The following is a 123793-nucleotide window of genomic DNA, read 5'->3' as shown; positions in this document are numbered from 1 at the left end:
TTCAATATTATTTATTAAGTAGAAATTAAGTAGGGTATATTTAAAAGTAAATAATTTTTAATAGTTTTAAAATATAATCCAGCCCGAGCTAAATTGTATTTTTTTTATTTTGTTTGGCTTGGTTTTAAACCTAAAATAGTTTGACTTAGTTTGAAAATTTTCACATTATTTTTCTTCAATTTGGTATGAAAAAAATCATTAAACCACACTAAACTAGACCATGTATACCCATATTGGGAAGCTAATACATTTGGAAATCTAAATTTTTTGAGCTATGTATTAATATGGTGGGCTAACTGATTTCTAGATGTTAGAAGACTTTAGAAGAACAATGTTATGTATATTTAGTTTTAAGTATTTAATTGAATATTTATCTGATGTATTATTATATAATTATATATTATTTTATTTTTAATTTAAAATTAATTATTAATCGTATAATAACATATTATTTGAATACCTAATTAAATTCTTAAAAAAAAAAAAAAAAAACAAGGTGTACATAGTTAACCGGGCGTACGTAGTTTTATTCACTTTGGAAATGTGTAGGCGGTGCTGAACAGTTGGTTCAAGACCAAGCAGCATTTAGACTGGGTAATCGCAGTTTGATTGTTGTGTACCTCAAAAAATTTGAGGCCTAAAACTTTGGTAAATTCTTGTGCTCCTTGAAGGGGTCCAAAGCTGTGACCCAATCGGATGTTGTGACAAGAATTCCTACAGGAACATTTTGCTGGAGTTCACTGTCACAGACAGTGAATTACTATTTACTTCAACAAATGATCCAACAAGATTTGATGACTTGATTGACGATGAAATTTATGTCTCACATTCACAGCCAACTTCCAATTTTCGCATGGCCAAGAGACTTGTTCCCACCCTAGGCTTGCTTTCTTTTAAGGCAACTCCTACTCAAAGTTTGCGGTTTTTCTGGATTGAGAAAAGACAAAATAATAGAAATAAAATTGCCCAAATAAGAATCCTAGTTTATTAGGAATAAGCTTTCATAAAAACCAAATTCCACCCAAAGTTTTGGAATTTCCTTATGCCACTTGGATTGAGAAGGAAAGAAAATCATAAAATAACAAAATTAAAGAAAATAATAGGAAGAGAGAAAAATAAATAAATAAAGAGAGAGCACTAAAGCCGCCGCATTTAGTGTTTTCGACGTCGGGAAACGTAGAGGAAAACCAGGGGAGACAAGCCACCACCGACAGCCAAGAATAGGACCGCCGACAACAACCTAAAAGGGGAAAAAAAAAAAAAGAAAAAGAAAAAAAAGAAAGAGGCAGCAGCGGCAACCTTTGTTTGGAAATTTCCAAATAGAGATGTCTCTTCCTCCATTTTGTATAAATCTTGGGTTTGACTTGTTCATATTCAGAGTTAATTTTTCTGGTTTATTGCACTGGTTTTTTGGTGAAACAACCCTTGAAAAACATAGTATGTATGTGCGAAACCTACGTGTGCATTTATGTGTTGTGCATGATAATTTGTTGCTTGCTTTCCTAGAGATTTTGGTCGGCTGTGTTGGTTGTTTTGTTAGATGTGGTGCTGGATTTTGGTCCAGATTTATGGAAGAGATTGAGGCCAAAATCTTGGTATTTAGATGCCGCAAATGCATGCAAAGTGTAGGGTGATGTTCACGGTTGCATGTGTGTTATTTTTTTTAATGACTTTTCTATGGCTAATGTGCAAGGGTGAAGGTGATTCTACCGTGCAAAAATTATGCGTAGAATGGGTTTTATTAGCCATGAATGCATGAAGTTATAGAAAGAGTTAATGGCTTTGTATGTGCTCCTTTTCTTGTCCTAATGTTTACAGTCAGCTAATGGTGGAATTGGTGAACTTTATGATTATTGTTTATTGATTCATGCATGTATAGGTGTCAAGAGTCGGAATCTTGGCTGTGTTAATTGGAAATCATGGTCTGCATGTGTTAAGAATTGGATTCTTGAATTGCTTAATTAAATAACATGGCATGAAATAAGTTTTTTGAATGCAGCTTGCGGGAGAATTTGGTATATTGCATGTCGTGAAGTCCTTCTTGGTAGATTATAAAGTGTAACCCATGAGTTACAAAAAAAGCATGTGACAGTTCTTGGCTGGAAAAATTTCAGGGAGCGTGGGCTAAGTTTAGGCCGTAAAATTTCGCATCCCGGTGTTGCCGTTAATTATTCGGAAAGTACTTGTGAAACATTTTAGGAGCTTCAAATATGAAACATTAGTTTTAAAATTTAGGGTGAGCGAATGTTCGGTATAGGATGAGCGTCCATTCATGGTAACAATTAACAATCGAGGGAAAAGACACCTAGCGTTGTTCAGAGTAGATAAAATTATCCTTTTACCCTTGCGCTTAGAGAATGATGGGGATTTAAATCAGAATAGCCTAGAAAAGTATAAAAAGAAAGAAAAAGGTTAACTAGCCAATTAAAGGTATTCGACTGTATGAAGGACGACATAATTCCCTGACTGAGTTGGATTCAGATCGAAAATAAAAAAAGTTAAGGAAAGCGGTGCACATTAAGATAGCCACCAGTTGTGTGCATAAGTGACAACGTACATGAAAACGATAAGGCTAGATACCCATGAGATGCATCATGCACTCTACGCCAAGGCGCATTGGCGACTCAGTTCAATTTAGTTCAGTTGTGTATGACAAAAGATTGTGGCTTTTAAGATAGTTCCTCACATGGTTAGCAGGATGCATCACATACATACCTGTGGTAAGGGTCATCCCAAGATGGATTTAGATAGTAGTTTTATAGCTAATGTATATGGTGAGAGACGGATACTGACCAGATTTTTTTGTGTGACCACAGTATCCCAGTTAGTTAGCTTATTAGGTTGTATAACATGTGCGTAAAACACGATAGATAATAGACACGCAATATGTTATATGCTTTCACCAGAGCATCAAATATGTTAAGTTCAACTTAGGCCTTAGTAACCTATATGAATGACTTATGTTTGGGCAAGAGGGTGCTGAGTTGTGACCACACCAAGAATTCCAAATGAAATGTCAGGTTTATTAGTTTTTTGTATTATCTAAGGTGTCAAGAGGTCACTAATTTACTAAGTGTTTCACTCACACATTCCTTTCATGTTGTTTTGCAAGTACAGGTGAGTAGCGAGGCATGCGAGAGAGCCAATGATCCAGCCAAACAACTACATGAGGCGAAGGGAAAGGTGTCATTTCCATATTTGTCTATATTTTATGTATTTAAGTATCACAGATACAATTTTATGAATATTTATGCATTATGATTACTTGGATTTAGTTTGTAGTGAAATTTTCATACACTTTTACTTTATGAAATTTAAAAAAAAGGTATTTTAGTTAATATTACAAGTTACACCCTTTTTGTATGCTTTTAAAGTTAGATATTTATTGTTATGCTAATTTCTGATTTTTTTTTTTTTTTTCATTTGAGTAGTCCAATTATATACATTTCTTTGGGTCATATTTCGTGGAGAGATATGTATTTAGAGAAAGGTATTACAGGATTGTTATAATTGGTTTCAAAGCCTAGATTTTGGGAACCCAAACATTTAGAATAATATTGTGTACTAAAGATGAGTCTCGCACATCATATTGATCGTTCGCACCAGCCAGTTATTGTAAGTAAGATTTTAAATTCCTACAATTAAATTGATCTTATCATTTATGAGTTATAGGGTTCGATAGAATGAGAATGAGAAGGACACGAGTAATAGTTAGAAATCCTTCAAAGGATAACCTATCAAAGGCATAGAATTCAAAGACTATCATCCTTGCATTGAGTGCTGAGGACATTTGAAATATCGGCCGAGAGATGCTAAGGGAACAACTAGATGTTCCTAGAAATGAGATATTCCTATAGACGAGATGATCCTATGAGATTTGATAACTTGATTGATAATGAAAGTTATGTCATCACATTCACAACAAACTTCCAATTTTTGCATGGCATCTTCAATTTAAAAGCTTGTGCCTAACAAAATGAATTTACCATTTCTTATTTATCTTAGATTAGTTTTAGAATTAAATACTAAAATAATTAATAGTAATACTGTTTAACCTTATCTCATGTAATTAAATAATTAAAATTAGTCTTAGATTTACCTAAACTTTTAATTTGTCTCTGAACTGACATGCCCTACCACCCAATCCTCAACATCCCTCATCCTAAACACCAAAAAAAAAAAAAAAAAAACTTAATTAACTCTTCTCTCTGAACATTCTAACAGCATACAAATAAAGAGAGAAAATTTCTTAGTAGAAAAATTTAAGAAAAGACAAAAGGGGCTTTGAGACATTGTTATTAAGATTTAGGTCTTTACAATTGATGAACGACGGATGCATTTTATTTGTGAGACTTGGTATATCACATACATTACAGAAGCGAATAAAAAGACGTTGGGGCCACTTAAATTCTCCACGTATTTTCCCATGCATTGAAATTTGGCTCATTTACCAACCACCATGCATTACATACACTGAAATTCATTTGGGTTTTAATAGTATATGCTTTTAATTTAATGTTTTCATAATTACATCTTTCATCGTTCTAGAGGAAAGACGTCCAAGCTTAACCTTTCATGTGAGAAGCCCCACGAGCTCAGTTTTGTAGTTTAATTTCTTTAAAACATTGCTCTTATTCTGGATGAATAGATACAGTGTTTGACTTTAAGACTTCCTTTTTTCTCTCCTTCAAGTGAAATTAACCTGGAGAAACAGTCAAGGGGTACGTGTTTTACTGTTTTGTCGTTCAAATGGTACTACTTTATAGTTGAAATAGTTTTTATCATTATTTCCCTCAGTACATGAGATGAGAAGACTGCTGTACGTTATACGTAAATTAATTAAATATTTAAATTGCTCGACCGGTATCAGGCTTCAATATGCCTTTTCTTGCTTTAATATATATATATATATATATATATATATATATATATATATATATCATGTGTTTTGCAATAAAATTATGGATTAACAAGTAAAATGTGAGAAGAGAAATGATCGTTGGTGAGAAAAGAGATAGGAAAAAAAAGAAGAAAATTTGGCCGCTTGGTCCCATATTAATTTTCCCATGGCCGAATATTCCTAGAAAGTTAGCAATTAAATTCATTTTTCAAAGCTGAAACTCATGATGAATAGAGAACATATCATTTTACAAATATTTACGTTTCTCCTTGAAATTATGAAATTACACATCATTATATTAATTACTTTTTCCATATCTACCTGAAATAAATCAAAGGATCCCACTTGTTAAAGGTCAAGTTCATACACGATCTTCAATGATTTTTAGGGTTAGAATTTATTGTAATTAAAGTCATATTTTACCGCGGTAAGTTATGGTGAATAAGGTAAAAAAAAATTCTATATAAAGAGGGGGAGAGATTTCGTTTGAGAGCACGAGCACAAGCAAAACCTACTTGATATTTTGTAGTGAAAATGGGGTATTCAATTGCCTCTCTTTTGATCACTGCTCTTCTAGTTTTAACAATCTCTTTTAGCTTCCCTTTTGAGTCCTCAGCTGACAACTTCTATTCTTCTCCTCATCCACATAAAAAATCTTCATCACTTCCTTCGCTAGTTAAGCAATCGCCACCACTTCCTCCGCTAGTTCACAATTCGCCACCACTTCCTCCGCCAGTTCACAATTCGCCACCACTTCCTCCGCCAGTTCACAATTCGCCACCGCATCCTCCGCCAGTTCACAAACCGCCACCACCTTCTCTGCCAGTTCACAAACCGCCACCACCTTCTCTGCCAGTTCACAAACGGCCACCACCTGCACCACCGGTGCCCAAGTGTCCACCATTCCCACAACCACTACCCCTATTCAAGCCTTTTCCTCCACCAATACACAAATCACCACTACCACCACTACCCAAGCCCCCACCAGCTCTCCATTCCGTCCGTTTATCTCCCTCTCTTCCCAACCCCTCTAAACAGCGTTTCCATTAAAATGTTTTTCAGGTAAATTCTGCATTACTTATTTTTGTGATAAAACACCAACTTAATGCATTCCATCACAGTTGGTAATATCAATATGTTCAAAAGCGTTTGTTTTTTCAATATAATCTAAATATGTTTTTTGCAGGAGGCAATAGGGAACAGTATCTATATAGATGAATAAGTCTCTTGAAGAGCACAACAGTGGGAAAGAGAAAGCGGGTTTCCGCATTTGGTTTATCTTATAATTTCGTCGTTAGCAGAATATATAATAATGGACGTGTAGAAAAGAAAGAAAACGTACACTTCTTATTTTCATGTAATCGTGGGTTCAGTATTTCATATTTGCTACTTGTTTCATAGATTGATCATATTATAATAATATAAAAACATTTCTCGTTGAATTCGTGATTTGGTTTTTTCTTTATTATTACTTTTTTAATGTTTTTATTAAACTTCACATTCTACTCTCGTGGAATAATGCCAATGAACAGATCATGAGCGCGCAAATTCCAATATATACTCATGTAACAATATTAAGATTATAGGTAGCATTAGCAATATTACAGCAACAGTATTACATTAAATAGGTTTCTTAGTTAGGAATGTTTTGTAAATTAATTTGCAATTTTGCATAAACTAAATAAAATAAATCACTTTTGAATTATATACTACAAATAATTAGAACATAGGATATCTATACACAACTATTCATTACATTAATTTTGATTGACGGTTGTGCAAAAATACCATTGTATTTAGGGTATTAGAATATATTTATACTAATATTACAATTTATCAAGTATTAATTAATATTTTTTATAAATATAAAATTAATAACTCTATTTTTTCAATTACCTTAGATAATACAAAAAATAATGATAAAATAGTTGAATTAATGTTGAATCATTTAGCGAAAAATTATTTCATTTTAGGTATATATGTCATATTTGAATTTAATAACTCAAGATAATTTAAACTTAACAAAAGATTGTCATGACTCAAATGAACATGTTAGAGTCCTCAAGATAGCCACAAATCAATGCTTAATTGTGTACTATCTAACTATATGTTTAATTTTATATAATATGCTAAAAATAAATTATATTTTTAAAGAGTATAGGTATTATAGTATTATTAAAATATGTCTAGACAAATGAAGGAGAAATTTAAAAAATATTAGAAACGAATACCTTTACTTTTTGTTGCAACCATCATTTTAGATCCTAGGGCCAAATTATTAGGAGTCACTACAAAAAAATGGTCTTTATCAAGAAAAAATTAATGAGGGGATAAATATCTCACCGTTATAAATATTTTTTTCATTATTTTAATGACTAATTATTTATACTCTTATTAAAACTAAATAGATGCATACTTTTAACGATGAACTTTTAAATTTTTTACTAATAAACTTAAAAGTTTTTCGTTATTAGTAGGACTAGAAGTGTGTATAATTCCATTTAAATTATAAAATCGGGTTGAATTGTTAAAAAATTATAGTTTGATTTTGCTTGAGATATAATACAATTTAGTCTGAGTTGAAAAATTTTGAAAAAAACTTTATAAAATAATGAAATTAAATTTGTGAGAGAAACATAAAAATCTTAAAATTGTCTATAAATATCTAGTTTTGACCAAGGTGCCTAACTCACTCTTTTTCAGGCTAGAGATCCTTTTAGCATTGTCTTACGCTTAACTGGTACTCAACCTAACCTTTATGGTTAACTAGCACAACCTTGAATAGTTTATGTTGTATAGGATCCAATTGGAGGCAAGTACAGAGCATACTTCGACTACAAAGTTAAGAAAGATAACCAGTATAAGGGATGGTTTATTCTGCCAAAACCTAAGAGAGTTTACTCAGAGGAGAAAACATTTTTCTAGTAAGGATTTTTATTAGAACTTCAATGGCTTCTTTGAGAAGGGAAAGGCATTATATATAGACGTACAAAGTAGGATGCATACGTTATTGCTTACGACACTTACAAACATAGAGGACATACAAAGCACATGGCTCGTACAAAGCATGCTTAAGAAGAAAGAAAAAGGAAAGGAGCTTAATAGCTTATACAAAGTGTGCTTAATTATACAAAAGTAAAAGCATATTAAAGGTTTTTAACAGTGTCTTGGTGCAAAAGATTCTCTGCACTATGTCATAATTGTCCTTAAAGTGAAAGGGGAGATGATACATTAGATCCGCCATCATGTGAACCATGTTCCCCATAATAGGAATCTAGTTCGACTTGGTTAATAAGTTCATTGATCTTATCCATATCTAGAGTTCAATAGAGTATTGATCTTGAGAATCTTGGAAAAAGTCATACATTTTTGGCATTTCTTGAGTGCAAAATGTAGGAGAAGGAATGTCTTGTAAGGTGTTTTGCTGAGTAGTCTATTCTTTTAGAGATGAGGCCTTCCTAGAGATAACCATGTGACTAGCGATGAGCTTTGGTTGACGTCACAATCTTTATTTGTGTGGAAAACTTTTGGCCATAAGTGTCGTTGTTGAGCATTAATCTTGTTATAGAATTTGCCTTTGGCTTGGTTAAGCTAGTGAATATATAACACTAGATATTATTCCCAAGGAGTGTCATCTTCTGGGGTTAGCTAAATCTTTATACTCTTGAGATTTTTCTTTCAAAATCTTTATACTCTCGGGAGTATACTAACATGAGCTTTTAAAGCCTATGAGATAAATGAGCATACCTTTGCACATTTGTTTAAAAAAAAAAACCTTTTTGTGATGTTTGAGTACTTGTGCTTTTCTGGTGAAAAACAGAATCGAGAATTTAGAATCTGAATTCTTTTTGAAAGATTTATGCTCTAGTTGACATTAGAAAAATGTGCATGTCCACCATAGTAATGGATAAAACCATTGTAGGAACACTTGGAAAGGGACAAGTTCTAGAGAGTAAGGTCCTTCTTCTACCTACTTGAGCCATTGTAGCATTGGTGAGACTAGGAATTCTATGGCTATGGTGTATTTGGAAAGAAGATACCAAAAGAACCAAAGTGCATTCCGTGTGAATTCCTTAAAAACGTTGTTACTAAGAACAAATTTATAAAAGGAAAACTTAGATGAATGCCTAGTTCTCTTAAGTTATAAGGTTCGGCTTCTTCAAAAACTTTCAACTGGCATTACATCATGAGTTGGTGAAATTTTTATGTCTTATTATAGGGTAGTTGATTAAAAAGTGTTGGAAACTCAGGAGGTAAATCAGAGGTTGCCGGAGGTAAAGGCTGGTAAAGAGGAGGAATGTCTTGTATAAAGTTCATGGTGAATATAGGTGGTGAGGAAATTATTGTGACATTGTTTTCCCCCTTTATATGCTGAACTTCAAAAGAGTGTTGTGAGAACCATTGACTTCATCTAATCGACTGAGGATTTGGAAGTCTTTTTGCCTTAGGGTCTAACATTTTTAGGAATACTGCCATGTCCATTTCAATAATGAAATGATGACCACTCAAAAAACTTTTTTATGCCTCTTTTGACTGCAAGAATCTTTTTAAATGTAGAATGATAATTTTGTTCTAACAATTTAAACTAATCATTCTTACATCCACATATTTTCCTGACACCTATAATTTTTTCGATAAGAATAGCTAACTAGAATCTTGGTTGGCATCAGTTTGTAAGATTCAGGTACCAAAGAAGGTAGTTGCAATAGGGGCAAGTTTAGGATAATTGACTTGAGCTTTTGAATGGCTCGGGTTTGGGCTTTGGACCAAACTAAACGGTCTTTTTTCAGCATTTGGTATAATGGCTTGGTACTCTTACTAAGTTTTAGAACAAATTCAGACACATAATTCACAATACCTAAAAATTGCTGAATTTGCTTATGTGTCAAATGGGAGTCTAGAAATTTTGACAAGTGTATCGCAATGTGAGATTAAGGAATATAAGTTCCTTACGAGATCTTCATGCCAAGGAAGTCAATAGAATCAACACCGATTATCATATTCTTTTCAGAGAGCATGATACCATGATCTTTGACTATTTGATGAAATTATTGGAGAAGGTTGATATGAGCAGCTTCCATTTCAAAAAATAGCAATAAGTCATCAACGTAAACAAGAGCACTATTCAAAAGTGGCTGGAAAATCTCGGCCATGGCTTTTTGGAATAAAAATGGTGTTGTCTTGAGGCTAAAAGGCATGATGGTCCATTAGTTATAGTGTCCTAAAAGACTAAAAGCAATTTTGTATCTATCATCTAGACGTACCTTAAGTTGCCAAAATCCTACCTTTAAGTCAAATTTTGACAAATTTTTTGTTGAAGCAAGATTAGCAAAAAAAAATTGTTTATTGGGTAACGGGGACTCATCTTCTTGGAGGAAAAAATTTAGTGGCTTGTAGTTGATGACTAAGAGCATTTTTCCTCTTACTTGCTCTGCTCTTTTATTGACATAAAAAGTTACACAAGCCTATGGTGATTGAGCGGGCTTAATGAGTCTTTCTCATTGAAGTTGTTGAAGTTGCATTTTTGCTTGTTTGAGAAGGTCAGGATTAAGGCCTTTATGACTTGCCTTAGTAGGGTTGACTTCTTCACTTTTCTTGAAAGACAATGTAACAAAGAACTCGGGCCTAGTCCATAATGGTTTGGAACACTTCTGGAAGAAATTTGAATGGGATAAAGCACATGATTCATCAATTATTTGTCGTTGTATTACTTGCATTGGAGATAACATAAAGTTAATTTGGAATTTTACTCCATGGTAGGAAGTGTTAAGAAAATTGTAATCCATCAACTTTTAAAAAAACTCGTTTTTCTTAGAACTTTTGAATCAGAACAAAGCCAACAATTGCATCTTTCTCTGGGAGTTCTGAGACTAGAAATTTGTAAGATGTGAAGACATTAGGGAATACTTGAATAGTGATTGTTTTGTTGATGGCTTTTATTAAAAAAACTCCATTGTTAATGGCTTTGAAAAATTTCTTGTATGGCTTCCAATTTGATAGAAGCAAAAAATCTGGTTTGATTATTGATGAGATTGCTCCAGTATCAACAAGAGCAATGACCTTGATGGGTTTATCATACTTCTAAGGGAATAATTGCAGTTCTACAAGGATTTGAGTGACTTGAGAAGTTTGGACTGGTAAGATTGATAGTCTATAGAAGTCATATATCTTTTGATCAGAATCAGATTCAAAATCTTGAAAAACTAAATCCAAATCAAAGTGTTTGAATTATGTTTCTAAAAGAGGGATTCAACATCATGGGACTTCAGGTTCACAATGTGAGAGGTCTAGTTCATGACTTTCTCGCTTTTTCTTAGTAGGCAATTTTTTGAAAAATGCCTTTTTTTGTTGCAAATGAAGCATTTGTCATCTTCTTTTATGATCGTTTTCTCTTGAAAAATCTTCTTCGTGAAAAAGGTCATAGATACTTTGACTTCCTTTTCTGACCAGGATTGTATCTCTTGTGGTGCTTCTTTTTGCAAGTTCACTATTCACACTGAGAATTTCTATACAAGCATTTTATCCTTAGGTTTGGTCTATCACCAGTCTTTCCAAGTATTTTTCCTAATCTATCTGCACTAGATAGGAACTTAGGCTTCTTACAGAGAAATTACAATTGATCAAGGATAGTTTGGTATAGATCAACCGGAGTGGTTTATGCCAAGGTTCTTCTTTAATGCTTTAGGTATATCAATGTCTCATTACCAAGAGGTACAGGGAGCTGGTTTAAGTAAGCTTGCTGCACATTTAGATCATATACTCCTTCAAGGAGATAGAATCAAGCACGAGCCTTTTTGAAATGTTTTTCCAAATCTTTAGGATGGAAAGAACAATACTTTAGCCTAAAAAACTCTTCATAAGCTTGATCAACAATGTGTGTAAGAATACCCAGAAATTTTGTATAGATATGGTATATGAACTGGTATATATTTGGGAGTTACAATAATTGGAGTTTTTGATATTGATCTAATGTAATCCACCATTATTGTAGATCACTAGTGAATTATACCACGAAATTGTAGAACACTTGATGGATTATCGTATTTGGCTTAAGGAGTTCTGCATTTAACCATCCTGTCATCTCATGATTTTATTTCTATGCTGAGAAATAGGAACATCATCAAAGGTAAAATACTAGAACTTAGAATTTTCAATAGCAAGTTGCTGTCTTGGAGATTAGTTTCAAAAAGGATGATCTTAGTCCATTGTGGACTCAACATCTTCTTATAAAGGGATGAGATTTTGTCAAGATGTTTACTTCAAGAGTGTAATTCCTGAAAAAAAAACTGGGGTAATAATGGATCAAAATCCTTTGAGGCATAGTACAAAGATGTGTAAGAGCTATTACTTGAATTAAAGAACTGCTTTTGAAACTTGTCATCATTATTATCATTGAAAAAATTCTGATTTGTTTGGGAAACAAGATAATCAATGATAGGATTATCAAAAATGACATTTTGAAATGGGTAGAGATCTGAAGGTTCTGTGACTTGACTAATCACAAGGGTAGTAGAAACAATCATTGTTTTGCCTTTGTCTTTGAGAGGTTGAGTTGTTGGGTAGTTGCTCTGTTTATAAGAAATGAGGAATTTCCTACAAGTCATTGATAGTTTTCAAAGTGACTTGTGGAAAATTGTTGGGGTTATTTGGGTAGTAAAAAGGGAGGTGTAGAGTAACATAGGCCAAAAGGGAATGTTGATGGAGTTGCCATCATTGAAGCTCATTGAATCATATTTTCCATATGGGCTAATTGGGCTTTCAAGGACTTCATTTCATGTTGCTGAGCTTGGAATGGGACTTGTGATGTAATACAAGAAATAATATCATTGTGAACTTGTTAGATTCGTAGCCTGAGAGCATCTATGGGTTGCATAATGACTTGAGTTTGAGACTCTAGTTTCTGCTTAATTCTTTTGGCAATCTAACTCATATCTAACAACACTTGGTTTTATGCCATAACATTTTGTGATTGCTAGTTTAGGATTGATTCAACAGGACTGATGGTTTCTTATGATTCATCAAGTTTAATCGTTTGGGGATTTTTTATTTTCCATGCCTGCATAGTCTTTGTAACTGGATCAATTGTTTGTTCAAGTGGAGGGAAATCTAATGGCTAAAACATTTCAATACTAGGAACCAGAGATGGGGTAGAAACCCACTTAGGCTTCCATTGCATTAAGCATATTTTGATTGGTTTGTACTATTTTCTTGATTGTATTTTGATTACTAGTATGGTCTTTTTAGGGATGAAGATGAAGGAAAACCATTTGATCAAAATTAGTATTGTCGTCTAGCCATCCGTAAGAAAAGGTTCATAGCTCTGTTACTATCATTCTAGTTTGAGTCATCATCTCAGGTAGTAAATAGCTTTGTCACCTACATCTCAAGTGTTTATTTTTGCTAGTAAGTAGTTCTTCCCGATTTATTTTTACGGCAATTTTTTGTTGTTTACTTGAAATAGATCAAACAAGTAACAAAGCTCTCTATTTATTTTCGTTATAATTTTTATTTACAACGTTAGCTGAGATTGTTTACCATTCCTTTGATTAATGAGAAACTAGATAATGTCTTCATTTGTCTTTGTATGCTATTAAAAGAAGTGCATGTGTATTTGATAATAAAACTTTAGTGCATTATAATGCTCATAATGTGTTTGACAAAATTCCTACTAAGTAATACTAAAAAAATTCATATGTTAATCAAATTTTTGTGCATTATGAGTGGACAGAGACATGGGAATTTTATAAATTGCTTTGTAAATGACTATTTAAAGTGTAATCTACATTAGTGTCATGAACATCACAAATTTAATGGTTTGAAGAAATCATATGAAATCTTAGATGATCTTCTCATTTAGAAATATATAAGCGATGTTTCATAAATGAACTATAAGTTAAATTAAATAAATTGTCAAAAAAATCAGAAAAAATAAAAACATTATGTATATATTTTTCTAAAGCCCAGTTTTTTGTAGTTTTTATGTTGTCAATGCTAGTAAATAGTAAACATCTTTATCATAGTTGTGCGTTGTCAGTGGAAATCAATGGTGTCTTGCTTCAAAATGTATGCTTTGTTATTTCTTTTGCATACAAAGTGGACTTAAAAGATCAATTTAATTTTCAGTGTTGTGAATTCCGCATTTTTGTTCAACTAAAGTAGTAAGCATCTTTTGTTGGAATGAATGGCATACACTGATTAAACCTTTTTGTTGTTTAATTAACTTGGGTAAATGTGTAGTCCAGAAAGATTTTATTCTATGGGTTCGATGTGATTATCTAGAAACAAGTTGATACAGTTTATGTTGTAATTATTTACTTTGGGTTGTAATTATGGGTTGATATAAAGTTATTGGACTTTTGATAGGAGAACCCAATTGATTCTTTTACCCTTTTAGTAATAAATGGAAACAGACAAGGTCCCTTCCCTGTATAATATTAAAGCATAGCTTTAATTGGCACCAATTCTGCAACATGTTTTGCAAAGCCTAGGAAGGAAGATTTTACTTTGAGATTGACAATCAATCTTCACTAGATCAACAAGATGATATAAATAAGTTTTTTCTATGTTCTTAATCTTCCAATTACAATGTTTCATAGCTTGATGTATTAAAATTATTAATTTGGATAGAAGTTCAATGTGAAGAACATTGAATTGAGTTGTAAAACTGAATGAATTTATTGATAAAATGAAGTACAATTTATAATATTATGAGACAGTTTGAATATAACTATGAATCTGAGTCCTAGTATGAACATGAATATGAATTGTAAGAGGATTCCTAATCCTAATAAATAAGTAACACTACAATAATAAAAATAAACAATAAATAAACATGTTATTTAACACTCTCCTGCAATTGCAATGGTAGCTCACAGAGTTGCAATTGATGATACAAAGAGATAAAACATTCACAAGATAGTCCTTTGGTAAATATATTGACAAGTTAAGATATGGTAAGAACATGTTGAAGTCAAATATCCCAATGAGCAACCAACTCATGAATAAAATGTAGATCAATATCAATATGTCAAGTATGAGCATGAAACAAGGATTAATAGCCATGTGCAAAGCGGATTGATTATCATACAATAGAAGTAGAGATAAATGCAATGGAATACCAAGCTCTCGTAAAAGGTAGCAAAACCATCAAACGTTAGCAATCGCTTGTATAAGGGCACGGTACTCAGACTTAACACTAAAACAGGACATAATAGCCTATTTCTTAGTAGTTTAGTAAACGAGGGTATGTCTTAGGAAAATGTAACCACTAGTGACAGAACAACGTGTATAAATATCAACAACCCAATTAACACCAGCGACGATGAAAGGTGAGGTCATGAAACAAAGAACCATTAATTTACCAAAAAATACGCTTAACTGTATGCATATATTCATGAGTAGGTGTAGACAGTTGTTAAGCTACTTGATTGATAACAAAGGCAATATCAAGCCAAGTAAGAGTAAGATACTATAGGCCAGCAATTATGCTATGATAAAGTGTAACGTCTAAGTATAAGTTATCATCAGTAGGCGGTGATGCCTTGGAATTAAGAAAAAGGGTGGCACAAAGAACTCATGAGTCAAGTTGGAATCGTCGAAACAAGTCCACCATGTAACATTGTTGAAATAGGTGCAAAATGGTAGACTGGTGGACAACCTCTATACAAAGAAAGAAATTGTGGGTACCCAAATCCCAGCATGCAAAGGCAGAACATAAGGTAGAAACACAATTTGTAATAATCGATGCATCAGAGCCAGTAACAACCAAGTCATCTATATAAACAAGTAAAATCACAACTAATGTAAAGGTACGATGAATAAATAGTAAAGGATCAGACCAATTGTTGACAAAACCAAAGTTGAGTAAAAAGGAATATAATCGATGATACCACACTCGAGGTGCCTATTTAATGTTATAAATAGCATTAATAAGATGACAAACATGAGATGCTTGACTGGGGTTTGTGAACCTATGAGACTACTCTATAAACATTTCTTCGATTAGATACCCTTGAAGAAATGCATTATTGACATTAAGTTGGTGTAATGGCCAGTCATTCATGGTGGCAAGAGCAAGAATTGTGTAGATAGTAGTCGGTTTAACAACAAAATTGAATGTATTAGTAAAATCCACACTTGTTTGCTAGTGAAAACCCTTGGCAATTAGATGAGTCTTATACCTCTCAACAAACCCATCTGTGTAACAATTAACCTTGTACACCTAACGATAACTAACCAAATTCTACTAAAAAGACGATTAAATAAGAACCCGAGTGTTGTTTTGTATAAGAACATCATATTCTTCACTTATTGCTTGACACCAATAAGGAAATGATTAAGCTTGCTTAAAGGTGGTTGACTCATAGAATACCGGATTAATAGTGTTAGCAATAAGAGTTTGAGGAAACACATAAGGAGAAGAAGCCATGATCTCATTGATGCTTTGAAAATTAGGCCATATTAGTAGTGTCTCAAATCAATTAGATAAGGAGGTCTCCATAAAGGCTAAAGCAATTAAAAGTGAAACATGAAAGCTAGCAGAGTTGGAGAGTGGTAGAGAGTTACTATTAGGCTACATAAGACTAGACAACATTACATAAGTAGCAGAGAGAAGTGAGCCCATTACATCTAAGAGTTGTACAATCATAGATAGAATTAACAAAAAATGAAACCTTTAAGGAGGCTTTGAGGAGGGAGGAGTAACACCATAGCCAAGAAGATGGTCTTGTGAAATAAGACATGATAGGAGATGTAGACATGACCAATGAGCAAATGGAGACAATGATACCCACGATGTGAAACATTATACCCTAAGAATAAATATAGAGTGGTCCGAGGTACTAATTTATATGGAACAATCAGGAGAATATAGGATAATAAGCATAACCAAAGGTACTTAAAGATCCATAGTTTGAAGGACGCTGAAGAAAACTTCAAAAAGACTTATATTCTTGAGCAATGGTATAGGTAACCTGTTAATTAAAAACATAAAAGTAGAAAAAGCCCCCACCCAAAGGGAAGAAGGTAGGTTAGCTTGTAATAAAAGACAATGTCCTTTTCCACTATATTACGATGTTTCCTTTTAATAACACCATTTTGAACAGAAGCATAGGGACAAGATAGTTGATGTGCAATACCATGTGACTCAAGGAAAGAACGAAATAATTTGTTATCAAATTCACCACCACTATTCAAACGAATAATTTTAATAGAACAAAAAAAAAAGGTTTCTCTATCATTAGTTTAAATTTAGAAAAAAAATAACAATAACATCAGACTTTTTAACTGTAGGATATAACAATGTATATCGACTAAAATCATCAATAATAAATAAATAATAATGAAATGATGACAACGACGGGATAAGAGTAAGACCTCATACATCAAAGTGAAGATGCTTGAGAAGACTATGAGCAGTATAAGTACGTTTGGTAAAAGGGAGGTGATGACTTTTACCAAAAGGACAAACCTTTCAAATAGATGAGGGATCCTGTAAAGGATGAACATGATCAAATACAGAGGCAAAAATAGTCTTAAGTATCGTGGAAAATGGATGACCAAGACGACGATGCCAAACATCATATGAGACATGAGCAGATGAATAAACGATAATGATAAAATGAGTCAATTGATATAAACCACTACTATTGTGACCAAAAAGAAGAATTTGACTAGTTTGTTTATCTTTAATTTCAAAACCAAATGAATTAAGAAGATAAACATAATCAGTGTCAAAGGTAAACCAATGAATGGACAACAAATTTTTACATAATGATAGAACATACAAAACATCATATAGAATAATTGGAAAGTGAGAAGATTTAGATAGGCAAACAAATCCCTGATGTGACATTGATAATGAATGACCATTACCAACAATCACAGAAGACATACCAATGGGTGGGTTGGATTGCTAGCGAGGAGTATATTGTTCAGGATTACCATGGCTACAACCATGACCTCGTTTATTATGACCTCGGAAGATACGTTTGTTAGAAGAATTAGATATATTCGATGATTAAGAGGAGGATCAAGTAGTAACCATAACAACAATTGGAGGAGACCTATCAAAGAGTTTTTTTTGAAGATATTCTTCATGAAGAAGAAGATCATAGAGTTCATCAAATGTAGTGGATGCCAAAAATGTAAAGAAGTAGTGAAAGATTGGTACTCAAGACTTAAACCATCGACAATGTACTCTACCAAATCAGAGTCTAAAATAGGAAAACCAACTATACCAAGAGTATCAAAGATAGATCGAAGGTGGATCTTAGAAATTGGAAAGCCATTGACTAATTTGAAGCTTTTCGAAGAGTGCACAACTTATCACAAATAAACCAAAGGTGGATCCCAGAAATTGAATTCAGAGGATGATCAAGTAAAGACCATGCTTCAAAAGTAGTGAAACAAGTCAGCAACAAAGACTAAACAAGTGTAGGTAAAACTGTGGATTTAATCTAAGTCAAAATCAATTAGTCAACACATAAATAGTAAAAATGAAATGAATTAGGAATGCCATTGAGGAGTGGTGATAGAGGTTATGCATCGACGGCTATAAAATGCTTCAAATTGTGAATGGTAAGCATACCAAGAAATTGCGACTTCCACGTGCGATAAGTATTGTGAACCATAAAGAAAGAGAAATAACTCCTAATGTTGACCGTTGTAGGTAGCAAGTACATCAAAAAAGTAGATGTCGAATTAGTAGAAGTAGTAGCAATTGATATGAAGGATGACAGGAACAAAGATGAAGAAACAATGACGATTAGAGAACCATGATGCATGGTAGGAAAAAGGGTTACCAGTAAAGAAAAACTAAGGGGTGGAGTACTGGGAGGGATGGTGACCGGAGTCATCCTAGAGTCAACCATGGAGAGGATACCGGGCAATCAGAGGTGCGTCTGTCCTGATGGAAAAAGCTTGGTGGTAGAGAAGAAAAATGCACAACAAAGGTGGATTATGTATGAAGAAAGCTGTCAGAGTAGCAACCGGTGATAACAGATAAGGTTATTGCATTGCCAGTGAGGGAAAACATACATGACTGCTCAATCTCGATGAAAGCATGATAGAATCAAGAGAGAGACAACTCAACAACATTGCAAAAACAAGGGAGAAACAGACACGACATTCATGTCAGATGAGAGAAAACTACGTCGGAGAGGGATGCTAGGCTAACGGCAGTGTGGTTTGTGGCAGATGGGTGATTAGAGGCAAAGGGGATGATGTCGAAAAAAGCAACAGTAGCGTGGAAGAAAGTCGAGGGTTGCACTAGGAAGAAAGCAAACCCTAGGGGTGGCGAAACAACACAAAAAAATATATGAGGGGTGGATAAAATTTGCCAAGAGAGACTCTATAGTTTACTTGTATGAGGGGTGGTTTTTCAAGTTCACATTTAGATTCCTTCTCCAATTTTGGACCCGATAGTTGTAGTTTGCTTGTATAATTTTATGGTTACACAAATGTAAGTATTTTAGCCATGGATGATTCGATAGAATTTCCAACATTCTTGTAAGGGGAGGGATATAAATTATAGTTGCCTTCCATAAAATATTCTCTAAAATTATATATATATATATAATTTTCGCTTTATTTATATTTCACAAAGGATTAGACTACTAAAACACGTACTCATAATTGTGTGCTTAGGTGATTATGATATTGTATTGAAGCTTAGTTGATAAGATATCTTGATATTGAGAACACATGAATTGATTGATGAGATGTCTCAACTTCTAATAGAAAAGTGGAATTAAATTGAGTGGTAACGACGATACAAGTGGTGTATAAGACGAGTGTCCCTTCGGACCATTCCACAAAAAAGGTAAGAGGCATCTAAGATGGGTGTCCGATTTGATGAGTATGGGTGTTAGGGGATATCTGAGATGGATGCCCAACTCGATACGAGGGCATATGAGACATCTAAGATAGGTGTCTGTGTGAATGCGTCTCGGACGCATACTACAGTAAGACTTTGTCAAGAATATTCATAGTATGGCATCAAATGCCACCTGCTGCCTTTTTTGTATTCTTTTTGTTGACTGCAGTTTTCTCGGTTTCCAGGCCCAAGGTTTAGTTCTGGAACTCGTGGCAGGAGGTGAATAGTCTGTTGTGGAGATTCCTTGGTTCAACATTAGGGGTACAAGTTTGCATCTATATTCCTTCTGGGATTATGCTGATTGTGGTTAAACTTATCTGAAACTTGTAATTTAATTAGCTCGATCCTTTTGTCCACACCAAAATTATGAGCATTTGAGGTGCACAAAATATTTAGAGATGAGGCTGAGAAGAATTTATAGTTTGATCAAGTTATCAAAGCAGCGGAAATCCTCAGATGTATTGCTGAAAATGAACATGATTGTTGTAAATTAGTTTTTGGTTGACGAAACTTTAACCTTTTGACTATGCTTTGAGTTTGACATCATTATAGTATATTTATCCTCATGTTTGTGGTCATTAAAAGATTTTAGTTTTGCTCCATTACTATTTTATGATATGTTGTTGTGAGATATGTTCTTGTGGCCTATGCATACAGGGCAAACCATGAGGCTTTAAATAAGATTATGGTTAGATTTAAGTCGAGGCAAGCTTGAGCTTACCGAAGCTTGAGTTCGACTTGCTTCAGTAGAGTCAAACTCATTTCAAAGGTGTTTGCGTTTAACTCTTTTTAAACAAGTCAAACTTGAATCAAGCTTTGAGCTCGATTCAATACTAAAGCGATGCCGTTTTGAGATGTATTGATCAAAATGACATCATTTTAAAATGTATTAGTCAAGATGATATTGTTTTAGATTATTCGTATCATATTTTTTAGACTCGAAAGCTTTGCAAGTCAAACATTCATAAAACTCGAGCTTGAACTAAAAAGTATTGAACTCTCAAACTCAAGCTCGAACTCACTTGAACCAAACTCATTTCAGACTCATTTAAATTGAGCTCAAGCTCAAACAAGTTCATCTCAAATTCAACCTTAAATAAGATTGTAAGAATATAACCATTTGACTAAATGTTTTAGGCTTTGAATTTCGTTTTATGTATCTGAGAATTTGTGATCCTTTCATGGATTGGAAAGCTAATACATTTAGAGAACTAAACTGTTTGAATTGTGTATTGATGTGGATTACTTTAAAAAGTGAGGTGCTTGAAAACTTTGAAAGAGCAATGATGCATGCATCCAGTATTGAATATTTAACCGGATATTGTTGAAAAAACCCAGTCAAATTTTGTAAAGTGAAATACTGTAAATCAACATATCCGAACTTTTGTTCTATTCGATGCATGTTGAAAGCGATTTGCAGTGTATTAATTAGTTTTAACAACACAATTTGCTATACTTTGTCTCTGGACTTTGTATAATTTCTTTATATTTGGGAGAGCAATATATTGCGTTGTTTTTAGAAGAGAAGAAGAATTTTGCTTTCCCCAATTTTGAGAATATATATACATCATCTAGGTATGAAATTAAATATTTAAAACTAGAAATAAATGGTTTTGTACATTTTGGAAATATATACGCGGCGCGCAACAGTTGGTTCAAGACTAAGCAGCATTTAGACTGGGTAATTGCTCTTTGATTCTTGAAGGGGTCCAAAGCTGTGGCCCAATCGGATGGGGTGACAAGAATTCCTACAGGAAAATTTTGGAGGAGTTCACTGTCACAGACGGGGAATTACTATTTACCTTAACAAATGATCCAACGAGATTTGATAACTTGATTGACAATGAAAATTATGTCTCACATTCACAGCCAACTTTTCAATTTTCGCATGGCCAAGAGACTTGTTCCCATCCAAGGCTTGATGTAATTCTAAAGTATCATCTGTTAACTTTCAAAAATCTAAACACTCATTTATAAACCAATTTTTGTTAAAAATCGTAATTAAAGTTAAGGATAAAATACAATTACTAAAAATATTTAAAAAATTAAAATATTATCACATTTTCTTTTCTTAGGTTTAAAAATCTATTAATTTTTCCCCTACCTAAAGTTTGAAAAATGACAATTTTCTCCCTAGGGTTTTGAAATTGTCACCAAAGTGGCGAACTTTGCTATCTCCAACCGCGTTCTCTCTCCCCCTGGGCTTGTCTCTTCTTACTGATCAAACCCTTCCCTTTGACAAAGATGAAGCGTCTACGTCTCAAATGAAAATGACAAATCATCTTTGTTTAAGATGAAGATGCTTCGACGAAAACAATTTTGTCTTCGTTAGAGGAAATCGTCTTTGCTAAAGGGAGGGGTTTGATCAACAAGAAGAGATAGGTTAGGAGAGAGAGAGAACGTGGTCAGAGTCAACAAAGTTTGCCATCTTGGATGACGATTTTGAAACCCTAGAGGGAAAATGGTCACTTTTCAAACTTTGAGTGGAAAAAAATTGTTCAATGTTTAAACTTAGTGGAGAAAAATGTGATAAAATTTTAATTTTTTAAATTTTTTTAATAAATAATAGTTTTATCTTTAACCATAATTGAGATTTTTAACAAAAATTAGTTTATACGTAAATGTTTGGGTTTTTGAAAGTTGATGGGTGTGAATATGAAATGACATCAAACCTTGGGTGGGAACAAGTCTTTTGTCCTTTTTGCATGGCATCTCCAATTCAAAAGCATGTGCCTAACAAAATGAATTAATTATTTCTTATTCATCTTTGATTAGCTCTAGAATTAAACACTAAAATAATTGATAGAAATACTGTTTAACCTTATCTTATATAATTAAATAATTTAAAATAGTCTTATATCTGCCTAAGTTTTTAATTTGTCTCTATCATATGGAGGAAAATATGAGCCGACATGCCCTACCACCCAATCCTCAACATCCATTATATTCAACACCAAGAAAAAAAAAATTTAATCATCTCTTCTCTCTGTACATTTCAACAGCACACTAATAAAGAGGAGAGAAAATTAATAGTAGAAAAATTGGAGAAGACAAGAGCAAAAGGATTGATAATCCAAGCTATATCATCGTCCTAATTATGACAGGACATGTCCAATTAACTTAGCTTTACAATAAACTAATTTGAAGCAAATAAAAAGAAATTGGGTTTCTGTCCCCACTTAAATTCTCCACGTATTTTCCCATGCATTGAAATTTGGCTCATATACCAACAACCATACATTGAAATTCATTTGCGTTTCAATAGTCTATGCTTTTAATGTAAAGTTTTTATAATGACATCTTTCATCGTTCAAGGAAAGACGCCCGAGCTTCTAGTTATAAAGCCAAACCTTTCATCATATGAAAATTTTCAAACCTTCAGGTAAAGTGAAATTTTCAAACAGTCAAAGGAGACGTGTTCTAATTCAATCAATTTGTGTTAAAAGAGACAGAGCTTGCGTTTGGCCTTTTATCTCTAATTTTCTGCATGGGTTCAACCTTCAAGATTATAGTGCATGCTGATCATTCGATGATTTAAATATACATATGACAGTGCTAATTCATAATCATAAGATCATAAATATATATCATGTGTTTTGCAATAAAATTATGGAGTAATCGATACAACTTATAAAAAAACTACTACTTTTTGCAAAGAAATTTACAGGCGGCAGTAAAATGTGAGAGAAGAGAAATTATCGTCGGTGTGAAGAGAGATAAGAAATAAAAAGAAGAAAATTCAACCGCTTGGTCCCATAAATTTCCAAGGCCGAAAACTCCTTGAAAGTTAGGCAATATTCATGTTTCAAAGGTGAACCTCGTGAATAGAAAACATAGCATTTTACAAAGACTTCTGTTTCTCTTTGAAATTATGAAATAACCTACACATCATGATATTAAGAACAATATTAATTGTATATATTTTTGAATATATAATTAGATAGAAAGATAATATATCGTAATTAAATACTGTTATTCTTATCTACCTAAAAAATCTTCACCACCTCCTCTGCCACCGATTTACAACTCATCACCATCTCCGTTGTACAAGTCTCCAGCACGTCCTCCCAAGAAACCCTAGAAATACAGGTTCCCTTCACCCCCACCACCAGTTTATAAGTCTCCACCACCCATATACAAGTCTCCTCCTCCACCAGTCTACAAATCACCACCTCCACCACTAACATCCAAGAAGCAATACAAGTCCCCACCACCTCCTCCACCAGCCCACAAGTCTCCTTCACCAGTTTTCAGGTCCCCACCACGTCCCAATTACGTCTATTCATTTCCCCCTCCTCCCCACCACTAATAAATAATGTCTCCATTAAAATGCTTTTCAGGTAAATTCAGCAATACTTGTATTTGTAATAAAACACCAAATTAATCAAGTTTATACAATAATCATCAATAAATGTTATGTATTCCCTCACATTGGTAATATTAATATGTTCAAAAGCATTTGTTTTTTAAATAAAATATAAAAATGTTTTCGCAGGAGGCAATGGAGAACAGTAACTACATAGTTGAAGTCTCTTGAAGAGCACAACTGTGGGAAAGAGAGAGCAAGTTTCATCATTCGGTTAATCTTATAACAATAAAACTATGCGTATTTATATTGAATATATAAATAGATACATACTTGATATGTGTCATTAAGTGATTAAGAGATTTTGAATTAATGATAAAATAACATACAATCACACAATAATATATCATGTGTGTACTCATTTATGTACTTAAAAGTAGGTAGCATTACTCATCTTATAATTACGTTGTTAGAATAATATATAATAACGAACATGTAGAAAAAAAGAAAACGTATACTAATTATAGAGATCTATTTTCTGTTAAACCAGAAAATTAGATGTAATGAATGGCTTCTCAATTCTTAAAGGTCGTTTTAGAAGATAAAAAGATCATAAAGGTGCATGCACCCGACTTGGAAATTTCGTATTCCTCAATTTTGTCCTATACCTAACAACTTGAGACAATAACCCGTTTAAATGCAATGGCTGCTTCATTTTGGACTTTAAAATTTATACTAGACTACATCATCATCTCATGAATGTTAGACTATATAAAGAAAAATAATATATAATATAATGAGTATCCAAATTATATCAAGAAATATTTAAACTCAAATAACTTTATCTTATAAATAATAATGTTAAAAGAATTAGAATTGAGATTTTTAAAACTTTTTAAAATAAATAATGGAAACGCATAAAAACCATTTTCTCTCTCAACACTTTGAAAAAATTAAAAAAAAAAACAATCCAAATCGCCAGATCCCATCTGAAAAGAAACGATTTTTTTAATGAGATTACATAATTTTTTATGGGATACTGTCTAAATTGTTCTATATAAGTGTGATTCTAAAGTTAGAACTGTATTAAGAGATGTATAATTTTGTCAAATCTTATATTTCTGATACAATTACAATTATGGTGGTCGAATTGCACATTGGCTGATGTGATACAACTAAATAATCGACATTCCAATGAGATGCACTGTATATGGAATTAAGGCTAAAACTAAGGTAAATAATAGTATTAAATATTGTCGCAGTTTCATCAATTGTGCAAATTTAAATTGAATTGAATTGATTGAAAGCGAAAGTTATCTTTCTTATTATATGTGTCAGATCAAGCTCTCAATCATCACATGGCATCTTCAAACGAATATGTCTATGTTCAAAGGTGCATGCCCCATGTTCAATCAGGCGAGAATAACACTAAATTATTCTATCCTGAGCAGGATGCTTAAATGATTAACCTTATTTTATACATAAAATCATTATTTGACATCTACCGAAATTTTAGAGAATCCACTTCCAGTTTAATTAATTTGAAAATATTAACCGACATGCCCTGCCAATGAATCCTTACGAAGGACTTACTACTACAATAGTTTTAGTCTATTGGTCAAACTTTGATCTATTAAATTTTGAAAATTTAAATATCCATATGTTAATTGTTTTTGTTAGAAAAATTCATTAGTTATAAGGATATAATTCTAATTTAACTTGTAATATTAAAAAAATAAAATTTTATCTTATTTTTTTAACGTAGTTTTAAAAATTGACAATTTTCACCTACTTAGTTTTATAAACTTTCCTTTTCCCCTATAGGGTTTTATTTTTTTCCTACATATGTCAGCAACCTTCTCCATCTCCGGTCACCTTCATCAGTCCAATTCGTTTTATCTGGCTCTCTATCCCTCCTAGACTCTCAGCCAAAAATGAGCAATGCTCTCTCTCCCTCCCATCTCTTTGTCGAAACCTTCTTTAGAGATAGATCTTAGAAGATTGGTTGAAAATAGAGGCGATCTCTCTTTGTCATGCCTCTATTGCATTTATTTCACTGGCAAAAACACAACAAAGGCACAATGAAGAGAGATCGTCTATCTTTGGTCGATCTTCCGAGATTCATCTCTAAAGAAAGTTTCAATAGAAAGAATCAAGAGGGAGAGAGAGCATTGCTCATTTTTGACAAAGAACGTTTGAGAAAAAGAAACTGGGCTGAAGAAGGTGACTAGAGATGAAAAAGGTCATCAGAAAATGTAGAAAAAAAATAAAAACTTAAGGGGGAAAAGATAATTTTTAACATTAATTAGGGAAAATGCAGTGCTTAAAATTAAGACATAAAAATGAGATAAAATTTAATTTTGTTTAATATTATAGGTTAAATAAAAATTATGCCTTTAAAACTAAATAATTTTTTTATTAATAACTATTGATAAGTAAGTATTTAAAATTTTAAAACTTAATAAAGGAAAGTAAAATGATGAACTAAACTTGGGTGGGCGAAAGACTTCTGGCCCAAAAAAAAGGAAAGTAGGTCCCTATACATTGAAAAGTCTGACAGATGGTTGCCTTCCAAATGTCTTTCTCCCCAATAAATAATTATATCCTATGTTCCATATTGACCTTTTTACCCCTTACGATTTACATTTAATTACAACATAAAAGCTATTGTGAATAACTTTTATAGACTAAAAAAGAAAAGAAACTTGTCCAAACCATATCCTATTAGTATTATCCTTTCAATCAAACTATGGTGTCACAATCTTTCAATTTGTTTTTTGTCAACCTAAAATTATAAATTATAACATAATATCAATAATAACAAGGGCGGATTTTACTATTTTTGAAACTACAATAATCATTAGTAATTCTATGAAACCTGAAGGGGTTCAAGAATTATCTTGAATTCCCATACCAAATTAATTATAATCACAATCTAACCAAACTTTTTAGTGATAAATCACACTACATAACCTAAAGTTTATTTAAAGTCAAGGTAAACTATTAATAAATTAATTTATTGATTTTGATGGATTTATGATTGGTTAACATCAAGCTAGCTATAGCAATGTTTTTATAGAAGTGTACAAGAACAAAAAGATGAAATTGATGTCCTTGAACGTTCTTTTTATAATTAACGTGCTGTTAAAACGACAGTATAAAAGACAATTTGGCAATTATTATGACATGTCCATTATTATTGTGTAATATCTAATTTTTCTGTCATGTTTATTTCTATAAGATAATGAGACCAAATATCTGGCTAAGATCTATCTAGGCTCCACCAGTATGCCTTACCTAAAGGCTTAGTTCTTGTTTTAGCTATCTTGAAAGATACAAGAAGAAATTTTAGCATTCATATTTTGAAATAGGACAAATGATTATTTTTCAATAAAGATTTGATGGACTGATAGATTTTTGTAAGTTTAGTTTAGGAAAAGTCAATTTCTCACCAAACTATTAAATTTTTGAACAAATTTTGTATAAAATTATTTAAAAAACCAAAATAAAACCTCAAACTAAATAATAATCTATTTTTAAAATTTTATTAAATAATTTTTACTCATTTATATAAGTTTTAATGAAAAATAATTAAAAAAAATTATTAACATATTTAGATAAGAGTGTCAATGATTTTTAATAATATGTTTGAGATAAATTATAATTTTTAAAAATATTAAAAGTGTTAATAAAAATTTAAGAGGTTTTTTTAATATAAAAAAAAGTTTAGGACACTATTAAAATTTTGAAAATTTTAATATACCTCTCAGTAATTTTTAAATTGACAATTATACCCTCAAAATATGCAATAAATAAGAAATATATATGTTATATCATAAATTATTGAAATTATATAATAATTTTTTAAATAAGATAAAAATATATATATTTTTTCTTAGTAAATTTTTAAAATATAACATCGACGCCTCATAATATATTTTTATTATAATATTTTAAAAAATTAATATAAATATCATTTGATTATTAAAATTAATGGATGATTTTGACAAATAGATAAGTAATTAACTTGGGGGAATCTTTCATTTCATTTGGCCTTATAAATATTATTTTTATAATCCTAACAGGATAGACATCTCTGACCAATGCTGAAAATCACAACTGTCAAGCAAATTAAACGTAATATATTTTGAGTCTTGGCATAACAAGAATTATCCACGTATTTTTTCCATTTGAAATTTTGTTTCATAATTTGGCATCCACTATAATTTTCAGGAAATCAGAACCCGGTTACCACCTTTTTCAATATAAGCCAAAACTTGAATTAATTAGGAGGAGCCCAGCCAGCTGCAATTGCCAGACCTTCATGCCAGAAACACCACGATAAACCCTAGCAGAAAAATAGTCAAACCTGTGCTTTTCATCTTTGTCATCACCTACCCTACGTAAATTAGAATGGTAGTACTCATCAGCACGTGGGAGGCATCTTGTTAAGGGACGAAGAAATGGCTTATAATGAAGGGAAATAATTATTTATCATGAAGGGTTTCTGGCTTTAACGTGATTCATGTTTTATATATCTATCTTCATCGACCGATCTCGAATTTTCTATATATATGGAGATCATATATATTAAAAAAATGTGATCATAATTCAAGTGTTAAATTTGATAATATAATTAAGATGGGGGATTAGCTATTAATCATTAAATCATTATGGATTAGTTGAGGATAAAGCATTGAACAGTTTCTAAAGTACGAACTTAAGAGAAAATTAAGAGAAAAGAATACATGTTTAATATTATAATCAAATACTAAGAATGCGTAGCGCCTATTGAAATAATAACTTAGAGCTGTAATGCATTTTGTTGAATATGACAGATTTTAGATAAGAAAGTAGAGAGGGTAACTGAAGACTATAAGAAAAAAGAGAGAGAGATGAAGGTTCAGCCGCCAGCTGGTCCCATTTTATCCCAACGAGAAAAAAAATCCAACAAAAGTTTGGCAACTTCATCTGCTTGTCATGTTAGTACGTACGTATTTGTGAGGTTCATTTTTACTTTGTTTAATATGATAATGCCCTTTTTTTATTTTTGAAAATCATAGAAAAACATTATGATTAAAAGATCATTTAATCTTAATTTTGGAAGACTTTTGTGTTTCTTTTAGTTCTAGATATGATCTAATTAACTCAATTTAGTTTAACTCAGTTCGAATTTATTTGATTTAAATTTAAGTTGAATCCCAATTGAAAGATTCAGTTCGTTTTTTAAATCAAACCAAACTTTAGTTAAGAGGTATTTAACTTCATTCAGCTTAAGTTTGATTCAAATTTATAATTCAAATAGATAGTTTAAATTTGTGGTTTGAATCAATTTAAATTAATAGTTTGAATTGGTAGTTCAAATTTATTGTTTGATTCAGCTCAAATTTACGGCTTAAATAGGTGATTTTATATATTATTTAGGTAAAACAATATCATCTTGTCAATGAGTCATGAATTTGAATTATAAATTTGAACTATGAATTAAGCCGAACCATATTACGAATTCAAACCACTCATTCTAGCTAAACTTGAACCGAACTGAACTGAACTGAACCATATCATTTTTTACTTGAGTCGAACTCAAAACACCTCTAATTTTGGCTTAACATACTAGAATCGAATTTCAATCAAACTATTTTTTATTCGAATCGAATTCAAACCCAGAGTGCTCTAACTTGATCCGGTTTGTAACCACTCTTAGTTTTCTTCATCATAATTAAACGGCTAGAAAAAAAAAAATTCACAGAATTATAATGTTAGTTTATTCCATGCTTAGCTTGCATCCTCTTTGAAGCCAAAATTAAAAAGATGCCTTTAAGTAAACTATTCGAAGTCAGCGGTTTGTCCAAATCTTACACATCGTTTTCACAAATAACCTAGCTTGAATTTAATCATTTCGGTTTATAATTATTTTGTGTTGAAAATCAATTTTACCTTGGGTATTTTTCAGTGTTCAAAGTAAAAACCAAATTCTATATAAACAGAGGAGAAGCAACGCTTGAGAGCATAAGCAAAACCCCATTTAGCTAATTTTGTAGTCAAATTATGGGGTCTTCAATGGCCTCTCTTTTGGCCACTCTTTTAGTGGCAATAATCTCTCTTACCCTCCCTTTTGAAACCATTGCTGATGATCACTATCTTTACTCTTCTCCTCCACCACCTAAGAAGCCTTACCACTACAAATCTCCACCTCCTCCACCCGAGAAGCCTTATCACTACAAATCTCCACCTCCTCCACCCTACCACTATAAATCTCCACCTCCCCCACCCAAGAAGCCTTACCACTACAAATCTCCACCTCCTCCACCCTACCACTACAAATCTCCACCTCCCCCACCCAAGAAGCCTTACCACTACAAATCTCCACCTCCGCCACCGAAGAAGCCTTACCACTACAAATCTCCACCTCCGCCACCCAAGAAGCCTTACCACTACAAATCTCCACCTCCTCCACCCAAGAAGCCTTACCACTACAAATCTCCACCTCCCCCACCCAAGAAGCCTTACCACTACAAATCTCCACCTCCTCCACCCAAGAAGCCTTACCACTACAAATCTCCACCTCCCCCACCCAAGAAGCCTTACCACTACAAATCTCCACCTCCCCCACCCAAGAAGCCTTACCACTACAAATCTCCACCTCCCCCACCCTACCACTACAAATCTCCACCTCCTCCACCCAAGAAGCCTTACCACTACAAATCTCCACCTCCACCACCCTACCACTACAAATCTCCACCTCCCCCACCAAAGAAGCCTTACCACTACAAATCTCCACCTCCACCACCCTATCACTACAAATCTCCACCTCCCCCACCCAAGAAGCCTTACCACTACAAATCTCCACCTCCCCCACCCAAGAAGCCTTACCACTACAAATCTCCACCTCCACCACCCTATCACTACAAATCTCCACCTCCCCCACCCAAGAAGCCTTACCACTACAAATCTCCACCTCCACCACCCTACCACTACAAATCTCCACCTCCCCCACCCAAGAAGCCTTACCACTACAAGTCCCCTCCACCCCCACCGCCAGTTCACAAGTGTCCTCCTCCACCGGTATACAAGTCACCACCACCACCCGAAAAGCCATACAAGTACAAGTCTCCTCCACCACCTCCTCCTCATTACATCTACGCTTCACCCCCTCCTCCACACCACTACTAGAAGGCGCGCCTTTGATATCTATCTTCCTTTTCAGGTACATTAATATTCCACATTACGATTAAACACAACTTCTTAATTAACAATACTAACGTTAAGTGATCAATTAACACAAACTTATTTTTGCAGGAGAAAATATCAAAATAAGGAAGGCATAGCTGAAGAGCTAGCTCGATCTATAGTGTGCAAGAAATTAAGCGAGTTTCCGCGTTTGTTTTTATCGTATTTAATTGGAAGGATAATAAGAGGCATGTGAAAAAAAGAAATCAATTATGAAAAGACTGCTCAATTATCCTTTTCAGCACTGATAGTTTCTGTAATTGCACTTCTCTTTCTTTCGAACAGCGCGTCTTAATGTATTTTTCAATCTTTTTGGCAAGACCATGCAGAGATTGATCATAAAATAAAATAAAAAGGAATGAATTTTCCTATGAAATGGTCCTTTAGAGAGCAACGTGACATCTTTTAAAAACTGAAACTGGTATGATGTTTAGTGAAATTTCTAACATGTGGTCCTGCATGGATTTTCATGCAGCTGATGTAGAACAAAAAGCGTGTTAAATGAATTGATCGATTCAACACTCTTTTTATTTGAATTCTTAGGGTAAATATTATATTAATTTTGTGGCCAATGGTAATGAATGTTCTTTAATCCCCCACCATGAAACCCACTATGCAGAGCAAATCATTGTTTCAGTGAGGAAATTTAAAAGCTGAAGTTCTTTATGATAGTTTAGAAAACTATTTGACCCTTGTTACAGTTTTAATTAATAACAACAAAATTAAGTATACCTACTTAGAGTAAATAAATAGATATATATTTGATACGTATCATCAAATAATTAAATGATTTTAAATTAAAAATAAAGTAATACTAATTCATATGATAGCGCATGTTTATTCATTTACATACTCAAAATTGTGTATACCTAACATTGTTCAATTAATAAATACTTAATTACACTAATGATGTTTAAGTGTTAAGCTTAGTTTCTAACAATTTGCATAATATAAGGCGGAAAAACATCTCAACTTGAAAGGTATTAGGTAGAAATAGAATAAGCATGCTACAGGAGGACTTTTCCCTCTTTTATCAACTTTAAGATGCACATATAGTAGATGTTAATAATTAATGGAATTATTTTCTTTGGCTTAACTAAATTAATAAATAGTTGTAATTGCAATTTATTATAGTTTAAAATGTTTGTTTGATTATGCATGAAGATAATGTTTCGTTCAAGGATGTAAGTTTTGACGGTGGAATTTTGCATTATTTCAAAAGTAATGCGGATTTTGTCTTCCTTCTTTTGGACATATTATAATAGAAGGTGCCAAATTTCAATTAATAAACAGGGGCCTGTACAAGCTGTAAGAAACATGCGCCTCCTTGGATACCCTTTATATTGTATTCCCAGTTACTGCTGTGCTGGCTATTATTCAAAATGGTTACCAATGTGTGGATCTTCTACTGTTTTTCGTCATTTTAATTTCTTGTATTTGTCTTCAAGCGAGGCGTGAAACGGTTACCAAATTCCACACGCAAGTGCCAGAAGATTACAGAAAATAGGAATAACATATATAATCTTCTAATATCATATGGGTAGGGTTAGATTCGAATCAAACTAATCTTGAACTTATATCAAAGTTATTCAAACTCGGTTTACCCGAGAGGAGTTGAGTAAGAAAAAACTAAAACAACATTGTTTTTATGCGTATGAGTCAAAATAATATTTTTTAATTGATTCATATTAAAATTTTTCAAGTTCGCTCTAGAGAGTTAAGCAAAAAAAGATTAAAATGACATCATTTTTATACATTAATTTATTCATATTAAAATTTTTCAGACTCACAAATTTGATAAATCGATCACCTTTAAAGCTCGAGCTCAAGCTCGAACTCGCAAATATTTAACTTTCAAACTTGAGCATAAATTAGAAGTCGTTTGAACAAAAGTTATTTCAGACTCGTTCGAATTAAACTCATTCACGAGTTCTAACAAGTTTGGCTCGAATCTATCCCGGACCTAATTGAATTGGAATATTAGTTCTCCTTAGCACCGACTTCGCAATAGAAACATTTATATCAAAATAAACACTTTACATTATGGGAACATGCATGGAGTAATAATTTTCACAGTGCATGGAGACGTAAAGCGATATTCATGACTAAAATGCTTTTTAATTATGCTAACAATAAAATGTCGGTTAATTAAATTATCCAAAGAATATTCGGATACAAATATGATTGTCAATTGATAATTCGATCACAAATTCTGCTACCCCAAATACACTAAGTGTTTTGTCTTTCATCCATGCATTTTCTTAGCACTCTATAATATTTTACTTTAATTCTTTAGGACCGTTAAAAATGTTTTTCACGTCCATTTATACCCAAAATGACCAGATCCATTTCCATTACGTGTAGAATTCTACTTCTACATTAAATTTCATTAAAAAATTAAGGTTCATTTTTATGCATGGAGACATATCTAAGTTAAGGTATTCAAACTTATAAGATTTAGACAACATAATATAAGGAATTTATGTGAAATATATTGGAATGTTTAAATTTTAATTTAGAAGAAACTCAGTTGTTATTAATTTATACCGAATTTGAAATAACTTTATTATATATATACAACATAATATAAAGGAATTTACATTAAATAATCTGGAAAATAGAATTGAATTCAAGTCAAGTTTGAACGAGTCCAAAACTAGTTCTAGTCAAGTGAGCTCAAGCTCAAGTATAAAAGTTCAATATTTTCAAGCTTGAACTTGAGTTATAGAGGTATTCGGTTTGTAAAACTTGTGAACTTGAAAAATTCTATATAAATAGACTAAAACAATATTGTTTTGATATGTATTAATCAAAACAATGTCATTTTAATATCGAACTAAACTGAAAACTCAATTCGAGCTTGAATTTGAGTCAAATTGGGTTTGATTCTAGTCGAGCTAAGCTCGAGCTAAGGTTTGTCAAGCTTGCTTCAAAGGAGCTCGTGTTCGACTCGTTGAGTTTGCTTTAAAGGAGTTTGAGCTCGGCTCATTTCAAAAGAGTCGAGTTTGAAATGAGCTTTTAGCTTAGTTCATTAGTAAAATAATATCATTTTAATACATATTGGTTAAACGACATCGTTTTATATCAAATTTTTTAAGTTCACCACATTGACAAGTTGAACACTATAAAGCTTGAACTTGAAAATATTGAACTTTCAAATTTGAGCTCTAGCTTGTTTGAGTTAAACTTATTTCAGACTCATTCAAATTAAACTCAAATAAATTTGATTCAAATCTAGCCTTAAAGTTGAACTCGAGTTTGACTATTTTCAAACAAGTTGAGCTTGAATACCTTTGAGATGAGTTTGATAAACTCAAGGTCGAGCTCAAGATTAGCTCCACTCAAATCAAACTAAGATCAAGCTTAAACAAACTCAAACTGGGCCCACCTCAAATCTAGGTTTATTGGAAAGCCTCAAAATCCAGCTTATTGGTAGAGGGAAGAAGAGGAGACACAAATATAGTTGTTATGTTGTTAAACTATATAAAAAAGTTACTTGATTAATTATTTCAAATAATAATAATGGATGCCGATTCAAGTTATTAAAACAATATTCATTTTCCCTTTAAAGTGTCTCTTAATATATTTACCTGAAATATTGATTAAAATAGTCTATTTTTTTCTCTTGTATACATAGATAACCTCTTTTTTTCATATTTTATATGTGTAGCCTAAAAATAAAATATCTAAAATATTCTTAGGATTTGTACTCATCCAACCAAGTATGAACTCACTTAAGCAAGACATAAAACTTACTCACTCATCAAACCAAGACTGAAATATAAGGTGAAATGAGATGAAAATGTGAAATTTTATGATGATTTTGATGGTGGAAAGGTTGGCAGGGTGATTGGGTAGTTGGCCAATCAATTTATTTTTTAAAATTGGTTGAACGGGTGTTTGATTGGCCATGGCTATCCGGCTGATCCATACGACCAACCCATTCAATCAACCTCAAATCTCATAATCTTATTCTTTTAAAAGCAAAATTAACTTAAAAAGTGATCATATTTATATAATAAAAAAATAGTTATATATGTATAAAAGACAAAAAAATAATAATTATTTTAATCAATATTCCTATTTATCTCATGGGATTGGAAAATAGTGGGGGTCAATGTCAACAGATGAAATTGCATAATACGTCGAAACAAAATTTAAAAAATATACATGAAATCATGTATAAAAAAAATGCAATAAAAAAGATAGAGATGGGGATTTTTAATGCTGAAAACGAAATGAGATGGGATGAGAGGACAATAGACAGGCAGACAAATACTGAAGGCATTGCATGCAAGCCATTTTTAATTGATTTCATAAAAAAAGGAAGAATCCACTCATGTTTTAACTTTCTATTTTCTTATAAAAATTAAGATTCCAGACAACTTGCAGTGGGTTAGGTATAGCTGAAGAACATGAAGGATCTGCTCATTGGTTTAATTCATTTTCTTTCTCCTGAATCTGGTTTCATGAAATTGATTTGGTATTTGTTTGTGTTTCCCGATTGATAGTGAATTGTTTGTCTATGAAGTTGATAGATAATGAAGATTATAATAAATTTAGAGTAATATCTTACATAATTATTTTGAATACATAAATATTTATATATATTATTATATAATAGATTGTTATTTTATTTATAATTTAAAATAAATAAATCATATAATAATATATATATATAATATATATCTATTTATTTATTTAAAATGAAAAAATATAATTTTATTAATAAAATTAATAATGATTGATAAGATGTTCGGTTTATATAATCAAGTTGAATGAAGACGGATTATAGGGAAAAATACATCTCGTCTTCTTATTTTAGGCTAAAGGATTGTTACCACCCAAGATATAATGAAAAGCTAAAGTGCTACCTTATAACTTTCAAAAACTTAAATATCTATCCATAAGTCAATTTCTATTAAAAATCTCAGTCAAGGTTAAGGGTAAAATTATTATTTTAATAATAATATTTAAAATATATATAATTTTATCTGGACGATGACACCTTTCGATAAAGCTCTTCGTTTTTCATGCCTCTTTTGACATTGATCAGACATCCAAATAGGTGGAGAGAGACCGTCGGAGAGAGAGAAACCCTTGGGAGGGAGAGGCTACTAGCGACAACACCGGAGATGGCACCGGATATTTGGAAACTAATCCCTAGAGGGAAACTGTGATTTTTTAAAACTTAGGTTAGAGGAAATTTTTAGTTTTTAAAATTTAGGGAGGCAAACAGAGGTTATATTTTAGTTTATTTTTAATATTATAGATAAAATAATGATTTCGTCCCTACTGTTATTAATTTTAACCAGTCATAGATAGATATTTGAGATTTTCAAAGTAAAAAAGGGAAACTTAAACAAGTAGCATACTTTGGGTGGGAAATAGGCTTTTTGCCAAAAAAGAAATCAATTATGAAAAGACTGCTCAATTACCCTTTTCAGCCTGATAGTTTCTGTAATTGCACTTCTCTTTTTTTCGAACAGCGCGTCTTAATGAATTTTTCAATCCTTTTGGCAAGGCCATGGGGAGATTGATCATAAAATAAAATAAAAAGGAATGAATTTTCCTATGAAATGGCCCTTTAGAGAGCAACGTGACATCTTTTAAAAACTGAAACTAGTATGATGTTTAGTGAAATTTTTAACTTGTGCTCCTGCGTGGATTTTCATGCAGCTGATGGAGAACAAAAAGCGCGCTAAAAATGAATTAATCGGATTCAACACTATTTTCATTTGAATTATTAGGATAAATATTATATTGATTTTGTGGTCAGTGGTAATGTATGTTCTTTAATCCTCCCACCATGAAGCCTACCATGCAGAGCAAATCATTGTTTCACCAAGGAAATTTAAACGCTGGACTTCTTCATGATAGTTTAGAAAACTACTTGACCATTGTTACAATTTTAATTAATAACAACAAAATTACGCGTATTAATTTCGAGAAAATAAATAGGTATATATTTGATATATGTCATCAAGTGATTAGATGATTTTGAATTAAGGATAAAATAATATTCAATCATATGATAACACATCATTTGTTTATTCATTTGTATACTTAAAATTGTGTATACCTAAAATTATTGAATTAATAAATACTTAATTACACTGATATTCAAGTGTTAAGCTTAGTTTCTAACAATTTGCATGATATAAAGTAGAAAAACATCTCAACTCGAAAGGTGTTTGGTAGAAATAGAATGAACACGCTACAGGAAGACTTTTCCCTCTTTTATCAACTTTAAGATGCACAAACAGTAGATGTTAATAATTAATGGAATTATTTTCCTTTTGCTTAACTAAATTAATAAATATATGTAATTGCATGAAGATAATGTTTCGTTCAGGGATGTAAGGTTTTGATGGTGGAATTTTGCATTGTTTCAAAAGTAATGCGGATTTTGTCTTCCTTCTTTTGGACATATTATAATAGAAGGTGGCAAATTTCAATTAATAAATTGGGGCCTGTACAAACAGTAAGAGACATGCACCTCCTTGGATACCCTTTATATTGTACTCCCAGTTACTGCTGTGCTAGCTATCATTCAAAATGGCTATCTTTTACTGTTGTCATCCTTTTAATTTCTTTTATTTGTCTTCAAGCGAGGTGTGAACTGGGGGGCAACAGACAGCATATTTGAGATTAAAAAGGGTTAATGCATATGGTACCGACCGACTTACAATTTAAATTGGGTATTGGTATTTACTGCTCCGAATTCCAAATGCAATTGCCAGAAGATTACAGAAAAATAGGAATAACATACATGATCTTTTGATATTATGGTTAGGATTAGATCTAAACTAAGTCAAACTAGAACTTATATCAAAGTTGTTTAAACTCGGTTTATCCGAGAGGAGTTGAGCAAAAAAAGACTAAAAAGACGTTGTTTTTATACGTATTAATCAAAATAACGTTGTTTTAATTTATTTATATCAGAATTTTTTAGACTCATGAGTTTAATGAATCAATCACCCTTAAAGTTTAAGTTCGAACTCACAAATATTTAACTTTCATAATTGAGCTCAAACTAAAAATCTTTTGAACCAAGGTTATTTTGGATTCGTTCGAACTAAACTCATTTACGAGCTCTAACAAGTTTGGGTCGAATCTATCCCAAATTGTGGACCTAATTGAATTGGAATATTAGGTCTTTTATAAATAAATAAATATATTTATTTATTTATTTATTTATTTATTTATAAAAGACCTAGTTTGCTTTAATTCTTTAGGACCGTTAAAAATGTTTTTCACGTCCACTTGTATCCAAAATCACCAGATCCATTTCCATTACGGGTAGAATTCTACTTCCACATTAAATTTCATTAAAAAATTAAAGTTCATTTTGTATGCATGGAGACATATCTAAGTTAAGGTATTCAAACTTATAAGATTTAGACAACATAATATAAGGAATTTATGTGAAATATATTGGAAAGTTCAAATTTTAATTTAGAAGAAACTTAGTTGTTATTAATTTATACCGAATTTGAAATAACTTTATTATATATATACAACATAATATAAAAGAATTTACATTAAATAGCCTAGAAAATAGGACTAGTATCAAGTCAAGTTTAAACTAGTCCAAAACTAGTTCAGGTCAAGGGAGTTCGAGCTCAGGTTTGAAAGTTCAATATTTTCAAGCTTAAACTTGAGTTATAAGGGTGATTGGTTTGTCAAGCTTATGAGTTTAAAAAAATCTATATAAATAGACTAAAACAACATTATTTTGATACGTATTAGTCAAAATAATGTCATTTTAATATCGAACTAAACTGAAAACTCAATTTGAGCTTGAATTTGAGTCAAATAAGGCTAGATTCAAGTCAAGCTGAGCTCCAGCTCAAGCTTGTCGAGCTTGCTTCAAAGGAGCTCGTGTTCGATTCACTGAGCTTGCTTTAAAGGAGTTTTAGCTCAACTCGTTTCAAAGGAGCCGAGCTTGAAACAAGCTTTTAGCTGAGTTTGTTAGTAAAACAATAGTGTTTTAATGCATACTAGTTAAATGGCATCGTTATGTATCAAATTTTTTAAATTTGAGTTTGACAAGCTGACCACCTTAAAGCTCAAACTTGAAAATATTGAATTTTCAAGCTCAAGCTCAAACTCGAGCTCGAGCTTGTTTGAGCTAAACTCATTTTAAACTTGTTTGAATTGAGCTCAAATAAACTCGATTCAAATCTAATCTTAAAGCTGAACTAGAGTTCAACTCCTCTCAAACAAGTCAAGTTTGAATACCTTTGAGATGAGTTTGATAAACTCAAGGTCAACCTCAAGATTAGCTCTACTCAAATCGAACCGAGATCAAACTTAAACGAACTCAAACTCGGCTTGCCTCAAATCTAGGTTTATTGGAAAGCCTCAAAATCCAACTTATTGGTAGAGAGAAGAAGAGGAGACACAAATATAGTTGTTATGTTGTTAAACCATATAAAAAAGTTAATTGATTAATTAATTCAAATAATAATAATGGATGTGGATTCAAGTTATTATAACAATATTCACTTTCACTTTAAAGTGTCCCTCAATATATTTATTGGAGATATTGATTAAAATAGTCTATTTTTTTCTCTTGTATACATATATAATCACTTTTTTTCTTATTTTATATATATAGTTTAAAACATAAAATATCCTTAGGCTCTGTACTCATCCAACAAAGCATAAACTTATCCAATTAAGATATAAAACTCATCAACTCACATAACTAAGACTGAAATATGAGGTGAAATGAGATGAAAATATGAAATTTTATGATAACTTTGATGGTGGGAAGGTCGGCGGGGTGTTTAACAGATTGGCCAACCAATTTATTTTTTAAAATTAGTTGAACGGGTGTTTAGCTGATTAGCCAACCTATCCAATCAATCTTAAATCTCGTTATTTTATTCTTTTAAAAGCAAAATCAACTTTAAAAAGTTATTATACTTGTATAATAAAAAAAAGTGATTTTATATATATATATATATAAAGTAAAAAAAATAGTATTTTAATCAACCCCTGTCTATCTCATGGGGCTAGAAAATAATGGGGGTCAATGTCAACAGTTGAAATTGCGTAATACGTCGAAACAAAATTTTAAAAATATACATGAAAACATGTATAAAAAAATGCAATAAAAAAGATAGAGATGGGAATGTTTAATGCTAAAAATGAAATGAGATGAGATGAGAAGAGAGGACAATAGACAGGCAGACAAATCCTGAAGGCATTACATGCAAGCCATTTTTAATTAATTTCATAAAAAAGGAAGAATCCACTCATGTTTTAATTTTCTATTTTTCTTTTAAAAATTAAGATTCCAGACAATTCGCAGTGGGTTAGGCAGAGCTAAAGAACATGAAGGATCTGCCATTGATTTATTTTCTTACTCCTGAATTTGGTTTCATGAAATTGATTTGGTATTTGTTTGTGCTTCATGATTGGTAGTGATTTGTTTGTCCATGAAGTTGACAGATGATAGAGATTATAATAAATTTAGAGTAATATTACACGTAATTATTTTATATACACAAATATTTACATATTTTATATATATTATTATATAATTGAGTATTATTTTATTTTTAATTTAAAATAAATCAATTATATAATAATATATATGAATTATATATTATTTATTTACTTCAAATAGATATGTATTGTTTTATTAATAAATTTAATTATGAATGATGAGATGTTTGAGTTTATATTATCAAGTTGAATGAAGGCAGATTACAAGGAAAAATACATCTTGTCCTTTTATTTTAGGCCAAAAGACTTGTTTCCACCCAATATATAGTGAAAACCTCAAAAACTTAAACACTCACTCATAAGTTAATTTTTGTTAAAAATCTTAATTAAGGTTAGTGAAAAATTGTTATTTTAATAATAATATTTAAAATATATATAATTTATTATTTCCTCATTAGGTTTTAAAAACTAATAACTTCAATCATGTTAAAAGTTTTATAGTTTTAAAAAAGTGATATTTCCCTTCTAAAACCTAGGGTTTTTTCTTACTGCCACCACCATCTACATGACGTCGTCTCTCTCTCATCTGGACGAAGAATCTCATCTAGACAACAAAGGCGTTGTTTGGGCACATCGTTGTCTAGATGATGCGACAATGTTGGAGCTGAGATGACAATGGGTTCGGAGTAGGCATCGTCTGGAATTGAGAATATTTTGTGGACAACGTTTCATCGCTTCATTTGCATGACGAAGGCGTTGTCACAACGCCTTTGTCATCCAGACGAAGAATCTTATCTGGACGACGACACATCCAAACAAATCATCTGGGTTCGTTGTCCATACGAGAGAGAGACGATAACAACAATAAGAAAAAAAATACTAGTTTTTTTTTGGGGTGGAGGGGGGGGGGTGGGGAGGAATGTCACTTTTTTTAAATCGAAAAAGTTTTAATATAAGTAAAATTATTAGTTTTTAAAACTTATGAGAAAAATTCAATGAATTATATATATTTTAAATATTATTATTAAAATAATAATTTTATTCCAAACTTTCACTGAAATTTTTAATAAAAATTGATTTATTGATAGATATTTGGGTGGGAACAAGTCTTTTGACCCTTATTTTATTTCTATGAGTGAACTAGAATTTTCTCCACATTTATATTTTTACAGGGATTTGATAAGTTGATATTATCCGAAGCATACATTTTGTGCAAATCTGTTTCTCTTTTATTCATCTCATGTGAAATCAACAGATTGAATTTAGACTGATTACTGGTAGCCATACATTCTCTTTTATTTATGTCACGTGAAATCAACAAACTGAATTTAGACTGATTACTGGTAGCCATACATCTAGACGATACAGATATATTACTAACGAACTACGCAAAACGGTGAGTTTTTGCAATGTCATAATTCTGCATTCATGCATAGAAAGAGACTGAACAGGTGAAAGAAGATATTTTTCTCTAAGGAATTGAAAATTTTACCATTTTTACGATCTATTTATACAAATTTATCACATATTTTATTTATTAAATATTTTTACCACAAAGTTTTGTGTAATATTTAAATTACTCTTGTCTTCAACTTTATAAATATAAGACTCAACCGACTTAATTTCGACAAAAAATAACAATTGTTTTGCAAAGATTTTAAATGAAATTCATCATAATTTAGGTCAACGTTGACCCAAACCTCTTGTTTTATGTGTTTTTTTGTTTCATAATTGAAAATCAAATAACATAAAGTAGACAAACTTTTTGATTTATGGGAAATGAGATTTATTTATAAATGTTATTCTTTGTTAGTTAAAATTACTTAGAGCACTGATAGTTCAATCAGAAAAATAAAAACAAATTAGGTAAAATAATTGTTTATGATATGTTTGAGGTGAAAATCAGATAGAAAACACTGTTAAAGAATAGGTAAGTGAGGTCACCTAGCCTAGGTGAGTTCTCGTACCTATTTTTCCATATCCCCAATTAATTAATATTTAATTTAATTTTCCAATTGATTTTTCAAGTTTATTTGCTTATGTTGCAAGTTTATTTTTAGTAAAAAATGAAAAAAATCGCATTTATAATTCACTTTGGAGAACAATGAATTACAAGAGATAACAACGTAATAAAATATGTTGAAGGAGATGAAAGAGTGATCTGCATTAACACAACTACTGATTTTGAAGGATTTGTAATGAAAATATATTATCATCTCAGAATCGATTGAAGTCAATCAAATATGCACATATTTATCGCTAGTGAAGCATTGGTGGGGGAGAAGGTCATATGAGATTCAAGATGATGATAATCATCTTGAGTATGTGATGATGGTAGCAAGAAGCAGACGAAGATCGACACAACTTTATGTTACCGAAAGTTGTATCGAAGAAAGAGACAATCTGCCAAAAGAACAAGTTGATGAGGAAGAAATTGAGTATTATCTACCATAAGACTAAGCACAGCCACATAGTTTCCAACAGTATAATATGAATCACAATGATGATGATGATAATAAAGAGTACAATGATAACGGTGACAATAATGATGATGATGATAATGATTATCAGTTTGAGAGGTTTGTGGATGATAACAACATCTACGATATATTGATCTAATACCATGAGATGTACAATGTATGAGAAGATGTTCAAAGTTGTCAAACCAATGATTGTAATGACAAGGTCAAGTTTAATGCGAGACGTCATGGTTCCATAGATCACGAAACATATATAAATCACATTCATGATCCTAATTCATTTTACTAAATTCCTAAGCTTGTCGTGGATGCTGAAAATGGTGACTCTGATAGGAAACGGTGGGATATTAAGTGTAGAGCAATGTAAATGGTGAGCATGAGCAACAAGGGACAAGGATGGAGACTTTTGGGTGTTACAATTTATGGGGGACACACACACTTATCTACCAGATCAAATATTGTCACATCATAGACAAGTCGATGCTCGAGTATTAGGGATCATCCTTAAATCAATATTTGTGATTCCCCGCATATATCAACCAAAGGAAATTATTTATGACATGACGGATAAGTACAAGATTGACGTATCAAACACACAAGCATGGTGTGCAAAGACATATGTAATAAATGCATTACAAGGATATGTCGATAAGTCTTTCTTGCTCTTATTTGACTATTGCCACAATCCAAAGTTACAAAACCCAAGAACTGTAACACATATTGACACCAATACAGAAAATAAGTCTTAGTTTTTTTCATGGTATTGGATTGTTCAATAAAGGGGTTCTAATAGTTTTGTCATTCGTAATTTGCATTGACAATTCAAATTTAAAGGAGAAGTACCTTAAAACGTTTTTCATTGTTGTTGCGAAAAACGATAGTAATAAGATTTATCTACTAGCCTTTGGTATTGGGGGAAAAGAGAAAACAGAGATATGGACATCATTCTTAAGGTACCTATATATGTACATTGGTGACATTTCAAACTTGGCCATAATTTCATATCAGCATCATTCAATCATTACGTCGATGGCAAATGTAATGTCTAATACCATTTACGGTTTTTGTAACTATCATATAAAAGGTAACATACATACATAGTATAAAAAAACCAAGCATATTGAAAAATTATTTTGGAAGCGTATTAGGGCATATCACCTCCTTGATTTTAATGTTACCATGAGAAGAATATCCTAGGTAATCCTCATATGGTAGCCTATTTGGCTAATATTGGGTATGAAAGATAAGAGTAAGGGATTGAACACCTGTGTGGGAGACAACCAAAGAGCGGATGACATGGAGAGTTGTAGGCTCAAAACCCTTACAGGAGAAGACCAACACGACCCCTAAGAATATTGATTGGAAAGGAGCAGGGCGTGATTAATGAGCATCCTTGTCATCGTCAAATGTAATTGCCTCCTCATCACTATCTAAGGCAGTTGGTGCCTCTTCTCCCGTGAACTCTAATACATGTATGTACCACTCGATCTCCCACTTGATTTGTGTTAGGCGCAATACAGGTGTAATAACCTCAGGGAATAGAATGAAAATTTGTTAAAAGTAAACAAATGTAATATCAAATGATCAACTAAAAAAGTATGAATAATCCACTTACCAAGGAAGAATCCAAAATTGTTGGTACATCATCCCACATTAGCTGGACAACAATCCTCCACTTAAGCATACGGGGGACCTTATCGTCTACTTGGAAATGGATAGAAAGTGCTAGGTTTCCCACTATCTCATAAATCTAATATTATATAATGTACAACAATTATGGTTAGTATTTACAATCGTATATACTAATTGAACTAGATGGATTATGCGATGCTTATCTAAAGTGTAGTTGGGAATTGCATCAAGTGTAATTAAGCAAAGGGAGTGACCTCTTGTAAGGCAGGTATTTCTATAAACATTCCTCATATTTTGAATGTATGCCCTATTGCATAGAGTCTACAGTATTACTCCACACTATCGAATCTCAAAGATAGTGGTTGAATGCATTCAGATCGTCGACTAAATGTAATATGCGATCTCAAATAACATTTCTATTATTTGCCCCTAACAATAAATACAATAACACAAAATTGACAACATCGTTGTCACTGTCTCCCCATATCTATGACTCAAATGCTTTCTTGATGTCCAAATAAGTTATTAACCAAACAACCAGAAAGTATTCCTCCTTCAATTAAGGCATTTCTAAATAATCAACGTAGATTGACATGTCTATGCCATGCCCAAATATGAGACCAGTCACCATAGCAAACTCTATAGGGCCGAAAGGGATATCAACGCTATTTATTCTAACCCAAAGTTCTCTCATTGGATCTACACGATTAATTAAACAAAGTAGCACCGCATGTATAAGTACAATACTAAACTAGATGTCCTCCAATCCCAGGAAGCTCCCAAACATGTTGTTTGAAACATCTCTACGCCCTTCTTCCTACAGAGCATCATTTGCACTCAAAATGCATGGGTCTCATGAAACCTATGGGAATCTTTCTAATAGTTGATCCCAAACCCTGACAAAAAAAAAAAAAACATCAATTACTCAAATCCCAAATCCCACCAAAAAAATTTATTTTCTTGTGAATAGTGCAATCAAGTGAGATTGTCTTGTCTAAGCGACCCGCAATTTTTCTCACCTACCTATTCTTCCATACAAAACCCTTAAGGCCAATTCAAATTATGCAAAGTCTACCACATCACAACCAACATATCAAGCATAAACATGTGTATGTATGTGTGTGTATGTATATGTGTATATGTTGTATGTGTGTGTCTCCAACAGAAATCTTTATATGTAACAAAAAATATTTAAAATTTTGTTATACACAAACCCTAAATCTAACCAAAAAAAAAGGCTATCATTATCAACAATCCATTACTGTCAGTTCAATACACAAAGAAGAACTCACATGGCTTGCCATTGCAATGTTGTCAGCATCGGTTTTATCTACGGCAACGTCAATGTCGACGTTAGCGTTAGCCATGCCTGCGATCTGAGTGCGTCAGTGTCGGTTGTATTAGATTGGAGATGAATGCATTGTCGGCTGTGTTTGGGTGGAGATGAATGCCGCATTGAGTGTTTGGGTGAAATCAAATGATGAAAGAGCAGAGATTGTCTACCCAATTCATGAATGGAAATGTCATGCGTGAATACTTCACCTTGTACGCTTTCAGAAGATTGGTCAAATGCAGAGATGTTTATCAAAATTTGTTGATTTTGTAGTATAAATGTTTAATTAGTACACTATGTGATAAATTTGTATAGGCGAACTCTGAAAGTGCTAAAATTTTCAATTTCCCTTTTTCCTCTCACTCTCGACTTCAATGGCTCTCCTCTCTCTTTCTCTATGGTTCCTTAAAACAACTGAGGGTTATAATATATTATGAGAGACCGTAGAGAACTGACATAAAGTATATAAACATAAATTTTCGATAATTTTTGTATCTTGTAACCGTGAATCATTTATTCATTTAACTCATTTCGTGATTAATGGGAATAAAACCATAATATTTTAGACAGAACAATTTTCTTATTTCTTGAAGAGTGGAAAAATAGCTAATTGTTTTCATTTTGACGTAAATGTTTACCTGAAAACTGAGGCAACTCAAACCAAGCCAACTTGACCCAAATTGATGTTCAACTCAATTCAAACTAAAATTTTAGTTTGACAGTTAAGCTCAAATTTAGATCAAATCTTTCTCTGTCGATATTATTCATCCATTGGTGACAATCTTCATCACGTTGATAGTGTATTCAACCACCAATAGTATTATTCATCTCATAAATGTCATTTCGACAATACTTTTTACTAGCTTGAATTTGTTCTAATAGATTCGAATTAAATTTAAACCAACCCATATTTAAATTTAACTTAATTTGAAATTAATCCTACTTGAAACCATATGCCAACTTGATGCATTTCTAAATCAAGTCCAAAAGCGGACAGCAGAAAAAGTGTGGCAAAAAGAAATAAAGATCCAAGAGGGAGCAGCAATGTACAACAGAAAGCATTTTCAGGCCCGGTTACACATTCTAGATCGAATCTCAGTCATGCACTGATTTTATAGAAACAATAAAAGAATACGCACAAATAACAATAAATCCTCATATTACTTTATTTTTAATTTTTAGTCATCCAATTACATGATTAAATATTTTCATGCATTAATGTTATAAGAGCAATAAATACCAAATTAATTATTATAATTATGCATCATTATATAATTTTGAATTAAAAATAAAATAACATTTTTTCAATCTAAAAGCAAAGATCCTTCTATCAATGATCTCCAAATCCTAGGTCCTTTTTCCTTGGATGGTTTGCTCACCTTGCGGCAACTTATTTTACATAACAACTCTGACTATAAGTAAATAAGTGATTTTGAATTGCAGAACAATTTTCATAAGAAAATTGTCGTCCGAGGGGCAAGCATAGATGATCCCAGTACGAACAATACAAATTTACTTCAAATGTTAAAGGAAAATATCATAAGGATCATAAAATATTCAATATCAATGTAATTTAACCCCGTCTAATAAAAAAGAGTGTTCGTGATTACTGTGATTACTCACAGCAGAGCAGATTTTACACGTGGACAAAACTTGCTAGCTATGGTACGAGAGAGTTATACTTTTTTTTAAGTCTATTTTATGTGGTCCGGGAATGCCTTAATTTCTCTCTCTCTTGGTAAAATATGTAACCTCTATAACTCTTTTCAACTTACAACACAACACAACACAAATTCCTGAAAAAGTTCCGACATTGCGTGTTTAGATTGTTCATTTGCTATTTACAGCGACCGAAGTTTCGTAAGATTCAAAGTTCTAAATTTAGTTTTCAGAAGCTTCAAAATTCATAAAAGAAAGTATAGACATTTATACCTGAACTTCATTAACAAGAGCTTCAAGTTCAAGTGTTATCTCAGAGAAGGAAGGTCGCTTGTTAGGAATCTCCTCCCAGCATCTCTGCATCAAGTCTACAAGTTTTGGGTGTGAATTCTCGGGAGGATCAGGTCGTAGTCCCTGGAAAAAGAGTATTCTAACTATTAGGCTCAATAACAATCACATTATTCTTCAGCAAAACAGCAAGTTCTACCTCCAATGTTCTATCAACTAAATGCCAGGTCAAAATCTAGAATTTATATCATTTTTAACTATCATTGAAGACAGATGGTGTCAATTTCAGACAGGTTCAAGAAAAAGTTAAATGAGACCTGAATCAATCAGACTGCCAATCAGAGATTCTCAAATATGGTATTTTAAAACATTCATAACATTTAAATTACATTTTTCCTTCTTCACATTAAAAATTTTAAACCAAACCACTTTATAACCTGATGTGAGCTCCTAAGACTTTTGCAAATTTTAAAAATGTTAAAATCAGTAAACTGTTCCAATGGCAACATTGATATGCAAAAGAAAAATCAGATATTTCTTTCAGGAAGCTGTCAAGTACCCCACTCCCTCGTTGTTGCGACAGGTACTTCCAATATTTGTCAACAAATTGTGTGCACGCTTCCAAAATAAAAGAAATATATTGTGCTGTCATGCACTTTTTGAAGGAAACTACACAATGTCAAAGTTTAATATTTGACCCTCCATATTCTAAAGATGCCAAAGCTCTAAAATAATTGGTATGTAGGTTGTTAAAGAGATGTACAAACCTGTCTCACTCCCAGTGCAGCCTGAAGCGGAGACATGTTAGCATATGGAACCTGATACCAAAACAATGACTTAGTGATGCTTATCTTGACTACAAAACTTCTACATATCTGGTAAACTGTAGAAGGAAAAATAGACTGTGTGTGAATAAAAAAACAGGGAATTGTGGAAATTTAGGAAACACCTTGGCTGTCACTAGCTCCCACAGTACTATAGCAAAACTGAATATGTCTGCTTTCTGATCATACTGCTGATGGTTTATAACCTTGTGAACAAAAAAAATGTATATATCACTAGGTTTAACATTTGAAGTAGATATAAGTCTTCAAAATATACACAAGAAAAAACTTTTCAGTACAAAATCAGACTGAAATATTTACAACAGGAGGCCTGAGTTCACTGAAAGAAGCTAATGCTGTTGGGTGTGCCACATTGCTAAGGAGAAACACTTATAATAAAATTTAGCATCCACAGAATAATAAGTGTGTTATTTATCTAAACTTCCAAAATATGATTTTTTTTTTTTAATTCAAGAAATGCACATTTAACCAGAGATTCACTATTCATTGTTCAGAAGCATAAAACCTTGTATAAGTTGGTCCTATCCCAAAGGGCAGTACACTCCTTGGTGGATGATAAAGAATACAAAGAGTAGCATCGGAGGCATTTTGCCAATAATTTGCTAATTGATTTTTGTTTCACGAAGATCTTAAACTTTCAAATATAAACGTAAAATTAGAAACTCTGGAGTTCAACGCACAAACTTTGAAATATAAACTTCAAGTCTAGCCAAAAAAGCAAAAAGAATAGCAAGCATCAAACAAACAGACCTCTGGAGCCATCCATCTATATGTTCCAGTCTCTGCTGTCATTACTCCCCCTTGACTTTGAAACCGAGCAACACCAAAATCTGCTACCTTAACGACCTTGAGAAAACACAAAAAAGCCCTTTAATCACAGAAATAGATTATGAAGATATAATTGCATTCTATTGACTAATGTAAATCAAATTTACAATAATAAATGGTACCACAATAGTAAAATAATCAGAAAAAAAAAAGTAACATGCACAGGGTAGTAACTCAAAAGTGCCCACATTCAAAAAGACTATAACATATTTTACCAACCAATATATTAGACACCCCTGTGAGAATATATTTAACTTGAGGTGCCATAGAATGCAGATTTAGAAGTTTCTCTCAGAAGCAATAACCAACCTAGAAAAAAATGCAACCTTTTTAATGGGAAGAACCCAACTTTTCCCAGACACCATGGCCTGGTTTACAAGTTAATCTCTTTCAGTTCCTAGACACCCAGATCAATCAAAATAGTTCCAAGAAATGCCCCAGTTTATATGCTTTTGACATAATAAAGCAATTTAATCAAATCAGCTATATTGAAGAAAATTCTTACTTTCTGGCTATCCATAAGCAAGTTTGCTGTTTTGAGGTCCCTATGAATTATGTTTTTCTGATGCAAATAGTCCATTCCTTTGCAAACATCAATTGCAAACCTCAGTAATTGAGAGAGCTTCAATACATTATAGTTTTTATGCAAGTAATCATACAGACTTCCTCCAGGCATATATTCTACAGGAGAAAACAATGTCAATGAGTGCATTTTCCTGAACCCAGAAAATAATGAACAAAGACAGGCAAGATACCATACTAACAAAATATCTTTAGTATTATAAAAATTCCAAAAGCTAAAGCCATGAAACAGGTACATTTGATGATGTTAAACATGAAACGAAAGGAAATAAGGATTGTCTCAAAAAATTTTAAAAGCAAATGCACAATAGAAGCTTAAATTCTAAAATTTCTAAAACCCTCCAGACTAAGAACAGGATAAATAAATGTAACAAGCATAAAAAATCACCCAATTTTCCCAATGTCATAAAAAAGGCACAAGCACAAACCAAGGTGTGTGTGTATGTGTGTATCATAGACTACCTAGTCATGAAAGGAAAAATTAACATTTAATTGAGATGAAAATTTTGAATGAAGACCAACACTAACTTAGGTACAAAGATCTAGCCTACTAATAAGAACAACATTATGCCGGGCCATACAAGCCCTAGCTGAAAGAAACCATTATCCTACTCATATTAGAAAGCTAACTAGAAACTAAGCCAAACAATTGATCAAAACATTCCTCAAATTATTAATGAAATTAGCACTTGATTTGGCATCACCTGTCCAAAGCCTTGATTGTTCTTTCAGAACTTTTTCCCCTCTCATCTTATTTCGTTAACATATGTTGCGCAAATGAAACTCATTCCTTAAAATACAATTTATCTGTATGCTCATGTAACATTACCACTGTAACAACACTGAAGCCTAATTTTATAGAATTAAAAGGAAGCAAAAATTTGAGAATATAACCGTGTATTCAAAGGAAATTGGTAAATTCCAGGAAAAAATTCCATACCAGTTACTACGCATAAATGAGGGGACTTCGTGCATGCACCAATAAAACGAACAATATTTCTGTGTTGGACCTGCCTGCATTTAAAACACGAAAATAGTGGGTGATCCATGGAATTTCAACTCATTCTAGCATTGACAAAGACAGTGATGGAACTAAAATTCTAAACTTTCAAACACCAATCATGGTATAAATTTTAAGTTTAAAGCAAAACAATTAATGACAATCTTCAAATTAAGCAAATAAAATGTGTAGAAAAAAATTTTCTTTAAAAGTTTTGTAATCCTTGACGGTATGGAGGAAAACTTATTACAATTTATTGGTGCAAAAAATTCTCAGACAGCAATACCATGTGTGAGACAATGATAGTGAAAAAAACGAAAAAACCAAAGTAGAACTAAAGGATTATATTTATAAAGCCTTTTGGCTTTTGACTGCTTGATGGAAAAATAATAGATGAGTTTATATTTTTTGTCTCCATAATTTTGCTTTAAATTCTAAAATTACTGATAAATTTTAAATTTGTCAAACAAGTGCCCATGTCTGAAATCTTGGTTTAGCTATATTGATCTCATTAAATGAGCAACTGGTAGATGGGCCTCCACAAGGCAAATAGCATCGGTAAGATTCTAAATGGAAGACAGGCCATAATGAAATTATGCATAAATAAACAACAATAACAAATTTCAAGGGACGTAGTGAACCTTAACTTCAAACTAATTACCGTAGAATAGCCACTTCTTGAGCAAATTCATCTTTCAAAGCATCATGTAAATGCTCGGATAGAAGAATTTTAACAGCAACATCTTGACCAAGGTAAACTCCACGGTATCTTTGACAAGCACCAGAGAAAAAGTGAGCAACAAATAAAATGAGAAATGCAGTTGAAGCAGAAGGCCATATAGACACAACTCACAAGTCTCCACAAGATCCAAATGCAATTCTTTCTCCTATCTTTAATATTCTTCGATCTATTTCCCAATCTCCAGATATTGTTTGTCCTGCCAATGCCTTCTCCATAGGTGGACAGGAATTTGAAGAACCAGACCATGAACCCTACATTCCAATGCAAAACCATAATAACAGTTCTATTAATATTCATATTGACTTCAACCATTTAGTGATTATAAGAATGCTTCAAATTTTTTAATCACACTTATATGTGTACCGAACACAATAAATGCATCTACTGTTATTTGAAGAAGCGGTAGGTACAAGAAAACAATTGCATAGAGTAGAAACAGCAAAAAAAGCATATAATGATTAATTGAGCTGATCATTTAACTGAAGTAAAGGTTTAGTTATATTGAGTTTTTAAAGAAACATGATATATATGCCATGCAACTTAAAGGAACACTCTCCTATTCCCTGAGATGGAGCATATGAACTGCTCTATGGAAGCATGAACAACCAAACCACAGACATAAGAGAGGATCAAAATGCGAAAAGTATACCTCACTCCTAGCAATTGCTTTTTCCATAGCCAAATACAAACTATCTGTATCCTGGGCACAACATTGCAAAGTCAGCAACATTTGGACTCAGCACAGATCCCTGTCATAAAGAAATATAATCACAATGCTCCTTAATATATTATAAGGTCACTGTCCTAGGATAAAGTGTAATTCCTTTTAAAAGATCGGTTTGAAAAATTTTACAACAGAAAACAAAAGCAATACGTCAAAACTTGTAGCCACCATTTTTTAATTAATATGTTATATAAGTTCAGTCACAGAGCACTCACTAAAAGTGAAGTAAATGGGGATCCTCATTAATTCCTTAATTTCTAACAACAATATAATTGCTTCTTGAACAAGTAATAACAGCACAGATTGGGGGAGAGGAAGATTATGGGTATTTAAGGAGAAGATAAATGATAAATAGGATTGCATTACATCTCAAGAGTTATAACATGTAATAAAACTATTGATCAGTGCTCAGCAGACAAATAAGAAGACACTAAAACATTTCAGTACAGAGTACAGGGAGACAATAAATACCATAGGTAAGAACATACCTCAACAGGCCATCCATCCACGACAAATACATCCAAGGAGTAGCCATCAGTTGTAGAGAACACATGTGCTTCTCGAATATTTAATCCAATGTCAGAAAGCAACGCAGAAAGCTAGAAGAAAATGGCTCTTCATTAGAAGTTATTCAGAATCTTGATGTCAATATTTAAAGCTTGATTAGGTCTATCAGAGAAAAGATGGAGTTAAAATGCCATAAGTTTCTTGTATAAATTAATTATGCAATTATATTGAAGCCTCCCAAGACTATTTAAATTTATTGAAATTACAGTACCTCTTACAGGTTTCCAAATAGTTAGCAGTAGATGGATTATCAAGTACAACTTTTGTTATTTTCTTGATTTTAAATTTGATAGAATCAGGGATCTAATGCATTTTCACATACAAACAGAGACACCCAAAGTCAATGAACTTTATATATTAATGGCAAAAAAAGATTATAACCATTCAAGAAGCTAATTGACTTATCATTATATTCAGTCAAGACAGCAGGCATTCAGAAGCGTTACTAGTTCATAGAAGTTTAAGGCATTCACAATGATAAAATATCAACTCCCAGTAAATCTCATACAAGGAACATAAAACTTAGTAAAGAAGAAGGAAACTCGATTTCCTCATACATACCTGACTAAGAAGTTTTGGTTTGTCTACTGTAGAAAATATTACTTCATGAACGTTCAAAGTTTCTTGCCTGCATTACAATTCCCAACAAACAATTTATTTCCACATATGCTTATGTCCAATCTATGATTAATATAACAAATATGGCTTCCATAAAACATCTTGCAAATTTTTTTCAAACCTCCAGTGAAAAAGAAATTAAGAGATTCAAATTTAGATTTCTATATTTTTTCAGCATTGATAAATGCTTCCACCAAAATATTATGCTGGACCACAACTTATATTATTCATCATTAATAAAATAATAAAAAGTATCTGTAGGAGCTTCCCATTTCTCAATTTATATAACAGTAAGATAAATTATGTGACATAATACTGATGTCATGTTTTGGTAATATTCGCAATGAGGTTCTAATGGACCTAGCTAAGTGCAAGGATGGTGTACAAGCAAATAACTTCACCATATTTTGCATATAACCTATTAGATCTAGTTGTTGTAACAAGATCATTTATTTTCTCATATAATTCACAAGTAGTTCAGTAATATGCTGAATTTCAAGGTTGCTAAAGGCGCTCCAGGCAAAGAACTTTATGGAAAGCCTAATCGTCATCTAGACTTTTGGGATCTACCTACCGATCCCAAATATAGGAGAGAATCAAATGTTGATCAAGCAAGCTCCTCAACTACTTGAAGATCCAGGACTAGGAACTGACACAGATTTATGGACATTCAATTTCCAGCCAAAGGAGCCTGAAGATGCAACAAGTATGATTCAACTCTAAGTTTACTCTTACTTAGAAGATGACTGTGACTAAATGCATTATTATTTTTCAGGAAACAAAGTCTAAAAGTTTAAGCTAAGAGACTGATATCACTCTTCCTGTCTCTCTCTCCCTGAATTTACACCCTCTAAGGTTGATGGTGGAGCTCTAGGAGGAGAAGCAATTTTAAGACACTCCTTTGTTACATCTAATATTTTTTTTTAATCTCAATTATAATCTCTATATAAGTTAGGACCATTGATAGGACTTCTAATTCCATGAACAGCAAAAACAATAAAACAGAAAAGTACTGGTTAAATTTAAAGCATAAGTGTCGCACCTACAAAAAAGTAAACAGCATTACAGACCTAATATTGGAAAATCTCCTTCCCTATCACTAGGTTAATGAGAAACAGCAAAAATCAATGGAGATTTGAAGTACCTGCTTGAGAAATCATCTGTAAGAAATCTTTCCTCCATTGCATAGGTATTCTCTCTCACATCCAAATCAAGGTTCTCAAGCTTAGAGCAAGGCTCAAAATCAATTGCAGAATCCTTGATTCTATTTATAGAAATGACACAAGTCAGCAATAGACATAAAAGAATATCAATTTCAATAACCTCTTTAACTACACCAAAACCTCATCCAAAAAAGCACAAATCAAAAACTACAACCTTCATGCAATTTTTAAATTCATTCATAGATAATATCATAATAAGCTAAGAGATAGGTCAACATGGGCATATAAGACCTTCACAAATAAATACCTCTTATGAGATGGCACAACTCTTTCAATATCTGCATCAAGAGATGGCCTTGAACTAGAAATAATGTTTATATACTGTTGATCCTCAGCACCAACTGGGCTAGCGCAAATGTTCTAGCAGCAGTACCGAGAAGTCAACATTGCAGATATGATAAAGTGGGAATACTAGTAAAATAGCAGATAATAAGAGATACATAACCCAAAGACAAAAGCAGAAAGAAAAACAAAACTTATGTATTCATGGTTACAAATAAAATTCAAAATGTAAAATTCTCCAGTATTATGTCTGCTCGGTAGATACATACAGATCACAAAAGGTGAAGAAAGATTAACATTTGATATATGCAACAAAATAAAGCACAACATAAGTTTTTACATTGAATTACATATTTCATTTGCAACTCTTCTCGATGATAATCTCACTGTAAAATGAAAGCCATAAGTCACCTATGTAACAAATGGTTTTTACTTTTCCTTAAAGCCATAAGCCATAAGTATCCTCTTAAGTGCAAAATGGAAATTACAAAATCATAATTCCACAAGTAAAAGGCAATATATCAAGGTTCAAAACTAAATGCAAACTGTAAAATTCTTCAGCATTATGTCTGCTTGGTAGATACATACAGATCACAAAAGGTGAAGAAAGATTAACATTTGATATATGCAGCAAAATAAAGCACAACATAAGTTATTAAATTGAATTACATATTTCATTTGCAACTCTTCTCGATGATAATCTCACTGTAAAATGAAAGCCATAAGTCACCTATGTAAAAAATGGTTTTTACTTTTCCTTAAAGCTATAAGCCATAAGTCACCTCCTAAGTGCAAAATGGAAATTACAAAATCATAATTCCATAAAGAAAAGGTAATATATCAAGGTTCAAAACTAACTGCAAAATGTAAATTTCTTCAGCATTATGTCTGCTTGGTAGATACATACAGATCACAAAAGGTGAAGAAAGATTAACATTTGATATATGCAGCGAAATAAAGTACAACATAAATTAATACATATTTCATTTGCAACCCTTCTCAATGATAATCTCACTGTAAAATGAAAGCCATAAGTCGCCTATCTAAAAAATGGGTTTTACTTTTCCTTAGAGCCATAAGCCATAAATCGCCTCTTAAGTGCAAAATGGAAATTACAAAATCATAATTCCATAAATAAAAGGCAATATATATCAAGGTTCAAGACTAAATTAAATAAAATGAATGCAGTTCTCTATAATTCATCTTGAACATACCATGTACTTATGGACTATACAAGAAATTTTCTATGATGACACATTTTATTTATTGCTCTCTTCATGATCATTTTATGTAAAGAAAGTGACATAGAAAATCCAATGCTTTCAAAAGTAAAACTTGGTTTTTGCATTTCAGTGACAAACAATTCAAAAAAAAAAAAAAAAGATAAGTTGTTTTTCACAAGCACTATAGCAAGATTTTATCAACAACAAAAATCCAAGCATTTACCATCCTACAGAACAAAATACACTACCTCCATGAATCGGATATGATAAACAGGCCGCTTGTCTGGGTCCTTAGCGAGTGCAAGAAGATTTTGATGTAACAAAACGTCTTCCACTCTATCCATGTTGACATCAAGTCCATAACTGATATAAAAAAAAGATGCAAGTTAATTTACCGATATTGTAGTTAATTATCCTTTCAGCCAAAAGAGATCAGATTGAGCAGACAAAATTTTAAAAAAAAGGAAATTCCAAAGATTCAACAAGACTTTATCAATTTTTTTTTCTAGAAGTAATATCAAACTCTTTTTTTATTGAGAACTATGTACAGAAGATTTAAGTTGAAAAGCGGTGCTCTTTGATTCTGACATAAGTTACCGATATTGTAGTTAATTATCCTTTCAGCCAAAAGAGATCAGATTGAGCAGACAAAATTTAAAAAAAAAAAGAAATTCCAAAGATTCAACAAGACTTTATCAATTTTTTTTTACTAGAAGTAATATCAAACTCTTTTTTTATTGAGAACTATGTACAGAAGATTTAAATTAAAAAGCGGTGCTCTTTGATTCTGACAAAAGTTCAAAATGTATTTAGGAATATTCTATGTAACTTTGGACCTCATCATGACTAGTTATAAGGCCATGGTTATCTTTATGTAATCCACAATAGAAAAGATAAAGGCTCAATTCAGATCCGTAAGACCGATGATAAATTGTAGTTAGAAATAACAATTTTCATCCAAAGTCCATTTCTTTTCCTTTCTTTTAATTCTTCTTTTCCTTTTCCTTTTTCTTTTTCTTTTTGTTTTAAACAAAACAAAACAAAACAATATAAACAGAAAGTCATTCACCAAAAAAGAATAATCTGACAAAAATAAAATCAAATCTACAAGACTAAATGCAGAACTCACACAGTAATGACTCCATCCGAAGTCTGAATATTTCAACTCAGCTTGAAACACTCAAAATAACAACAATAATGTTCTAATTCAAAATTGAATCAACAAACTCAAAATCTTTTTCTACCAAAAGACAAAAGCGCACTGGTCTGTATTTGTATAATTACCTTGCAGGCAATCGATTGAAGTGTGCATCCAACAGTTCACGAAATTCCGGATTACACACAGCCTCTTCGTTTCCACACTCTATCAACCGATTAAACACGTCGTTTCGCACATCGTAGTTACTGAAATTCCCGAAGCTACGCGTCGGAGACGAGCTCTCTCCAACACCTTCAGTCAAATCCATAGCGTTCTAGTTGCAACAATCCTTTTCAAGTCAAACAGCAACCTCACATAGCCGAGAAAACGAGAGCAAGTACGTGAAAATAGGTGAGAAAATTTTAGAGAAGTAGGGAGAGGATCTTTGACTATTTTTAGAATCTACGAGGTCAGAGAAGAGAGCGAAATGGAGTTTTGAAGAGAAGTAGAGGGCAATTTGGGAAAGTAAAAAAGAATAGAAACGGAGGAAGAGAAAGCAAGCGACGATTGCCTTTAACTTTCTAGAGAGAGAATATCAGGATTGTTCAGGCAAAGGAAAACAGAGACACCAGCTACGTTTGATGTTTTAAAAATAATATAAATTATTACAGAAATAGAATTTTCTGTACAGTAGAATGGATAGGGTTCAATGTACAGCGCCGAGTAAAATAATATAAAGGCCAAAGCGACATTGAGAGAAAAGCCATGAAGGTGGGAGAACACTACCATCGCTATATCCAACCGTTGGCAGTAATGCCTAAAAAATCTTAAGGAAAAATGTTTTTCAAACCTTAGGTGAAAAAACTTTTGTTAAATTTTTAAATTTAAGAGGATAAATATGAAAAAATTTTAGTTTTTTAAATATTTTAATAAATGATACTTTTATCTTTGATAGTAATAATAAAATTTAACAGACAAGTAAGTATTTAGATTTTTCATAATTAGTAAATGGGAAATTGGATTTGTATCAAATCTGGGGTGGGAAATAGTGATTTGGCCTTAAAATTAATAAAAATAATTAGTTCTAAGGGTAAAATTATTATTTAACTAGTCATTTCCCCCGTAGATTTAGAAAACTAATAATTTTTCCTCAAAATTAAATTTTAAAAAATCATATTTTTCCCCTGCTAGGTTTTGCATTCTCCGATGAGTTTTCTTCAACCCTCTCTCCCTCCAACGACCTTTTCTCCCTTCTCCCCCTTCGTCAAAGTCGAAGACTAGATCAAAAAAGATGCATCGATGATGTCTTCGTCAAAGAGTGACGAAGACATTGTCTTTGTCATCGACTCGTCTTCATGTTCGTCATTGGAAAAAGTGGGAGAAAGGAGAGAAGGTCGCTAAAGAGAGATAAGATTGTCAAAGGGAGAGAGAGCCGAAAAATGCAAAACCTAGCAAGGGAAAAATACGATTTTTTAAAATTTAATTTTTGGAAGAAAATTATTATTTTTCTAAACCTAAGGAAGAAATAAATCGTATTTTATTATTTTTAATATATTATTAGTTAAATGATGATATTACTCTTGAAATTAATTATTTTTGTTAATTTTAACATCTTATGAGTGAGAGTTTAAATTTTTAATACTTAATAACTACTAATTTGGGTTAATAATTTCATAAATATTCATTTATTAATTTATTAAACGTTGTTCACGTGGCATAAATTATTTGAGAAAGGGAAAATTTCAGTAAATGCGGTGTGCTGTGGTGTGGAGTGGAGCGCATAAAAATAATTTTATATATAAATAATTATGTATTATTATATGATTAAATAATTTTAAATTACAAATAAAATAATATTTAATTATATTTTAATATATCATTATTTATATATATATAATTTTATTAAATTAAATAAAATATCAAAATGTGACACATGTTTACCTTATTGTATAAAACAGTAACTTTAGTAAATTCTCTAGAATAAGAAAAATCTCTGTCGTTATAAATTTGAATTATTATGAGTTATTATGATGTTCCTTTTCTGCCATTTATTTTTAACATCCAAAGCTTAACCGTATAAAGAAAAATCTTAAGTCCATCGAATTACCCAAAAATCTAAAGAAACGTTACAAAATCCCCTCTGAAAGTGTTTTAAAAACCCTAAAAATATCTACATCCACCTTGCAAATATCTAAATCCTTGATTTTGTTTTGTTTTTTTTTTTTTTTGTATATTTTATTTAAAACTTGATTATCTCTTAAAAATGAATTAAATTAACTAAAACGTTTTAGAGAAGTTGAAGTAGTGGGTGGGACAATAATTTCTTGGAATGTTTCAAAAAGGTTTCTTCAAAAGCAAATTAATCCACGATTCCCACACATCGAGAAACTTTTCGGAATTTTAATTAATCACAAATTTTAATAAAAATAATATTACATATATTTATTTTGAATATATAAATAAATATATATTAAATAATTTTAAATTAAAAATAAATAATATTAAATTAGATAATATAATAATATTACATATTATTTTTCAATATAAACATAATGTATCATTATATGATTGATTAAATGATAATAAAATCAAGATTATATTAATAATTTTTTAATATTTAATATAAAGACAATAATGTTTACTTGCCTTATGTGATAGAAAATAACAAAAATATTTTATTACTTTACAAATCAAATAAAATAATATTAATAATAAATTAAATTAATTTCTAGTTACCTTAAATCTCACACTTCACATGATTTTAATAAAACATATTATTATACATTTGACATTTAACAAAAAGTAAATTGAAAACTATTTGATTTAAAAGACATATGCACCCTTATTAAGGACTTTTTCCATATGTTCTTTCATTCACTTTATTTAAAATAAAAGGCTAAAAGAGATATTCTCACCCATGATTTAGTCTATTGTCAAACTCTTATCCATCAAGTTTTAAAAATTTAAATACTCATCTATTAGTCATTAAAGTTAACAAAATCCATTAAATATAAAGGTATAATTATCATTTAACCAATAATATTAACATAATAAAATTTTATTTCATTCTTCTAGTTTAATTTTAAAAACTTACAATTTATTTCCAACCTAAGTTTTGAAAAGTTACATTTTTTTCCTAAAGTTTATTTTTCTTTCCTACATTTTCGAACCACTGCAACCGTCTTTAGCTACCTTCTTCAACCCAATCTTTCTCGCTCTTGACTCAAATCGAACACTCTCTCTCCCAGAAGATGATTGCAACTTCAAATGAATCTTAACGAACCAAATGAAACGATAATGGTAGATCAAATGCTCTCTCCCCCGAAAGATGGTTGCTTCTTTAGATGGATCTTAATAAAGCGAACACGACAAAGAAAACCATTTTTGTTGAGATCTGTCGTCAACAAAACTATATCTAAAGAAGCGGTCTTCATCAAGATCCATTGTCAACAAAACTATAGCTAAAAATGCAGCTAAAGAATCATTGAAATCCGTCTAAAGAAGCGACCATTTCATTGTGTTTGCTTCAATTTTATCACGATGAAGATGGTCGATCTTTTGGGAGAGAAAGCATCTGATCTGCGTCAAGAGGGAGGAAACACTGAGAGGGAGAGAGATTGGGTTGAAAAAGTGATTAGAGATGGTTCTTATGGCCGAAAATTATGGGGAAGAAAAATAAATCCTAGAGGGGAAAATGTAACTCTTCAAAACTTTAAACTGAGGGAAAATTATAAATTTTTAAAACTAAGGTGGAAAAATGAGATAAAATTTTATTTTTTTTAATATTATTGATTAAATAACAATTATACTATTAAATTTAACGGATTTTGTTAACTTTAACAATTGATGAATAGGTATTTGAATTTTTAAAACTTAACAGGTGAAAACATAATTATCAGTATCTTATGATACAATACATATTACTGATATGAATCGATATACTTTTCAGGGAAAATGATGTTATAATAAGGGAGTCTATGAAAAATAATAAATTTTTATAGGTGTTTGAGATATTTTAAAAAATGAAGACATATTAGTTATATTTTTTTATCATTTTATTTCTTAAAAGTTATATCATATAATACAATACTTGATATATGATTTATTAAATTAGATTTTTAATATATAATTCAATTATTGTAGGTGAAAGATTAATAATCGACTAAACATCCAGAGAGAATAAGTATTTCGACCGAAATATAAATATAACTCTTGATGTTTTGGATTTTTCATGGATTTCAAAATTCTTCATGAGTCATCACCATTTACCCGTTGGGATTGCCTAGGCCTTATCGTTCTTTAACTTGGGATAAAACATTAATCTTTGTATTATTCTATATCAACTGTCTTTTTGTGCCTAATTACCACTACCACTTGGAAACTTGCATTTCTTCTCTCTTGCCTACTTCTACCATGTTTGACTATTGTGCTTATAAAAAATCTATTGTTTGTCCCCAAAATATATTTATACTTTTTATAACATAAATTAACTTAAATTATATTAAATATTTTTTGGGTGTGAGTTGAAAAAGTAAATAATTATAGTATATTTCAACATAAATTTTAGTATGGAAGAAAATAATTTTTATGTCAACTTCATAGCTTATAAAATATGGAGAGAAAACAAATTTATCATGGTAAAGTGTGTGTATATGCACCAATGTAGAGATGGCAAATGGGTCAAGTTGAGGCGAAACATGCCAAAATAGCTCATGTAACACTTTTTCCCAAATACATACTTTTACCCAAAAAACGTGTTATTCTAAACTTTCAAAACATTTATAACAGTAATTTAATCAATAAACAAATCAATAATAAATGTTTTGTAATTAATATGAATAGTCACGATCCCAAAAGTGTAGATTATTACCCAACAAATTCAAGTGTGTGCAAACAAAATTCAAAACATAAATGTGCTTATACAAACTCCAATATAAAATGATAATCTAATAAATGATATCCACACATAGCAAGATGATGAAAATGCCCTTGCTTGTCATGCAACATCTTGAGCTAGAATGTTGCCTCCATCACTGTCGCACTACTCTACAAATCTACCTGCAAAATCATAAAGAGAATACAGTGAGTGAAACACACTTTATAAGTAGGTAAGCATATAACATAGTACAATGAAATATATCTCAATGTCCTATAATTATCAATGATGTGTTGTTCCAAATGTTTCCTTAATATCCCAAATGCCCATTTGACTATCTCGGCACCTTATGCTTGTTCCCATTATCAACGTCATCTCTGATGACTTATGTCTAACAATATAAAATGACATTCTAGACATCTGATGACCTGATGTCACCTATATGATGTACCTTATACACATGTCTATTGACCCTAGGGTTGAGATCATATAAATAGTCACACAAACTAACCCTATTGTTTTCACCATCACACTGCACATGATTCGGTACTGTACACAGCTCGGTAATGTGTGACATTGCACATAATTTGGTGACAAGTCACACTGCACTTACCTTGGTAACAAATCCACACTGGATTAAGCTTGGTAAAACCCACACCACACACAACCTAGTGGTAAGAATCTCATAGCACATTGTTAGTGTTTTCAACTCAAAATCACTTTGATCAGAGTCCATGTCATCGTCCACATAGTTAAGCACCCCTATAATGGTTTCCATTACTAATAGCCTTTGCTAGGGTATTTCCTTTTATTTTTTTCCTCATATTTATCCTTATTAAGGGAAAATAGTCATTTACATTCCTATTTATAAATATTGCTAACCTTCCAAACCCTTTCTCCAATTTTTCCTAATTATGCATGAGGGTGTACTTTCCCCAATAACACGACCATACATGTGTCATATACAAGTAAACAATTTCCCAAACACGGGCATGTAGCGTGAAATTTCTAGGCTATGAATTTCGTTTTGTCTTGGGCAATTCTTGGTATTCAAATTCAAGCATACAGGTTCAAGGTATCCCACAATACTACTAATCATTCACGTCATGTGTTCTATATTACCACAACACTAATACTACTTCCAAAATTGTACACCCATAGGCATATCATAATCAAAGCCTTAACACAAGCACCTTATATTCATAAGCATACACCTAAACACAATAGTCAATTATTGATTACTCCATAGATTAGTACTGATTAATAAACATACGTATTTCCAAAAGAATGTAATCAACTACATTACCTTTTGTCATTAACACAAGGGTAGGATATTTACAACAGATACTAAGAACAAATCATCTAAATTATTTAAACAAATCAAACATGTAATTCATATATTAATCACATAGAATTGACACAATTCAACAATATAACATATCAAGAAATACTTGAAATGGGTGGTTTACCTGTTTATCTCTCTTTCGTAGTCTAGCAATGAACCTTCGCGTGGTAAGGACGTCCACAAACAAACCTCCAATGGTTTCCTCTTGGCTAAGTCTTCCCCTGGTTCACTCTCATGACTCTTAGTTTTCTAAGAAAAAGGTGTGAATGTGAACCAAAACCTGTATTGATTCGTCTTTATTTTCATTATAATTAGCGAGACATGAGTGTGTACTATTTATACACTGTCGTGCATATCGTTACACAATAATGACAATTTTCAAAATCATCACGAAACTGATCTTTATCCAGAAATTCAAATGCATTGACTATGCACAAGCATGTACTATTCATAAACGGTCGTGCATGCCTTCCAGATTTAGCCAAATCACACAAATCTCATGAGAAAGAACATTTTGCCCTTGCCACAACATACATTGTGTGCGGCCATCACACAATTTTGTATCGCAATTTCTATCAATTTAATTATGTAAACATAAAAGGACACAAGCAAGGTCAAAAATATTAAATTACCCTTAGACATACCTGTGAGTGTTATAGTCTACCCCGAAAAGGTGCGACCCCCCCCCCCCCCCTCCCACTATAATGGGTCATGCTAGGCCCTTAGGCCTATAAGGCCAGACTTGGGAATTAGGCCCACGAGATAGGACAAGCTTGACACACACACACACACACACACACACACACATGTGTGTATATATATATATATATTTTTTTTTTTTTTCCTTTTTTTCATTTTTTATACAAACAACCTCTCTCTCCTTTCCAAATTTCATATACACTCACATTCTCAATCTCTCTCAATTTTTCATTATTCTCAATCTTATATTCTCTTGTCAAGTAACTCAAGTCTCATTTTGAAACTCTTTGAATTTATAAACAATAATTTTTTATATTTACAATTTCGTTTTCATTTCAATTTTATCAATCAATTATATTTTTTTGTTATAATTTAATTTATAAAAAATATTTTACAAATGGATTCAAGATCTCACGTTTTTAATCCATTTGAATATCATCATATTGACATTGATGATATTATTAATGTTCAATATGAAATAGGTGAAGTACCAGCAACTGAAAATAGGACAATCATATGTTCAATATGGACAAAAAGAAAAAAAAACTTTATGGTGTGAGATCATTTTGATCAAATAAAAGAAATGATCAAAGGAAAACAAATTTGTTGAGCAATGTGCAAACATTGCAGTTCATGTTTAACATATGCAAGTTCAAGTGATACATGACATCTTCATCGACATGTTACTATTTATTGTAAAAAAAATTCCACACAAGATTAGAGGACAAAAACAAACTATATTCACGCAATCGCGATCTGTTGGTCTCGACACCAGTGCAGCAGGTAGTCTGAATAGTTTTGAACACATGAGAGAAATATTCACCTTCATATATAATCAAATGAAAATGTGAAACTACATGATTAGTATATTGTTACTCCTAACCAACCTTTTTCTTATGTTGGAGATAAAATATTAGAATGGATGATGTAAAATTATATTCAACTCGCATTTAAAAAAATTTCTAGATAAACTCTTAGATCAAACATTATTAAAAAGGCCAAACGACTATTTCCCACCAAAACTATGCTAAATTCTCAAAATTCCCTTAATTAACTAGGAAATAACATTTACCCACTCATGGCCGGTTAAATTTAACGGAACCCTAACCCCTGAAAATTTAATCTCATTTCCCCCTCTAAAAGTTTAAAAACTAACTTCTCTCCCCTAAGCCAAGTTTGAAAAGATCACATTTCCCCCCTAGGGTTTAGTTTCCAAACCCCTTCACTTTCTCCGGCGCCATCGCCGGTCATCTCTCCTTCCCGACTGTTTCTCTTCCATTGACGACCCTCCTCAACTCCACCACAACCCATTCGGCGTCGTCTTGTCTTCGTCTAGGAAGAGAAATCGTCTTCCTAGATGAAGATGACTCGTCTTTCCAGAGAACAATGAGTTGTCTCATCTTCGTCTAGGAAGACGATTTCTCTTCCTAGATGAAGACGAGACAACACCGGATGGGTTGAGGTAGAGTTGAGGCAGGTCGTCGGTGGAAGAGAAACCATCGGGAGAGAGAGACGGTTGGCGATGGCGCCGGAGAAAGTGAAGGGGTTTGGAACTAAACCCTAGGGGGGAGATGTGATCTTTTCAAACTTGGCTTAGGGGAGAAAAGTTAGTTTTTTAAATTTTGGGGGGGGGGGGAATGAAATCATATTTAAGTTTATTTTTAATATTAAATATAAAATGACGATTTTATCCTTACTACCGTTAATTTTAACTACTTATGAGTGGGTAAACGGTATTTTCATAGTTAATGGGGGGAACTTTGAGAATTCAGCATAGTTTAGGTGGGAAATAGTTGTTTGGTCTATTAAAAATTATAAATTAATGAATTAAAAGTTATTGAAGAATTTAGTAATTTTAATTGTGTAATTTCAATTACTTTAGATTTATAGACAGTTACAAATTAAGACATAGATTACTTATGTGCAACTGTCTATTACATTAATTTTGATTGACAGTTGTGCAAAAAAGTTATTACATTTAAAAATTTAGAATATCTACATAGTGGTCTTACAATTTAACGAGTATTAACAAATATTCTTTATAAATGTAAAATTAATAATTCTATTTTTACAATGACTTTTGATAATGTTAAAAATAATAACACAATTATTGAATTAATGTTTAATTTTATACCTATTCCATTTAATGAAAAATTATTTCATATTAGATGTGCACGTTATATTATTAATTTAATAACTCAAGCTGGTTTGAGTATGAGTAAAACTGAGATATTAACAATTAGATAGGCCATCGCATATATTTCATCATCTCATCACGAATAAAAATATATCATGAATTATGTAAATCAATATGGGTAAAACAAAAAAATTAAAAATAAATATTAAAACTAGGTGAAATTCAACATACCTCATATTGAAAGTATGTGAAGGGTGTGAAGTATTTATAACACGATTCATCAATGAAACATCCTTTTTTTTTAAACAAATCATGATTGAAAGATTGTTATGCTTCTAATAAACATGTTAGAGTTATTAAAGATAGTCACAGAACAATGTTCATATATGTATTATCCAACTACCTGTTTAATTTTGTATTGTATGATAGAAATCAATGATATTTTTAAAGAATATACATATCATAATACTTTCCAAAATACATCTAGACAAGTGAAACAAAAATTTTAAAAATATTGGAAGAAAATTCTTTTACTTTATACCGTTGTCATTGTCTTAAATCCTAGGGCAAAAATATTATGAGTAAAAAATTTATTTGATGTTATTTGATGTTATTAATGAAAATTGGTTAATTACCAACATTGTCAATTGCATAAACAATGTTCAACAATTTTTATTGGAAATGTATAGTATTTATAAACAAAAATATAGAATGTCGGACAAAGTTCAAAACTCAAGGTAAGTTTTGGTAGTTTAGATAGAAAAAAAATCACACACATGGTCACTCCTGTGCAAAGGTAAGCAGACCACAAGTCAAAGTACAAATTATGGTAAGTTTTATAATTATATCAATGTTGACCATTATCCAAAAATTATTCAACGATATGGTGCTAAGAAACTATGTTTTGGCATGGTGGAAAAAAAAAAACTTTTCTTGTGCTTGCTGCCATGAGTAAAGATCTACTAACCCCTCCGGTGTCAATTGTAGCACTGGAATTCACTTTTAGTGTAAGTAGATGCTTGTTAGATGATAAACGATCCAATTTACACTCAAACATGGTTAAGATGATCATGTTTATGAAGAATTGGGTCAAAACTGATTTCTGATTACAAAATTAGGTTATAGAAGATGTTTCGAAGAGCTAAAAAATCTAGACGTTTAGGACGAATAAATGAATGATATATATATCATATTTATATTTATAATTATACAGTACGAAAACTATTTTATTTGTATGTTATAATATTTTTTATGATATAACCACGATATTCCTTCGCCATAAGTGAGAGATTATCAATAAAATGTTGGGGATATTGTCATCGATTTTAATACTTGAAAAATTATTTTTATTTAAATTAATTATTAAAAAATTTAAAAAAAAATGTGTAAATAGGTCAGCTCGTCTAAGACTCAACTTGACCTGACACTATATACACAGGGTCGGGTTGTGGGCCTTATATATTTGGTGGGTTGTTCGGCCTAAAGACCCACAACTTTGCAGGCCTTAGGCCTGACCCTAGCCCTAGTCACAGTGGGTCATTCCAAAGCCGACCCGACATGGCCCACCGATGCGTCTAAACCAATGACTACATAAAATTAAGAATGAAAACCATTTACAAGAACTTACAAAGCATTTCACATCATTATAGTCGAATCGCGTATTATATCGTATATCAAAAACTTAATTTTTCATATCATGTGTAGTCATATTGTATAATACATCTTTTAAAAAATAAATTTGAAAAAATTATCTTAACATGCTATTATTTTGGAAAAGATCACAAACACCCTTAAAATTTTAAAATTTTTTTTATATATAATCCTGTTACATCATAAATTCATTATTTTCTCCAAAAAAATGTATCTATCTGTATCGATAATATACATATTATATCATAAAATATGTATAGTATCACATGATATATTCATTTTATCATATTAATTTATTATATTTTATAATACTAATATCTATGTTTCACATAAACAACAAAGGAATAAAATCCACATGTTAAAGTCTTTTAACTCTATTAATACGACCATTAATTTATTCTATAACTTAGGGTGTTTTTGGTTAGGAGATATTAAAGATTACTCTAATAATTTATCTTTTATTACTTACATTATTTTATTTGGTTTATAAGTAATAAAAGATTCTGATAACGTTTTATTATCAATAGTGATGTGACGGTAATATAAAAGGTAATCTAATTACTACTTCGATCTTATGTTTTAAACGATTATCAAGGGAATCTTCATTTTATTATAACTATATTTTTATTTATTAATTTTTTAAGGTAAAAATAATCTTATTTTAAATTAATATAAAAAAATATTTTAAAATATTATATTTAAAGGTATTTCAATAAAATAATATATTAATATTATTTTATTATCTCTAATCAAATACGATAATTATTTATATCTATCTAATTTATCAAATGTTATCAAATATAATAATAATTTATATTTAATAATTATTAAAATATTTTATTTAATTTTAATAATAAAATATTTTTCAAATCAAATATCGATATTATATGCACGTATCTCGTGAAAGAAACAAAGAGTTGTCCTTGTCTTGTTACCGGATTGGATAGATTTTTGTCTGATTTAAGGCTCAAGGCTTTTGTACTACAAACAAATTGTGGGCAGGGGCGATTTTCAAAAAATTATTTCCAACATCCATCTATTTTTAAAATGAATTATTGTATTTTTTATTTTATTTGCTTTCATAATTACGAAAATAACTCTATTAATGTAGACAATAGCAAAATTAAGGGGGGATTCGAAATGAATTTATTTAGGCTCAAAATGAGCTTAATTCAAATGAGTCTAAGACAATAAATATAAACTTGAGTATAAACTAAAAAGTAAAATCAGAAATAAACCTAAGTTTGAACTTGAACTATAACTGTGCTCAACTCACAAGTTAAACATGACTCGTTTAAATCCTTAATAAACGATGTCGTTTTAAACCTTATCTAAAGATAAGATTAGATTCAAAGTGAGTATATTTGGACTCGAAACAAGCTTAACTCGGATAAATCCAAACACGAACCCCATCATGAATATATGAATAAGCGAGTTTGATGAATCTAAATTTGGACCTAAGCTGAGTCTAGTCTAAGATATGCTAAAAATGAGTCAACCCTATTCGGAGTCTACTCAGCTCGTTTCCAGCCGTAAGCAAAATCCCCTAAACGCATGTTGAAACTTGATCTCTGCTAGATCTAGTTAGAAAATTCCATCAAATTCGGAATTTGGCCGAATCCGGTTAAAAGAAAACAAAACCCCTCCACTAAAATTAAACTCTCAAAATTATGAAATTGACAATTGGATATGAACCGCTGCAAAATAAAATTTCCTTCTTAGGAGAAAAATCCGCATATTTCCATTCAAACAAATCAAAAGTCTGTCTAGTCAGTCAATTTCATATTTAATTATTTTCAATTTTAATTCCATGGGAGGTTGGCTACGCACGTAGATGGTGCATGAACCTGGAACATCACACACCGTCAACGCAATCAATTGGGTTGATGGGGCGTTTGGCTCCAGAGGTTCAACGAACAAACAAACCAAGTGGGGCCTCCTTGCGATGATGGAGAATTGTGGGGCATTCGATTGTGATGTAAAAAGATGAAAATACAGTGTGGATGGTGGGAGGGATTCAGCTTGATAGCTGTCAGTCAGTTGGCAGAAAAATGATAGTTTATCTAATTATCCACTTACGTGTAATGCTGTCGTCCAATCCAGACGTACTTCTGTTTAGTTGGAGATACACAAGAAATATAGGATATATTAATTAATATAGCTTTTTTTTTTTCAAATATATGTGTATATATATATATATTACTTACTCAATTAAAAGTCAAACATAAACGTATTCAATTAAGATATAAAATTTATCAATACATCTAGTTAAGACTAAAATATAAAATAAAATACAATAAAAATATTAAATTTTCCCTTGGTTGTGTGGTTGGTCAGCAGAGCAACCTATCCGCCCAATCCATCCGTAAACCTCAAATCCCAGAGTTTCTCATTTTAATGGTAAAATCAAATCAAATAATAATTATATTTGTATAATATAAAAACAAGATAGTTATATATGTATAAAAAAATTTAAAAAATGACTGTTTTAATTAATATCACAAATATAGACCTATCCATTTTATGATTATTGCTATTTTACAATATATCATATATATTTTATGATACCATATATATATTAAGATATATCTAATTAATATGATATAGTTATTATATTATATGACATAATATATATTATCAATATAGATTAATATATTTAAAAAATAATAATATAATATGACTATATATATATATAATTTTTTTAATTTTTAAGGGTATTTATGATATTTTTTTAAATAATATATCAATTACATTGTTTTATTGTTTTATTATTTTATTTTTTAATAAGTAATACTATGTGTTCATATTTTTTATATACAATTTAGATATACAGATAATATATTATTATATGATTAGTATTTATTTATTTTTAATTCAAAATTATTCAATTTCATAATGATACATTATTTATGTACGTAAATTATGTATAAAAAATATATATATCATTTTATTATTTTAAAAAAATCGTATTTTATAATATGGTACGATATAAAATATAAAAATTAAATTTTTGATACACAAACCAATATATAATTCAACTAGCGTGATGCATTCCATACGTATCATTAGTTCATCTGAACAGAGTTCCAGTAGGGTCGGCAGATCAAACGCAATGGGATCCTTCAAGCTTCATTTGCCCCTCTCTGCGTATATTAAGCAACATCCCTCTAGAAATTATGATCCGCCCCGTAAAAACAAGTATACATGTATAATAATTGGACACTTGAAACTTCTAAATATATAATTTATTTTATTTTTTAATAGGAAGGAAACAGGATATTATGTTAATCCAAAGAGATGCACAAGTGGATAAGATATCCACTGACGTGTCATAGCATCCCCACGAAGGGAGGCAAAAAAAGCTGTACAAAAATATATCCACAAAACTTTGTATTGTGTTATGCTGTACAAAATGACATTGATTAGTATGTGGAAATGAAAGCAGCAAAGAACTCCATTCCGTCACAGATGGATGGTAATGGAATCTCAATTTTATTCGTAAAAGAGATATTAATTTTTGTTTCTGATCTGTCTTTATTATAACGATAACAAGAATTGTCTGTTCTCTCTTTAAAAAAAAAAAATTTCTCTTTATTTTTAAAAAATATATTTTTTTCATACCTTTTAAATACAATATAAATATATTAAATAATAAAATTAAAACCAATTTATTATTTTAAATATCATATATTAATTACTTTAATATGTACAATAAAAACTTAAAAAAATTTATAAAATATAAATACTCTAAAATTATAAACATATGTTAATATTTTAAATAAATATATTAATATAAAAAGATAAAGATATGAACAAGACAAAGAGAGAATATATATGTATCTTTGTATCTAATTATAGAGTTTCTTTCGTTCTCAACCCCATCCCTATTCTCGTCCCTTCGCTATTTATATCGAAAAAATCTTTTTTTTTATTAGAGTTAAAAATTATCAAAACCAATAATGGTTCCACAGCAAATCCATCCTTGTATAAATTCATTATGAGAGGGACAAAAAGAAGACAATATCAAATCATCCAATTAAAAAAAATTAAAAAAAACCACCCCCACGAACCATAAACAGTAAAAATACATCAAGAAATTAACTCAAATTAGAAAATCAGATATGCATCCAAAACATAGAAGCCAATAAACCTATAACTTGCACAAAATGAGACTGTTGTTTTGCCAACAGAAGACTGATCTGTGACAGAACAGAGACAAGAGAGAGCAAAAAGGGGGACTACTAGAGATAGCTGATGACCGCTTGATGAAACGAAGACCATACAGACCGATGGAGAAGAAAAAGAGACTTGTCAGAAAGGATTTGAGGCTAAATTCATTAACCAGATCTATTTATGGTTCAATTATTGTTCACCCAAATTTAGAGGCAAAGCTATAGAAAAGAGAACTAGCAGCCCACTAAAGAGAGACAAGTTTAACTGAACAAAAAACTTGTCAAATTCTTGAAAAAGAGAACTAGCAACCAAATTCACGAAGCTACACTGTGCATACCAGAAAGCTAAAAAATGGAAACAATTCTTGAAAAACCGCCTAAGCTCACTACCAAAACTAGACAACGCCCAAAACTGCCTCCCAATTTAAACCAACGAGCAAACATGAAGTACTGTGAAATTCTTGGCAACGAAGCCCAGACGGAAGATAAACGTCCAATTCTATCCCACAAGGATCGATGTGTTCTCCTGTTATTGTCAAAGATTCCTCTATTCCTCTCAATACAAGACACTCCCTGATTTCACAAATTCCTACACAACATTTATAATGAGACGTGTGAAAACAAAATCACTTAACTCAAACAATAAAACACCTACAAGAAACATCCGCAACGCATTCCTGCCTGCACAACTTTACTAAACAAGCAACCAAACACAGAAAACACCGTGGCAGTATCCCAAAAGTTAAAAGAAAAAAGAAAAACCATAAACCAGACCCATAGTATAAAAAATTCTACTAGAAATGATAGAAAGAAATTAAAGCAACAATAGAAAACCCCCCAGGAAAAATGCAATTTACAATAGCCGAGATTTGTGGTTAGCTTATCAGTGACCAAACTGAGAGCAATAAAAGAATGAAAGAGATGACTCTGATAGAAGACTGATAAATGATAAGAAATTCTGTGAGAGAGCATACACGAAAGATAAAGCGAGTGAGAAAGAGGGTTGGGCTATTAACTTTCTACCTCAAAAACCATTTCCAGTTCACAAGGTTCGATTAAATGAAGAAACAATACACTCCTTCACTTTTAGTGAATCCTGCATAAGTTCTATAAACTGACAACTGGTTGAAAACAAACTTAGACAAAAGCAACGGACAATCTACCAACATGACATTCTAGTCACCATTTGATTTAATATTGAGTAAGGCTAACAAAAAAGAATAAAACATGGCAACAAAAAACCGAGTAGCTGAAAACTTTGGTCATCACCAGCTAAGTTCAACCAAATGCGGTGTATTAGAGCATAGTATTGAAATTTACTAATAAATCATCCAACATTTTGCAGTTTGCAACACAAGAGTTCATCCACAGTTTATTAAATAAATGCTTACTCTTGCTTTACGAGCTACACATTTTCTGGCACATTATAGACCTGATGCTGCTCCTCAAGCTTGGTTATTGTGAGAGGTGATCAGGATTTCTAAAAGAATCCACAAATAAAGAAACTCCGGTGCCTTAAAAAACTGGCACAAGCAATCACCAGGACAAGGCATCATAAAAAAATATTACAACACTTGTGCCGTAATGATGCATATCTGAATTCAATAACTCTCAGCAGTCACAGTTTAGCTGAAATACTTACAGCCACATAAACAACATCCGCCTTTACTTTCCACCAATTCCTAACAAACACTAACACAAAAACATAATCCAAAACATCCATTCTCTTTATACTAACTAGCATCAATATTCATAGATTCTAAAACTTATCAATAAAAAAGCAAATTAAACAGATCACAAACACAGATTCTTTCATTAATATCTAAAAATCAAATTCAACATCATCTAATCCTTTTCTCAAATTGCATTTCGATCCAATTTGAATACAAAATAAGAACCTCAAGGCACAGCATTTAGCCTTGCTTCCAACACAAATCCACGACTTGGCCCATCTCCACTAGTTGCCAGTCCATCAATCCATCTCCAGTCTCCTCCTCCTCTCCCACATTCCCACAGAGCCAATTTCTCAACTCTCTTTGCCGAAAAGCAAACCTTATCCCCCATTCCAAATACCTTAAACTTACTCGATTCTTGAAAAAATTTGTATATCGCCCCCGGCATTCTGCCCGCTTCTTCCCATTCCAGCAAATCCAAGTCCAATCTCAGTATAATTATAGTCGAACAGGACGAATTCAAAGAATAGGACGACTTCAGTCCCCCGATCATCAAAACCCTATTCCCAATTCCGCGAACTAAACGTGGCCGTTTCAATATATCAAACACGTCTCCCCACTCGTGCTTCTCTAAACAATACCAAAACTGTTGCGGATTCTTTAAAGTTGATAACTTGCATGTGAATAATTTCCATTGACTTCTCCACGGTGATCCGACGTCGCACAACGCGTACATAGAATCCGACATGATAAGCGGACTTCGCGGTTTCGACGGAAGATTCGAGGAGAACTTGAGCCAGCAATGCACTGAGTTCGAATAAAACAATGCGGCCAGTTCCGTAAGTACCATGACTCGATTAACCGAGTCCACCAGAACCGATCCATGTTTTGACCAGGCTGACCCTAACTGAGGCAGGACCTTAAATTGTCGAGTCAAGGGATTACAAGCTATCAGCGATTTGTTGGACTCTGGCGAGTCGGGTGACTCTCCCCAGACATAAACGAGTCCTTGGGATGAGGCGACGGGGTGTAGCGATCTGAAAGGGAGGAAACCTAGATCGAATCTGAGCCATTGGTTTTGATTAGGATCAAAAACGTGGAGTGCGGAATGAGTAGAAAGGGACACGTGGTGGTGATGGCGGCGGTGGTGCGACGGACGGAGAGCGAGGAGAGAGAGGGGAGGTTTTTGGGTGGAGATGTGGTGGACGAAGGAGGGCGAGGTCAAGATTTGATTGAAGAGTTTGCAGACGGATCGGCAGACGATGATTTGACGAAGAGGGAGAGAGGAGAAAATCTGTTGAAGCGTGTCTTGCGGGAGAGCGCAGATCGAGGGCGCGTCCATCGGCAGCGCAGCGGAGGAGCACAGGGCAAATTTTTTTTTTTTTTTCTTGGGTGTGCAAATTGGATATGAAAACAATGCGGTTTGGAGAAGAGGTGATGAGAGGAGGGCTCGCGGTTTCGAATCCTGGTGCTTACACCTGCATCATCCAGATGCACGCGCGTATTTACTTTTTATACCGTCCAATCCAGATACCCCCTTACTAATGATTTATTACTTTTTCACCCCTCATGTTTAAGAAACCATGTTTAGTCCCTGTTGCTTCACAATTATACAATTCCCCATAAATAAAGGAATCAAGTTAAACCCACCAAGTTAAGGAATCCCATTCTAGAATGGATTGTTGTGGTTTTGGTTGATCCAACCATTTTAAGAATGAGTAATGATGATGCAATAATTCTTATACCAAGGAAAAGTATGCATGACTAGGCCTTATGTAAAATGATGATAATGGTAATTGGAATTAACTAATAGAGTAATTATGTATCTATTAAGAGGTGGTGAGTACATAACTCTTTGTGAGTAATGAAAATAATATATTTTTAATGTGGTTTAACCAATTATTTGAGAGTTTATATTCATAGTTATGTTATTTACGTTTTTGTTGATAATAACAGAGTATCAGTAAACATTATAAAAAGATTATTCAGAACTTCTTCAACCCCTGGTGAATAATGTATATTTATAGGACAAAAAAATAGGGGTCATCTTCAGGTGACTTTTAAGCTATTTATGTTATATTGTGTATATGAAAATGAGGACTGTGATAGTTATTCCTCATGTGCTCATACTGTCTATGCCTTTGTAGCTTAGTTTGATCGATAAACTAAGTTGTTTTAAGGAGAAGTTTTGAGAAAGAGATGAAGATATCATGCTTTCACGAAATGTTAAGATGTGATTATGAAACATATTGTAATCAAAAGAAAGGGTTGAGAAGAATACCCTGATGACATTGTTGTTTGTAATGAATATGCTAATGAGATGAGATAAACGTAATGTTATTGAAAAAAGGATGTCATCAAGTTATGTGCATATTTACGCCATATTGGGATTATGCAACGTTAAGATAAAATATGAGTTATGTGTATGTGAAACTTATTGAGTGTTTTGACAGTCATATATTCATTTTGAGTGTTTTGCAAGTAAGAGATAAGTCTAACAATGTTGTTAGAGGAGAGGGAGTCAGTTGTGTATGTATGCATAAGGAGAGATATATTATATTAAATTATAAGGATATTAATTAAAATCGATAAAAAATTTTTCGTGTAAACTTTTTTAGGCAAACGTACAGTGGTTTCACTTTTATAGACAAATTTACTTTTAATTCCAAAAATACCCTCTCTCAGTTTATTGCGTCACTTCCAGCAATTTACGTCACACTCAGCCTCTTAAAATTTTCTTAACAAATTTGATAATTTTTTATTCGAACTATCACTAATTCACATTCTAAGGATTAAAAACATACTTAAAAATTAATAAATTTTTGTTTAGATTTCAAATACAGATAGTAACGAAAAAATAACATAGATGAAGAGAATGATAAGTGTTAACTGATGTTATAAGCATAGGGTGCATGCAGGGTATGTGAGTGCATACAAGGTACGTGGGTGGGTGTAGAGTGCATGGGTGCGTGGGTGCATACAGGGTATATAAAAAATATAAATAAATAAATATAAATATATATATATATATATATATATATATATATTTATTTATATTTATATATTCCACGCACTCTACATGCACTTATATATCCTGTATTCATCTTACGCACCCTATACTCATCTTACACATCTCGCATGCACCCACACACTCTGTACGCACCCATACACTGTGATACACATACGTAAGTTACTGAAAATTACGTAATAAATCGGTAAGAGTATTTTTAAAATTAAAAGTAAATTTGCTTATAAAAGTAAAATCGTTGTACGTTTGCCTAAAAAGATTTACGCAGAAAAAATTTTACCGATTTTAATTAATACCCCTAAATTATATGTCCCTTTTTTTATGTATTTATCAATTTATTATGTATGCATATTTTCTTTATGGATTTTGACACCTTTTACACATTTTTTAATGATATTGTATTCATACTTATTTAATGAATTTTTTAACTTCCACTATAGTGATAAATGTCATGGGTTTGAGAAAATTTAAGTTGACATGTATTTTGGATATATATTATTTTTGGAGGGGATTAGTCTAAAAAGTTGTGTTACATAAGCAAATGGAGCAAATTTCATTCTTGGTTTTTTGTTTGTTGCTTCCTTTTGTACATCCCTTTTAACATGTTATCTTTTCCATGATAGAAATAAGTATCCTCATGGTGTGAGTTAGTATCTTCATATTGAAGGTTGACATTGTTACGAGGCACATACATAGTGTCCACTTCATATCAATCCTTAATATTGGTATTTGGTTAATCAAATAATGACTAAACATAAATTATATTGAACAACAATTGATTCTCGTTATGACCCTAATTGTAGCGCATTGTCATAATTAAATTATACATAAAATACATTCTCTCATTTTTAATAGTAATAAATCTTATATTGATCTATTATATTTTTGATACGCTTATGGATATAATTGATTATTATCATACTAGTAACCCCAAAAGAAACTACGTCAAGCTAATGTTTGTTAGACCCCAAATGTTTTAATAATGGTAAAAACTTAAGTTACACTGCAGTGGATTTAAGGGGTTTTAAAAGCCTGATTTCATTTAACGAGCCTTGTTAGTTTAATCTAAGTGCAATCCTGGCCCTTATGGAAATAATGTCCCAAATGAAAATAAACTTAAATTAAAATTTTCAATTACTTTTATTTATCATTTGATATTTCAGATTTCAAAACACAAATATCTTTAGTGCCGGGGAATGGCCGTGGAACTTGGCGTACTCTATACAATAGAATCTCCATTTATCTCCACGGTGGACCCATTGGAGTCTACTTTTACGAGGGATAGTCCTTAAGGAAACTTAACACGAGAAATCGAGGAAAGACCCGTGAAATGACGTTGTTTCATATGCGAAAAAAACGTTGTCGTTTCGTCCACACTGGTTTTGTCACAGTCCGGTAGACTTAAAACAATTCATAGAAGTGATCTTTAATTTTCATTTGATCTATATAAAAATTATATTAAATTTTTTTAATCATAATTCAATTCTATAATATTTAAATTGATTTAACTTAAATTAATTTAATTTAAAATTATTTATTATTTTAACTTTTTAAAGTATTTTTATAGTTTTAATTTATTTATTTAATTATTTTAACCTATTATTAATAAAATACACAATATAATATTTTATATTATTGATAAATACTCTAAAAATTTACATATTACAACTTTTAAAATACATCAATAATCTGATTAACCAAATCAAATTATTATTACTTAATAATAAGATAAAATATTTAAATAAAAAAATAATATAATAATTATAATTAAATAAATATACAATTATATGTAATTTGTAAATATAAAAATACAATATATAATTATAATATGAGTAAAACATTTAAAATACACATCTATAATCAGACTAACCAAATTAAATTCTTACTACTTAATAATAAAATAAAATATTTAAATAAAAATAAAAAATAATATAAGTAATTATAATTATATAAAGATACAACTATAAACAATTTATTAAAGTAATATTTCTGTAAAACATTCATATAAATTCAGGTCATGTCAGAGTATTTTCGTGTGAATCTTAACATTATCTGATTTAATTTTGAATTGTATCGAGTTAATCCGAAATAAATTTGGAATATACAAACTCAACCCTAACCTGATATTTTTCTTTTTGTGTCGTGTCTGATTAACGAGTCATGTTGAAAATTAACAACTCTATCATTTGGGGCACTGAATTATGAAAATTGGAGTGGTCACAGGTTTTTTTTTTTAAGTGCTCCTTATTTTCTAATATGGTATTTGTATTACGTATCGTATTTTATATCAAAAATATAATTTTTTGTATCATATATCAAATATCGTATTGTATAATACATTTTTTAATAAATAATAAAAAAATTTTATTAACACATTAATTTGAAAATTGTCACAAATACTTTTAAAAATTTAAAATTTTTTATTTACACTTCTATTACATCATATTTTTTTTTTAAATATATTAATCCACATCAGTAATATATATTATATTATATGATATATTTATTATATTATATTAATTTGATACATATTATAATATATATTATTTTATATTTATATCATATTATATCATAAAATATATATTATGTACCGTACAATATTTATACCCCTATTCCCAAGTCTTGTAAATTATGTGACTCTCGTGGAATAGAAGGAAGGTATCACAGTTTGTCTTGCCTCTTTAAGTTTTGTAATAGTACAATTTGGAAGAGACTTAACAGTAACGCTCACACGCCGTCTAAGTTGTCCATCTGAGCCGTCATCTTTGAATGGGAAAATGTTCTGTTGGAATAATTCATTTTTCAACATTAACATTATTCCATTCATTTGAAATTTTTTTTTACAGAGGTAATAAATAATATAAAAATTAATCACATCATCATACTTATTTTAGATTTCTTAATTGTATTTTATCTTTATTTCATTCATAAAAATTTAATAAATAATATAAAAATATTTTAATTATATAATTAAATAATTTTAAATTAAAAATAAAATAATATTTAATCATACGATGATATATAATTATTTATATATAAAATTATATATATTATTTGTACACATAATTTTATTGTATATTATTAACATAGAAAATTTTTAATAAATATACAAAGCTTATACTTCAACCTAAAAACATATAGGTTTAACCAAATATATTATTAATTTATACCTAATAATCTTTTAAGAATATTTAAATAAAATATTATTTTAATATTATTTTATTATCATCAATTAAATACAATAATTATTTATCCATACTACTTTTATTAAATATAATAATATTTTATAACAAATAATTTTCTAAATAATCTATATTTGTGAAAAAATTATAATTTTGATAGTAAAAAATTACCAAACTAAACACACCCCAATAGTGAATCACATTTCCCGCCAAAGGTTTGGGCAATTTTTTTTTTCATACTAAATACATAAATTATATTTTTTCATCTAAAACTTAATAAAATTGTGATGATATAAGGGCAAAATTATAATTTTGTTTCCATTGAGTAATAGTCGAAATTGCACCAACCATAATCATAATAAAACCAAAATCACAATGACTAGATTGTGATTTTACGATAACTAACTAGAATTACTTCACCATTACACTTTCTTGATTATTCCACTCTATCTCTCACTTTTCTTGACTCTTTGCAATCCTTTGCAATATCTTTCTTTTTTTTTTTTTTCACCACCACTAGCAACAATATCATTGCCTTCATTTTGGTGAAGCTAGTGGTTATGAGCCACACTAGTTGGCTTCACATTAGATTAAGATGGTGATGTATTGATTTAGCTTGGAAAAGGGGAAAAAAACATTTAACAACCCAAACCATTACCACCACATACCACTGTCATTGCCAAAATGAAGGCCCTACAATCCATCCTGAACTCAACAACCCAAAAGGCCAAAACTATTACCACCACATACCACCGTAGTCACCAAACTAAAGGCTCTACAATCCATTCCAAATTCAATAACTCAAAGCCATTACCATCGCCTGTTACAATTGTTGATGAACCAAATCATCTGCATTTCACTTCCCATGAAACTTAACAACTCAAAACCATTACCATCACTTGCCATTGTCGTCACCAAAATAAATCCCCTATAATCCACTTTCACGAAACTCAACAAAAAACTAATATCATCACTTGTCGTTACCATTGCAAAACTAATTCTCTTGCAATCCACTCTAGTGAAACTAAACAACCTAAAACCATTACCACCACACTACATTTAATACTAAGAGCCTCCACCACTTATGCATCATTATCATCACATAAACCATCTTAACAACCCACATCGTAAAAAAAAAAAAAAGGAAACATAAGAAATTTTGTGATCTGATCATATAACAATCGATGGCATTGCTTAGGTGCGATTGGCCATATTACAAGAGAGAGAGGTGAAATAAAAGAAAGAGAAAAAGATGGCAAAGGAGAAGAATGAGAACAAGAGAGAGTATAATAAGGTAATCATGATAATTTAGTTCTCTACACCTATGTCATGATCTTTTTCTATTAACAACATTGAATTTCCGATAAGAAAATGTGACTTATTCATACGATAGATGTAAAAGTATTTTAATGTGCAAACTTGAGTGAGAAAATGTTAATCAAACTCTCTATATCAATTTAAATACTAATAATAATGTGTCACTATGTGATTAATTAATTTTATATTATAAATAAATTAATGTATAACCTCATAGTAATATAAGAATATTTTCATATAGTAACACACGTATATTTTGCAATAAGAGTGATATTTATTATAATCAAATTGATATTTAAGGTGCGTTCAGTTTGGATAATATTTTATTATTAAAAATAAAATATTATCACAATTAACTATAATATTATTAGATATATATTATTATTATATTTGATAAATAAGTAATATTATATGTATAAACAAATTATATAAATTTTTGTGTATAATATAATGTAATAATATTTGGCTGAGTGATTTTAAAATTAAAAAAATAGTAAATAATCACGTCACATAATCATAAATTACCATCTTAAGTTAATATTATTTTTAGTAAAAATTAACAGTTTTGAGTAATTATTATATTTGATTAGATGTAATAAAAGAATATTAAAGTATTATTTTATTTTAATTATAATTATTTTAAAATATTTTAAATATTTAAATATTAATTTTAAAATAAGATATTTTTAAAAAAAAAATTTGTTAGTAAAGATAAAATTATAATAATATTAAAATTTTTTTATAATATTTTAATATTTAAAATGACTTATGGCATTACAGGTATATTATTTCAACTGTTAAAAGAATTGCCCTGTGATTCCCTACTATAAGTACAGCATTAGCGCCTCCCTTTTTCGATCCTCTTACAGACGCTGCTGCAAAGAAGCTACTCTCTCGTTTGTACCGGAGCTCATATCTCTCTCATTCTTGAACGAATTTACGAACAAATCCACGTCCTCAATCTTCTCCGATCAGGTTCATTTCTCCAGATCTGTAACCACTTCATTTCAACAATAAAATTGTCCAACGTTCAAAATCTTCTCACAATTCGCTCATTCATTTTACGTTTGCATTGTTAATTTATTTTCCAGCTATGCCTCAGGTTGTGCGAATGGAAGTGGAGGCTAGTTTGAAGCACGTGAACGAAGCGATGGCGGAGATCTTTTCTACAGATTTCGATCCGGCGGCTGTGCCTCCTGAACCGTTGCCTCCGGTTGTGGTTGTGGAGAGTAACGGCGGGCCTGTGAAGATTATTTCTGACTGTGACAGAGAGACTGAGATTAAAAGAGAGATTGTGCTCGGGAAGAACGTGCATACCACGTGCTTGGCTGTCACAGAGCCTGAAGCTAACGACGATTTCACTGGCGATAAAGAGGCTTACATGGCAGGCGTCTTGGCTCGCTACAGGAAGACCTTAGTCGAACGGACTAAGCACCATTTAGGTATGAACATATTGGAAATGTTTTCTAAACACCGTCGTTTCATGTGATACATGCTACTTCATTTCCAAGTTAGTTGGTGTTGGATAAATATGACTATGTGTTACAGCATATATTAACTTGCAAGTTATAAGATATACTGAATAATAATGCTAAAATTTAAGTGGCTTGTAAATGTTGCATGTCATAAGTTTTCTCATTTGGTATGATCTTAGAGCTCCAAATTTACTGTTAGGTGTATGTTTGTTGAAATTTATAGGATTACTTGTTCTAATTGAACGAAATGAATCATGCCTATCCTTCAAGTTCAACCACATGGTATGCCCAAGTAATTGTGGTAATGGGTACTCATTATGGTTGTTTCACCTAAGTAATTATATTTTTGTTTTTGAAAGATGAAAAGCAAGAATCATTTTGGTTTTTACATCAAAATATTGCATTTTATTATTCTTGGTATAGCAAACATCTATTGCTTTCAAAAGCTTAACTTTTAATTTTGGATGTGTGAATTGTGATGGCTATATTAAGATATCATAACGTCAATACCAAGAGTGAGTGGCTGCATTTGTTTGTTTTTATTTTTTCAGGGATACCCTCTGAGATGATTGTTTTCTCAAAAGCAAAAAGTAAAAGAAAAGTAAAAGCATATGTCAGAATGCAGAATAAATCTGGCCTAAGTGTTTAGTAATCTTGTCTTTACACTTACAGAGCGTGGAGATTAATGAAATAGCTTATTTTCTGTTGACAAAGTTTGTGATGTGATGTGATGTGGATGTATAGTTGCTTAATATGACAATGGAGACACTTCTGAATTGGACATAAGTGAAAGTTATGTGTGTTTATCATTGTTACGTTGGCATCTTTTATATAGTAGAAAATGTGTATTGTTTTCATTTTTTGAAATAGAAAGTTGAAAAAAAAAGGGAAATCACATGTATATCTAAAAATGTAAACCACACAAAACATTTAAGTGGTAACCTAATATCAGTAAATTGCAAAGGGATTTAGTTTAAGCCTTAAGGATGTGCTCACTGATGTTCAAGTAAAAGAAATAGATATATTTAAGAAAGAGCAAGAGTAGTTGCAGCCAATTTTTTCTGAGTAATTTCGTTTTGGAGGCCTTCTCACTTCATATTGTTATTTGTGGGAAGCAAAATTTCATTATTAATTGCTGAACTTGTCATAATTACTAGAGATGCCATAAGCAAGAATTATCAATCTGACCTCTGATGATTGAGCTCCTACTTATGTCTTTGGTTTTCATTTTTTTAAAATATATTTTTGCTTCCAATGGTGTCTCTTTTTGCAGGTTATCCTTATAATCTTGACTTCGATTATGGTGCCCTTGCTCAGTTGCAGCATTTCTCCATCAACAATCTTGGGGATCCATTTATAGAGAGCAACTATGGTGTCCATTCAAGACAGTTTGAAGTTGGTGTTTTGGATTGGTTTGCTCGTCTGTGGGAAATAGAGAAAGATGAATACTGGGGATACATTACGAATTGTGGTACAGAAGGCAATCTTCATGGCATTTTAGTTGGGTAAGTATGGTTAGGTTTTTGTTATTCATTACTTATTTTTCTCATCATGATCATTTATCTTTTCTGTCAAAGGAATCTGAAACAGATTGTACTTTGATCATGCAGGAGGGAGGTGTTTCCTGATGGGATTCTGTATGCATCGAAAGAGTCACATTATTCTGTCTTTAAAGCTGCGCGTATGTATAGAATGGAATGTATAAAGGTTGACACTCTGATGTCTGGTGAAATTGATTGTACTGATTTCAGAGTTAAACTACTTGCACACAAGGACAAACCAGCTATCATCAATGTTAATATAGGTCTTTCTCTCTAACTCTCTCCCAATCCCACAAACTCAAGGAAGTAAAATGGGCACCATTAACTGAGTTGATCTGCTCAATTATTTGTATTACAGGAACAACTGTCAAAGGAGCTGTTGATGACCTTGATCTTGTGATACAAACACTTGAAGAAACTGGATTTAAGCATGATCGCTTTTATATTCATTGTGATGGAGCTCTATTTGGACTCATGATGCCCTTTGTTAGACGCGTAAGTCAGTCATTTCCGACTCTTAACATCATAAGTAAACTTAAAGATTGTAAATTCAGTTTCCCTCTTTTCTTCAATCATTCATTTCTTGCATTAGCATATGGTTTTGGGCTTTAGCAAATTTTGCTCTTAATAGTTTCCTTGGTGTGATTTAATAGCTTCTGCTCTCCATTAATAACTAAATCAGTCAACAGTTGGTTGTGATGTGTTTCATTCAAGAACATATTGTTTGGTTGTTTTTTCAGTTTGAACAAACTGCCTTGGTGCCATTGCATTGGTTGAACCGAACCATACAATAGGCTTTTTAAAAATCTTATATTTCTGATGTTAACGAGTTTTTCTTGTATATATTTTGGTTTACCTTATAAAATGAGATTGTTATCAAAGCATTTCTGTTGAAAATCTGCAAGTTGTGGAGACCAAGTATCTCATTTCACTATGGATAATTGGATGATATCAGGATGTTAATGTTTGTGCTGAATAGCTGTCTTAGTGTGCTCGGTTACTTCCTCTTGCACATGTTTGATTAAATCCTGCACAATTGTTAATTTGTGTAGAGTCCTATTCTCCTGGCCCTGTTTAATCCTTTTAGGCTTTTCAATCTTGTTGATGAACAGGCACCGAAAGTTACTTTCAAGAAACCCATCGGAAGTGTGTCTGTCTCTGGACACAAGTTTGTTGGATGCCCAATGCCTTGTGGTGTTCAGATAACAAGGATGGAGCACATAAATGCTCTCTCGCGGAATGTTGAGTACCTTGCTTCAAGGGATGCCACAATCATGGGAAGCCGAAATGGCCATGCTCCTATCTTCCTCTGGTACACCCTCAATAGAAAAGGTTACAAAGGATTCCAGAAAGAAGTCCAAAAGTGTCTTAGAAACGCTCACTACTTGAAGGACTGCCTTCGTGAGGCTGGTATCAGTGCCATGCTGAATGAACTTAGCAGCACAGTCGTGTTTGAGCGTCCCAAAGATGAAGAGTTTGTTAGAAAGTGGCAGCTTGCTTGCCAAGGTAATATTGCTCATGTTGTGGTTATGCCCAATGTCAACATTGACAAACTGGACCATTTCTTGAATGATTTGGTTGAGCGCCGTTCAACTTGGTATCAGGAGGGAAAAGCTCAGGCTCCTTGCATTGCCGCAGACATAGGGACTGAAAATTGCATTTGCGCTCTCCATAAGTGATAGATTATTGTCACCTAGGATTATTTTTCTGTTGTCTTGTTTGTATCAAAATTCTTGCTTTTAATAAAATCTGGATTTGATTTCCCGTATTTTTAGCAATTTCTTATTTATTTTTATACTAATTAAATTTATTCTTGTGGATCAAAATTAAAAAAATAAATCAACCAATAAACGATGTCGTTTAGTTGTAATAAAATCTAAAACACGCCGCTATATAATATTGGCTACAATCTCATTTCCTTACTGACTTCTCATATCTTCTAATTTCTCTCCTTATTCTGGAATTCTCTTCTCTGGATTTGCTCTGTCTTTCGCTCCTTTCTCCTTTCCAGTTCAGTCCACATCATTTTATCATTATTTTTTGGTAATTTTTTTATACTAATTAAATTTTATCATTAACTTACGCTTTCATGGCCTATTTTTGTTCCTCTGTAAATTACTCTATCCTCAATTGTCCAACTTGGGGAATTCTGATAATCCCTTGATCCGTATGATTTCTGAAAATACATACACACATGCATAAATTCATTCATACATACATACATACATATATACATACATACATACATACATACATAATTTATGTATGCTTTTAATCTGTAAAACTTATCCCTGCTGAGATAACTTAGTTTAATAATGGAAAATATAGACTTTATCACATTACAGGATTATGTAGAAAGTTAAACCTGCTATCTTGCTTAGCTCTAGTCCAGATATTTTTATCTCAAATTGCTCTGTTTAGCTTGTTTTCCTAAAGTATTCTCCTCTCATCTCATGCTCTTTCTTCTCAATAGTTGACATGAGTGTTCTACTGCACGAGATGCTTACAGCGGTTCAACAACCACTGGGTACTTGTTTTTTGGCATTCGAACAAGCGTTGGCTGAACTGAGTCATCTTTCTCTAGAGGTCTCCACCTGAGATGAACATTCATAAACTTAGAATTGAGAACAAGTATAGCTGATATGATCATTTGCGTCTGAATATTATTGTCCATCTTACTTGTATTTGCAGACCAGGTGATGGATAAAAATGGAGATTTCCAGTTTAGCCAGGTTGATTCCAGGACACATTCGCGGTCCACTGCCAAATCCCAGAAAGCTGAAAGGCCTCAAAGGTGCCTGCATTTGAAAATAATGAAACATTTCTAACTGTGCATTTTCAGAGACAAATCTGATCATCAACTTATTGGGCTTAGCTTACATCAAATCTGGAGGGATCAAATTTCTCAGGATTCGGGAAAATTACTGGGTCATGATGAATAGAAACCACATCCAGGTTTAACGACCAACCTTTCTTTATTTTGCATCCTGGAGTGGAATTTTATATATAATTTAGTACCATAAAAGTTACATATTTCTGATGAAAGTCTAGTCTTCTGAGTTATGTATACCATTAATCTCAAAATCTTCAGCAGCTTTTCTGGAAAACCAAGGCAGAATTGTTGCTTTACGAAGAGTTTCACTGATCACCTGAAATTCGTTGTCGGAAAATATCAATAATCAGTCTCAATAGATTATTACTTATTCTAGGAGCAAATATCTATTGTTATTCTGATATTTACTTTGGCAGTGTAAGGCATATTGTTAACTTCAGACCAGGTAAGAGTTGTACCATCCTCTCTGTTTGATTGTATTTCCTGGTGTTCCCTCTGCAAATCAGCCAGTGAATTTTAGTTCAACATCTCAAGGAAACTAATTGAAAATTTCAGGAAATTGTGAAGTCAATATTACTCTGAGCTGTTCCAAAACAGCAGGGTTTTCTTCCAGGAATTTAATCAGCCATGTGAGAGCAGCCGTTGTGGTGTCATGACCGGCAACTAGTAGAGTCAATATATTGTCCTTCAATTGTTTATCAGTGAGTTTATCTTCAATATCATCTCTGTCTGCTGTTTTGGTATGTTTGATTATCAGGGACTCCAGGAAATCATCCTGGCTTCTGCCACTTCTCCTATCGGAAATTATAGAATTCAACATGGCATACATTCTATCCCGAGCCTGAAACAGAAAAACTTGTATTAGAGGTATTTTCGACTTCTTTCTTCTCTGATAAACAAAATTTATGATCATGTAGTAATTCTCAAGTGCGGTGCAAATGTAGAAATTTAATGTAAAATTCTACTGAAGTTGTCAAGAAGTATTACCTCAATGCCACGCTTGAAAGCTGTTCCAGGGAGCTTTAATGGCAAGGAAGCAAACGAGGAAGAAATGAGTTTAAAATTGGCCCGAAACTTTTCCTGCTCCTTACCGGTGGGTTCCAAGCTCATTATCATATTGCCTATCACTTTCAGAGTGAACTGCAATAAATCAGAAGATTCAGTCATACTTGAAGATAAAGAAAAGGAAAAAAAAAAAAAAACTATTAGAACATTAATTAACATGCTCTCTGCACTCAACTGTTGAAGCCTCTTCGAGAACTTGGACTGATTTACCAGACCATTGATCTAATGTTTCGATTGCCAATGTGTTAATGAACTGAAAATATTTTTTCAGGCCATCAACTGAGAGGGGCTCGCCAATCAGCCGCCGCAGTCGTTTGTGTGCTTCTCCGCTGGTTTGAAGCAAGCTGGTTGGGCCAAGAACTTGCTGCCCTGTGTAAAAAAGGTTCAAACTCACCATCCCATCTTTCCCTGTTAGCAAAATTTTGCTTGCTTCTCTCCCAGTCATGAACACAGTGAACCTCCCCAACACAAAAGTCTTGAACACTTTCCCGTACCTGAGAGATAACATTTCATTATTCCATCAAATAAAATATTCCTGGTAATATTCACATTTGTTAATGATTCTTTATTTGATTGATTTTATTACCTCAGTTGCCTCTCCTTTACAAAGCTGTAAATGCCAGATGGGCTAGCAAAATCAGATAAAAATGAGAAGCTTTCACCAACAATAGGCCACCCCAAGCTCCCTGGAATGTGCTCCATTTTTTTCGGTGTTGTGGCCCATGAACTCAACAAGAACAAACCTGAAAGAACCAATGTGGCTAAAAGCACCACCATCAGTAAGATGCTGATTACTTCCATTCTTAATCACTGAGTGATCAATCAAATGATAAAACTTGGCTGCTTTTGTATTGTTTTCTTGTTATTTCTCTTGCTATTTAACCTGAAATTAGGCTGGCCACATGGGAACAAAGGTACCCAACGTGAGACATAAGACTTAGCTATTTACTATGATGGCTGACAAAACAGTATATCTAGATTCATTCTTAGTTTAATTTTTTATATGGGATGGAGATACCGACGACCTTTCCTTGTTCACAAAGCTTTGTATGATTGGATAACATTCCCTTTGTTTGTTGACTTCCATGAAAAGAACAAAAATCTGAAGCCGGCATCTTTATTCCTTGTCTGACGGTATCTAGTGTATGCTGCTAATGCTGTGTTGTTTTCGCCGCCTCAACCTTGCTCTTTGGGAAACAATTCTAACAAAGTTTAATTCTGTCACTTGTGGGTTTCAAATCGCATATAGACCAAATCTTGCCATTTGTGTCACTGGATAATGTTTGTATCATGTTAGTTAGGTTTCAGGTTGAATACCCTCAATTTGGACTTGATTTGAATTATAATTATATGTAAATACCACAGCCGTATATATGTAAGGAATTGTTTTGATATTTATTCTTTAATATTTTTTTAATTTACCTTTAATAAATTCTACTAAGACAACATTTTTTCTAAACTTTTGGAGTAGTTCCGATTACTTTTATATCAACTTTAACACGATCTAATTTAGTTTTAAATCGTATTAGGTTGAATTGACCAAAATTAAATTTTGTATCAAAAAAACTTAATCTTAACTCAATTTTTTTTTATGTGTTATATCAATTTAACAAGTGTGTAAAAAAATTGTTAATCCTAATATAGAGATTGATACCCATTATCAATAATATATTTGAGATGCTAAAAACATTTTCTTGCTTAGTTTTTCACTCTCTTTTGTCGCTTGTATAAAAAAGATTCAAAAAAATAAAAAAACAAAATTATGTGTATCTATTTTGAATACACAAATAAATACATATTTTATGTGTTATCAGATGATTGATTGATTTTAAATTATGAATAAAATAATACTCAATCATGTGATAACACATACAAGTATGTACGTATTTATTATCTAAAATGAATATATATAGTATTACATTATACAAACATGTATATATTTATATGTGTCATCAAATAATTTAACTGTTACTTTATTATTAATTTAAAATTATTTAGTCGTATAATAACAAATATAAGTGTATCAAAAATAGATACCCAGCTTTATTGATTAAAAAGAACAGTGAGAGAATGAAAAAGAAAAAACCTTATGACATAAATAGCATATTAAACAATTACAAGCAATTTTTCATTTCACATATTTTCATTGGAGACAAACACTCTTGAGAATGTGGGGAAACGTAGATGTGAATAAATTTCTCTTTCATTTATTTATTTTTTTAACCTCACAAACCCTAAAAAAATTGTTGATGACAATCCCATATTATTTGTTAATATCATAATCCATCATAATTGTTACTCCATCCTAAAGAAAAAATTTCAGGTAAAAAGGAAATTTTTGGACTGGGGGAAATCTCACATCAACCTCTAAACAAGAGTCTGTTAATTAAAACCAACTCCATAAGCAATTATTCATAAATATAGACCTACAACTGATAAACAACAATCATCTACATCAAGATCTGAGAAATTTTCTACACTACGAGTAACATAGCCATGTGTGCAACTGATACAAAGGTTTGCTCTGGGCAACACTCAGACCAACCTGCAACACATACACATATTTCTATATACAGTAAAAAACCAGACTCATCTTCTACTACTTAAAAAGGATTAGATGAAATCATTAATGGAGGGTCTTGAATGAAGCTAGACCCTCTGGTCAAAGTCCATGAAGCTTGGGTGTGACTGCCCACTCGGCATCTGATTGTTGGTGGATGACAGTGGCATCTGCTGCGGCTGCTGCTGCTGCTGCTGAGTCTGGTTCCCACCGAAGTGATGTAAGGTTGGCTGCTGGGAGGAAAATTGAGGCAGAGCTCTGCCAAAAGGGTTTCCGTTCACTGCTGGAATCTGGCCTGCAGCTATTTTAAGGCGCTGTACTTCTTCCCTCAACGCTTCATTGAGTGCTGCAATTGCAAAAAGAGAGTATTAACACCAACATAAGCCTGTCTCAAATCTTCTGACAAGGGTTATTTCATGTCTATGCTTTCCAGTTTTAGACATTTCATAAATTTTTTAAATTTGTTATTTGTTCTGATCATGGCAATGAGACAGTTTTATGAACTCAATTTAAATTATAAATAACTAGGATGCATGACAATAAATGCAACTGAGAAAATAGTATGAAAAGACTAATAAGACATTACCATCTCTAAGCTGGGCTTGTTGTTCCATAGCTTGTAGTCGCAGTTTAAGTTCCTTATTCTCAGCTGTTAACCCAGTGGTGTCTCTCTGCATCATGTGAAATAATATACGTGGGCATTAGTCTTTTTCTTCATATGCTTTGATTTCATTTTTCCTTAAAATTTTTTTTCAAGTGTTCTTGATACAATATCCAGAAAAAGTACAACAAAACATGCTGTCAGGCAACTAGCATATTCCACAAAGACCACGACATAATTAGAAAGCATATGACAATTTAGTGCAGTATAAACTATCCAATGTCTAGAAACATACCTAATGGCATAAAAAGCAAACTAAGAAAAAATTAAGTGGGGAAAATAGGCTGCCCATTACTGAAGCCACTTGAGAATGTGTTTCATGTTAATGCATCCCGTAAGATGAAGAAGCAGTAGCAAAACAAAGAACAATTGGACATAATCAACATGCTAATAAGTGTGCCATGTGTCAAGCTGATGGAATTAACAAATGGCAATTCCACAATAGAAGAGGAGACAAAGAAGCAACCAAATGAAGATATACTGAAAAAGAGGCTGGACCACCAGGATATGCAAAAGGGCATGCTATAATAGGCAGGACAAAGCGCAAAGGACAAAAAAAATTGAGAGTTCTTTTGCTATATTTTCCTGAAATTATGTTATTTTGATCTAAGAAAAGCAAGACTACATCTACAAAACTTTTATTGTATTTATAAAATATTACTAAATACAAATATCGGTTTGTTTACAAATTGTTTGTATGATTTGAGTTACTTTATGTGCACACCAATAGCACAAATACATTCTAGCAACAGTTTGGTAGCAACAATAAGAAAATGTTGATTCGAGTGTTCCAACTCTAGATCTGTATCAGTTTGGTATCAGAGTCTTGATTATGAGGATGGAAAAAGTCAACATCATCAAAGATGGTGGATGATGGTGAATTGTCCAACGACTAACATAGGGGGAAATTCGAGAACTAAGGGTGAATTCGTAGATGTTGTTTCCTCTTTTGCAAGTGGAAGCCTCCCTAATGAAGGCTGTGCCCAAAGGAGCAACCAAACAAGGAGGAAAGAAAGTTTGAAAGAGGCTACACCATCTACTAATGATGTTTCTAGAAAGGTATCTAAAGGAACAAGTGATTCAAAAGCTAAACCACATAAGTAGTTGGGAAAAAAAGTGCTTATTGTTTCTGGTAATAAGGATAAAATTCCAATTGGAGAAGGTTCAAAGAAAGAGAGTGGCACCTCTAATGATTCAAAAGCAAAGTTGGTGAAGTTAGTTAAAAAGGTTGATGTCAGCAGTGATAATGGAGATGGATCCATGTTAAAGTAGCCAGATGATAAGAAAAGGAATATTATGTTGGAAAAGTCAAGAAGAAATCAAAAGGGAACTTCAACCTAAAAATCGATTTGCGCACAATATGAAGGAAGTTAGAAAAACCATACTATATACTCAATTTTCTCAAATTTGGCCAGTGGTAATGCCACATTCGGTTGCTCCTTATATGCCAACGTACCCTCCTAGACATGCAATTAATTTCTAGTTGCTTTCAACATTGAAGCAATGCCAAGTTCTTTGGGATAGAATGAGATATTTTGTTACAAATTTGCAATATTATATCATGTTTTTAGTCTTAAAGGTGTTGCAATCAAAATTTTCCAATAAAAGGGAAGCTACCAACAACCTAAAGGATCTACTTGTAGCATATGAGAAGTACCTTTATTTGCTTTTTAAGAATCACTTTTGAGAGATAAGTCCCAAGCCTTTTACAAGTCTATCTCTCTCTTGTTAGATCTCATATCGCAAATCAAATCAAGGAGGCAAACAATTGACAAATATTCGGAACCCAAGTCGTGACTGAGTGGTGGCAGGGAGGCTTTTATGCAACGTGTTGGAGAATTTCTCCAAAATATGGGACAAGAGTTGAATGCAATAACTACTTTTGATCAATTGATTGAGATGTGGTCATGTTTGTTTCTCTTTTTTCTACTGGGAGTCATGTTGGGCTAGTTGTTAAAGGTTGTACTGGTAAATACACTGGAAAATCAACCTTCTTCTTGGAGCTACATGCATTTGTTTTTGTTGGTTATAGACTGAAACTTGGTGGAGCTTAACCAGAGTTGCTTTCTCTCTAAGTACGTTGCCGTGGCTTCTCGAATATTTGCATCTATTGTACATTTTCATCATCATACAATGGTCCGGACTCCATGAATATTCCTAAGCTTTTCACTTTGAGGACAATGTGGCTCTAGATGGGCAAGGTAATATTAGAGTTCACATTAATGCATCCCCTAAGATGAAGAAGTAGTAAAACAAGGAACGATTAGGCATAACTAGTAAGCTGATAAGTGTGTCATGTGCCTAGTTGATGGAATTGACAAGTGATAATTCTACAATAAAAGAGCAGACAAAGAAGCAACCAAATGTTGCAAAAGAGGCTAAACCACTAGGATATGCAAAGGGCTATACAACATGTTGTAACATGTAGGACAAAGTGTAAAAGAGTTATAAGAAGGTTGTTCGGTAGGGAAATGGGAGCAGAGAAAATTTTGTGTAAAGTGGGGAATTAAGAGAGTACTAGCCTTTCAAAAGCTGATTGAGGTAATATGCTATGTGGGAGTTTTTTTACTATATTTTCTTGAAATTATGTTATTTTGATGTAAGAAATGCAAGACTGCATCTACAAAACTTTCATTGTATTTGTGAAATATTATTCAATGCAAATATCAATTTGTTTATAAATTATTTGTGTGATTGAGTTACTGCAGGTAGTTTGTTCTTGGTTTCAGCATTTGCTCAACAATTTAGTTGCCACAACAGAGAAAGGCTGAGTGTAGTATTTCAACTCCAGGTCTGTATCAAAATGAAACCATCATTTTATATTTATTCCTAATGTATAACTTGATAAAATTATTGTCATTAGTTAGAGGAGTATGTCGAACAACTAAGACTGATCTCTCCCATGTGTTGGCCACAACCCACATTACCACCTAAAGACCAACCACAACCAACACTGCCATGACATATTCCTTGGTTTGATACTTTGGTGGAGGATGAACCAAAGTCTTTACTTTGATGGATAGAGATTTACTAGGTTGTTTATCGGATGTAGGCACAATAAGTGAGTCAAGAGGGGTTTCATCTTTGTCGCGCAAGTGAGTTCATAAATGTCATCTAATTTATTTTTGGTTTCAATATGAGAGAAAAACTTGAGAATAAAGAAGAGAAATTACAAGTAAGAGTTTGCGTTTTTAGGCGAAAATACCATGAGAGGTGTAACATAGTAGCCTTAGATTTTTTGGCAATGAACTTAGCTAAAGCATAAATTTAAGGTTAAAACTTTCCTTCACACCAGTAGCATTGTGTTCTCAAGTTTTCTGATGATATACCAGGCAGTGAGTGTATGATTATAGTGGAGTGAACTTGGCTCTAATACTAAAATGGGGAAGATAGACTTAACATTAGTGGAAACACTGTACTGTAGGACAACATCAAGATTTCATATGATTTTTTCAGTTGAGCTAACCAGGTAATTTAAATTTACAATTGGGTAATTCACATTGACAACTTTATTTTGAATATGACATGCTTAGTGACAATTTATGAGAATTTTTCATATAGTACAAGTGTAAAAAGAATTAACATAGCCAAGTAGAAATAACCAAAAATAAGGGACAACTAATCTATAGACAACCAAAGTTCTTATTGTCACAGGCAAACCCCATATACAAAAAAAATTAGGGAATGCTCCCATCAAGTTTGACACAACCCCAGTGGATCACACTCCTTGGAAGGTCACAACTTATGCTTGCAATGGAAGAGAGGAGTTCACATAACAAATAGAAATTAGAGCCTACTTGTTGCAAGTTTTACATTCAACTATCAACCTAAATGCTAGAATGTTAAGTGATCACAACACACCTTTATAAGTCAAACCTCCACCTTGTTTAAATCTATGTGAGATTGTGACACTACACCTAAGGGAACAAATGTTGGTTTTATCAAGTCATAGGCTAGAAATAATATATGGCTAAAATTTAGTTAAAAACTAAAATTTCTAGTTTTCCTCCATTGTAAAAATTTGTTATAGGTCATACCAATGGCTGGTCTAGAGTAATATCATTTTTAACCAGGGCAAGCATTTGCGGAGTTACCCAAAAGCAAACATTTGGGTGTATTTGGATAGAATTTGATAGATCAAACCAACACTTTCAATCTCAGCCACCAAAGATATGACACATTAAATATCACATGATACGAGTAATGAAGAGATGGCGACAAAGTGCCTAAAGTAAAACTATAGTTTTTTTAAAATTCAACCCTTAACATTACATGGGTGATGGGCTCCTATTACCTTGACCATTTTATATTTTCAAAATGAGAAACAACTACCCTCAATTAAAAATTAAAACATAGCATTAAAATTGATGACATTCCAAGCTGAAATCTCTGGGATCCACAATTCAACATATGGTTGCAATACAAAACATTCAAAACTAATGGGTTAACATTAGAAGCCAAAAAGTGATATGGGAGGCCTAATAGAAAGTGAAGAATATCAAGAACTGAAGATAAGAAGAACAGTAGTAAGTGAAAGGGTAGGGCAGAAAACTACCTAGAAGCAAAAATGGAAGCTGGTGTGTTAGGACCATGTATTTGGCCTTAGGATACAAACAATTGGGGAATTGGGGGCATGAAAAAGCAAACGGGATGTGGGTGAAAGTATGGGAGGACCATTTACAAAAGAGGGCCACATGGCTTAAGGGAGAAAGGAGAAGAAATGATACAGAAGAAGAGGTGAGGGGAGGTGAGGCAACAATCAATATTGCATTTTGTGGGCAATTTTAATAGACTATGGAAAAAGATTAACCTCTCAAAAGCTAAACAATCCTAGGAGAGAAGTCGACCTATCGAATAGCCAAAATAAAGAGTGTTTTTTGTTCTTTATTCTATCAATTGGAGTCAATAAAGAGTAGGTTGGATGGCATAGATGAGAATCTGGAAAACATGAAAACAAGAATGCTGAATTTGGAAGGAAATGTGGAGACGGTAAAAGATTATCTCAGGGAGTTCAAGTAAATGATGATGAACAGAGGAGTACTTGGTGGTGACCAAGGAAAAACATTAATGGAGCAACCTTCCTTGTCTTCGCAATTAACGCCAGTGTGAGAGATGACACCACCTTTACCAGTGAGAAGAAATAAATTGATAAGCTTTAGAAGGGCTCCAACAGGAGAGGGCACTAGGGGACAAAAAGTGACGATTGACAAAACGGGTCAATAAGACATCCCACTAACAACTAAAGTTACCAATATTCATTAGAGATGATCCATTAGGGTGGAACCTTCGAGCAGAGAGATGTTTCATTGTGAACAACATCGTTGATGCCTAGAGATCAACATCGACAACAGTTTGTATGGAGGGAGTGGCTTTGAGTTGATTACAGTGGAAGGCGACTAGGGTTCTGTTTAACGATTGGGATGAATTGAAGAAGGATACGTTACAACGATTTCAACCCTCTTAGGATGGATCACTGCACAAAAAACTGTTGTTATAGTCAATATCGACGCCACTTTAGGATGTCTCTGATGAGTTGTTGATGGGAACCTTCATGAATGGACTTCGAGAGGAAATTAGGGTAGAGATAAGGCTCTTTAGCCTGAGATAAAAACATGGTTATAGAAACTCAACTCAAACCAAGACCCAACTCGTGTAGCCAACCCAAACTATTTCCCTCTTACTAACACCTATCACCACCCACACCATCAACTAAGCCCAATGACCCACTACCAACCAACCCCTACTCATATCACTTCATCCCTAACCCTTTTACCCACTCAAGCACAAACAAGCTCCCCCCTTCAAGCCTTAATGTTCACAAATCAAACCCATACCCATTCAACAATCCAAACCCAACAAGACAACAAACCTAATTCACTAACTTACCATCAAACAATTCCAAGTCATTTGATTTAAACTAACCAGACATTTCAACAAACCCAATGAGGAAACCTACCAACTATAATGGGTCATTTCAAGAGCACAAAAGGACGGAAACTTTTTTGAAAGTTGTTTGATGTCAAAGTTCAATTGAAATTGGAGAAGGGGCTTTTTTTTGGTGTGATAAGAAGTATGGGCCAAACCACTATTGCAAATTTAAGCAATTATGAATAATCTTAAAGCGTGAACAGGACATGTAAAGGAAGGGAAATTTGTGCGCATGAAAGACAAGAATTAAGAGATAGGCGACATTTGATGAGGTGTTTAAATTTTTGTTCATTTAGTTTCCAAAAAAAGTTTTCATTTCCCCACCTTGAGGACAAGGTGGATCTAGTAAGGGCGAGTAATATTAGGACCACATATTTGACCTTACGTCACAACCAGTTGGAGGAACTGAGGGCACAGAAGTGCAAATGGGATATGGGCACAAAAAAGAGAGGACCACTTACTAAAGAGGGTCATGTAGCTTAAGGAAGAAAGGATAAAAAATGATAAAGAGGAAGAGATGATGAGAAAGTGGCAAAGATCAATATTATAATTTGTGGGCAGTTTCAACAATGTATAGAGTTCAACCTCTCGAAAGCTAAACAATCCTAGGAAAGAAGTTGGCCTCTCAAATAGTCGAATTAGAGAGTGTTTTTTGTTATATTTGTTTTGTAAACTATTATTCATCACAAAATGGGTCAATTGGTAATATAAATTTAAACTATTTCCACAGTTCACTAGCATGTGCTCTAATTCTATTGTTGTGTATTGGAAAATTGTTGGGGTTTCTAACATGGTGTGCCAAAAAATGAGACTACTTTTGAAAATTGTAAAACACAGCTCTCACAACTTACCAGCAAATAAATGAGAATAATGAACACAAAAGTACTATTCTTAATCTAAAGGAAAATGCATTCCAAGCATAGTCCAAATGAAGATCACAACCACAATTAGAAAATCAACAAAAAAGTTTTACCATGAACTAAATACATCCTTAATATCTTGGCCTCTTAGTATTTCTTTTATCAAAAACTTAAACATTAAAGCCAAAACTATACCTGCAGCATTGTCACCTGCGCTGACAATGTGGTTGCCTCAGTTTGTAGTGTCTGCACTTTCCTCTCTAGCTCACCGGTATACCGTATTTTCCTCTCCTTTGAACGTGCTGCAGATTGCCTATTAGCAAGAATCCTACAGTACAAATATCATCCCATTACCACAGCTCTTAACCCACTTTCCTTCAAACGGACAATTAGATCAAACAAAAGCTTCAATTATAACCAAAATAAAAAAAATTCCTGTCGCAAAGTAGATTGGTTACATTAATCCAAAACTAAAAAGAAGTACCAAGGTACTAGTCTAGTAACGTTATTGAACCAGTTATAATGTCAAAATAGTAACCTATACCACTTATCAGTAGTTTTTCCCTTGCACATACTACTTTCATCAGTTATATCCCATTAAAAATAATATTAGCTCACACGTTACTCAGTTTCTCACTTATAAGGTACCAAAACAATATCCCCACCGGATTTACATTAAATTACTGTAGCATTTTCAGGAAAATAATAATAATAATTTTACCTAATTCCTCATATAAATTAGTGTAAAAAGTAAACAAAGTGAAATTCCACGAGCCCAAAGTCTTACTTTTTTAAATAAAGGGGGCGTTTGGTTGGACTTATCATTTATTATTTTAGCGGTAATCCATCTTCTATTTCTTTTATTACCTTATTTAGTTTGCAAAGTAATAAAAAATTTCGCATTCTTTCATTACCAATAGTGATGTGTTTAATAATATAGAAGATAATCTAATTTACATCTTTCACAATAGGTATTAAAAGATTCTCAAAGAATCTTAATTTTTCTTACTATTTTATTTTTACTTATTAAATTTTTAAAACAAAAATGCCCTCAATTTTCAATTAAAATAATAATTAATGTGAAAAATATTTTATAACCATTAATTCATATAATAAGCAAACCATACAAAACAATTATTTATAAGGCAGTGTTATGTACACAAAGGTTGTGGCACGGACTTATACAATTTTGTGTATAATTGTGCACAAACACTGATATATGCACAACCTTTGTGTACAATTTTATGAACAAGCAATAACGTGTTATCATATTATTAGATAACTGAAAATTAAAAATAAATTAAAAATTAAAGATAAATCAACACTCATTGCAATTTTATGAACAAACAACTGTTTGTGTACAGTTGTGTGCATATAATTTCATTGTTATTTATATTCACTCATTTTACCAATCATAACCAGACATATAATAAATTTATACTCACAAATTTCTCAGCTACTTAATCTTTGCAATCTTTCATTTTCACTAATAAAAGTTTACCTGATCCAAACGCCCAAAAAGTAAAAAGTTATTACCTTTTAGCTCTCTTGGGATCAATAAGAGCCAATTCAGCAAGGCGATCACGATCCATAGCCTTCTTAGCACCATCTCCAATAACAGACTCAATCTCAAACGACGTCGCAATACTCCCATCCATTGAATTACTATGCCTATGGTAGCCCCTTTTCTCTCCTCCTCCTCCTCCTCCTCCTCCACAAACAGCCGCACTCTTCCCCCCGCTGCCCCCGGCAGAGGTGGCGAAACCCAAGCTGTCGAAGAAATCAGAGTCAACGGAGAGACTCCGGAGGTGATTAATAGGCTTCGGCTTCGGAGGGGTTTGACTGCTCTGACTGTTATTGTTGTTGTTGTTTTGGTCCCAGTTGGATGTGGAGTCGTCGGATGAATCAACAGACATGGTTTGAACACGTGGCGGAGTAGGATTGGGCGACGGGAGGAGGTCAAGCGACGACAAGTCGAGGTCCGAAGGGTCGAAGAGAAGAAGGTCGTCGAACCGAAACGAGGTGTCGGAGTGGGCCCTACGATGGTGGATACCACGGTGCTGTGGCGTCTCCGGCATCTCGTCCAAGTCTATTCTCATCGGCTGTTTTCCGCTCATGTTGTTCTCTTTTTCTCCGTTGACGTGGCTTCGATTTTTTTGTTGCCTTGATTAGTTTGCTCCGTCGGTATCAACGGTGGCGGTTGTGGTGGTTCTTGTGGTGGCAGTTGGGAGTATTAATGATTGAACATTTTGACAGGGTGCGAGAGAGAGAAAAAAAACGCTATAAAAGTGGAAGCATTTAATTTTATGCTTGCTTTTGTTTTCCTTCCGCTGCTTCTTATGGAAATAACTGGGAAGTCTTTGACTTTGTGACACCAGGACCAGTACCAGGGTCCCGTTTGAATATATGTACATGCTTCTGAAAAACAGTGTCATAAACCAAATTTCCACACTTTTTCCTCCACATTTGACTTGACTATTACGGATAATTTTCTCTGGTCCCAAAAGGGCATTTGGCTTTATGCTTGTTTGTGTACCGTCGGATATAAATGGAATCCAATATAAACATTTTTAGATTGGGTTTAGTTTTAAAAAATATAATTTGGTTAAATTTAGTTTGAATTTATTAAATTAAAATTAAAAATAGTTTAAATTTGATTTTAATAAAAATAATTTAATTTATATTTAGTTTAAATTTGATTTGAGTTTATAATTCGAATCTATAACTTAAATTTGAAGTTTAGATTCATAATTCAAATTTATGATTTATTAACAAAATAATGTTATTTTATTTAATAATGATGTAAAATGATGTAATTTTAATAATTATATAACATAATTTAAAATAAATTATAAGTTAAATTCAAATTGAATCAAATTTTTTTTTAGGTCTTAAGTGAAACCGAATTAAATTTTTAGTTTGAGTTTGACTCAATTTTAAAATGAGTCAAATTTTTTTATTCAAATTTAATTTAAATTTGAATTGAATCGAGTTAACTCGATTTGGATCTAGCCCTATTTTTCTGGGTATGATTGAAAGAATCTTAAAATGTTATGGTATGAGTGTGATTACGGAAAATAAGAGTTCCAAATGGAAAACCATACCTCGCACCGGGCACGGACACTTATCTGATATCTGAAATCACGTGAACCACACGTGCAAGATATATCCCTCACTAACTGGATTGTCGCGGTGGACCGACAGTGAAATACTCCTCTGTCTTGTTCTTTTTCTCACTTTTATCTCTCCACGTCTAACTCGTGTACAGTGAGTTCAGTTACTCCAACGTCCACCCTTGGATCTCGGACAAAAGCTTCACGCGGCTTTAATCCAACGGTTCAAATGAGCCATTATGCCTCCAGTAAAGGATGAAAGACAGTCGCACATTATTCATACGTAATTAATAAAAATATTATGATGCATTTATTTTATTAAAATAATTATTTTTATTTCTTCAAATATTAGAAATGGGTGCTGCCCTGTTTGATTGAGCAAAGGCAACGACATTTGATATTTTGATGAAAAGTATAAGATTAGATTTACAGACAATTAAGCACAATAATTTTAAAGATTTAGTCTTGTCATTGTCACATAATTTCGCTATTGACAATTTAATCATACAGACATACACGTCATTAATTCATTCCCCTTAGATATTTCTAATCCTATCATTTCATATGCACCAACTTCCAATAAAATAATTCTCCTTAATTCATAATGATATTGAAGATGGTAGATTGTCAATTCTAAATCGAAACCAAAAAAAAAAAAAACTATATATATATAAAATAATTAAAAATTATTTTATTTTTAATTTAAAATTATTTATTTGTATAAAAATATATGATATGTATATTTAAAATATATACACATATTTTTTTAAAAATATATATTATATTTATTAATCTTATGTATAAATATTTTTAGTATATAATTTAGATATAAAGATTATATGTTATTATATAATTGAATATTACTTTATCTTAATTCAAAATCATTCAATCATATAATAATATATTATCTGTGTATATATAATTTTATTGTTTTAAAATTATAAAAGAAGGATTACGTTGCATTATAAAAGACAATAAAACTATATACATAAACAATGATGTATTATAATATGATTGAATGTTGTTTTATTTTTAATTTTTAATTATCCAATCATATGATAACATATCATTATTTGTGTATAAAATTATATATAAAAATAATGCACATTGCACTATTTAAAATTATATATAAAAATAAATACACAGAATATTACTCTTAAAATTTTTTATAATAAAAAATTTTCTAATGTGAATATATCATATTATTTATTTATTTTAAATTAATTATTGCTAATAAGTTTGAAAAAAAAAAGTATAATTAAAATGATATGTCTGTTTTATTAATAATTATTTTTTAATATCATAACCAATATTTTCACCATTTAATTAATTTTTTAGTTTTTAACCTAGATGGATAAATAATAAAATTGAGAATTCAAAAAGATGAAGAGGGCAACAAATCCCTTTTATTAAATAATCAATTGGAGATTAATTAATTAATTAATTAAATAAATTGTTGGCACATGGAGCTTTAATACTTTATACTTTTTTTTATCTTTAAAAATATATCTTCCCCTTTGTTCTTTATGGAGACGTAGGGTTGTTATGGGATAATATTATTATATAAAAAAATCAACACTATGTGGTGTAAAAATTAATATTATAATTATAATTTTGTTGGTCTCGATTTGACTCCAGAAATTAAGCCATGTGCCGGGCCGATGTTGGCTGCTCCAGCACCTTTCATGTGGACGTTGAACCATAATTTCAGATAGGGTTGAATTCAAGTCGATCGGAGCTTAAACTTAGCTCAATTTACATATAATTGAGTTCAAGTTTGAGCTCATAAAAGTTAAATTTAAATTCTGTTCGAATTCAATTCAACTCATTTTTTATTATTAAAACGACTTCATTTTAATATATATTGATTAAAACGACATCATTTTGTATTAAAATTTTTAATTGAAAAATTTGATAAGTAGCTCAAGCTTGTATAGAGCTGACTCGTTTAAGATTTGTTCGAACTAAGCTCAAACGGGTTTGATTCTAATCTAACCCTAATTGCAGAGCTGATATCAAATTATACTCGAATTGTATTAGTTGAAATTTTATATCAGATATCTTTAATTTTAATTTGATTTAAATTAAAATTATATTAAAATTTTTAATTTTAATATAACTTTTTAATATTCTAATTATTTCATCTGAAATTATTTATTATTTTTATTTTTAAAGTGTTTTTATTGTTTTAAATTTTTTTATCAAATTATCCTAATTAATTATTAATATAACACATAATATAATATTTTATCTTATTAACAAATAGTATAAAAATTTACATACAAAAACTTTTAAAATATGTTTATAATTTGATTAACTAAATCAAATTCTTACGATTTAACAATAAAATAAAATATTTAAATAAAAAATAATAATATGAGTAATTATAATTAAATAAAGATACAACTATATGTAATTTGTAAAAATTTCAAATTCTTGTTATAAAGATACAACATATAATTATAATATAAAATTTTTAAAAAACACGTCTATAATTTAACTAACCAAATTAAATTTATACTATTTAATAATAAAATAAAATATTTAAATAAAAATAAATAATAATATAAGTGATTATAATTATATAAAAATAAAACTATATACATTATATTAAAGGAATATTTCTTTAAAATATTCGTGTTAATTTGGATCATATCATATTATTTTTTTTATAAACTTTAACATTATCCAATTTAATTTAAAATCGTATCAGAGTGATCTAAAATAAATTTTTTTATTAAAAAACTTAATCATAACTTGATATTTTTAATATCATATCATATCAAATTAATAAATTGTATTAAAAATGGTCAGTGTTACATAATTATAATTAATTAATAAATTAATTAAACTAATCAGATTTAAGCTTTTTCTGTGTAAATACTAAAGTGGCAGAGCTGCTGTAAGAGTTACCGACACTTGGGCTTTCACCGCTTTTTTACTTTAAACAAATTGAAGTAATTTTGGTTACTTAATTAATTAATAAAATAAAATTAAAAAAAGTCAAACAAAGTGGGAAATCAGAAAATTCTCAACCAGCTGGAAAAGAAACGTAAAAATTATATAAAATACCTTAGACTGATGGGTCAGTACATTGACTTTTTATACACCAAATTATCCACCTAACATGGCACCAAAAATTATACAAATTGAGAAACAACATATAATAGTATGTTATTGTATGAATACAATTTTCCTCTTAACCTAAGTTTTAAAAAATAATATTTTTTTTTTTAGAGTTTTCAAACTTTTAGATTAAATTGTTTGACAACGATTAATAATCTTCAGGCAACGCCTTTTTCTCCCCGACGTCTCATCTTTCTAACCGTGTGACGTTTTCTTCTCTTAGGTATTGTCATCAACGAAGACGATGCATCTTCGTTTAGAGACGAAGATAAGTTGTTTTTGTCTCAACGAAGAAGCGTCATCTTCGTCAACGACGATGCCACACAATGTCGGGAGATGTACGGTCAGAAGGAGAGGCTATCAGAGAGGAAAAGTAGGTGTTTGGAGATCGTTGATTGTCATAAAAAAAATAGGATCTGAAGGTTTGAAAACCTTAGAGGAAAAATATAGTTTTTGAAAACTTGGAATGAGAGAAATTGTTAGTTTTTAGGGTTTTGTAAGGGAATGATGTGACTAACAGACTCAGTTAATTTTAACGGCCTATGAGTAAGTAATCGAGATTTTCAAAGTTAACAGGGATGCATTTGGAATAAAAGCATACCTGGGTGGGAAATAGTCCTTTGGCCTATTTTTTATTTGTCTCTATCTATAAGTCATTTTCATTTCGTACCATCACTTGACACATGGCACATAATGGCGAACATATCTCATGCTATAGATTTTGCACTAGGATAGCCAAAGGATCATTTATTCCTTATTTGGAAGCACTATTTACATCACAAAATTAATGGGTACCCTTTATTTTTATATATAAAAAAGAGAAATCATTAATCAAATGTACATCACTTCATGCACTATGTACATCACTTTACTGCATGTGGTGGAAAATCCACCACGCATATGATAAATATAAGGTTATTATATAAACAAATTTTGTATTAATCAAATGTACAATATGATAAATATGATCAATGACTTAGATGTGTGGGTTGAAGTCTTTCCACCAAAAATCAATAGAAAGGGTGATTCTTGATAAATCTAATTATTTTCATAATTTTTTAAATATGTTATTTCAGTCTTTTAAACAATTATTTTTTATTTTAATAGCATAATTTGACCAGGAAATTACATTTAAATGTCTAAATTTTTTTTTTCAAATTATAATCTAATTATATTTAATTAGGTAATTATATTATTATTCTTTCCTTTTTGTCTTTTATATATATATAATTGTTCAAAAGCTTATAAAGGGCACATTGTAGTTACTTCCGCCACCCTACCAAATTTACACCAAATAACTAATAATATAATTAATAATATAATTATGGATATAAACTTTTAAGTAGTAGGCATTACCACTTTAAAATTTTTTTATAATTATTTACCTATGTAATACCCTCAGGTACGTTCCAGGGGTATTTATGTCTTTTTAACCCTGTTTCGAGATATTTCCAGTTTTAAATATATATGTTCACATGTATGTGTGTGCTTATATATATATATATATATATATATATATATATATATATATATATATATATATATATATATATATATATATATATATATATATATATATATATATATATATTAAAAAAGAAACTTCAAGCCTTTTCCATCATCTTTTCCTGTCCATTCCAACAGCCAGCGTTCTTCATGCTATTTTCTTTTATTTTGTGAAGATAAAGGAAGGAATTGAAAGGGTTTTAGAAGACAAAATAAGAAAAGAAAACAAAAAAGCACTTTGGAAGCCTTGGTAACCAAAAGATCTCATTCCTTTCCCTTTACTTATGTTTATATGCATGTTATGTGAATATGTTAGTGTGTTTTGGTATTGATTTAAAGTCGTTTTGGCGATAAAGGAAGCAAAACAAAGAGGAGAGAGCCAACTTGTAAAGATTTGGCTTGAAACAAGGTAAGAGGTATTATCCTTGATATGTTTCATGTTTTATGCTTTTGATTCCTTGGATCTATGTTATAAATGATGATTTTGAAGTTGAAAAATATTGTTTTGCCATTTGGGGTATCTATGTATGTGATTTTGTTCATGGCAGAGAGTTGGATAATATTTACAGTTTTGTCATTGATTTCGTTCCATGTTTTGACTACCTTATCTGATAAATTATGAGTGCTATTATAACTTGTTGGAAAACTATTTGAATCTTCTTTTCAATGATATATAACTTGTATGAATTAGAGACCTTTTGGACTGTTAAATGACATGAACAAAAAAACTGGCTTACCAAATAAACAGTAAATACAGTTTTTTGCCACTAACTTCATCCCACGTTTTGGCTGTCTTATCTGATGAATCATGGGTGCTATTATAGCTTGTTGGAAAGCTCTTTGAATCCTATTTCCAATGATATATAACTTGTATAAATTAGAGATAGTTTGGACTGTTAAATATTGTATGAATCAAAAAGACTGCTTTACCCAAATAAACAGGAAATATAGGTTTTTGCCACTGATTTCATCTCACTTTTTGACTGCCTTATCTAATGAATCATGAGTGCTATTATAGCTTGCTGAAAATATTTTTGAATCCTCTTTTCAACGATATATAGCTTGTATGAATTAGAGACCGTTTGAACTGCTAAATTGTATGAAAAAGAAAGTTGTCCTGCCAAATAAACAGTTTTGTGAACAATATTTTATAGTTTTTGGAAAGACAGAAAGAAAGAAAAGGAGGAGAAAAAGGAAAGGAAGAAAGAAAGAAAGAAAGAAAAGGAAAGGAAAGAAAGGAGAGAAAAAGAAAAAAAAAAGAAAAGAAAAAAAGTAAGAAAAGGAATTTGGGGCTCAAGATTCAGGGGTCATTCTAAGAGTATGGTCTAGTGAGTTATGAATAGATTTAGATGGAAGTAAGATTAGTAAGATATAAGGCACGCATGCATGTTATGAACTATGAGGGGGCACTTTACACTATACCACCCGCAGTAAGACACATCCATAGTAGTACACGTCTATAGTAGGGCATAAACCCCTAGTAGGGTCCGCTTGCAGTAGAGCATGCTTGTAGTAGAGCTCAATTCAGATTCAAAAATGGTGTAGTGAGAGAAAGAAAGAGAGCTTGGGCTTCAAAAAGTGTCAAATCCCTATAGATAGCTTCCAAAAAGTATCAAATAGACACCAGATAAGACAAAGTATGACCCAAATGGTAAATAATGAACTAGATTATCCCCTTGATTTTTTATGGAGGTTATGATGTGAGATTGAGTCCTGAGAGTGAGTTAGAACAGGAAAAAAAAATAGTTTACTTAATTCTTTCCCCTTACTGAGTGTTTTCATCTCTCACTCTCTTTTCTTTCATGATTGCAGGTACGAGTGATCGAGATAGTTGCGAGGTATGGTCAGGTCAGTGAAGATAAACCTAGGCTGGGGCTGGTTACCTATGGTTTTTGTTACATACATATGATACTGTTGATTTTTGGCCCTACTCAGATAGTTGTATAGTTGTATTTAGGGGTATGTATATGATTACTCCATGATTTTAGATGTTTTAGATGAGTTTTCATATGGGATATATACATATTTTGTTTGCTTCTAGATTTTCAGTTTTCTTAGAATAATTTCTAAACACTTTTAGTGATGTATTTAGTTTAAAATATTTTGTTAAAAAAAAATATTAGACGCTCCAGATATTAATTCGTAACATTTCTTCTTCTGTGGGTAGTACTTCTAGGGAGAGATGTTACAACCTATGTGATATTACACCTCTAATCTTGTTTACTTCTCGTTAATAGATGTTTCATCATCAACAATCTAGCGATAGAAGAATGATCTTAAAAAAACTCTTTATAATTCTGACAAAAACACCATTTTCCCATCATATTTCATGCAAACACTTTTTTCCTGGAGACTTATGGAAAGGGTTCAACAAATACTATAAAATAGTCAAGCTATTGAAATAGGTCTAAGTGTCTCTCAACTAGGATAACTAGAAACTTTTAATGAGAACCAATTTGCCCTTGTGGTTGGAGCACAATCAATAACACTTATTGTAAAGGCACAATTGAATGATGTCATTAATGACATGACCAATGTAATCAACACTTTAATCTAGTATATGGGCAACATAACTCAACAATCAAGGACTCTAGTCCCCTCTGCCAACTGATAATTGCTACAAGGTCTTAAACTTCTCATACGACTATCTATCATCTCTACCAACAAAAATGACAGTAGGGTGCCCTAGGTAAGGTACCCATAATCTTTCCAAGGATACAAACAATAACTTATCCATGGACCTATTGCAACTTATGATAAAGCTAAGGTATGACGTGTAAAATATAACTAATGTCTTGATGACGTTAACCAACAATGCGCAAAACATAACTTAAGTCTTGATGGTGTCAACAAATGACATGCAAAATGAAACTCATATCTTGACAAAGTTAACCAACAATGTGCAAAATATAACTCATATTATGACAATATCAACCAATGACATACAAACCATAACTTACATCTTGATAAAATTAATTGATGATATGCATACCATATCTCATGTTGTGGCTATGTCAAACTACGACATGTAACTATGAACTAACGCCATGAAGACATCAACCCTTGACATGTCAAAAATAACTCATGTTGAAGAAATACCATTTCCACATTACCAACACACAATGACTCAAGGAATGCCTTTGATAGGTTAGGCGACCCCATTGCCAAGCCTAAAGACTTGACTTACATGACAACTTGAATGTTCATCAATCCTCCCTAAAGACAGTAGCCAAAAATAACTTAGCAAGCATCCTGCTACAAGGGCTCAAACAAACCTTCAATATTTTGGCAACCTAAAAGGAGAAGCCATATATTAGAATCGAAGAATACGAATTCTGCATAATGGTGTGTCATGCACCTCTACCAAGTGGCCTTAAGACACCATTAATAGTTGTGCTTAATGAAATATATGACCCGTAATATCACATAGATACTTTCAACGATATAATGAAGTTTCATTAGGTCTTTAAATTAGATATATATATAATCATTTAGCAATTACGCTCACTAGAAAAGCCAAGAGATAATTTAAGAAGTTACCTATTGGTTATATCACTTCCTAAAAGTAGTTGTCCAATCAGCACAATTCTTTGGCAATTACAGGCTTATCCATGTCAATCAACCACTAGAGAATGTATGACAATGAAAGGATGAAATGCTAAAATCTTACTTGAGTGCTTTAATGCTAAACTCTCGAAAGTGGCCTACAACCTAGAAGAATTGGTCCAAGCATTGATCATAGGTAGAGTTTACCCACACATAAAGGTTTGGAAGGATAAAGTCATACTTAGAAGCAAACCATATAAGATAAGCAACACATAAATAAACGAGCCAAAAAATATGATAAAACCCACCTTGTGTATGCCTTGCAAAAAAACGCTTTGGTACTATATTTGTTAAGGTATAAGGGATGTTTCAGTGGTATTCACTCGTAAGGACTAAGAAGGTTACAGAAAAAGGGTTAAAAGCTATGAGAATTGGAAGGCTTTGTGAATGCTTTGGGGTTTTTAGAGAAGTATTAATAACTCAAAGGCTTAAAATTTTTAGGGTAAAGACAAAGTTCAAGAATAGGTTTAAGGGCACTTTTAAAGACAATCTAAGATTGAGTGATTATTAATCCCAATTGTTCAAATCAAGTTAGTGACACGCATCCTTAATCTAGAGAGGTACATAATAGTTTATTTGAACCATCACAACAGACATATGACACGAGCATGTAATACATTAATTGCAAAATGGAAACATCATTTTTATGATGTGCATCAAAGTGGAGATCTTGATTGTCTATGTGTTGTTCATTTGTGCAAAGAGTGAAAAATATCTAAAGTCTTACTCACATTCCAAAATTTGGGGTCTAATTGTTGTGTGATTAGACTTTGCCTTGTAAAACGTATGAGATGACACTGAAGAGATGATCAATTATACAATTTGCGATAAGACACATCATTTGCACATAGTTCAGCTTGAAACATTGGTAAAAACTCTTTTACCCAATAAACAACAGGAAGAGGAACTCTTGACAATTTCAATTGTTTTTACGATTTTCTTAACATATCATTATAATCTTCTAGTATTAGGAGATCATATTTCATCTCAATCCCCTATCATCATGTGACTTCACAATTATCTTTTATTTTAACGAGATAATTTGATCAACACTTATTTTTAGATGTCTAGATTAATTATACTATAGTCTAATTGTATTTAATTAATTATGTAATTAAAATATCATTCTTTTCTCTTATTTTATATAAAAAAATTTGTATAAAATTTTAAATTTGTGTTCACTATTGTTACTTACCGTAATTTAAACTAAATAACTAATAACATTATTTTCTTATGTAAGATAACACTCCTAAGCTTACATATTTCTTACTAGTGAAATTTTCAACGGTAATGAAAAGAATTAAGATATTGATTTAATTTTGACTGATAAAGAAATAAAATTTCACTTGGCAATAAATTATTCAATAAATATAAATATCAATGTCAAAGGCTAAAACTTTTAGCATGATTAAGTTAAATTTAAGATAAATACCCATTGTTTTTTGGCCAAAGGACTGTTTCACCCCCAAGTTTTAATGCATTCTTAAGTCACATTCACGGGGTTTGAAAAACTTGAAGTCTCACCTATAGGCTAACTTCTGTTAAAAAAAGTAAGGATAAAATCGTTATTTAATTAATTATATTAAAATAATATAAAATTCATTATGTTTCCCTCCTCATAGTTTTAAAAACTAACAAATTTACTCATCTTTAAAGTTTTCTAACTTTTATAAGTAACATTTTCCGCCCAAAACCTAGAGTTTATTTTCTAGAGGCTCTCTGACCAACAGAGAAAGGCTAACTTCAGATTTTTCAAACCCCGTGGGTTTGACTTTAAGAATGCACTGAAACTTAGGGGTGACATAGTCCTTTGGCTTTGTTTTTTAACCTTATTGCTGAATGAAAGACCCACTAATTATTTGAAATGCAATTCAAACTTTGTCCTAATTATATGATATTATGAATAATGAACATCATTTCAGTGCCAAAATATTAACTTTTCCATAGAATTCAAAATTGACAAGTTTCAAGATAATCACAAAATATTAAATTCAAAGGAAAAGTTCTTCAAAACAGTCATTGTATAAAGACTATTGAAGGATGTAATTGAAATCTAACGAAAAGTACCCATCAGATAAATAAAAACTTAATGAAATAAGTTCTTAAATATAATTTTTAGACAGGAAAAAATTTATTTGTTTGCATTTAAATGAACTATTATTTCTGGAACTTCTAGATGGCTTTCATTTTGTTAGCTACTATAAAGGATAGAAGAGTTGATATAAAAAATCTCTAAACAAAATTAAATATGATTTGTCATGGTAAAACCATTATAATCGCAGCACTGAGATTTAGATATAATTTTAGATCCTAAAGGAAAGTTTACACTTTAGCAACCATCAAGGCTGCTTTAAGGGGTAGTTTGAAAAACATAAAAAGAAGATTCTATGTATAAGAGAATATAAATTTAAGTAATTAGATTTGATATTTTATCTATTCGATGTGGTTAGTTTCATCTCGAAGAAACAATCTAATTGAATAGAATTCTTTATTTAAAGAAAAAAACCTGTCAAGGCCCAATAGACTGTCTTTTAGCCAAATTGGGTTGAGCCCTCTACCCAAAGTCTGCGAACTTTTGGGTTCAGTTTCATTGGATTGCTACTAAACAAAATTCATGGAACTTTTAATATTTAATATGTAATTGCACCTCAAAATATTATAATTTAAAATCTAGAATTCTTTTTTCATGGCTGTGATTAGGAAGTACTTTATTTACTCGGAGGCTTGGGTCAATTATTCTAAGTTCAATATTTTAAAATATTATTTTTTATCCCTCTTAAATTTAACAAATGTACTAAAAACTCTAATAATTTTTCTGTTTAACCATTATAATACCCCTCATTTTGACATTTTAATATTTTATAAGCATCTAGAATACCCAAACAAATAGATATGAATCCTAAGGTTGTGTTTGGTTTGGGTTAATTTATATTTTATTATTAGTGTTATCTTATTTAGTTCGTCACGTATTTAGATAACATAAAAAGTAATCTCATTTCTACTTTCCTAAAAAATTATCAGAATAATTTTAATTTTGTTATAATTTTACTTTTATTAAACTTTTAAGAAAATAAAATTCTTGTACTTAATCTAAATAACGAGTTACCCTAAATCCTCATTTGTTAATTTGGCTGTTGCTTGGTTACTGTTTGAGAGTAATTTGGTCGTTGTTTGGTTGCTGATTTGGTTTTTTTAGGGATAGGGTTTTGCTCTTTTTGTTATATATTGACCGGTTTGTACCATAACTTGGGTGGAATGTTTTTGTTTTTTTATGATAAATTGGGACAATTTACTTTGTTGGGCTTCTTGAATTGGGTTTGCTATTTGGGTTTATTGGATTGATCTGTTGGGCTTCTTGATTTAGTTGTGGATCATTATTTAGTGGGTTAATTTTGGACAGTTTTTGGAGTTGGATCCACATTCTCTAGTTTTGATTGTGATTGGAGCAATTTTTTTGTTCAATAGAGAAATAAGATATTTCCCAACCTATTATGTGATCTTGGCTTTGATAAACATATTCTTGTCATGGTTTTATGTACAAGATCCACAGGCGATATAAATCTTTGAGACTAAACATAAAGTTGATCGTTTATTTGAATTAATATCTCTTCAATAACCTTACCAAATTCCATTTATGCCTCCTAATATATCAAAGTGTGTCGCCTCTATGACTTCTACTACTTGGCATTCATATCTCAGTCATGTTTCCTTTTCTTGCTTGAAGTTTTTATGTTCTAGTGGTCCTTTAGGAAATGTTAAATATGATAATTTTGATCGTGCTTCCTATGAACTTGACAAATATATAAGACTTGATCCTTTAATAATATCACTTCTATATCTTCTACTATATTGACCTTGTGCATACTAATATTTGGAGACCTCCTATAGCTATTATTGGGAAAAGCTACTAATTTTTTTATTTATTAATGATTATTTTTGTTTCACTTAGATATATTTTATGAAAAAATCACTCTTAGTTACAAGAGATTTATGCAACCTTTGTTACTAGTGTGTAAACTCATTTCTCATATGTTATTAAAACTTTTCAAATAGATAATGTCATGGAGTATAAAAATTCTAAACTTTTGTATCTTTTTTTTAAACATGGTACTATTATTCATAAGTCTTGTTCTAATATCTCTTAACAAAATGATCATGCAGAACACAAACACAGAATCATCCTAGACATTGTCCATACTCTTTTAATTGTTGCCTCATGTCTTGAATTTTTTGGAAAGAAGTATCTCTTGCTGTTGTATACACGATTAATCACATTTCTACTACAATAATTGATAACCGAAGTCCTTATAAATGTTTATACGGTAAACTCAATGATTACAATACTCTTCAAGTCTTTAGATAAACTTTTTTTTGTTTTTTAGATCCACATGAATGATCTAAACTAGAACCTAGATCTAGACTTTGCTGCTTTTTAGGTTATGGTATTGAACATAAGGTTCATTGTTGTTGGTATCTTATTTTTAAATGTTTTTATATCTTTCAATAAGTTACCTTTTGGGAACATAAAATGTTCTCCACCTTGTCTAAGTTTCAATTGTCTAAGAATAAATCACCTTTCTTCACCGATATATATGATTGAGTTTTTTCCTTGCACAATTTGTTCTAACAGTGATAATAAGACTACTCCACCCTCCTTTAACAATTTTAATATATGACAAACATATGATTACACTTTAGTTGAACTTGAATCATCTAGCCTATCTATAGATTCTGAATCTTTACTTAGTTCATTTCCAGAATCTGAGCCTTTACCTAGTTCACCTCTAACTTGTAAACCCACTAGAGTTCGTTAACCACTTCTTTATCTTCGTGATTATCATTGTTATTCTACTATTTTTTTTTTTTGCATAAATTTTCCTTGTACATGAAAGCTAGTACTGATTCTCTTTGTCAACAAGCTATGAATGAGAATTACATGCCTTAGCAAAAAACTCATACTTGTAGCTTGGTTAAGTTACTACTTGGTAATATTTTTGTGGGATGTAAATAATTTTACAAAATTACAACTTGTTTCAATGGGTTAATGGAACACTATAAAGCTCGATTAGTGACAAAGTGATTTACTTAAGAGTATAACATTGATTATAAAGAGACTTTTGCTTCAAAAGCTTGTATAACTTATGTTTACAGTCTTATAATTGTTTTAATTGTTTAAAAAGTGGCAACCTTTTTAGATGGATGTGAAGAATGCCTTTTTGAATGGGGACTTTTCTAAAGAAGTCTATATGGAACCTTCACCTGGTTATAATTCATATAGTAAGGTTTGTCATCTTCGTAAAACTTTATATGGACTTAAGCAAGTTCTAAAAGCATGATTTACCAAATTCAGGTCTACCATTATCCAATTTAGGTTTTCCTTTAGCTCTTATGATAATGTCCTCTTCATTCGCAAAACTAAGAAGGGATGTACTATGTTGTTATTAGATGTCAATGTTATGATAATCATTAGAAATGATATGCAAGGTATTACAAAATTAAAATAGTTTCTTAACACATGGTTTGAAATGAAGGATCTTTGTCACTTGAGTTATTTTCTTGCGATAGAAATCTCTTCTAATAGTGATTATTTATCTTAAATCAAATATGTTACTAATCATTTATCTCATGCTAGCATTTTTGATAATAAAATTGCTAACACTCCATTTAAGGCTACTATCAAGCTTTCTCTTATGAAGGGAACTATTCTAGATAACACTACGTTTAATAGACAATTGGTTGGAAATCTATCAATCTAATTGTCTCTTAACTAGACATAGAATATGCCATTCATATTACTATTCAATTCATAGCTACTTCTCATATTACTTACTTTGCAACAATGTTTTATATCCTTTGATATATCAAAAGTACCTTGTTCCACGGTATTCATTTCTCTTTTCAGTCATCGCTTATATTACATGTATTTTTTTATGTTGATTGGGCGGATAATCCCGCAAATAGATGTTCTACCACTGGTTATTGCTTTTTTAGGAGATTCTTTCATCTCTTGGCAAAGTAAAAAGCAAATAGTCGTTTCTCATTTAGTATTAAAACAAAGTAAAGGGCTCTTACATACACTACTTTCGAACTTTTCTGACTTTAACAATTGTTAAAGAATATTAGAGTTTTTTAATCCAAAACTACAAACATCCACTCTGACAATTAAAGTGTCATTCAAATTACTAATAATGATATTTTTCATGAACACTATAAATACATTAAGATCGATAGTCATTTTGTTCGTCATTATTTGGTCAATGATACCTTTTATCTTGTTTGAATACACTCTATTAATCAAATAGCTGACATTTTCAACAAAACTCATCTTCTAGAACACTTTTATAACTTATATACTAGTTATTTTCTATATGGTATATTGTTTTTCCTATTATATAGTTATTTGTTTTTCTTGTATAAAGTATTACTCATATAATTTTATCATGTATCAATCCATGATGTACACAATTATTCCATTTAATTGTTTCACAACTTCCATTACGAAAGTCATGGCAAGTCTCTTAGTTGGTCTAAGTTGGAATCAATCAAATTTAAGATATTTTCTCCTTTTTTATCTCCATTCCCTACAAAATATGGCATATAAATATTGTTGAAGTCAATGCAATCCTTCAAGAACCCGATACGTCTCCATTATAACCTCAATGGAAGACAAGTATACAAGGAAATTATAGTGTAATGATGAAAATACAATTTTGAAATATGATGAAAAACTATACAAAGTAATATTAGTTTGGAATGTGCTTGTGGGATAATTTTATCAATAAAATTATGCGTATCCACCTCAAATACATAAATATGTACACACTTATATATGTTATTATGTGATTGAGTGATTTTGAATTAAAGATAAAGTAACATTCAATCATGTGATGACACACATAAATGTATATTCATTTATGTACTTAAAGTACGTACACAAAATACTATTCTAATTTTATAAGTCCTCCAAAATGCTAAAGTCGCAAACACTTAAGAAATTATTAGAAACTCTCATATTCCTTACTCATCAAAGGGTTATGATACCTTTTAAAAGGGTTTTATGTGATATGAAATGATGGCTTTCCACATGATAAGATTAAGAGGAGATTATGCATTGCATTTATTGCCTAAGCCTCCATTTATGACATTAAGAACAAAACGCGTGAACACATTAAAGGCAATTAAGGGCAAGTCAAAATTTTGGGCATGCCTATAAATACCCTCATTTTCTTTTGTAAAATAATCATTTGGATATTACAAAAACTCTTCCTGTCCTCTCAACTCTTCACTTAAATAACATTACTTTTCTCTCAAATTTTCCTTTACTTCATTTTTCTTTCAATTTGTTTAATTATATTTATAACATGTTATCAGCATGATTTACTTAGGTATATCATAGTATTAGTAATCTTTCAATTATGTCATTATTCTGTTTGTATGTTACAAATATGATTATCCCAATTATGATATTATCTTGTTTGCAAAATACAAACTATTGATGTTTTAATTATTGTTACTTTTCTATTTAATTTTTCACTTATAATTGTGTATAATTTGCGACCAAAAGTTTGTAAAATCATGAATATGGACCTAAAGTCTTAAATATCATTAAAGTATTTATTTATATTATAGTACTTATATCAGATTTATAATCTAAAGTTTATAAAATCATAAAAATATATATATAGACACAAAATTCCAAGCTTCATCAAAGTATTTATTATAACTATATCTCATTTGTAACATGAAGTTTGCATAAATTATGAAAAGTATGAAATTGAAGTTTGAAATATTATTTAAGTTTTATATACTATAATATTCTGAATATTAATTACAAAACCAAAAGTTTTGTGAATATGAAACAAATATGAACTTGAAGTTTTAGCATAATTTTTCGTCATCATATCACTAATTTTTATTACTTTCATCAACTTGCAATTGGTGAAAATGGCAAACCTCGTAAAACTTCATTATGTTGCCATTTGATCGAATGGAGAAAATTACACTGAATTGGCCCTGAACACGATTCTTCATTTAAAATCTATGAGCCTTGGATAAACCATAAAAGAAGAAAATAATACATCTCAATAAGATAAATCTAAAGCTACTATTTTCCTTTGTCACCACATCTATGAAGGATTATGAGCATAATATATGGATATAATGGATCCACTAGAATTATGAAGAAACCTAAAAGAAAGATTTGATTATCAAAAGTCAATGACACTGCTAATAACACAATATGAATGGACTCATTTACGCTTACAAGATTATAAATCTGTAAGTGAATATAACTTTGCAATGTTCAAAATAGTTTCTCGAGTGAGATTATGTGGGGAAAAAATAACCAAAGAAAACATATTAGAGAAAACTTTCTCTATATTTCATCTCTCAAATATGCTCCCGCAATAGCAATACAGGAAAAAAAAATTTAAAAAATATTCTGAAATTATATCTTGTTTGCTGGTGGCTGAGCAAAACAATAAATTATTATTGAGAAACCATTAAACACACCTCGCTGGCACTGCATCATTCTCTAAAGTGAACACAACTACCAGTAGTAGATATCATGGGCACAGATGAGATCTTGGATGAAATAAGTTTCAATCCAAAAGTAGTCATAATAAAAAATCTTTTCACCATAAATTGACTAGAGATGAAACAAAACAGGATAGAGGAAAAATGATAAAGAGTAAACTGTAAAATCATGAACGTAAATGTTATAGATGTGGTTCCAAAGGCCATTGGTTGCATACTTGTCATACGCCTAGACATTTGATGGATTTATGCTAAGTATCTATAAAAAATACAAACAAAAAGATCGAATCAAATTGTATTAATTATTTAAACCTTGTTGATTTGGAGAACTTTGATATTTAAGAATTTCTTCAAGATTAAAAAATTATGTATATTATAATATGTAATTAGTACTATATATTTCTTCCTTTCAAATTTTATAATAACTAATATAAATTTTAAAATGAAAGGAACTTGACCCTGAAATTGAAGCATTAACTTCAAAAGCTGATGATAGAAATATGTGTCTGGTGGATAGTGCAACAAGACATACAATATTAAAAGAAAAGAAATTCTTCTTAACTTTATCACCAATTGAGGCCAAAATAAACACTATATCAAAATTAATAAATATGATTAAAGGTTTCGAAAGAGTCACAATTTTGTTGAAAAATAAGACCAAATTGAGTATCAATGATATATTATATTCACGTAAATTTAAAAGAAATCTATTTTGTTTTAAAGATATAAGAAATAATAGTTATCATATTGAACCCATGAATAAAAATAATGCATAATATCTATGTATAATTGATAATGCCTCCAAAAGAATGTTTATATTATAAAAATTGTTTGTTTTATCATATGGATTGTATTATACAATCATAAAGACAATTGAAATCTATGCAGTATTAAACCAAAAATTCTCTGATCCAAAAGTCTTTATACTTTGACATAATCGTCTAGGTTACCCAAGATCTACAATGATGCGTAGAATTATTGAAAATTTATATAGACATACATTATAGAATCATAGAACAAATTCTGCATCGTCTGTTTACAAGACAAATTAGTAATAAGATCATCTCTCTCCAAAATTAGAGTTGAATCTCCATCATTTCTACAAAAGACTCAAGGGGACATATATAGACCCATTCATCCACCAAGTAGGTCATTTCATTATTTTATTATCTTAATTGATGCATTTACATGATGGTCTCATGTTTGTTAATTGTCTACTCGGAATGTTATCTTTGTTAAACTGTTAACACAGATTATAAAATTAAAGGCACATTTCTCTAATTATCCGATCAAGTCTATATGGTTAGAAAATGCTAATGAATTCACATGCAAGACATTTGATGATTATTGCATATCTATGGGGATTAATGTTGAACATCTAGCCTTACATGTCCATACTCAGAATAGATTAGCCCTACATGTTGTAGTGTTAATGAGCTTGCGACCTCTTATCATCAATATTTTCCCTTATAATTGGTTCTTGGTCACTAACCTAATATATCTCATTTGAAAATATTTGGTTGTATAATATACGTCCCTATTGTGTCTTCTCAACGTATAAAAAATGAGACCCCAACGTCGTTTGAGAGTTTATGATGGATATAATTCATCATCCATTATCAATATTTGGAACCATTAACAAGTGACTTTTTTTACTGCACGATTTCTAAATTGTCATTTTGATAAGATAACTTTCTCACCTTTAGGGGGAAAGAAAATACCTCTTGAAGTTAGACATGAACTTTCTTTGTACGTACCTACCATATCTCATCTAGATCTTTGCACATCCCAAAGTGAAATTGAAATGTAAAGAATAATGCGTTTACAAATTATTGCCAACCAAATACTTGATGCATTTGTGGATGCAACAAAAGTGATGAGATCACATATACCAGCTACCAACGCACCTGCAAAAATTAATGTGACTACTGAACAGTCCATTAAATTGTAAATGATCAATTTACTGCACATCAGAAGTGTAGTAGACCTATTGGATCAAATGATACTATTTCTCAAAAAAGAAAGGAAAAAATAAAACATATATTAATCATGATGATTCTAAAACAATTAAAGAGTCCATACTCATTGATATTTCTCTAGAAGAGGTTAAAGTCCTTGAAAAAACATGAGCCCCTGAAAAATGGGAAAATGAGAATATTGAAATGTCTTTAAATTATGTTTATACACAAGAGATGTGAAATGAGTAACATTGATGAGATATTCTCATTTGTAATAGTTACTGAAATTATAAATGATGATGATTTTGAATCACGTATTGTGATTGAGTATAGATAAAGACATAATTGGCCCAAATTCAAATAGAATTAGCTTTTCTAGTAAAACGTCAAGTGTTCGGACCTGTAGTTCGAATAGCTAAAGATGTCTAAGCCATTGGATATAAGTGGATATTTGTGAGAAAAAAAAATGAGAAAAATGAAATTACTAGATATCAAACAAGGCTTATGCCTAAGGTTTTTCCCAAATGCTAGATATATACTTTGATAAAAACATATGCACTTGTGATGGATATAGTCACATTCAGATATTTGATTAGCTTAATAGTCTCAGAAAGACTAGATATACATTTAATAGACATAATTACTACTTATTTATATAAAAACTTGGATACTAAAATTTATATGAAACTCCTTGAAGGATTTAAATTGTCTAAAGCAAAAAAGTCACTTCCAAAGGTATGTACTTAATTAAATTACAAAGATCATTATATAAATTAAAATAATCTGGAAGAATATGGTATAATTGCCTCAATGAATATTTAAAAAAAGAGGGCTATGCGAATGACCCTATATGCTCATGTGTCTTTGTCAAAAGGACAAAATCAGGATATGTCATTATAGTAGTTTATGTCGATGACATGAATTTAATTGAGACTCTTAAAAAGCTCAAAAAACTGTTGAATATCTGAAAAAAAAATTTGAGATAAAGAATTTAGGAAAAACAAAATATTATCTCAGTTTACAGATCGAACATAATTTAAATGATATACTTATCTATCAATCAACGTATATTTAAAAATTAGTAAAATGCTTTAATATAGATAAAACTTATCCTTTGAGTACCCCAATAGTTGTTTAGTCTCTCGATCCAAAAAAAGACCTATTTCATCTTAAAGAAAAAGATGAAAAGATACTTGGTCATGAAGTACCTTATCTTAATATTGTTGAAGCTCTATTATATTTAGCCCAATGTACTAGAACAAATATATCCTTCATAATAAATTTATTGCCTTGATTTAGTTTTGCACCAACCAGTTACCAGTAAAACAGAATCAAACATATATTTCGTTACCTATATGGAACTATAGATTTGAAATTATTCTATTATGTCAAATCCCCTAAAAATCATAGTTTGATTGGATATGTAGATATTGGTTATCTGTCTAACCCTCGTAAAACCCATTTACAAATAGTATATGTTTTTACTTATAATAACACAACAATATCATGACGTTTCACCAAACAGACTTTGGTTGCAACATCTTCAAACCATTTAGAGACTCTAACTCTTTATAAAGTCAGCCAAGAATACATATAGTTACGGTCAGTCATTCATCATATTCGAAATATATGCAGTCTCCCTTCTACAACATATACTTTTTTCATATTATATGAAAATAATGCAACATATATTGTCCAAATTAGAGATGGATACATTAAAGGAGACAAAACCAAACATATCTCACCAAAGTTCTTTTACACTCACGAGCTCCAGCAGAGCCAAAAAATTGATGTCAAGCAAATACGATTTAGTGATAATCTTGCAGATTTGTTCGCTAAGACATTATTTACATTAACATTTGAAAAGTTAGTGTATAACATCGGTATGCGATAACTCAGCAAGCAACCAAATTAATCTCATTACAAAGAGGGGGAGCATTCATCAGAGGAAGCATTTATTAAGGGGAGCAAATTTTTTAAGTTTGTCACTGATTAAACAAAATATACACTGTACTCTTTTTCCCTTCACTAGGTTTTCCTAGTAAAACTTTCAATAAGATAGTTTAAGCACGTCTATCCATACTTTATATGATATTAAATAATTATGTTCTTTTTATTTTGGTTTTTATTCCATTGAGTTTTTTCTTAGCATAATTAATGTAATTATTTATAAGTGGTGTAAAATGGTGGGAGTGATGTAAAATGGTGGCTTTCCACATGATAAGATTAAAAGGAGATTAGGCATTGCATTTATTGTGTAAGTCTCCACTTACGACATTAAAAACAAAATGTGTGAACGCATTTCAAGCAATTAAGGGCAAGTCAAAATTGTGGGCATATAAGGTGGTGGATCATGCCTATAAATACCCTCTTTTTTTCTTTTGTAATATAATCATCCAGATATTACAAAAACTCTTACTCTCGTCTCAATTCCTCACTTAAATAATATTACTTTTCTCTAAATTCTTCTTTCGCTTCAATTCTCTTTCATTTTGTTTAGTTATATATATAACATTATGGTATTTTTAAAAGGTTTTTCGTAATCTAACTTATATATGGAGATATTTAATACTTTCAAATAATCGTTGGGACATTAATGATTTAAGCATGAATGAAATAAAATAGGAAAAGTGATTGAATTGTATTATTATTTTTGGCGTAATGCATTTTCATTTTAATGAAGCACTTTCATCGTTTCAATATAATTTCCGGATTCAATTAACAATTAACTATCAATTTAACAAAGTTTGGTTAAACCAATTAATCAAAATGCCAACATTTGAAAGGAGTGCTCTTGACTGAAACTATAGGAATGAAAAGTAATTCGCTCAACTACAATCAAATCCCGAATGATAAATCATCCTCTATGGATTATATTTTATCTTTATAAATAATCTCAAAGATTAGATTGAGATAGCCCTAATTGCTAGGAAGTAATTAAAGTTATAGCTTTTGTGTTGAAAAAAATGTCATTAACATTTTGTTTAAACAATAATACTATATATACTTACTT

General features: G+C 31.4%; 5 protein-coding genes and 2 long non-coding RNA genes across 29 annotated transcripts; 4 read left to right on the top strand and 3 right to left on the bottom strand.

Annotated features, from left to right (window-relative positions):
* The first annotated feature begins 5380 nt into the window (after positions 1 to 5380).
* LOC123203676 lies at positions 5381 to 6342 on the top strand. Its single transcript, XR_006499334.1, has 2 exons — positions 5381 to 5962; positions 6087 to 6342. It is a non-coding gene; the product is annotated as an uncharacterized LOC123203676 (long non-coding RNA).
* Positions 6343 to 30078: 23736 nt separating this feature from the next.
* On the top strand, positions 30079 to 31687 carry LOC123203183 (extensin-3-like). 8 transcript variants are annotated; one of them, XM_044619405.1, is made up of 4 exons: positions 30079 to 30854; positions 30885 to 30962; positions 30993 to 31288; positions 31381 to 31687. In XM_044619405.1, the coding sequence occupies exons 1-3, from the start codon at positions 30130 to 30132 to the stop codon at positions 31252 to 31254; spliced, it is 1065 nt and encodes a 354-aa protein (XP_044475340.1). In that variant the 5' UTR covers positions 30079 to 30129; the 3' UTR covers positions 31255 to 31288; positions 31381 to 31687. The 8 variants fall into 8 exon arrangements, with proteins under 8 accessions (XP_044475340.1, XP_044475336.1, XP_044475342.1 ...); XM_044619401.1 differs by having other exon boundaries at positions 30080 to 30716; positions 30747 to 31288; XM_044619407.1 differs by lacking the exon at positions 30885 to 30962 and having other exon boundaries at positions 30080 to 30854.
* An 11218-nt stretch (positions 31688 to 42905) lies between these two features.
* LOC123203186 (serine/threonine-protein kinase STY46-like) lies at positions 42906 to 58672 on the bottom strand. 11 transcript variants are annotated; one of them, XR_006499222.1, is made up of 18 exons: positions 58081 to 58667; positions 57045 to 57159; positions 55539 to 55651; positions 55213 to 55332; positions 54012 to 54078; positions 53372 to 53482; positions 52809 to 52859; positions 52271 to 52410; positions 52079 to 52186; positions 51358 to 51431; positions 50341 to 50516; positions 49758 to 49853; positions 49112 to 49192; positions 48930 to 48980; positions 48148 to 48288; positions 44866 to 45000; positions 44516 to 44780; positions 42906 to 43173 (listed from the first exon to the last, which is right to left on the bottom strand). XR_006499222.1 is itself a non-coding variant. In XM_044619411.1 (17 exons), exons 1-17 carry the CDS (start codon positions 58260 to 58262, stop codon positions 44631 to 44633), a joined length of 1812 nt encoding a protein of 603 aa, XP_044475346.1. In that variant the 5' UTR covers positions 58263 to 58672; the 3' UTR covers positions 44277 to 44630. The 11 variants fall into 11 exon arrangements, 6 of the variants coding, with proteins under 6 accessions (XP_044475347.1, XP_044475346.1, XP_044475345.1 ...); XR_006499224.1 differs by lacking the exons at positions 44516 to 44780; positions 44866 to 45000 and adding an exon at positions 46175 to 46381 and having other exon boundaries at positions 58081 to 58663; XM_044619411.1 differs by lacking the exon at positions 42906 to 43173 and having other exon boundaries at positions 44277 to 44780; positions 50341 to 50417; positions 58081 to 58672.
* Positions 58673 to 74598: 15926 nt separating this feature from the next.
* LOC123202548 (SKP1-interacting partner 15-like) lies at positions 74599 to 75968 on the bottom strand. The gene has a single exon (XM_044618479.1). It carries the CDS (start codon positions 75826 to 75828, stop codon positions 74713 to 74715), a length of 1116 nt encoding a protein of 371 aa, XP_044474414.1. The 5' UTR covers positions 75829 to 75968; the 3' UTR covers positions 74599 to 74712.
* Positions 75969 to 82828: 6860 nt separating this feature from the next.
* LOC123203099 (serine decarboxylase-like) lies at positions 82829 to 86797 on the top strand. 2 transcript variants are annotated; one of them, XM_044619277.1, is made up of 6 exons: positions 82829 to 82988; positions 83105 to 83455; positions 84762 to 84993; positions 85099 to 85292; positions 85388 to 85524; positions 86142 to 86797. In XM_044619277.1, the coding sequence occupies exons 2-6, from the start codon at positions 83107 to 83109 to the stop codon at positions 86706 to 86708; spliced, it is 1479 nt and encodes a 492-aa protein (XP_044475212.1). In that variant the 5' UTR covers positions 82829 to 82988; positions 83105 to 83106; the 3' UTR covers positions 86709 to 86797. The 2 variants fall into 2 exon arrangements, with proteins under 2 accessions (XP_044475212.1, XP_044475213.1); XM_044619278.1 differs by having other exon boundaries at positions 82830 to 82988; positions 83116 to 83455.
* Positions 86798 to 86930: 133 nt separating this feature from the next.
* On the top strand, positions 86931 to 90056 carry LOC123203100. Of its 5 annotated transcripts, none has more exons than XR_006499186.1 (7): positions 86931 to 87072; positions 87503 to 87615; positions 87721 to 87823; positions 87905 to 88729; positions 88807 to 88955; positions 89199 to 89465; positions 89551 to 90056. It is a non-coding gene; the product is annotated as an uncharacterized LOC123203100 (long non-coding RNA). The 5 variants fall into 5 exon arrangements; XR_006499187.1 differs by having other exon boundaries at positions 87721 to 88307; positions 88418 to 88729; XR_006499188.1 differs by having other exon boundaries at positions 87721 to 88729; positions 88833 to 88955.
* Positions 90057 to 91282: 1226 nt separating this feature from the next.
* Positions 91283 to 101301, bottom strand: LOC123203522 (transcription factor VIP1-like). Its single transcript, XM_044619906.1, has 4 exons — positions 100473 to 101301; positions 99132 to 99264; positions 92074 to 92158; positions 91283 to 91833 (listed from the first exon to the last, which is right to left on the bottom strand). The coding sequence occupies exons 1-4, from the start codon at positions 101051 to 101053 to the stop codon at positions 91577 to 91579; spliced, it is 1056 nt and encodes a 351-aa protein (XP_044475841.1). The 5' UTR covers positions 101054 to 101301; the 3' UTR covers positions 91283 to 91576.
* Positions 101302 to 123793: the final 22492 nt, after the last annotated feature.

The sequence above is a fragment of the Mangifera indica genome, chromosome 19, assembly GCF_011075055.1.
Source record: "Mangifera indica cultivar Alphonso chromosome 19, CATAS_Mindica_2.1, whole genome shotgun sequence".
In the NCBI taxonomy this organism is placed as follows: Eukaryota; Viridiplantae; Streptophyta; class Magnoliopsida; order Sapindales; family Anacardiaceae; genus Mangifera; species Mangifera indica.
Note: the sequence above shows the minus strand (reverse complement) of the source record. Positions and strands in the feature narration are given on the sequence as shown.

Bases quoted from the DNA above. Each gene is read 5' to 3' on its own strand.
- LOC123203183 (XM_044619400.1), top strand. From the start codon at position 30,130: ATGGGGTCTTCAATGGCCTCTCTTTTGGCCACTCTTTTAGTGGCAATA.
- LOC123203186 (XM_044619410.1), bottom strand. From the start codon at position 58,262: ATGGATTTGACTGAAGGTGTTGGAGAGAGCTCGTCTCCGACGCGTAGC. The intron at 54,079-55,212 runs GTACTTCAAATC...ATTGTAATGCAG, and splicing joins ACAGATGATTTCTCAAGCAG to GCAAGAAACTTTGAACGTTC. The intron at 51,432-52,078 runs GTAATTAGTTTG...TTTTAAATGCAG, and splicing joins CAAGAAGTGGCTATTCTACG to GCAGGTCCAACACAGAAATA.
- LOC123202548 (XM_044618479.1), bottom strand. From the start codon at position 75,828: ATGGACGCGCCCTCGATCTGCGCTCTCCCGCAAGACACGCTTCAACAG.
- LOC123203099 (XM_044619277.1), top strand. From the start codon at position 83,107: ATGCCTCAGGTTGTGCGAATGGAAGTGGAGGCTAGTTTGAAGCACGTG. The intron at 84,994-85,098 runs GTAAGTATGGTT...TTGATCATGCAG, and splicing joins CTTCATGGCATTTTAGTTGG to GAGGGAGGTGTTTCCTGATG. The intron at 85,525-86,141 runs GTAAGTCAGTCA...GTTGATGAACAG, and splicing joins TGATGCCCTTTGTTAGACGC to GCACCGAAAGTTACTTTCAA.
- LOC123203522 (XM_044619906.1), bottom strand. From the start codon at position 101,053: ATGAGCGGAAAACAGCCGATGAGAATAGACTTGGACGAGATGCCGGAG. The intron at 92,159-99,131 runs GTATAGTTTTGG...CACATGATGCAG, and splicing joins CGCAGGTGACAATGCTGCAG to AGAGACACCACTGGGTTAAC. The intron at 91,834-92,073 runs GTAATGTCTTAT...TTGCAATTGCAG, and splicing joins ACAAGCCCAGCTTAGAGATG to CACTCAATGAAGCGTTGAGG.